This window comes from Manihot esculenta, chromosome 2 (assembly GCF_001659605.2).
Source record: "Manihot esculenta cultivar AM560-2 chromosome 2, M.esculenta_v8, whole genome shotgun sequence".
NCBI classification, from domain to species: Eukaryota; Viridiplantae; Streptophyta; class Magnoliopsida; order Malpighiales; family Euphorbiaceae; genus Manihot; species Manihot esculenta.
The window spans coordinates 201,931-316,468 of record NC_035162.2 but is presented as its reverse complement, the minus strand read 5'-3'; the positions used below and the strand labels follow the sequence as shown (position 1 = coordinate 316,468).

Here is a 114,538-nt window from a genome sequence, read left to right as displayed (position 1 = left end):
TTATATATTACCACTAAATTAAACTTTAATAATTCATTTAATTTTAAAGATAAGTGCAAAAATTAAAGAAATAATAGGATTTTGCAAAAAAAAAAAAAAGAAAATTTAGTATTATGATAATAAATAAATAATTTTATTTTACTTTAATTGACTAATAAAATTAATTTTTTAAAATATATTTTAGAAATTTAAATTATAAAATTCTTATATTAAAGTGATAAATTAATAATATGACGAGAAAGAAGTAATTTTATTTTTTAAGTGGAAAATAAAATAAAATAAATCAATATTTTGAAATAATTTAGCAAATAAAATTTTAAAATCAATTTTTTTAGTAAAATTGATCTTATATGATTTATATATGAATAATTTTAATTGATTGAAATAAAATATTTTAATTAGTTGAAATTAAATAATATAAAATATTAGTTTGATTAGTTTAAAATAATTTTAATGGATTGAAACACATATTTAATGTAAACCAATAGTAATTAATTAAGAATAAACTATAATCATAAGTTTATTATATTATAGTGATAAGAATAATAACATTGACTAAAAAAAAGATAAATTGTGAATACCTAAAATAAATTAAATAACGCATTCGTAAGAGAACAGAGATTCAATTAGATGTTAGATAATTTTTGTCAGAAAATACAAAAAAAGAAAATGAACATAAAATTATGATTTTTTTTAAATATTAAAATTACGTATATCTACTTCTAGATTTTTTTTTCACAAAATTTTATTTTACACTAAAAACATAATTAAATAGAAGTTTAGTGTAACAGCCTGGAAATCGGTATCTCTCTGTAACGCTCGGCGCTAGAATCCAAATCGGCTTAAGGCCGCCAGAACCCGTAGCAAGCCTAACCTGAACTTTCGGCGGCCGAACCTGGCACTTGTCCCATGGTCTTTTCTCTTCAAAACGCGATCCTATCTCATTCAAAATCTTGAAAATACTTAAAAACATTTTAGAAATCCTTTCTCTTACCTTTCTAGAACACTCCGACATCCTCGAATTCCACCGGATGATAAGCATTCCAATGCCTGATCTAGCCGGGTATTCCACCGGATGATAAGCATTCCGATGCCTGATCTAGCCGGGTATTATATTTAGTGTAAGTAGAATTAACAATTTTAAATTTATAAAAATTGTAACTTTAATTTAAATGACAAGAATATAATTTTAAGAAATAAAATATAAGGGTATGTTTGTCCTTTATATATATATATAATTATTTTCAAAGTATATAATATATGACTAATATAATATAATATAATATATACTATAATATAATATAATATAATATTTATAATATATATAAATGTGTGAAGAGAAAGGAAAATATCCAAAATTACTTAAATATTTTTATAGTGATTATTTTAATTTAATTATATAAATTAATTTTAGAGTTTACTTAACTTTAAAATTTTTAGTTTTAGTTGTATTTAAATTATATTTTTTACTATAACTTTAAATAAATTCTATAACATAATGAGTTTGAAATTTTTTTATAATTTATTATTTTTATAGGATAGAATTAATATTTTGAATTTACCCCTTGTTTATTCTATTCTATAAAAATAATTAAAAATAATTTTTGGATATTATAATTTTCAAAAAATAAGTATAAATTTTAAATAGATTTTATATATAAATAAATGAGTTTCAATTATTTTTTATATAAAATTGATTATATAATTATATATTGAATTATATATATATAATATAAAAAAATTATTGGATGAATAGTTATTTTAGTTAAAATAGATAACTTTATCTAAAATTATTATATGTGGATTAGAATTATTAAAAAAGATTACGATTCTTATTTAATAATTATAAATATGACAAAACTCAATAATAATTATAAATATGACAAACCTCAATAAAATTTATACTTGAATGGCAATTTAATTCAGCAAAATTATTTATTGATATGTTTAAATAAATATTTAATAATAAAATAATTTTATATTATGCAAAAGAGATTGTTTTAATTTTAAAAATTATCTTAATTTTAATATTATATAAATACTTTTAAAAAAGAATATTTAATTTATCTATACGAAATATAAAATAATGAGATTTTTCATAGTACTCTTAAGTTTTTAAATTATTTATAATAATATTTAATTATTTAAATAATTGATAATTTTATTTTTTAAAATTTAATTTTTATATATAAAAGATGATAATTTTATTTTCTAAATTAATTTTAATTAATTAAGAAAATTTGAAATTTGAATAAACGATGGGGATAATTATTTATTCATTATAAAGGATAAAGGATAATTATATTTTTAAATGATGATTATTTTTTAAAAAAAATGAGATTTTGTAGATTAAATTTAAAAAATTTTAAATAATAAATTGAATTGAATTAATAAAACAGTAATTTAAATTAAGTGTACTCATTTTCTACTCCTTATAAAAGTTATAAAATTATTTTTATCTGTTGAGCTTTATTCTTTTCTCAAATTATAGGTTGATATTGAAATAGATTGACAATAATAAATTTTGGGATTTTGCAAATTGTTTGAAAGATTTCTAAGACAAAAAGTATGTAGCTGGGATTTTTGCATCAATTTCGAGTTATAGAATTTGATCAAGTTAGTGCAGATGATAAAGTAATTTTTTTATAAGTATTTTTATTTGTTTATTATTATTTTAAAAAAATTATTATATTCATAAATAAATATTGTTAATGTTTGATATTCTAATTATTAGCATTAAAATTTTATTTATTTTTTAATTATACTAATGAATAAATTTTTCCCCTTTTTTTAGTCGCTTTATTTGTAAATTTATGATAAAAATCAATAAATAATTTTTTAAGTAAAATTAAATATTATCTAATAAATTAAATTAAATTGTAATACCCGGCTAGACCCCGGTATCGGAATTCCTACATTCCGGCGGATTTTCCGTTGGAAGTCGGGATTCGAGGATGTCGGAGCTTGCCCTATTGGCTATCTGCATATGGTGCTACCTTGGACTGCAGAGACAAGGTAGTTAAGTTCAGAGATGAGGATGGATCTGAGTTTGTCTTCAGAGGAGACAGGAGGGGCACGCCTAGAGGTCTGATATCAGCCCTACAGGCTCGTAGGTTGCTCAGGAGGGGATGTCAGGGATATCTAGCTCATGTGAGAGAGCTAGACAGTCAGGTTAGGGACCCTAGTTCAGTGCCCGTAGTCAGAGAGTTCCCAGATGTGTTTCCAGATGAGCTTCCAGGACTACCACCTGATAGGGAAATAGAGTTCGAGAGAGAGTTAGTGCCTGGTACCAGACCGATCTCTATTCCTCCCTACAGGATGGCACCAGCAGAGCTGAAAGAGTTGAAAGAGCAGCTACAGGAGTTGGTAGATAAGGGTTTCATCCGTCCAAGTACCTCACCCTGGGGTGCTCCAGTGTTGTTTGTCAAGAAAAAGGATGGCTCCCTTAGACTTTGTATCGACTACAGGCAGTTGAACAAAGTCACTACCAAGAATAAGTATCCTCTACCCAGGATCGATGATCTATTCGACCAGCTAGCAGGAGCAGGTTGTTTTTCTAAGATAGATGATGTACAGTACAGAGTTTATGTAATGTATAGAAATGATGTAATAGTAAGTTATAGTGAGTTATAGAATTGTGCTTGGCCCTAGTGCTTGTTATCCCTTTGCACATGATCCTTTTATGTTATATATGTTTGAGATAATGTTGTAATGATGATGAGCTAAGCTTGGTGCATGGTAGTCTTTCTATCTCTGTAGTCACTGTATGGTACCATAGCAGGTATCACTCTTCGAGTGCATACAGACAGAGCATGCATAGTCCAGGCTTAGTTGATGAGAAAAGTTTCAAGAAAAGAAAAGATAGTCAAGCAAAGAAAGAAAAAAAAAATATAATAGAGAAGAGTAAGTAACAGTTTTAAGTTTAAGTGTGATCATGTATGGGATTTATCAGGTACACAGAGTTGACAGTAGGCTTACTACGGGTCCCGGCGGCCTTAAGCCGATCTGGATCCTAGTGCCGGTGATGGTCCGGTAAGCGGGCTGTTACATAAATTTATTAATATTTTATTGTTTATGGATTTTTCAAAATAATTTATTACATATTAAAATATTAAATTTTGTTATTTATCAAATTAATATATTATATAAAAATAATAAAAAATAATATTTTCAATGAGTAATTGATAAAAAATAAATAATATTTAAAAAATATTGTAACAATAAAATTGAGATAAATTGTTTATATTATTAATTTTGAATTTTATTATAATAAATTTTAATTTTGATAATATTAAATTATTAGATAATTTTCAATTTGAAAAATAATAAAATTTATAAATAATTCATTTTACCTCTCAACTAATTTTAATAAATTTTAATATCTATAATCTATAATATATAAATGTGAGAAGGGGAGTAAGAACTCCTTGAGGATTACTGATTATTTTAATTTAAATTAAATTTTATTATATAAAATAGTTTTAGAGTTCATTTAACTTTGAAATTTTTAATTTTATTTATATTTAAATTCCATTTTCTACTATAATTTTATAATTTTAAATAAATTGTATAAGGGAATAAATTTAAAAATTGTTTATAATTTTTTAATTTTTATAGGATAGAATAAATATTTAAATTTTATCTTTTACATTTAAAATATGTATCCTATCCTATAAAAAGAATTAAAATAATTTTTAGAAGTAATTTATAATTTTCAGATATTATTATATTCAAAATTTGAAAAATAAATATAGATTTAAATAGATTTTATATATAAATAAATAAATTTTATTTAATTTTTACATAGAATTTATTATATAATGTATATCTAATATATATATAATTATTAGATAAATAGTTAATATTGATTAAAATAAATAATTTTATTTAAAATGAAATTACTCTTTTTATTTGATAATTATAAATAGAATGAAAATCAACAAAATTTATATTGTTTAACTTGTAGCTCAGCCAATCAAATTTTTATCGGTATGTTTAAATAATTATTTAACAATAAAATAATATAATTATATTATGCATAAAAGATTGTTTTAATTTTAAAAATTATCTTAGTTTTAAATATTATTAATTTTAATATTATTTAAATACTTTAAAAAATAAAATACTTAATTTAACTATATTATATATAAAAGTGGAAAGAAAAAAATAATAGAATTTTTTGTCCTTGGATCTTTAAATTATTTATAATAATATTTAATTATTTAAATAATTGATAATTTTATTTTTTTAAATTTAATTTTTAAAATAGATGATAATTTTATTCATTAAATTAATTTTAATTAGTTAAGAAAATTTGAATAAATAATGTGGGATAATTATTTGTTTTAAAGTAATTATCATTATATATAATGATAGATAATTATGTTCTTAAATGATAATTATTTCTCAAAAATCTAATAACAAATAATAATTTTTTATAAATATTTGTAATGCTTTTGAAATTTTAAATTAATTTGATTATTTTATATTAAAATTAATTATTTGATATGGTTGTTTTATGTTTGAAACATTTTTCATGTTTGTAATTAGTATAACTATTTTAGCCCATAAAAATAATTTTCTATTGAAATTACTTTTACAGTAAAAGAAAGAAAAAAAATTGAATTGTCATAATATTTGCATTTATTAAAAATAAAATTATAAATTAAATCCACTTTCATATAAATAAATCAAGCTATAAGTTGATATTATTATTTATTTATTTAACAAATATTAAAATTAAGTAATATTTATTTCAAATTTATTATAATTAACATTTTACTCAAAAATTATTATAATAAATTAAATTTTTTAAAAATTGATGTAGCTCAAAATAAAGTTTGATTGTGATTGTTTGCAATAAAAAAAATGCAATGCGATTGGCGTTTATGGAAGTTATTTCGATACTCAAGTTATTAAATTAAAGAATACGGCGAGTGTATTGCTTAGAACTCGAATAGTTATGTAAGAATTATATACTTTTATCTCTGTGATCGTGTACGAAAATAAAATTAATATAGTATTTTTTAAAAATTTGGCGATAATGTGACGGGTTATTTAATAAGAGACTTCACTAATTAGACAATAATCTCATAATTACATATCTAATGGGTGTACTGTATATATATATAATAAAATGGTAATTCCATATATATTACTCATTCTTTACATAATAATAAATTAATTGCCTTTTATGCGTGGTGGATTTTCAAATAGTTGTATCTTCTTTTGTTCAGAAACACGAGAGAGAGAAAAATCGAGATGGTTTTATTTTAGAAAGAAGAAAATGACGTTACAATTGGTTTGGAAGCTTGTCGCTTCCTTATATACTAGACAATAACATGTGCACGCCACGTGCATAAAAAGAGCCAATCATCAAGTTACAGATCAGTTCTAAACTAGCTGAATACGCACACAATTAAAACGACACAGTTTATCAATACAGAGTTGCAATAAACAACATAAACGATGTAGTTTTAACACCCCCTCCTCAAGTTGAAGTTGGTAAAGGCGAAATATTCAACTTGTGAGTAAGGCCGCCATCACGACATGCAGGCAAGACTTTTGAAGATGTCTGCCAATTGTTCTTCGGTAGGGAGATAATGAGGCAGTATGAATCCCTGTTGAAGCTGATTTCGGACTAGGTGACAGTCTATTTCGATGTGCTTTGTACGTTCATGAAACACCAAGTTGGCAGCTATGTGCATTGCGACCTTACTGTCACAGTGCAATGGGATGGTAATCTGTAAATCCTGCAAAATATAGTTAATCCAGAGGAGTTCACATACAGTGTTAACCATAGCACCATACTCAGTCTCGGCTGAGGATTTACAAACAGTAGGCTGTTTCTTAATTTTTCAAGAGATAATGGAGGGTCCCAAGTTATGTACAACAGCTAGAGAGTGACTTTCTAGAATAAGTACAAACAGCCCAATTAGAGTCACAGTAAACATTCAGTGACATATCAGCACTTACAGGGAAATAGAGACCTTGATGTAAGGACCCTTTAAGATAACGAAACACATGTAAAGCAGCCTCCCAATGGGGCTTTCAGGCATGCTCATAAACTGGCTCAAGTGTTGGACAGCATAACAAATATCAGGCCTTGTAAGATTAATATATAGCAATCTGCCAAGGAGTCTTCTGTACAAATCAGGTGTATCAAAAGGCTCCCCTGTATCATGAGATAAATGTAAACTTTGAGGTTATAACATCCAAAAAAATAAAATAAAATAAAATAATAAATAAATAAATAATAAATAAAAAAGAAAAAAATAAAAAGAAGAAGAAGATAAATTAAATTTTAATTTAAAGACAAGTGGCTCAATTGTAACCACTTAAACAAATGAATTTTATAAATAAATAAAAAAAGAAAAGAAAAGACTAGAAGAGGGAAATCCATTTCTCCATTTTTTTCATCTTCTTGCCGTAAACCTAAGAGGAAGACCCATCTTTTCATTTTTTTTTTATATCAAAATTTCTTTAAATTTCCACCTCCAATTAATTACTCATTTTCTCTCAACACCATTCTAAGGTAGAATTTGAAGAAAAGAAGAGAAATCAAAGAGAAAATTCAAGATTGATGGAGAGTGAATAGTAACCAAGTGTTGGAAAATTTAAAGGTATGTTAGGGATTTTGATATAAAAATGTTTCTTATCATTTTTATGTGAATATTTATGAGGAATATTGTATTAATATAATTTATTTGTTTATTTTTCATGAAGAAGAAGTGGAAGGGAAGAGTGGAAACTTCAAAGGGAAAGGAAATGAAGATTAGAAAATTTTAAATTTGTGGAAGATTTTGAAAGATTTAAACTTCGTGCTCAACTTTATTTGAATAAATTTAATAATTTGTTAATTATGTTTTATTTGACAATTTTACTACCTTAGTAGAACTAGATCAAGTGAATAATATTTTAGTTATATTACATGATTAAAATTTGAAGAAATGATAAACCTAATAAATAGAAAATTTTGGAATTAATATGCAATTTGACCAAAACTCAAGTTATGGACCAAGTGAAATGTCTTTACTTTCTTTGATAGGGGTGTAATTTGGCTAAGATATAGTAATAAATGAAAAATTTTAGTCTAAATAAGGAATACTATTTTTTATATTTTAAATGTTATAAATTAGTTAAATTAGGGTTGAAAGAAAATTGTTGGATAAAAATAAAAATTAAAAGAAAAAGAGAAATGAGATATGGTGTATCGTAGTAAATAGAAAAAGATATTAGATTAAGAAAAAAAAAATAAAAATCATAATAGTTAATTAATTAGGAATTAAATTATGAATTTGTAATTTATGTAGTTGAATTAAATTAATAGATTTACATGATATGACAATATTTAAAAGCAGAATTGTAATATGATAAAATATTACGGTTTGAATAATTGAAAGTTATATTATATTGAAATTTTTGTCTCCGTATTTAAATGTATAAATTATTTAAAGTCTGATCCTAGTAAGTTTGGTAGGAATTGTGAATTAGTTTAAGAGTGTGGCATGCCATATACAGATCTTGCACTACAGTTACACCGATTGGTACTTTACAGGTACAGCTCATATACTCTACCGCTACGGTTATAGACTCTTTTGAGTCATACAGTTATTTGGCACCTTGTTCTCTACAGATATAGTTTTCTTATTTGACTTAACAGTTCCATTTAAATTTATAAGGGCCAAAAAGAAAATAAAAATAATAAATAAATGTATTAAGAGAAAACAAAATTTTCTACATGAAAAAAAAAGACTATGAAATTCAACTCTGTATATATATGAAATAATAATATTATTTAGAATTATTTGTAATATAGTTTATTGTCGTTTGTTTGACTATGAAATTCAACTCTGTATATATATGAAATAATAATATGATTTAGAATTAGTTTAAATTATTTGTAATATAGTTTATTGTCATTTGTTTGATTTATTGTAAATAAATGAATTTTTTAAATATTTTATTTTTTAAAAAAAATGTTGAGCACCACTGAATAATTTGCTTAGCGCGTAGAAATTTATTTTTCCTCGCACAGGTTGTAGATCCAATGAACAGTAGATCAAGATTTGCATCAACCCAACCAAAGTTACATCATTAATTATGTTGGGGTATATTTTGTAAATTTTATATAAAGTTTATTTCGGAAATATGGCATGTACATAAAGATTTAGAGATGAAGTTGTATATGGTTGTGAATTAGATATATTTGAAGATTTTAATTTTTGGTGTAAATATTGGTTATTAGTATAAGTTTTTGTGTTGATATTAATGAGATGGTTTATGAAGTGTTTGATCTGAGTTGAAATTGTGTTGATATTAAAAGAAGTTTGGGGGTTAAGGTTGAAGTTTATAGAAGTGTGATATTACTATTCACATGTGGAATTAAGCCTATATTTCAGGGAAAACTCTGCCGGATTTTTGATTAAAAAAAAAAGTCATGAATTACATGATATAAATTAAAGGAAAAATAAGAAAACTGTTACAAAATGTAATGTCTCCGGCTCGATTAATTAAATAACCGAGTAGGGGGTGTTACAGAGATAAAGGGCAGGAGGCAGGCTTACAATTAAACATACCTGCATCCTTCAATACATCTGAAATATATTTAGTTTGACTAATAAAAGTTGCTTGAGAAAATTTAGCAATCTCTAGACCCAAAAAACATTTCATGGGTCCCAAATCTTTAATAGTGAACTTTGAATGTAAAGCAAGTTTGCATTCAGTTATGGCATCAACAGAGTTTCCAATTAGAATAACATCATCAACATACACAAGTAATACCAAAATCAAAGTACCAGTATATTGTGTAAATAAACAGTGGTCATGAGGAGATTGCACAAAGTCTAAACCTTTGAGAAAGTTGGTGAACTCAATGTTCCATTATCTAGAGACTTGTTTAAGCCCATACAAGGATTTTTTAAGCAAGCAAATTTCCCCGGCTGGGTTTTGTGATAGCCCTGTGGAGGTGTCATGTACACCTCCTCATCTAGATGTCCATGCAAAAATACATTATTGATGTCCAATTGAAAAATTGGCCACTGTCTAGAAGTGGCAAGAGCACTAAAAATTCTTATAGTTGTAAGCTTAGCCATAGGAGAAAATCTTTCATTGTAATCCAGGCCATCTATTGGTTGTAGCCTTATATCTTTCTACATCCCCATTTGGTTTAAATTTCACTTTATAAACCCACTGGCAACCTATTGCTTTCTTACCCTTAGGCAAACTAGTAAGAACCCATGTGTTGTTTCTTTCTAAGACCTGAAGCTCTTGCTTCATGGCCTCTACCCAATATACATCCTTAGATGCTTGAGCATAAGTATAAGGTTAAGTGATTTTTTTAACATTGCAAATATAATATTTATGCAGGGATGGAAAGACATAGAGGATATTTGTAAAGAATTAACATAGTCTTGCATCCAGGCAGGGGTTTTTCTTTGCCTTTGAGTCCTTCTAACTGAAGGACAATTCTGAAGATGCTCACTGGTGTGACTAGAAGGAGAGAAATATGAATCTATATAATCATCCTCAACCACAGGACTTTCAATCATATTAGTCCCTTGAAAGGGAAAAATATTTTCATAGAAAATGACATTTCTACTCACAAAGAAGGACTTATCATTCATGTTATACAACTTATATGTTATACAACTTATAGGCTTTGTGTGTGCTAGCATAACCTATCATTACAACTTTAATAGCTCTTTCTTGAAATTTATCCTTTTGTGCTCCCACAAAAGTAGCAAAGCACAAATAACCAAATTTTCTTAGATGAGAATAGTTAGGTGAGGTCCCATAAAGCCTTTCATAAGGAGTGGTCCAATCAAAATGTTCCATGGGCATTCTACTTATCAGGTAAGTAGCAGTAAGAATATATTCTGACCAGAATTGAATGGAAACATGTGATTGCATTTTCAGAGCTCTGGCAGTGTCAAGGATGTGTCTATGTTTCCTTTCCACAACTCCATTTTGTTGTTGAGTGTATGGACAGGATCTTTGGTGTATGATTCCTTTGTTCATAAGTAGAGAACTGTAATTGTGACTTAGAAATTCTTTCTCATTGTCAGTTCTAATAACTTTAATGACAATGTCAAATTGGTTCTCTACCATATGAATGAAGTGTTTAGTTAAACTAAAAGTTTGACCTTTTAAATACATCATGAAAGTCCAGACAGCCCTACTGTAGTCATCAACAATTGTAAGGAAGAATTTAGCTCCAGTAATAGAACTGGTCTTATAAGGTCCCCATATATCAATGTGAATTCATTCAAAAGGTTTTGAAGTTAAGGTGTGGCTTCTGGAAAAGGGTAACCTGACCTGTTTTGCTAGAAGGCATACAGAGCAACATTTCATAGGCTCATTTCTTACATTCATGCCTTTAATATGCTTGAGTTTACTAATAGATGCATGTCATTCATGGTCACCACACAATTATATGCTTGTTCATATTGCATGGAGTAGTCCCTATTTAATTCCATTAGAGAGAGAGTACTATTTACAAAGCTGTAAAGACCAGCATTAGATTTCATGATCTCAAGTAAGCAATGTCTTATATCAGAATGAGAAAAGCTCATCTGGTTTATTCTAAAAAGACCTCTCTGTTTCTTGCATGTGGCCACCGCCTTCTTATTCTGTGGGTCCTGTATAAGGCAGTAATAATGGCATATCACTATACAGTAACTATAGCTACTTACTAATTGACTAACAGAGATCAAATTATACTGAAAATGAGGCACATATAAGACATCATCTAAAATTAACTTCCCAAAAAGATTTAGCTTTCCAGATTGAGAAATCTGAGTTGTTTTTCCATTTGAAAAGCATACAGATATGTGCTTGTGTAATGGCTGCAGAGTAGTAAAGAGAGTGTTATCTAAACAGATGTGGTTTGTGGCTCCAGTGTCTAGGATCCAACTAGTGTCAGTGTGCATTTGTGCATTAGAGATCTCATAGATAGTATGCTTACCTGCAATGTCCATGAAGTGTGGTTTTGGTCCATGAGATGTACTTGGGGCAAGAGTTCCTTTGCCTTTTGCAAGTTGAGAGACTTCTTGTTTCAAGGAACTCAACATGGATGTCAATTCATGTATTCTATTTGATGTGTCCAGATACTCCAGAGGATTGTCCTCTTCTAACTTATTTCCTTCAATAGCAGCCATAATTTTGGTGCTTTTATACCCTTTGATTGGTTGTGTCCCAGCCTTTTTCTTACCCTTGAACCAATTAGGATACCCAATCAACTTAAAACACCCTTCCTGAGTGTGACCATCCATGTTACAGAAGGTACAATGTCCCTTCTTATTCTCATACCTTCTTGTTTGGTCAGATTTTGAGATTAAGTTTTCTTTAATAGGGCAAGAGATTCAGAGTTGTCATTCATTGCTCCTAAAATTTCTCTTTGAGATTCAAATTTCACAACCATAGAGTAGGCTTTGTTTACTATTGGCAGAGAGTCCATTCCCAATACCTGGTCCCTTACAGACCCAAAAGCCTTGTTCAGATCCATCAAAAATTGCATGAGCCTATTTCTGTTTGTTATGTCAGCTATAGCCCTAGAGGCTCCACAAGTACAGATTGAAAGCATTTCTACAGACCCAAGCTCATCCCATAATCTCTTCAGCTTAGTAAAGTAAATAGTACTCTCTCTCTAATGGAGCCTGTCTCTTCCTTATATACTAGACAACCCTACGTGAGATAATTTTATTTCAAAAAGAAGAAAATGATGTTACAATTGGTTTGGAAGTCTGTCTCTTCCTTATATACTAGACAACAACATATGCATGTCACGTGCATAAAAAGAGCCGATCACCAAGTCCTAAACTAGCTGAATACGCACACAATTAAAACGACGCAGTTTATTAATATAGAGTTGTAATAAACAACATAAACGACGTAGTTTTAACATCTTCCTTTTAGTTTTAACAAAGATTTACTCTTCTTTGTTATTTGGTGTAGTTGAGCGCAAGAACATAATTTTGTTGTTAATTAATACAATACATAGTTCAGCAATCTCTCAAGTGCATATGTAATAAAATATAAACCTTAACTGATTGCCACACACACTTTGAGAGTGGGTATTAAAATAAGTAGATATGCACCTTTGTGGAGGTGCAATAATGAAGAAAAAAGCAAATATGTTGTTAATCAACACAAACACACACTTCCATAAGTTAAGAAAAAATAAATTATTTCTTCTTTACTAAGTAAAAAAAGCTCTCACTTCTTAGAAAGTTTAAAAAAATTATTAAATCAAATAGATACAGATTTAATATTTATTAAGAATTTTAAATTATTTAATTAAATTATTTTTAATTAAACAAAGTCTTAAAATATAATTTTAGCCTGGACGGAAGATGGAAGGATCTAGCAAGCAAATCACCTTCCATCCTCTTAATTATCTTCATCTATTAAATATGAATCCTAAGGGTATGAAGTGTTGAGAATAAACTATTTATAAAGTAAAATTATAATGAAATTTATATAAAATTTGTTAATTTAGATTATTTTTGGGGTAAAAGTAGCTTTGAATAATGAAAAACAAAAAGCAACGTCTTGATCAAATAGAGACACTAATGCTGATGGTGGGCTTGTGATCTAACCATGCAGCAACCCAATGAGCTGATCTATTAGCCATTCTTGGTTGATAGTGGCATATTGCAAGGTGATTGGAAATAAGTTTTGTCACTGCCGAATATCATGCAATACAGCATGGAGTTCCACTGATGTGAAAAAAAAACCCATAGCCCTACATTACAAGTATATGAACAGACTATCAAAGTCTCTACACCTCAACTCGACAAAATAAATCCTAGAAGCCCACCAAGTGGAAGGAGAAGGAGGCTCGGAGACCGAGGCCCCCAACTCTTTCTGTCACACTTCTCAACCATACTCCTCGGGAAGCAGAGTCAGGGGCTCCACCTTTCATCTTCAAATTTACTAAATCATTTTTTTGCATATTTTTCATGGCTTGTTTATATTTTTGCTTTCTCAATAATTTAATTATTTCACATTTTCGCATATAAATTTATATTAATGTAAGCATAATTTTTTTTAAATAAAAATTAAAGATTAAAAGAATAAAATTTTAAGACATTTTAAATATATTTAGATGTATTTATTATTAAATTAAATTATTATTTTTTCATTTTTAAATTTCCATCTACTTGCATTTAGATTTATCATTACTGATTTTAACTAATATCAATATATTTTTTTTAAAAAAAAATCATTTTAATTTCATCCCGTTAGCTTATATCTTTTGTCAAGTCTGGAAATTTTGAAATTATATTAAATTAATAACACTTACAATTTTAAAAAAATAATTTGTAACTCTCCAGTGATTAATGTTAAATAACATACGTATTTTAGTAATTAAATATTTTAAATTAAATATATATCACCATTATAATAAAAATGATAACGAATTAAATATTTTTAAATATTCAATTCCATCAAATTTTAATCTACGAATTTAAATAATTATTAATTAAAATATATGAGACTAATTAGATTTAAATAATAATAATTATATTTAGAATAAATTTGAATATCTTTAATATGAATTCCACTCTGGATTCAAATTTAAATTATTTTATTCATAATTTATTTATTTTTGTATAGAAACATTAAAATGAAATTAGTGTATGCATGGCACCCTTACATCCATAAACATTAAACTAGTGGACGTCTCTTACAGGACATAGAAATGTAAAGGAATTGTTTGTAGTTTCCTAGCTAGAGTCATTCATTTATATGGATCCCCTTATCCATATGATACTAACTCATCGAGATAACTGTAAGTGTTAAAAAGACAAAACAAGATCACACGCAATCTGTAATAGTGCAATATGGACAAAGTTTCTTCCATGTAAGGCAGCTTTCACCAAGTATCATCGCTGTCCTTCTCTCACGTGCAGTTCATGTGTTCTTGGCTTCTTCTTGCTGAGATGTAATAATCTCAATATGTCGACTGTTATTTCTTTTTCTTGATCCAGATGCAAATGGGATTAATTACTTTCAAGACGCCTATTGATGATGCATTAAGCGTGAGTGGATGGATGCAAACAATTGTAGCCCACATACTTAACTTTCTTAATCTAAAAATCTCCCCACACTACTCTTGTATCGGTGTCTTATGCTGTGAACCTTCAAAAACCATTTAAAAAAAAAAAAAGATTTTTTCTATAAATTATTTTTTTTTTTATAAACATTCTCTGTATCCAAATATATATACTCGGCTAATTCAAAAATACTATATATGCTAAATCATGAACTTATGAAAGCAATTGGACACAATTAATATGTAGATCAAATTCTGAATATTGGCGAATTTCATAAAATTATCTTAATAAATCATAATATTCATAATACTAGAAGAAGCGGTACAAAATTGAATAAACAACTGAATACATAAAAATAAATTTGTGAAATATTATTTTTTCAATATCTCTCTCTAACGGTCAATTTGTGAAATTCAATTATTAATTTGTGAAACACTCTCCCTACGGTATTTTTCTTTATGCCAATAATTTTTTTGTTCGTGACCGGACTTCTTGCAATAATTACACAAAAAACTTTTCCTTCTCCCTTTGCATCTTTGATAAGATGAACTCTTTCAACTATCTTTATAATTTTCTATTTTCTCATAACTCTTCTTTATTTTAAAGAACGAAGGTGAGAGGATTAGTTCCACTAGTCATATCGAGAATATGAATCATAATATTAAAAAAAATAATAAGAAAAGAAGTAATAAAGAACTGAATATATAAAAATAAAATTTAAATACTTTAATGAATTAAATATTCAAAACTTACAAAATCTCAATAAAATATTTTAAATTTTAAATTAAATCTCAACAATTGAACTTAACAGTATATCTAAATAGAGTTGAAGTAAAGTAAAAATTTTAAAGGTATTTTCATAATTTTTAAATTTTAATAATTTTTTATTATTTAAAAAAAAATTAAAAAGTATAGAATTTTCTCTTTTTGGACACTTTTAAAAATCTCCAAAAACTTTATTTTAAAATCTCTCACCCTCTCAAATACAAACATTTTTAAAATCATGGAAAGAAAAAACCTGTAAAGTTTTGTTTTGCAGTGTTAAGGCCACTAGAGGTTTTCTTGTTTAATTTATAAAATTGTAAATTAAGCCCACTACCTAGTTATTAATGCAAATGATTCTATGTTAAATTTATTAATAAACTGAATTTAAATTAAAAAATCACGTGATAAAAGATGGCATTTGGTCATTCCACCACTCTCAAAGTTTCAATATTTAATTTATTATAATTTTACAAACCAGTAAACTTACTCACGTATTTAGATTGATTAGCATTACAAAATCAATTTATAACTAGCAGCAGTTGTGTCTGGTCAATTCTATGGTTATTTATAATGAATTATCAACAATATAAGCCAAATTCAACACAAACATATAACATTTAATAATTTTAAAACTAAAAAATAAATTGCAAAAAATACAGGCATGAGCATAACGGTCCTATTAACTTAATTATTACTTACCATATAATATTATATTTTATATTTATATAAGCCATGAAAGCTGAAGATAAGTACAAAGATATATTTACAACGTGTGCATATAGATAGGACAATTAACTTAATTAGCATTTAGCATCCTCTCCTAGGACGCACTTTAACGCTAAGTGGGTTCGCCATCTCGCAAGACAGCCTTAGCACTTCCGACAGATCCACCGCCCTGTTGCTTGATTTCACCCACTCAAACTCATGCAATAAGCTCCCCACCCAGAAGCTAACTGTCGCCAAACCCAGTGCCTTTCCTGGGCATGTCCTCCTACCCGATCCGAATGGAGCCAACCTTAGGTCTGACCCCAACACCGAAAACTCCATGTCCACGCCACCACCATCCTTGCACACAAATCTCTCTGGCCAGAACTTCAGTGGGTCCATCCAAACTTCCGGGTCCCTTGTTATGGCCCACATGTTTACCATAGCCACGGTCCCTTCTGGCACCTCATAGCCATCCACTGTAGTGTCCGTGATTGCCAAGCGGGCCCAGGATAAAAGTGGGCCAGGTGGATGTAGCCTAAGCACTTCTTTCACCACTGCTTGCAGGTAAACCATTGATTGAATGTCTGATTCCATCAATGGGCGTGATCTTCCCACGATGTGATCGAGCTCATGGTGGACTTTCGCTTGAATATCAGAGTGGAGTACCATTCTTGCTAGTATCCACTCTATCAAAACCGATACAGTATCTGTTCCTCTAAAAATCATCTCCTATATAATAAACAAGAAATTAAAGAAATAATTATTCATTAACAATGGTAAGTTAACTTTAGGATTGTCAAGAGATGCCAAAAAGAAAGGCAACACCCTCACAAGATTCCACTTTTGATTCCATTTCTTATAAAACAAAACATGCATGCATATTATACACATAAAGATATAAGTATAAAATAATCGGTTTTTCAAATGTAATTAATTAGGTTCTGTGGCTTACCCAAAGAACAGCAACCATATCCTGGTCTGATAATTTTTCAGGTCCTTGAAGGGAGAGTAAAACATCCACAAAATCTTGTCTTCTTTGGCCGTTCGACCTAGCTTTGTGTTCTTGAATAATCTGGTTGACAAAACGGTTCACCTTAGGAACCATTTGAGAGCACCTGAAGCGGATCTTTTGAAGGTCTAAACTTGCAAGCCAAGGAAGATGATCGGACCAGTTGAGCTTCCCTAGCAACTCATAACCCTCTTCAACTAGCTCTCTCAGACGTTCCGTTTCGGTATTTGATGAACCCAGTTCGTATCTGCGCCCAAACACCGAGCACATCATGTTGTTAAGTGAAGCTTTCTTTAGTATATCACGGACTCGGATATCTCCTCTGTGACATGCAATAAGTGATACCATTTGGGAGCCAATGTCTTTCCTCTGTGCCTCTGTTGAACTGATTTGTTTGGGACAAAATAGATGTGTTGCCGCGATTCTCCTTAGGGTTCGCCAATATACCCCATAAGGAGCGAACCCAATGGCTCTGTTAAACATAAGTCCATAAGCAGACTCTTTCACAGGACGATCTGCAAAGACCGAGCTGTTTAGGATTTCTTTAGCTACAACAGGATTGCATGTGATTAGAAACCTAGTCTCTCCCATGCTAAAAGCCATGAGTCTTTTAGCGTTAAACAGATTAGCTGCAGTTGCAAGTTTGTGATGAGCTAAGTTGGCCATCAGGTTCATGCTGCCTAGCACTGGGAACCCTCGAGGACCTGGAACTAACTTGGATTTACATCCTTTCTTGAGCCAGTAGTTACCCCAGGCAGGGCCTCCAGGATAAGCCCAGAAGCATAAAGCCAAGGCTAGCCAAGTCATGCACAAAAAAAGAAAAAGAAAAAGAAAAAGAGAGACGGTGTTGTGGTGAGAAGGGAGAGAGTTGCATTTGAAAAGAAGAGCAAAAATCCAGAAGCTGTCAAGATGTGTTTCCATGGAGATGGAAAATGAAGAAATAGAGTGGTTTAATTAATCTTGTGTGTGTGTAATTCTTTTGGCTTGGCTTTCCTTTTTTGGGTTGAACTATGAAGTGGGAGTTGGTTTATATAGAGAGATCGAAGGGTGCTAGCTGAATCATAATCAAATTAAGTGCTGATCACAGTACAATGACTTAATAAAAAAAAAAACTGTTAACAGTGGGTTATGACCGCATAAAGGAAAGGGAAGTTGATGAAAGATATGAGGGCCCCGTCATGGATATTTGACGGAGAAGCTATAAAACCGTGAACAGCTAATGCGAATCATCAATCAGAGTTTCAAAAGGTGAATAACTGTAGGAGTGAATCCGAAGATAGTAATTAGAAATAAGAAATATCCAGGTGTAGGTAGACAAATGCTGAAGTTTGTACAGGTGTCGACCAAAGGTGAGGTGAAAGCCGTTTAAGGTGTCCTGAGAAGTACTTTTTAGTCTCTAAAAATATCAACAGCAACCACTAGCCAAAATCCACGTAGACAAGTGCCCTTATGATTCTGGATGCCATCATCCATCATGCAATGTTTATATAATCAGCGGCCTTTCCCGACCTCCAACGGCAATGCTTCCACTACCACGCTTGTACTGTGTATATATATATAAGCATTATTTACATAATAATAAATTAATTGCCATTTATGCGTGGTGGATTTTCAAAAAGTTGTATCTTCTTCTTTTAGTTTTAACAAAGATTTACTCTTGTTTGTTATTTGGCGTAATTGAGCGCAAGTACATAATTTTGTTGTTAATTAATACAATACATGGTTCAGCAATCTTTCAATTGCATATGTAATAAAATATAAACCTTAATTGATTGCACACTATGAGAATGGGTATTAAAATAATTAGATATGCATCTTTGTGGAGGAGCAATAATGAAGAAAAAAGCAAATATGTTGTTAATCAACACAAACACACTTGCATAAATTAGTGGCATAAGAGAATCAACTTTTTGTCTTGTTTAATTTAATGGTCTTGTGGACCGACCAACTTACGTAACTATAGGATTCCACATCCATATATTAATACTAACACAAATGTGCAAGTGTGTGCCAAAGAGAAATGACATCATAAGAATTTGGATTAATTTGTTTCAGCAATAGGAATCGAGTTCCTCGCATATTGTCATCATCAATTCATCACAGCTATGATCATGTTGAGCACAAATTTTGATTGTGAAGAAAATAGATGCTTTGATTAATCATGCATACAATGTTTGGTGGATTAGATTGGTCTTTCCCACTTGAGCAATTAAAATCACACAAGATGATGATTCTATTTTTATATAAAATCATCACTATAATCTAGAATGACTAAAGGTGGTATTGGGAGGTCTATATTTGTTCAACTTGTGCAATTTATGATTATATATATGTCTCTTTGAATATCGCACTTGGAATTAATCAATTGATTTTATCTGTAGCTTTGAAAAGATTTCCTTCCAGATTGAACATTTTTCCATGCATTTTCTGCTTTACCCATTAAAATGATGAGAATTAATGTTGTCTGCCTGCCACGCATTGCATTGAGGTGTATGAGTATGTAAAGTTGATCAACTAAGACACTGATTTGGCACTCAATTGGTCCCAAACTATATTCATTTCCTGCGTGGAAACCTCACTAGCTTCAGGGATTTAATTATGTTCAACTTGTAAGCTTAAAGTTTTCCTACCCCTAGCTTTACCAAGCAAAGCTGTGTGCGCTCTACGGTCACTGGCTGGACTTCAATTAAATTCATTATCATAATTCATGAGTTACAATGAAACTGTTTATTGCGGGGTTAGGATATGGGCTCTCTCATTTAATTCAGATCAGAATCCACCACTCATTGGCCCAAATTAAAAAATATCTCTTCGAAGAAATTATTGGCTAGTGATCTTTAAATGAATAATATATTATTAAAAACATTTTGTAAAATTTATTGTATTCTTTTACTATTTTTACCGAGTAATTTTCAAAATGGTTTCAACTGTTCCATATATCCCCCTTTATGAAGTTGATCGGTGACAAGCAACTATCTAGGTATATATTATCCACTAGCATATTAATTACTTGATTTTTGGAGTTAGAAATCACGGTTGCCAACCTTACAATTGCTGGCCCATTAAAATGGGTCGAATCAATAAATTCATGACAAGCAAGTGGCTGTTTTGTTCATGGACATAGGGCGGGCCTTAATTAATTATGTGGGCAGCCTTCATATAAACTCGGAAGCCCAAAATTTAGGCTTGTAATGAAGGCCCAATTCTTTCCTCCTTTCCTGCAAAACCCAATGTAGTAATATGAAAGAGGATAGGTTTGGTTTCCAGCTTTGATGGCTTAATTAAAAAAATAGATTCATGTGTTAGTTAAATGAAAGAAGACGAGAAGAAAATCAAAATGTCGGGGCATGAACGTCTGGGCTTCAAGTTTCGCAACCCTTCCCTTTGTTTCCATTTTCTACGTTGTGTAGCTCACAAAGAATCTTCTTTTTTCAATCAAAACCTACTTACTTTTTCACTTTTCAACCACTCCTCCACATTTTCTCCTTTTCCACTTTTTTTTCTTTTTTCTTTCTTTAACAAAACTGTTCAAATTAAAATCCATAATATAAAAAGTTGGAATTAGTAAAGTTTTTTGTGCATAGATAAATTCATAGCAGTACTAATCAGATCCATTAATTTATTTTTTATGATGATAAAACTGACTAAGGTGGAATATATATATATGATCATAAAAATATTAATCCAACAATTCAAGGGTGTCTGTGACAATACAATGGTGACAGCAGGGAAGGTAGTGTGAATTGTAATTAAATTTTGTTTTAGGAGAAAAAGAGGAGACAATGCTGGTAATGGGAATCGGGAAAGAACAAAAATCAGAATCTAGGTAAAGTCCAAAGGCATTAGGTCAATCCCCCATCATAGTAGGTCTTGCAAAACTGTCCCATTTCCTTATAAAAATTTCAGGTCAATATGGTCAGGTCCATCACTCTCCTCCTCTTTTTTTTTTTTTTTTTTTTTTAATGACTCTAAATATATATGTATATATATATTAAGATTTAATTTAATACGTTATTTACATACACTAAAAAATACAATATTCAATCATATTTAATCCTATGTGAATTGTATTCGAAATTAAAGGCTCATTACTTAAGGTTACAAATGTTCTCTTAAATTTTGAATAGTATGGCTGGGAGCTCACTCATGCGCCAGTTTTCTAATATTATTAAATATATTACTATTTAATGTTATTAATTAGAAACACTTTTTTTTAAAAAAAAAGTATATATATAAGATTGATTAGCCAATACTCAAATCATTATATAATTAATTGAATTAATAAAATAATAAATATCAAATAATTTGAATATTTGTATGGTATATTAATAATGGAGGAGATATTGCACTAGAAAACAGTAGAATAACAAGTGGAGAGATAATTTGGAAGAAATTTCCAATATAATCTAAAATTGGAAAATTGTGATTCCAAATACAATTCTAAAAAAAGGGTTTGAAATATGAAATTGATGAGGCAGCTAACACACTGGAAATATTCAAATTCATAATCACCTAAGTAAAGCCTAGCGATAGCCATCACTGACTGCTCACTTTCTAATTTAACAATTTCGTCACTTTAAAAAAAAAAAAAATTAATTTCCAATTTAAATTTTTATATTTTAAAACTGAAATAATTGTTAATTTTTATAAATCATGCTTTAAATTAAATTTTAGTATGGTTCGATTTAGTTTTAATTTTGATTTTAATTATTTTCAACTTTAATTTTAATTTTAATTTCAATTTAAATCTTAACTTTTACAAATAAAATTATAATATTCTTACATATACTTTAAAATAGTAAGTAACGAATATTGAAATAATAATAAAAATAATAATGCTAACCTTTAAATAATAATAATAATATTAATATATATTATATAGAATTTTTGATAAAAAAAGTATTATAGTATTTTATATTTAGTTATTAATTTTATAATTTTAATTAAAATGCGTTGTGTAATTGATATATAAAGTTATATTATATTTAATATGATTCACTTATATAATTAAAAATTATAAAATAATTAATATATATATATATATAATCTATTTAGATATAATAAATCATAATTAATAAAATAAATTATTTAAATCATATCGTTTAAAATTATTAATAATTAATTAGAATATATGATTATTTTATAATATTATTAACAATAATTTAATAGTTAAAAGATGAGTTATATTTAAATTATATGGATAATTTAATTTATAAAAATAATTAAATGATATTAAATATAAAAATAATTACAGAACATATGCAATGAATTAAAATTTTATTAAATTAAGTTTTGAATAATTAAAAAATAACTATTTTATTTATATTTTTACATATTTATAATTTTTATTATATATTATTTAATAATTTATAAAATTAATATATAAATTCTTTAAATAGAGCCATATATTTTTAGTGATATAATTTATAAATTTATATTTAAACTATATCATCATTATTATATTTTAAATTTAATTATTTTTTATTAAATAATTTACAAATAATTGTATAATGCAATTAATTATATTTCAAAGGGAAGGAATTACAATTATTCATTTTTTAATCGTCACCACCATTGAATTCCTGATGAGTATTGTAATAAGAATTTATTGGAAATGATTTTATTGATATTGGAGAAGAGGAGTGGGCCCAGAGAGTCTGAAAAAGAGGACCATAAGTGATGGGTGAAGCTGATAGCAGCTGAATGAATTTGAAGCAGTAAACTGAGCAGTGACCTTTTGTGTCTGTGTCTGTGTCTGTGTCTTGCTTTGCTCTCAACGAGGCTAGCTTTCCCTTTCTATGTTATTTTTGATATACTTCACCACTATTCACACAATAACAATATTTGGTATTTCTCCCAAAATAATTACTTCTCATCATTTCCCATATACCTCAACTTATCCTAGTTATTGCTCATTTTTGGCTTCATTTTCCCTATACTCATACATTAATATAATCAGACAATAAAATATTTAATAATTAAATAATAATATTTTAATATATTATTTTAAAATTGATGGATAAGCTAATAAATTTTTTTAATATTCATTAAATAGTAAAATTCCCTTTATAAAAAAAAAAAAAAATTGCTTGTATGATATATTGCATGGTTTCATGGTCATGGTCATTTTGTGTTGAACCCAAGGACCAGATGTAGGGTCAGGGTGCCCTGCTACTTTTATTGCTTTCTTTGTCCTTTTTCACCCTCCATCTTTCCTCCTGCCCTTCTTTTTATCTCTTTCTTTTCCTTCCTCACTTCTCATTCCATACCATCACAATAGCCTCTGTCTCTGTATCCCTCTTTTTCTCTCCCTCCCTCTCCCCATCGTGAGAAGCTGTATATCTTTTGAGGGGAATGTTGTCTGGCTCGAGGCCACTAACTAGATCTATGATTTTATCTCTGAAATCATTAATTTAATTCATTTTCGTTGTTGAGATATGATTTATCATGAGTTAGTGACGTCGGACCAGGCTTCATTCCCCCCAATTGTTGCTTCATCTCTATCGGTTGCTGTTGATCTGTAAAGGTGAGTTCTTGTTTGCTCTGTTGTGCATACAACTGATTGATTTTGGAATGTTATTTTACACATGGGTTTTTTGGTCATTAGAAATGTAAGTTCGTTGGGCAAGAGCAGATTGGTGTAATGATGAAAGATTTTGACTGCTTTTTTCCTCTCTTTTCTCTGACTGAAAGAGGCAAAGGATCATCATTGCACTTTTATTTTTATCCCTAAATTTCATGGATCAGGTTTTTTATTTTTGTTTCCCTGTCAGTTCATCTAACTCTCCTTCTGCTTCATCATTGGACTGGTTTTATTCATCATGGCTTCAAGAACTTTCCTGTCCGTTTCTGCTCCTTTTTGATCTACGCTCTAATTGGCTTCTTTTGTTCCCAACTCCTACCACTACTCTATCTAGGGTTTATACTGTTTCCTAATCAGACTAGAACCCACTCTAAATATCTCTTCTGCTCTTTTGTATGATTCTCACATTTTTTTTCCTTAAGTTTATATGATTATTAGTTTTATTAATTTCAAGCTGAAATATTTGTGTAGTGGCTTGATATGGATGGGCTATTTACTCACACTATTATGTTCTTGTGGGTAGTAGCTGTTTTTATGCTATTTACTCACACTATTATGTTCTTGTGGGCTATTTACTCACACTATTTGTTCTGAGTGGTAGTGGGTCGATTGTTAGAGCTGCTTAATCTCCTTCCTTGTGATAAAAAGAAAAAACTCCTTCCTTTCCTTTCCCCCTTTTTTTTTTATTTAATTTGTTTTCTTGTCGCTTTTTATATGTTAAAGCTTGGATCTGCGCTATATGGTCAACTCATATATATGTTTCTTGCATGGCTGAAGACATCGTTTGCTAGCTCAACTCATCAGGATTTTGAAGTTACTGGAATAATATCTGAACATAATAGGGTTCTATTATACATATCCTGATCAGGTTTTGTATGCGCAAAACAGTGGCTTTATTGCGTTTCCTTATATCCTTTCTCTCATCAACTTGCTTATATTTGTCGATGTGATCCCAAGATTATCTTTTGTGATGCTTGTGCTTTAATCTTTATTCTATTTCCGCTGCTTAAAGAAAGGTAAATTCAAAGAAAATCCCGCAACTGTAATTTTGCAGCAATGGCAATCCATTATTTGATATGAAAATCTATATATGTGGTTTGGTTTGTACATATTCTGTAATAATCTCTGTAGGATAGCAGCTTGCAGCTTGCAGCTTCCATCTCAAGTTTCGGCTGCCTTCCTCCTGCATTCTGTGAGAAAATCTCAATTTCATTCCTTAGCATGTGAGAGGAAAGTTTGATAATTTGAAATTGTTATAGAAAATTTTGTTGGTTAGCAAAATGTAGATAATGAGCGCAAATACACTCAAGCCCAAAAAGAAGGATATTAAAGTGCCGGTGAGCTTTGGTTTATGAATCTAGTTGTCATGCTTTTTGGAAATTAAGTGCTTTCTTTAGCAAGGGAGCTGTGGTTTCTCGATTTCCATGAAGGAAAAGAACAGAAACTGTAGAGAAAGAAATAGAGTAAAAGAAAACATGTTATGATTGAAAAGGTGAAAGAGATTAAGCGTCACCAACAGGACAAAAGTGATGGGTCTTTTAATTGACAGGAAGGGTTGCCCTTAATTTGTGATGAAGAGTGGTGTGTCTGTGCCTCCCTTTTCACTTATTCTGCCATCAATTTCTGAGTCTGAACCATATGCAACACTGAATGCCTTTAATGGTCTGACTCTCTCTCTCTCTCTTTCTCTCTCACTATTTACTATTATACAGTTTAGTCAACATCACCATTGACGCCATGTATTCCATCTTACCCTGACTGTGATAAACATGAACTATGATGTATCTATTATTTGGCAGAACTGTATGTTAGATATTAGACCCAGTTGTTTTGTCATTGTATTTCAAGCACTTATTAAGATTCTAGTACATAAATGTCAGCTTAAGTGGTGGAACCCCATTCTTCCACTCCATCAAAACAGTCCACTTGACTTCAAGAAACCCAGATCCTTAGTTTATTCTTAGTTCAATGTGTAGAATATACATCCATTTGTAGGAAAATGTCTTTTCTCTATTTGTTTGGTTTTCGTTTTTCTTTTTTGATGTTTTGTTATGCATGCAGTGAAAGTTTTGATGTGGTTTGAATTTATTTCTTGCTATAGTTGAGTGAGGGAGAATTTCTTGTTCCTCATCCTCCTGCTTCGACCAGAGACAGCTTGTCTGCCCATACCGCCTCATATTGATATACTAGTCTATTTACTATATAGTATATTATAAATATAAATACAAAAAACATTATCTATATATATATATTTTTTTGAATTCTAAGAAGTCTCGCGAGAACCTTTTTTTTTTTTTTTATAAGACGAAAATTCACAGTTAGCTATGACAATTTTGTTCTTCCTCCACTGTCGTTTAGTACTCTTTCTTCCACTATAGTTGTAGTTTTCCTTTCTTCTTTTTTTTTTCTTGAGATATTTGCAAACAGCTGTGATGAACCAGCTTTCATGCACTACCTAATAACTCCATTTCCTTTTTGGCTGTATAATATGGGCTAGAATCTAGAGAATTCACTTATGGTAATTTGATTCTAGAATTAACACCTTATTCATTAGGACTGAATTCAGTTATGTGAAAATGAAAGGAATGCTTGCCTATTAATTCTTGATCAATTATTTTCAAGAATAATCAAAAGAGTTCATTAACCTAGGCTTGATGCTCACATATTGGAGGTGAGTAGATGTTTGTCATTTTAGAGCTCCAATACATAATCAATACTGGAAAAGAATTTTTTTTTTCCATAATCAATACATAATCAAAACTGCTGGGAATTAACTTCTATTTATGCATGGAGAGAGGGACAGGATTAACTCTGGCATTCAGGCTCTTAGAGATTAAAATATATAGCTATGTAAATGGAGCTGGTCCAGCCGGTTCAAGTTTTTTTTTGGTTGGAATTTGGGATTATTTTATAGAGAAACAGGCACATAGAATTATAGGGAAAGCTGGCCTATATGATTCTCTTAAAAGAATAAATTTCTGGTTGGAGAGTATCTGTATCTTACCAACCCCAGAAATAATATACAGCTCAGGTAAAGTCAATAAATAAAAGACAAAGAAAGTTAAATTAAACATGTGGGTTTTGTCCTCCTCACTATCGATTGGGGGTTGTAAATAGTGATTTTAGGTTTTGTTTTGAGCAGATGGTGCTGACTCTTTTTAAGGATCAGCAAGGCTTCAGCCTTGGTGGGTTTGCAGAAGTATGTGAATGTGAATCTTCCTCTTGTAGTTGCATGTTGATCTCCCTGGTTGCAGGTTGGTAGAGAAGCAAGATACTAGCTCCCTCATGTCCATACCATGCGAGATTTAGTTGGTGGTAGCTCGCAGAACACTATTCCAAAGGCATGATTGGGAAGCCTATGATCTTGCCGTTTTGGGGTTTTCTGTTCTTTGGGTTTTGGTTATTTTAGAAAATCTCCAGCGGCTCCCGTCTTCTCTGAATCATTCATTGCCAGCCTCAGGTAAGGGTTTGATTCTCGGGCTTGGGCCTATATTTGAGTTGTAGATTGATTTTCCCTTGTTTTTTTTTTTTTTTTTTTTTCTTTTTTGGACATTAGCCAGCCAATTTCTGGGCTTTGAATCTTATCAGCTGCAAATGAGCCTCAGGCTTCCTTTTGTGGCTAATTAGGAGATGGAGGCTGGTATTGGTCTGTTTCCTTGTCTAAGACATGCTCAAAGTCTTATATTATTTGTAGATGTTGAACTTAATAAAATCATTCAATTTCAACATTTTCAACTATGAGAGTTGAGATGAGTAATATCCAATATGTCAAAGCTTGGAAGTGTTAATAATAACTTATGGTTGATTAAACATTATCATGTTCTAATTTTCTCTACTGTTAATTGTTGAATAATTGGAAAAACAACAACAGAAAAAAACTAATCAGCTTTTGTTAGAATTAGTTAGAAAAGTACAAATTTTAGGTTGGTTATAGTTACCAAGTAGTGAAATTTATGCAAATTTTCAAAAACATACACCACTAGCGGCCTGCAACTACCTTAATCATTTTCCAATTTACCTAATTTTGATTGTTTCCAAATTATCAAGCTACCAATTAAACATAATTGCAACGATCAATAAACTAGCATATCTGCACCCAAAGATTATTATTTTTTCATATGATTTATTAGATAATTAAACCTAAATTAGACTCACTACTGTAATTCTAATCTTTAACAATATATCATATACACTTACACTTGGTGTTGTGCACAAATTCACAATACTTTAATATATTGTATGTTGTATTATTTTAATATCTAAATAATAATATATTGAAATTGTTTATTATATTTAAATAAAATAATATTTAGATGTTAAATGTTGCGGTGTAAGCAGATGAATTATCCATTCGTGGTTATAATAATCTGTGTAAATTAATTCTTGCCACTAATTAATTGCTAGAGAATATGATAGTGCTACATGACGAAATATTTAATTTTGCAAATAGATTAACCCAAAATTCTAATTTATCATTTGAGATGTTATTAATTTAAATTAAATAATATTTTTAACTTATCGATCAAAGTGATTCTTGTGTTATATTAATACATTTGTTGCAAAAAAAAATTTTATTTTTAAAATAATTAATTATTATAACACGTCATTATTACTATACATATTTTTTATGTGGGAGTCGTTGTACATCAAAAAATGATAAAAAATTAAAATGATATATAATAAATAATATAAAATTATTAAATAATTTAAATTAATTATTTTAAATTAAATAAAAAATAAATTTAAAAATTATTTGAATTAATTTAAATTGGATTTATTTTTAAATAAGCCCTACCTAGGCATGATTTGCTTTCATCTTAGACATGATTACATATGGTCCCACATAGCGTATCAATGAGCTGGGGTGGAGAATTCTGAAATCATATTATTGTACAAAGACTTAGATTTGATGTTTAATTCTCAAATTCAATAAAGTTACTGTTTTAATCAGATTATCTTCAATTAAACAATGATTTGTCAAACCATTACCGAATCATCACATTCACTCATTCAATGAATGTTTTTTTATTTTCTTTTTCCTTTTTTCATGTTGAAATAAATAATAATTATTTCCAATCATAATTAATTTTTATCTCCCATTAATATCTCAATTTTCTCCGTACCAACAATACCAGACCAAAATTACCATACATTAATTGTACTTTTGTAGGAGGCAGCCAGCCAGCCTTCAGTTTTGAGTACTCTCAGAATTTCCCTTTTTTTTCTTTTTCAAATAAGGTAGGCCACCGACCCACAGCTTCTGGCCCATTACGGTAATGCACCAAATCTGTAATTGTTTTTTTTTTATTATTTACAATTGAGAAAAATTTTAAGATAATGTACATTCAGTTAATAAAATTTTATTATGTGGTTTATTATAATTTTAATTAATATGTTATTTTTTATTAATAGAATACATACATAAAAAATTATTATGATTGAAAAAAATACTGAACCCTTTTTATTGAAAATAAAATGGTTAAAAAGAGAGTTTACAAAATATTATTTTAAAGTCATTGGAAAAGTGAATTTATACTTTTTTTTTATATATATATATAAAATTAAAAATTCTCACTTCACTGAATTAAACTAAATTTTAATCCCATCTATTTATCCATTAAGGAGTACAATACTCTATGAGAATAAAATATTAGACTTACTTATTGGTTAAAATTTTTTTGTAAGCTGTGTTAAATTTAATTTAATTAATATGTTTAATTATTTATTTTAATATTAGACAAATCCTAGAATTTCGGACAAATCACTTTTAGATACCTAACTGCCAAAAAAAGATTATAGTTAAAAAAATTATAGATGATCATGATTCTTAAATAGTAAGAAAATTTTAATTTTATCCCTTGAATTATGTTAAAATTAATTTTTTTTTATTTTGACTCTATTAAACTTAAATTCTATATGTAAAAATAATAATATTTTTCTAGTTTGATAAAAATTGAAATTTAGTGATTAAACTATTCATATTTAAAAAATTAATTTGACATAAATGAAAATTTAATAAATACTATTTATTTAAGGATATTTTAATTATTTTAAAAATAATTAATAAAAATTAAGCGAAAGTACTTGTAATTTAATTCGCGGCTCTTCAATTTCTTGTGTCGATTAGTCTTCTCTGTTTGAAGGTTTTTGTCTTGTCTTCTTTGATAAGATTTACTAGAATTTGTTATTTTCTTTAGAGTTTCTTCATGGAAACTGATGAGGACGCAGTCTCAGTAGAGATGGTGGGCTTATCTGTTGACGGCGAGGCAGATGATGATGACGGCCTAGTTTTCGGGGTTGATGATGGTGTAATCGGCCAAGACAATCCCTCCTGGTTTTCGGGGTTGATGATTGTGTAATCGATCAGGACGATCCCTCGTTGTGTCTGGTGGGGCGTTTCCTAACTAATCGACCTATAAATTTCAATACCATGGAACACACTTTGGCTGCTCTATGGCATCCATTTGAGTAGATTTCTGTTCGGAGAGAGGAGGGTGATTTTTATGTGTTTCAGTTCTATCATACTATCGATGTGCAACGGGTTTTGGATATGCGTCCGCGTACCTTCAACAATCATCTCCTTGTTCTTGAAAAGCTGGAGGGCTTCTCCCATCCAGCTGAGGTCCCCCTCACACATGTTCCGTTCTGGATTCAGGTGCATGGTCTGCAGCCAAGTTTCTTCTCTGAATGTGTGGTGGCCCGCATAGGTAATGAACTGGGAGTGTTCTTGGCATCCGATCCTTATAATTTTCTTGGACCACGAAAATCTTATGTTCGGCTCCGCTATTATCACGACCTCTCCAAACCTATTCATAAGTCTTTGAGAATGCACAAAAGTGATGGTGCATGGTTTAATGTAACCTTTGTTTTTGAAAGGGCTCCAAGCTTCTGTTTCATTTGTGGACTTTTTTACCATACAGAGAGATTTTATCGCGAGCTTTTGAATCTTAGGAATGCTCCTGTGGTTCATAAGTTCGGTCATGAATTACGTGCAAACTATCGACATCCTCAAAGCCATAGAAGCAAGTGGTTGAAGGGAGGAGGGGGAGAAAACAGTAGCCAAAGTCCATCGGGCATCACTTTTGGTAATTCCGTCGCTAGCGGGCAGACTATGCCACCAAATCCGGTGGACAGTGATGATCGTGATTTGGATGGGATTCGTAAGGACTCTTTGAATTCATATCCTACTGCTGGGGAGGAGATTCCTAGGGGTTTGGAAGCTGGTGTTACTATTGTCGACCCTAAAAGACAACGTATGGGCCTTGAAAACAAGAAAGCCAACAGGGAGAAGCCCACAATGGATCATAGATTAAGTGGTGGTTGCAACAATTAGTCAAAAAATGGAGTAGCGGCGGACCCTGGAGTTCAAGCCCGCCGATCGCAATGAGTTGTATTAGTTGAAACTATCATGGGCTTGGCAACCCACGAGCAGTTCAGGTCCTAAAAGAGATGGTTAGGGTTAAGAGGCCAAATTTTCTTTTCTTAATCGAAACTTTATGTTGTTCTGCTCGAGTGAATGAAATAAAATACTTGTTGGTTTATGATGGTTTCTTCAGTGTGGATTGCTTGGGTCGTAGTGGGGGACTGGCTTTACTTTGGAGATCGGTTTCTTCTATTACTCTTCTTAGCTCATCGCAACACCATATTGACACCAAGGTTTTTATTGAAGGGGTTGGTAATTGGCACTTGACAGGCTATTATGGCGAGGCTGATCGGAACTTTCGTCACTTATCTTGGCAACGGTTGCGTATGCTGGCATCTCATCATGAAGCGCCCTGGGTGTGTTTAGGCGATTTCAATGATATTTTATCGCCTTCTGAGAAGCGAGGTGGTCGTCTTCAACCTTCACGTTTGATCAATGGCTTCCAGAACGCTCTTTGTGATTCTAGTCTTATTGAATTCCCCATGATGGGATATCCTTTTACATGGGAGCATGGAAGAAATAGTGATGGCTGGATGGAATCTAGGTTGGACCGTGTTTTTACTAATGCTCAGTGGCGTACCAGGTTTTCTAATTCTACTGTTGAAGTGTTGGGTTTCTCTACTTCGGACCATTTGCGTATTCTTCTTGCTGTCAAATGCTTTGTGGATCAGTGCCATGCTCATCGTTTCAGATTTGAGAATACGTGGCTCCGTGAGGCAAGTTATCGGACCCTAATTTCGGATATTTGGCAACTTTCTCTAAATATGGATATTGAGGGTAAGCTTGTGGCCTGTCGTACTACTTTGAAATCGTGGGGCACAAATCTTAGACTTCTCCATAAAGCTGAGATGGACGAGAGTCTTGCTGTTATGGCCCGTCTACGTGGCTCTTGCCTACAGGTGCATATGGATGAGTTTTTACAAGCCAAATGTAGCGGTCAGCTGCTTCAGCTGTCTGCTTGTGGCTTTACGGCCCAAATCCGTCCCACATCGGCAGAAAATGAGAAATTAAAATTATATATAATAGCTAGCACGAAACTACTAAATAACTTGGATTAACCATTTTGGGCCAAGTGGAAAGTAGGTCCAAAAAGTTATTTGGGTCAGTTCGGGCCCGACTATTTCAATTGGTATCAGAGCCACCCTGGGTCAAACAAATTATGCGGAGCTAGTGGGCCTGCGAGGAAAGGGCTACCCGTGAGAGACGAGGTGGAGCCACCCGAGGTACTAGCGAACCACAATAGGGGTGAGCATTCGGTCGGTTCGGTTCAAAACTGAATCGAACCGAATAAACCGAAAATCGAAATTTGAGTGTTTATGAAAACCGAACCGAACTGATTTTGGTCAGAAACCGAATCGAACCGAACCGGTCTGATTCGGTTCGATTCGGTTCGGTTTGATCGGTTTCGATTTTTAATAATTTTTTATTTTTTACACTTTATTTTTAATATTTTAAAATTTAATTAAAATATTTTAATTTTAATATGATTTAATTTCTATATATTATTGAAAAAATATATTATTATTACTAATCGGTTCGGTTCGGTTTTTTTGGTTTTTTTCTGATTAAAACCGAACCGAACCGAACCGAAATAACCGAAATTTTTGAAATTAAAAACCGAACCGAACCGAAATATATAAAAAACCGAACCAAATTTTCAAATCGGTTCGGTTCGGTCAGTTTTTTCGGTTTTAACCGAATACTGCTCACCCTTAAACCACAATACCTAAGGATCCGGTCCTGGTTAGCAATTGTAATCAATTCAGTTGCGACGAGGACGTCGCAAATTTAGCGGGACCGAGTGTAGCGGTCAGCTGCTTCAGCTGTCTGCTTGCGGCTTTACGGCGCAAATCTGTCCCACATCGGCAGAAAATGAGAAATTAAAATTATATATAATAGCTAGCACGAAACTACTAAATAACTTGGATTAACCATTTTGGGCCAAGTGGAAAGTAGGTCCAAAAAGTTATTTGGGTCAGTTCGGGCCCGACTATTTCACCAAATCCCATTTCTTTCATTTTTTAAATCTCCATGAGGACTTCTGGAAGCAACGTGCCAAGCATTTTTGGCTTAAAGAGGGTGATGCTAATACTCGATTTTTCCATAATGCTGCTTCTGCTCGGAAACGGAAAAATACAATTGTTAAACTGCTGGATGACTCGAACGTGTGGCATGATAAGAATTCGGGTCTAGAGGAGGTGATGTATGGATATTTTACGTCTCTCTTTACTTTCCATTATTGTAATTTTGAACCAGTTTTGCAGTGTGTTCCGTTGTTGGTGTCACATGATCAGAATGCATCTCTTTTGGCTCCCTACAATTGTGACGAGGTAAAATCTGCAGCTTTTTCTATGAAAATTGATAAATGTCCTGGGTTAGATGGTTTCAATTCTAGTTTTTTCCAGCATTATTGGGATATTATTGGTGAGAATGTGTCTCGTTTTTATAATTGATTGCTTGTACTCAGGGTCTCTCCCCCCGAAGTTGAATGAGACTGCTTTAGTTTTGATACCTAAGAAGTGTGTCCCTAAGCGAATGAGTGATTTGCATCCTATTGCCCTCTGTAACGTAGTTTATAAGATCATAACTAAGATGATAGTTAACCGGCTTAAGTCCATCTTGCCATCTATTGTCTCGGAAAGTCAGAGCGCTTTTATTTCTGGGCGCAGCATTCAAAACAATATAATCTTAACTTTTGAGGCTATGCATGGATTTAATATGTTTCATCGAAAGAAAGAGTTATCTGGTATAAGGTCCAGGCCCAGGCCTATTAATTTTAATAAAATAAAAAAAAAACAATTAAAAGCTTTGGTTTCGGGATTTTGGTTTCGGGAAGGATCCCGAAACCAAAGCCATCATCTTCCTCAGGATAAAAAAAAAAAAAAAACAAAACAGAGCATTTGCTCTGTTAGTTTAAAAAAAAAATTCCTCTTTTAAACCCAAATCTCCTCCCCTCAACCTATAAACTTCTGAGATCCTCAGCTAGATCTTATTTTTAAACCTATATCCTGCTCAGAAATTCAATAATTTCTTCCAGAGGCTCGAAAATTGGATAGGTAAGTTTTATCCCTTTTATTCAATTTTTTACGATATAATTTATTTTCTCTACCTTTTAAATAGTGATTTTGGTGAGTTGAGAATAAAAAGGGGATATGTTTTAGTTAGATCCAAATAATGAGATTCTATATTTATTTTTGGGATTAATGATTTTCTTGGGTTGATCTAAATAATATTTATAGGTTATTGAGTATTTTTGTTGATTTGGGTATTTTTGGAAAGTCTAACTAGGCCGAAATACTGCCCAAATTTTCTTAAAAATATATATAAAAATATATTTAAAATTTCGTATTTTACGTTTTATATTATTGTTCTAGAGCATTTTTATTATTTGATATATTATTTTATTTTCTTTTTAATTCTAGGAGAGGATCCAGCTTCCAGGATAGATAATAGGGGTCCTCCTGCGACCTAGGTCTTTTGTCCCAAGTATTCTGGTGAGTGGATAAATATATAACATTGATATTTTTCCTAAATATATTTATATGTGTATATGTTACTTTGTTTATTTAAAATGGGAAAAGATAAAGTTAATTTATATTTCTTGAATAAATGAAAATTGAATTTAAAGCACAGCTGAATAAATAGCTGATTATACTCTGTATATGCACCGAACAGATAACACCTTGATGACAGGTGATTTATTTTCAGCATGATATATATTTATACTGTCTTTGGGACAGCGCTTGATATACAGATAGCCTTTGGGGCGTATGTCAGGTGGTCACCCTTTGGGGGTAGCTCTGCACATGTATATGACCAGTATTTCATTAGCTCTTGGGCCAAATTTGTCATTATAGAGCCTAAGATGCCAGCATTGCTTTCAGGCTGTTATTATTTTATTATACCTGAGATGCCAGCATTATCTGCAGGGAACATATTATGAGTATATGCGGATTCTATTTTTCACAGTTTATTTTATATTGATGGAATTAGATTGTATTTATTCAGCTGACTTATTTTAACTAAATAGTGGGTACTATTAAGTACCTAAACTTATCTTTTTCCCTTTGTTATTTATTTATCCGCTCACTGAGTATTTTGTACTCACCCTTATACTTTTAATATTCAGTTCCTTTTTGGTGATCCGCTCAGCAGTCCTCATCTCCTAGTTTGTTATTCCTTCCACATCGTCCACTCAGAGTCTAGAGGAGGTCGGACCAATCCTAAGTCTTTTGTCTTTTCTTTTTGTAATTTTGATAGATCATATATAGATTGTACAGCCCAGTGGAAAAGGTATTTTGTTGATTGTAAATATTTTATGAATTGATAGGTCCAACTATCAGTTTTTCTCTTATATGCTTAATGTTTTGAAATTATAGCAGGTTATATGTTTTATATGTATAAATATTAGGGGAAGTTCTGTCAGTTTTTCGGGTCATATCCGTCTCTACAGTTTGGAGATTGGGTGTGACAATTTTTGGTATCAAAGCTTAGGTTTATAGATTCTGTAGACTTTCCTCGAGTCAGTATGGTAATAGAAGTCGGGGCCGTGGTGTTCATACAGCTAGATTAGCTAATATTGGTCGATCTCATAGGGATCCTACAGTTACACCTCCGCCTCTTGAAGGGGTGGCAGATCATGAGTTATCTGAGAGCCGAGAAGGACATGGAGAATCTGTTTCTCATGGTGTTGAATCAAGGGCATATCCGACTACACCATCGCCTTCCTCGGCACCTGCAGTTGCACCTCCTGTTGCACCTGCAGTTCCACCTTTTGTTCCACCTGTAGCACTAGCTCATCCTTTCCAGATAAATGCAGACTTGGGTGCTTTTGTGGCACAAGTAGTTACAGCTGCTATTACAGCCAAACCTAGAGATCCGTGGGAGATAGTGGATCGTGCTAGACGTTTGGGAGCTTATGATTTTGAGGGTTCCTCTGATGCTGACATTGCAGATAAATGGTTAAAGAAAGTGCTAAAAGTGTTTGAATTAATGAAGTTGACTGATCCAGATAAGATAGATAATGTACATGGTTTGTTTCAGGGTAAGGCTGACAGAGAATTAAAACCTTTAGACTGTGGATTAGCTGTGAGTACTCCAGTTGGGGATTCTGTAGTATGTGAACATGTGTATAGGGATTGTGTTGTTAAGTTGGGCGACCATGAGTTGTTAGTGGATCTGATTTTTTTTGTGTCTACAAGATCTGGATGTCATCCTAGGTATGGACTGGTTATCCCGTCATCATGCCACAATAGATTACTTTGAGAAATCACTGGTATTTAATAGTCCAGAAGGATCCAAGTTCACTTTCTTTGGGGAGAGGCGTTTACTTCCTTCTTATGTGATTTCCGCCATGACTACTAGGAAGATGCTTCGGAAGGGTTGTCAAGCATACTTAGTCTATGTGATGGACAGTAGACGGGAAGGATCTAAATTGGAAGATATACCAGTAGTAAGCGAGTTTCCTGATGTATTTCCTGAAGAGCTTCCTGGGTTGCCTCCAGATAGAGAGATTGAATTCTCTATTGATTTAAATCCAGATACAGCTCCTATTTCTATGGCACCATACCGAATGGCCCCAGCAGAATTGAAGGAGTTAAAAGCACAATTGCAGGAGCTACTTGATAAAGGTTTCATAAGACCCAGTGTTTCACCTTGGGGAGCCCCTGTGCTATTTGTGAAAAAGAAGGATGGTTCCTTAAGGTTGTGTATTGACTACAGACAATTGAATCGAGTCACGGTGCGAAATAAGTATCCTTTACCCCGCATTGATGATCTTTTTGATCAGCTCCAAGGTGCTAAAGTATTCTCTAAGATTGATTTGCGGTCTGGCTATCATCAATTGAAGATCAAGGAGTCTGAAATACCCAAGACAACCTTTAGAACTCGTTACGGGCATTATGAGTTTCTCGTTATGCCTTTCGGGTTAACTAATGCACCCGCTGCTTTTATGGATCTCATGAATAGGGTGTTCAAACCCCACTTGGATAGCTTTGTTATTGTGTTTATTGATGACATCTTAGTGTATTCCAGTACCAAAGAAGAGCATGAGATGCATTTACGGATAGTACTGCAAATTTTGAGAGATAAACAAATATATGCTAAATTGAGCAAAAGTGAGTTCTGGCTTGATCGGGTGGTTTTCTTGGGACATGTTATCTCAGCAGATGGAGTTTTGGTTGATCCTAAGAAGATTGAAGCAGTAGTCAATTGGGATCCTCCAACTAATGTTACAGAGGTTAGAAGTTTTCTAGGTTTAGCAGGGTATTATCGTTGCTTTGTTCAGGATTTCTCCATCATTGCAGCACCATTAACTAAACTCCTTCGAAAGAATGCAAAGTTTGAATGGACAAATGAATGTCAAGAGAGTTTTGAGAAGCTTAAAACGTGTCTCACATCAGCTCCAGTTCTTACCTTACCCTCAGGTACAGATGGATTTGTGGTGTATAGTGATGCTTCTCACAAGGGTTTAGGCTGTGTACTCATGCAACATGGGAAGGTGATAGCTTATGCTTCTAGACAGCTTAGACCATATGAATTAAATTATCCCACCCATGATCTGGAATTAGCTGTAGTTGTGTTTGCATTAAAGACATGGAGGCATTATCTTTATGGCGTGACTTGCCAGATTTTTACAGATCATAAGAGTTTGAAGTATCTTCTCTCACACAGAAGGAGTTGAATTTAAGGCAGAGACGGTGGATTGAGTTACTTAAGGACTACGACTGTACTATTGAATATCATCCAGGTAAAGCTAATGTGGTAGCTGATGCCCTTAGTCGCAAGTCCTTTAGTAATTTGGCTTATCTTAAAACAGTTCGGCTTCCTTTGTTACTAGAGATAAGATCCTTAAGGGTAGAACTAGCAGTGGATGATGCAGGAGCATTGTTAGCAACTCTCAAAGTTCGACCAGTTTTGATAGAAAAAGTCAGAGAAGCCCAAAATCAAGATGAGCAGTTGAGTAAGATCAGGAATGAAGTAAAAGATGGCACCCGTACCGACTTTTCCCTAAGGGAGGATGAGACTTTAATGTTTGGTGATAGACTATGTGTACCCAGAGTGGAAAGCTTGAAGAGAGAGATTATGGAGGAAGCCCATTGTTCTGCTTACTCTATGCATCCAGGTAGTACAAAAATATATAGAGATCTTAAGGAAAATTATTGGTGGCCAGGTATGAAGAAAGAAATAGCTGACTTTGTGTCCACATGCTTAGTTTGTCAACAGATTAAAGCAGAACATCAACATCCAACAGGAAAGTTGCAACCGCTCTCTATTCCAGAATGGAAGTGGGAACACATTACTATGGATTTTGTTTCTGGGCTACCTCGTACTTCGCATGGACATAATGCAGTATGGGTGATAGTTGATAGGTTAACCAAGTCAGCACACTTTTTGCCTGTCAGGATGGATTATTCTTTAGACAAGTTAGCAGAGATATATGTTAGTGAGATTGTAAGACTTCATGGTGCTCCAGTTTCTATTGTTTCAGATAGAGATCCAAGATTCACTTCTCGTTTTTGGCCTAGCTTGCAAAATGCTTTAGGCACTAAGTTGAAGTTTAGCACTTCTTTTCACCCTCAAACTGATGGTCAATCAGAAAGAACTATTCAGACATTGGAGGATATGCTGAGAGCTTGTGTGATGGAGTTTAAAGGAAGTTGGGATAGGCATGTGCATTTAATGGAGTTCTCTTATAACAATAGTTATCATTCGAGTATCGGCATGGCTCCATATGAAGGTTTGTATGGGAGGAGATGCAGAACACCATTGTGTTGGAATGAGGTAGGGGAAAGACAGCTAGAAGGTCCAGAATTAGTACAACACACTACAGATAAAATTCAGATGATCAGAAGTAGATTAAAAGCAGCACAAGACAGACAGAAGAGTTATGCAGATCTGAAGAGAAGGGATATTGAATATAATGTTGGCGACAAGGTATTCCTAAAGATCTCTCCTTGGAAAGGGGTTGTACGTTTTGGCAAACGTGGAAAATTGAGTCCGCGATTCATAGGACCATATGAGATTTTAGAGAGAATTGGACCAGTTGCTTATCGTTTAACACTACCTCCAGAGCTATCTCAGATTCATGATGTCTTTCATGTGTCTATGTTAAGGAGATACAGAAGTGATCCTTCCCACATCCTCCAGAAACAGCCTATCGAGATGAGAGAAGATTTAACATATGAAAAAGAGCCAGTAGAGATCATTGCCAGAGAAGAGAAGGTTCTAAGGAGCAAGATAATACCCCTGGTTAAAGTTCAATGGAGTAACCATCCTGCTAAAGAAGCTACCTGGGAAAAAGAAGAAAATATGCAAATTCAATTTCCACATTTATTCCCTTCACTAGGTATGTAAATTTCGAGGACGAAATTTCTTTTAGGATGAGAGAATTATAAGGCCCAGGTCCAGGCCTATTAATTTTAATAAAATAAAAAAAAACAATTAAAAGCTTTGGTTTCGGGAAGGATCCCGAAACCAAAGCCATCGTCTTCCTCAGGATAAAAAAAAAAAAAAAAAAAAAAACAAAACAGAGCATTTGCTTTGTTAGTTTAAAAAAAAAAATTCCTCTTTTAAACCCAAATCTCCTCCCCTCAACCCATAAACTTCTGAGATCCTCAGCTAGATCTTATTTTTAAACCTATATCCTGCTCAGAAATTCAATAATTTCTTCCAGAGGCTCGAAAATTGGATAAGTGAGTTTTATCCCTTTTATTCAATTTTTTACGATATAATTTATTTTCTCTACCTTTTAAATAGTGATTTTGGTGAGTTGAGAATAAAAAGGGGATATGTTTTAGTTAGATCCAAATAATGAGATTCTATATTTATTTTTGGGATTAATGATTTTCTTGGGTTGATCTAAATAATATTTATAGGTTATTGAGTATTTTTGTTGTTTTGGGTATTTTTGGAAAGTCTAACTATGCCGAAATACTGCCAAAATTTTCTTATTATTTGATATATTATTTTATTTTCTTTTTAATTCTAGGTGAGGATCCAGCTTCCAGGATAGATAATAGGGGTCCTCCTGCGACCTAGGTCTTTTGTCCCAAGTATTCTGGTGAGTGGATAAATATATAACATTGATATTTTTCCTAAATATATTTATCTGTGTATATGTTACTTTGTTTATTTAAAATGGGAAAAGATAAAGTTAATTTATATTTCTTGAATAAATGAAAATTGAATTTAAAGCACAGCTGAATAAATAGCCGATTATACTCTGTATATGCACCGAACAGATAACACCTTGATGACAGGTGATTTATTTTCAGCATGATATATATTTATACTGTCTTTGGGACAGCGCTTGATATACAGATAGCCTTTGGGGCATATGTCAGGTGGTCACCCTTTGGGGGTAGCTCTGCACATGTGTATGACCAGTATTTCATTAGCTCTTGAGCCAAATTTGTCATTATAGAGCCTAAGATGCCAGCATTGCTCTCAGGCTGTTATTATTTTATTATACCTGAGATGCCAGCATTATTTGCAGGGAACATATTATGAGTGTATGCGGATTCTATTTTTCACAGTTTATTTTATATTGATGGAATTAGATTGTATTTATTCAGCTGACTTATTTTAACTAAATAGTGGGTACTATTGAGTACCTAAACTTATCTTTTCCCCTTTGTTATTTATTTATCCGCTCACTGGTATTTTGTACTCACCCTTATACTTTTAATATTCAGTTCCTTTTTGGTGATCCGCTCAGCAGTCCTCATCTCCTAGTTTGTTATTCCTTCCACATCGTCCACTCAGAGTCTAGAGGAGGTCGGACCAATCCTAAGTCTTTTGTCTTTTCTTTTTGTAATTTTGATAGATCATGTATAGATTGTACAGCCCAGTGGAAAAGGTATTTTGTTGATTGTAAATATTTTATGAATTGATAGGTCCAACTATCAGTTTTTCTCTTATATGCTTAATGTTTTGAAATTATAGCAGGTTATATGTTTTATATGTATAAATATTAGGGGAAGTTCTGTCAGTTTTTCGGGTCATATCCGTCTCTACAGTTTGGAGATTGGGTGTGACATCTGGGGCCCTTAAAATGGACATCAGCAAAGCCTATGATAGACTAGACATTCGTGACATGCTCATCCGCATGGGTTTTGCGCAACGATGGGTTGCTTTGGTATTTTCTTGTATCTCCACTGTTCGTTATTGGATTCTGCATGATGGCAGGGAAATCGGCCCTATCTTACCGACGAGGGGGCTGAGGCAAGGAGATCCCTTGTCGTCTTATTTATTCATTCTTTGTGCTGAGGGGCTATCCCGTCTTTTGCAAGACAATATAAACTGTGGCAGTCTTCATGGGTTCAGGATATCACAGGGTGGCCCGCAGATCCCCCACCTTTTTTTCTCGGATGACAGCTTGATTTTTTTCAAAGCAAATGTTCAAGAGGAGTTAGAGCTCAAGCGTATTCTTCACATCTATGAGAACGCATTTGGACAATTGGTTAACTTTCAAAAATCATCTATTTCTTTCAGCAAGTATACTCCTGTGACTCTTTGGGATTCTATCCGTTCAGTGCTCCAGGTTGAGGAGAAGCCGGATTTGGGTCATTATTTGGGACTCCCTTCTCATATTGGTAGTAACAAGAGGGAAGTATTCAGTTTTGTTAAAGATCGTTTGTGGAAGCGGCTGAATTCATGGAAGCATCATGCGCTGTCCCAAGTAGGTAAGGAGGTCCTCTTGAAAATAGTCCTCCAAGCTTTGCCAAACTATGTTATGAGTTTGTTTTTACTGCCCCGGACTTTATGTGCTGAATTGCAGCGAATGATGACCCGGTATTGGTGGAGTAAGGGTGCTGATCAAAATCATGGTATTCACTGGCTGGGTTGGCATAGAATAGCGAAACACAGACTGGATGGCAGGTTAGGTTTTAAATCGCTCTATGAGTTCAACATAGCCATGCTTGGTAAGCAGGGTTGGAACATTATTACCATGCCTCATTCTTTAGTGGCCCGTATTCTTAAGGCTCGTTATTTTCCGACAACGTCTTTTTTTGAAGCATCTTTGGGCCATAATCCTAGCTTTTTGTGGCGTAGTATATGGGCGACTCGGAGTCTGGTTAAAGTTGGTGCTTATTGGAGAATTGGGAATGGCAGGTCAGTTTCTATTTGGACTCACCCTTGGTTGAAAGAGGCGCCTGACTCATTGGTTTCTACACCCCCTCCTCCGAACTGTACTCTCTCTGTTGTTGCAAATCTTATTATTGACCATAGATGGAATGAGAGTTTAATAGCTCAGTTGTTCAATGACAGAGACAGGAGTTGTATTTTGAACATCCCTCTAAGTCTTTCTTCGCGCCCAGATGCGTGGTGCTGGAAGTTTGCGTCCAAGGGTTACTATTCTGTCAAGAGTGCTTACAGATTTCTAGTTGCAGCAAGGAAGGTAGTGAGATATGGAGTCGTTTTTGGAAGAAGAAGGTGCCTCCTAAAGTGCTTAATTTCTGCTGGTGTGCTTTAGTTAATGTTGTTCCTTGCCTCTCTTTGCTTCAGTCCAGGAAAGTTCCGGTTGATTTGATGTGCCCGTTGTGTCATGAAGCTCCTGAGACTGTCTTGTATATTCTAGTTCAGTGTCCTTTTGGCCGCAGTTGCTGGTTGAGTTCACCTTTGGGTTGTCCTGCATTCTCCGCTGCCTCTCTTAGGGAGTGGTTCTCTTTAGCCTTCCTTACTGCTTCTGCGGATGATGCTTCCCTTATTCTAATGATATGTTCAGCTTTGTGGCATAATAGAAATAATGTTGTTTGGAAAGTTCAGGGTCAAACTGCGAGTGGTGTGTTCTTCATGGCACTAAATTTTTTGCAGCAATGGAGGGGCCTGTTCTGATTCTACCAGCTGTACCAATTTCGTTTCGGCTTTGGCTTTGACCGTCTGGTCTCCTCCACTGCAGGGTTGGATTAAAGTTAATATTGACGCCTCTTTAAACTTGCAATGGAGTTTGCTAGGTTTCGGCTGTGTAGTCCGATATGCTAATGGTAGATTTATGGCGGCTAAAGCAGGCTGTTTTTGCAGCCGGATAGAGATTAAGTATGCTGAGGCAATGGCTTTTCGAGAGATGTTGAGCTGAATTAAATAGTGCGGATGGGATCGAGTTCTTTTCGAATCGGATGCTCAGATTCTTGTTGTGTCCATTAACAATACTTTGTTAGATGATTTATCACCTTTTTGTTCAATATTATAAATTGTTTCTATCGAGTTGTGAGAAAGCAATATGTGGTTTTATTCTCAGATCTGCGAATGATGTTGTTCATATTCTAGCAATACTGGCTCATACTGAGTCAGGTCAAGGAGTTTGAGTTTATGTCTCTCATCCTTATACAGTTTTTTTGATCGCTTTGAATTAATGATATTTTTCTTCCTTAAAAAAAAAAAGTCAAAATTAAATTTTAAAAATGCATAAATGCATGTATTAATATTAACATAGTTGAATGAGGTAAAAGTAATTTATTCTTTTTATTATCAGATAAACCAACAAGTTTTTAATACTATATTATATATTGAATAAATTTCATATACTGCATTTATTATAAGAAACAGAATTATAGTTATGTTTTGAAGGGATGGCCCTGCTTCAATTCCTAGTAGAAAATTAATGTTGTAACAAACAGTGTCCTGTCTCATCAGTTCAATTCTCCGTTCCGAAAAACTGCCTTTGCAAAGCTCTCCTGCGTCACTGTTTACATCATTTCGGTCCTCATTGCTGATAATCGCATAATTTTTTCTCCTGCTCATTATTTACATTCATTCACCTCTCAAAAATAATGTGATGGATAAATTGGCTGAAATTTGCATGCAAGTTTTTTTGTTTTTTTTTTTTTTTTTTTTTTTTTTGAATTGATACTGTCATGTTTAGAATTTTATTATGAATTTTTTATTTTTAAAAAATATTGCATGTCGAAAAGCTTATTTTTTTTTATAAAACATAGGAATTTTTTTAGAGTTATTAGTAAGGGAAATTGTTCTATAATTATTAATTGTTGTAAGGGTGTTCCTGCACCTTTATGCACTCATGTCTGATATTGCTATATCTTATGATTTTGGCAATTAAGCAGTGCATAGGTTAGGAAGAAAGTTCCATCTTATATTTCTTTACTGCATTGAAATTATTATCTTTAGATAAAAAAATTATTCAAATAAAATGGCTGTATCATTTTTAACCAAAGAATTAAAGGCTGTACCATTGAATTTCATATAAGAAAATGATAATGCTATAGTGTTTTTTTTTAATAAATAAGAGTGTATTTAATAAAAATTGAAGTTTATAAAAAAATAAATTTATTAATTATTATATAAATTAAAATTTATAAATATTAATTCAAATGAAAATAATGAGTGCATGAATATAAATATAAATATATAATTTGATAATTATTAAAATAACTTTCACTAATATAAAATTATTATTATATACAAAAATTATTACTACAGTGTTTTGGTTTAGGAAGTGCGTGAGGTTCATCCGCTCCATAGCCTTAATTATTCAACTCCAAATTCTTTTCTAGACAAAAAAAAAAAAAGGGTAAAATGCCCCTTTTACCCCTAGTTTCGTTTACATTTCTCCCAACATATTCAACTATTAATGATTTTATTTGGAATTACATTAATTTTCAACTTTCAGTGGGGGAGATAAATTAAAAATAAAAATATTAAATAATCAATATTTTATTTATTAATATAGTAAAATTATTTTTTATGATATACTTTATTTGTAAATTCGACCACTAAATTTATTCATTTTAATGATAACAAAACAGTAATTTAACAACAATTCAATAGTAGTCCGAAAAATAAATATATTACTTTTAAATTATGTAATTGTTATTTGCAATTTCTTATTCCAATGTTTTCTTCAAGTCTTTATTTATTGCTCAAAAATAAAGTTTTTTCATGATATATCATTAAATTTTTTAAAGGTTACGCTATTTATCATATATCCTTTTTTTAATTATTATTATTAAAAAAAAAAAGGAGCCTTTCACTTTCCATTAATATTTTTTTATTCAAAGTTGCAGTAAGTTTTAATGCTTAATATTATTAGCGTTTTTAAGTACGAAATGAATAATGTTTTTAATAAATTGAATTTTATTTTAAATTAAAAGAATACTTCAATCTCTTTTAAACTTTTAATTAAAGTACCAATAAATTTTAATTCATTGATAAATGAATTATCATTTAAGCGTAAAACATTCAATTTTAATCTCAATTATAATAATTTTACGTTGGAGTTATATATTTGTTTTTTTTTTTTAAAAAAAAACGAAGTCCAACGTTCTGTTTATTTTTGTGAATATTTAATATACATAAGTTGTTTGAAGTCAATTATTCTCTTGTTATTTTTATGTTCTGTTTTTTTATATTTTATTTGTTTTTTTTTTATTATTTAAGGCATAAGTTTTTATTATTTTTGACAAATCAAATTTAAGAAGAATTTGTTTTATATAAAATGAATTTTACACATTGTAAAATATAATAACAAATAGTTGATCACTTATAGATATTTGTTTTATTATTTAAGGCATAATTTTCTTAATTTATTAAAGATTAAAAATGTAATCGTTTTACTTTTTTTTTTTTTTCTTTCTTTCTTTCTTCAGTTGCATTATTTAGTCTTCACTCCTCATTGCTTCTCTTGTCACGTGCTCTTTACCGTTCAAAATTTCACATTGAAAATGTATAAAAAAGTAAAAGTTAATATATAAAATAAATTGATGATATTTTTTCTAAAAATAAAATAAAATAAAATAAAATAATACTTATAACCTTTGGATCCAAACCCAATAGTTAGGGTATCACTTAAATTTAGTTTGTCATCTAAAAGGCAGAGGGAGGAGAGAGAGTTGAATTAGTTTGTCAACTGATTTGGAAATTATGCACGTGTTAAGAATAAATGCATAATATTTTTGAATAAATAGTTGGGTAATAATATATATGAAAAGCCGCCCATGGGTATCATGTGTATTTGGGATGGTGACATGTTTCTGAATGTCATGCACAAAAATCCTCTCTCTTAAGACCTCAATTGGTCAACCCGATTTTTGTTTGGGGGATGTATCTCTCTAATTTGAAAGCATGATCTGCAGAGTGGTCCTACTCCTTCATTACGCTTTAATTATTTCAAACACAATGCATCTTCATTTGCTTGCTTTCAACCATTTCACTATTTATTTTTCTTTTTCTTTAAATGTTGCCTAGCTTTCAAGGGATCATCGCTAGCTAATATATGGTCAATCCATTTGACATCCCTAGCTAGCTCCCACCTGTGATAACTTTCTTTTCTAATTAAACCATGCATCCAAATTACCTGTCTATTTTGTATTGTAGTAAAACCCTAAAGATGTAAGTCACCCTCAATCAATGCTTGCTTTCATCTTTGACTAGTTTTAAACTGGTTGCCATTTTTTGCTTTTGGGACTCATTTGTACTCCTTCTTTCTTATTTCATGTACACCTGAAATTTTTATATAAATATGAGTATTATTTTAATGACTATTTAATATTATAAAAAGTAAGTTTTTAAGTGAATCTGGTCTATTGTGGATAAAAAAAAACAATAAAATATGTATTATATTCAAATAAGTATTTTTCATGAGACTATATTATTCTACAATAAAAAAGAAAATTGATACTGTATTATTATAATTTTCTATCCAAACATTGATAATATATTAATGACTAATTAATTTGGAGAGTTCATTTTTTTATGGCTAATTTTATTTTCATAAAAAATTAATTTGTTTTGATTTATTTTGCTTTGTAATAAAATAAATTATGAAATTGGAGGTGAGAGCGTGTAAAATGTGCCTGGGTGTGAAACTAGCAACATGCTATATTGGAAAAAAACAAAAAAAAGAAGGAAATTTTGCCTTTAGAAAAGCTGCAACAATTAAGATTTCCAAAGTAGCTTGACATGACAAAATTTTCTTCCTTCACAGGACATGCGGATAGTGATAGAGAGAGAGAGAGGAAAGTCTATATTAAATAAACAGTTATAAATAAATTGCAATACAAACATTTTAAGCATATAATTTATTGGTAAAATGTATTTAAATAAATTTAAAAGATTTTAAATTTTAATTTTTTGATTCTCAATTTTTATTTAAAAAAAAATATAAAAAAAATAAATAATTTTTAAAGAAGTCTATAAATTATAGTAATTTATATTCTTTAATCTGTCAACACTTGTTAATAATATTGTAAGTAAAATTATATCATCCTACAAGAAACCAATGTATACTTTCTATATAATATCGAATGCGCATCCATATATTTGTCGTTATTGTACACAAAATTAGACTGCAAATTTTATAATTATTTATAAATATAAAAAATATATTTAAAGTGACTCAATAATTTTTAGATCTATTTTTTGTATTATTTAAAATGATTAATTAAATAAAAAAATAAATTTAAAAATTATTTAAATTAATTTAAGCCCAACTGATAATTAAAGTTTTTAATAGATATTATTTTCTGAGTGATCATCTAATCATCAAAATTCTCTTGGCCTCCTTCCTTTTATTTGATTCATGAAAAAATTCATTTGCTTACTGTAATACTCAGCTAGACCCCGGCATCGGAACTCCTATTTTCCGGCGGGATTTCCGTTGAAATCTGGACTTCTCGGATGTCAGAGCCTTTCTGAAGGGTAAAACAGAGGTTTTTCAAAATGTTTTTACAGGTTTTTATGGTTTTAATTAAGAAAATTGAGTTTTGAAACGAAACAGACCAAGGAGGCAATTGCCAGGCTCGGCCGCCGAAAGTTGCATGGTTTTGCTGCCACCGAATCCCCACTTCGGCTGCCGAAGGTGGTGGAGGTGTGCATGCAGCTTTGGCCGCCGAAGGGGAGTCGGCTGGCCACCTAGAAAAGCCCCTTTGACCGGAAATAGAGTGTGCTTTCACTCTCTATTCGTGCAAAGGTAGGTTTTTGTCCTCCTTTGGTTGTTTTCATCTTGTTCTTCCAAATCATGCAAGCTTTAATGACTTGGAGATTTTGGATCGTTTTCCTCTACATCTCTGAGTTGGGACCATCAATCCTATCGATCTTCAAGAGGTAAGCATGGATCCTCACCTCCCTTTATGTTTTAAGCATGTTTTAAAGGGTTTAAGAGAGTTTTATGGCATGGTTAGAATGGATCTAGAAGTTGGAGGATATGTTGATCATATGCTATATGTGATGCTTTGATATTGTTTGTGGGGTTTAAATTAGTTTTTAGGCCCCTATATGCATGAAAAAAAGGTATATGCATAGTTATGAGAGTGTGTGGTAAGGTTTTGGAGGCTGAATATGCATGTTTGACCCGAGTTCTGCCTTCTTGGAGAACTCAGGTTCGGCCGCCGAACCCCTTGGGGAGGCTGTTTTGGCCGCCTAAACTCGCCCCCGAAAGTTTGCACTTTCGGCTCTGGAGGGGAGTTTCGGCCGCCGAACATATCGCCGAAGGTGGGTGACTTTCGGCTCTAGAAGGTCTTTCAGCCCCCAAACCTTGCCTCCGAAAGTTTGGACTTTCGGCCGCCGAAAGTGCCGCCGAAAGTGCATGAGTTTCGGATCTGGAGAGGGGTTCGGCCGCCGAAAGTGCCGCTGGAGAGGGGTTCGGCCGCCGAAGGTGCCGCCGAAAGACTCCTGTCCAGCCTTCCTTTGCCCGTTTTTCCATGCATGTTTATGATGTTTTAGGAGATTTTTGGGGAGATGTTCATAGCTATGTTCGAGTATGTTCGGTACCTCATTTGAGTCCACTTTTGTAGGTGCGGACCCGAGGAACCAAGGAGGCCCACAGAGTTAGAGATACAGAGACTGTTTAGCAGTTGCTAGAGGTGAGTGGAACTGAACTGTGTTTTTACATAAATGAAAGTTTTAGCATGATTCATGCATCATAAAATGCCATGATAATATTAGGATGTATTGCATTAGTGCTTACGAAGATGACGCATTGCATTGTTTATTGTGGATGTGGATGGACAACAGGACGATCCATTAGCTCTCTGGATATTATTGTCATGTACAGAAGTCCTAAGGAGCCCCACCGAGGGCCGGGCACAGAGTTTATTTGTATGTAACAGAAGTCCTGAGGAGCTCCTTTGCCGGCCGGACACAGAGCAGAGGAATTTTTGGATCAGTCCATCCTTGATGTGCTTTACTTGTGATGTGGCGCATTCATAATGGCATATGTATTTAAATGTTTTTATTGTTCTGCTCACTGGGCTCTAGTAGTTCATCCCTCTCCCTAACCCCCATGTTTTCAGGGTCATAAAGAAGACAGAGTATCAGCAAGGGTAAAGTTTATGTAATAGTACAGAGTAGTGGACATGTATTGTACAAAGAGATTATGTAAAGTTATGTAATAAATATTGAGATAGTATTGTGCTTGGCCCTAGAGTATATTTAATCCTTTGTATATGATCATTATGTCATGTTTTATGATGTTTTATGATGAGAACCAAGCTTGATATATGATGATAACCCATCTAGAGCATTTGATGAGAGCTCTAGTATGGGGTTTTATGGTTATAGAGATAGTGCATGCACAGGTCAAGTTTGGTAAATGAAAAAGTTCAAAATTTTTATGGAAATGTATGATCATGTATGGGATTTATCAGGTACACAGAGTTTATAGTAGACTTGCTACGGGTTCCGGCGACCTTAAGTCGACCTGAATCCTAGCGCCGATAGCGGTCCGATTTCCGGGTCGTTACACTTACCATTAATTTAAATGTAATAAAATTTCATTCAACTCTTTTATACTATACAAATTAATAATAAAAATTTAAATTAATTTAATTTATTCATCATTCTCATTATTTTTAAACTAAACATAAATATTTATTCTTATAAATAAGAATTATATTATTAATATTTTTATAATATTTAAAATTTAAATTTTACATAATTTTTACTATTAAAAATATAAAAATTATTTTTTAATTAACAAAATAATATAATAAATTTTTTAATATTAATTATAAATGTATTAAATATTAATAGTTACTATTAAATTAAAATAATTTTTATAAAAGAGTAATTATTAATTAAAAATAAAAAATAAATTTACAATAAAAAAAAGATTAAAAAAAAAATTCAAGAGCTAATTAAGTAATTTTAATATAAATAACTTCAAGTGAAATAATTTTTTATAAAATTCTAACAAATTTTGATAAAATTTACTTTTTAATTTAAAATTAATTCTCACAAAAATTCAAGAAAATTGAATTTTTATACTAGTATAAAACACAAAAATTTAATATTTCAAATAAGAATTATATGAAATAAGAATGAAACATTGAAAGAAACATATATAGTGAGGGAATATTGATGATAGTAGAAGTTTGTGACAAGTTCAATGAAACTCATGCCAAGATTAGATCAGATGTGGGACCATTAACGTCTACAATGTCTGAGTTCTAAGTTGAAGGTGATTAAAAAAAAACTCCCATGTGAACATAATGGTGCTAAATCATGACATGGAAACAGTTCTTGTGTCAAGTCAAATAATACGTGCACTTCCATTTACAAAAAAATTTAACTTTTATTATAAAGTGTACAATTATCTCTTAACTGCCTACGGATTCTCGTTTTCTAATTAATCCTTGTGAGAATTGTCCCCCTCTACCTGTCGAAATTTTTGTATCAAAATATAAGGAAAAAAAAAAAACTGAAAAACTAGGCTGCAAGAAACAAATATTCATGGAAGAGATTATGTCCCCCTCTTCTGCATCTTCACTTCTGTCATTTTGTCAAGAATCCTCTCCCCCTCTCCACCAACGCCTCCATGTCATCCTCCAAAGCCTCCCTGCATGGTGGCTATACGCTATCTTCTGGCAGGCCTCCAACGATTCCACTGGCCGCATTGTTTTATCATGGGGTGATGGCAATTTCCGTGGCTCCAAAGAATTTTCGACCGAACCAAGCAACAAGCTGAACCAACACAAATTTAGTTTCAATCTTGAAAGAAAGATGTCTAAAGAGTTCCAAGTTCTTTTCACTGATGACATGGACATGGACAGATTGGCAGATGCTGATGGCACTAATTATGGGTGGTTCTATACCGCATCAGCATCGCGGTCATTCGACGTAGGAGAGGGAATTGTTGGCCGGACATTTGGTTCTGGAGGTTTCATTTGGTTGATCGGTGATCACAGGCTACAGGCATACCAGTGCGAGAGAGTTAAGGAGGCTCGTATGTACGGGATACGGACTTTGGCCTGTGTCTCGACCTCTTGTGGGGTTGTTGAATTGGGCTCCTCGCATATGATCCACGAAGATTGGAGCACGGTGCAGCTGTGCAAATCCCTTTTCGGTGCAGACGTCGCCTGCTTGATCTCCAAGAATCCCAGCCATGAACCTCAGCTTCAAATTCCTGACCGGGGTGCTTGTTCCCTTGATTTTGGAATGTCTTCAGGTGGTCAAATTGAGACCTCTCTAGACAAGCAAAACGAGGGCTACTTAAAGAAAGATGCTTCTGGTTCTGGTCAAGGCCGGTCGTCTTCTGACTCTGGGCCTTCTGATTCTGAGGGCAATTTTGCTGCTGGAAATAATGATGGGTTCAGGAAAAGAGGAAGAAAACCAAGTGGCAAAGAAATGCCGCTAAATCATGTGGAAGCGGAGAGGCAGCGGAGAGAGAGACTTAATCACCGATTTTATGCACTACGATCTGTGGTTCCTAACGTGTCCAAGATGGATAAAGCATCTCTACTTGCAGATGCAGTGACTTATATCCAAGGACTCAAGGGCAAAGTTGATGAATTGGAGGCCAAATTGCAAGCAGTGTCCCAGAAATCAAAGATTACTAGTACAGTCGTGTATGAGAATCCATCAACCAATTGCATGGTGAGGCCTTGCTCGAGTTATAGAGATAAGGCAATGGAGGTGGATGTAAATATTGTAGGGTCGGAGGCCATGATCCGCGTGCATTCCCCAGATGTTAATTATCCAGCTGCAAGATTGATGAATACACTTAGAGAACTTGAGATTCAAGTTCATCATGCAAGTGTGTCAAGCATCAACGAGATGGTGCTTCAAGATGTGGTGATCAAAGTTCCTCAAGGATTCACAAGTGAAGAGGCTATAATAAGTGCTATTTATCAAAGAATGCAGAACTAAGAGCAGGTTTCGGAAGATTGGATTAAGTATTGAAGGGAATGCATAACCTCAATGAAGGTGAATTGCTACTTATAGAGATGTTATCAACATGCATCATTGTTTTTCCGAAAACTTTTATGCTCATAAGGAAGATGTATAAGAAAGAAGTTGTGAAAATTTGTTCTTTGTTTTTGTTTTTGTTTTTGTTGGTTTTGGTAGCTGTTTTTGTATGGTAATTAAAAAAAAAAAAAAAAAGGGAAATTCTGAGCATCCTCATTAAATTCTCTGCCTCATCTTCTTCTCATTTTTAATTGATTGTCCTTTTGATAAGAACAACCTAACAGATTTCTTTTCTCAAACTGTAGAGAAACACTTTAATGAAAATAATCTTCTTCTAAAGTGTGTAGCTAATTATGCTCAACTTTTTTTCTAAACTCTTAATATCATCCTTTGAACTTAATTTTTGATACTTCAAGTTTGGCTTTGATACTGTTATATTGGAAAAATATATATTCGTACTTATTTTATGCAATCATATTTATATGATGACATTAATAAGTAAATTTATATTTCCAAGCAGTTATCACAATGCAAGTTGGTTATTTAGTATTTGACATGGAAGCTTGTATAAAAAGACACAAATAAAAAATGTGTGCCACTAACGTTGTCTCATTGTGAATAGCAATTTTCTAATATAAATTAAGTGGTCATAGCTATTCTAAAATAAAGATACATTCTTTTTTTAAATGGGTGGGTTCGTTCAAAGAAAAATGGTGGGTTGGGCTTGGGCCTCAGTATATGTCCGTGGTCACACGTAAAGCAACATATCTACACAATGGATAGTGAAAAGCAAATATGGAAGGGCAATTGAAAAATATAGAGGTTGAAGACGTGCGGGTATAAAAAGTGGTTAAATTATTTGAAGGCCTGGGCTTAGGGTTGAGGTTTGTTGAACTCAGCATCAGACCTAAGATATATCCAATTTGTGTCTAAACCCATTTATGTATATAAAATTAAACTTTACCCTATCAAAATAAGAATTAATCTTCATTCAACTAGCTAATATACATACAAATCAATTTATACACTCGAATACACGCAATAATTTCCTTGTAGGTATATAAGGCACACTTGGTAGTAAAATCAACAGATGGATGAGGTTTTGGTGAAAAAATGTGGAAAAGACTAAAGAGGCCCATACTTAAAATGCAATGTGAGCAACTATACATTGTTTCATTTACGATAAAGACCCAAAAACTACTTTATGACTTCAAAATTAGAACGGTTTTTTTTTTTTTTAATTTATTCGCAATTCTTATTTTTATTTTTATTTTTAGAAGTAATGACATAATTTAATTACTTAATCCATGAACAATGATATATATATATTAAAAAATCCAAATAGTGCATATGGAAAATAGGGGAAGAAATTAAATAAAAAAAAAACACAATTAATATGTGATTTAATTTCTAATAAATCTATTATTATATTAAGAATATGGGTTTGATTTAATTAGGAGGAGAATATGGGTCTAATTTCTTTGTTCAAAGGGTTGGGAGGAAAAAGAGAAATTGTGCTTACGCAAATAGTTAGGCAGAAAGTTGAGTTTTTAGCAGGATCAAACAGATTGGCTAAACCAATGAAATCAAAGTTGGTCCTCTCCGACCATCATCCTCGTCCATCTAAACCTCTTTCATGCCTAATCAAATTCTTCATTTTTCTAATTTATGTGTATAAATTAAGTCCACTATGCAGTAATCTTTTATCAATTAATATATAAAAAAAATAATAATAATTAAAAAGTATTTATATGTAGAAAATTTAAAGTGAAAATTAGATATTTAATTGGTGGAAAAGATTTAGCAAATAGTTTTTAAGTTTGAGGCAAAGTAAATGTTTGTCACGTTGCAATGGTGCTAAATGATTGAATGCTTTAACAGAAAAATTGTCTAATGAACCTCAGACTCAGTCGCTGACCTGTTTCGTTCCCGTGAACTCCGCCAAACAAAATACTTTACTTTGAGATGCTAAATTAACTTTGTGATTTTCATTCCTTAAAAATTATACAAATTATTCAAATCATGACACTTGTAGAATCTCCTGCTAACAGATCTTTTTAATTTATGATTTCAATATTACCATGAATTTGGATGTAAACTTTTAATTTTAAAATTTTGGAGTTCATTACCCTTGTAATCATTTTCTGGTTTTTTTTTTTAAAAAAAATATAGTCACTTTTCTTTTTTTATATACCAAAAAAAAAATTTATTAAGAGATCGATATTTAGATATATATAGTAATGGTAGAGTATAACTTTTTACACCTTTCTCTCTACTTAATAATTTTTGAACTTCGTTCTGAAAAGATATTCATCACAAAAATTAATAAAATTAGATTTTATTGTCAAATCAAATCTACATATTATCAAAAAATAGTCCCCACTCAATTTGTAATATTTTTATTTTTAATAAAAAAAGGAAATTCACACATTGCCCTCCTAAAGTTTTTTTTTTTCATCAACTTTATATGTAATTAATTTAAAACACAATAATTAACTATATTTAATATTTACATATTCTGATTTATTACATATTTGACAATAAATAAATAATTTTAATATTTCATAATTTTCATATTATTATGAAATATATAAATTTCCTTAACGGGCCAGTAATATATATATAGAGAGAGAGAGGGGTATTTTTGTAAAGATTGAGGACAAGTATCTCATTTCTCATGTATAAAAAAGGTAAAGTCTTACGTATTTATTTACCTCTCTTGATAATAAAGATTCACATTGACAGATCCAATTAAAAATTATAAAAAAAGATTGTTAGAAAAATAAGTGGGAAAGTCTATTTATTTTATTAAAATTCAAAAGTTTATCACAAGGGAAAAAAAATATTAAGTAAGTAGATTATCTCATACATATTCTACGTCATTGCCTACCAATTTTCTAAGTAGATTATCTTATACATTTCTATGCCATTGCCCTACCATTTTTTTTCAAAAAGGGAAAAAAAAAAAAAAAAAAAAGAGTTCAATAAAGTTTTCATAAAATGTAGACAATTTCTTCTAAATAAATGGATTTGGAAAAAATTATTCTCATCTTATTCATACAATCTTAATTAGCAATCCATAACAGAATATTGTGAAGCCACAGTCCATATATATGTAAACCCAAAAGTTTGATTGAAATAAATTTAAGCATAATTTATCCAAATTAAAATATAAAATCACTCAATTTGTCTAGTGAAGAAGCATAGAGCTAGCTAAGATTGAACATAATAAACTTACAAATTTATATATATATATATAGTTATTATTATAATGAATTAATTTATGAAACCTAAATATTTAATATATTATTTTTACTGCAGAAAATGTTTTATTCTTATGAAGATATAAAATATTTTGCTACTTTGTTTATAATAATTATATTATATTATATATCATTGTTTAGAATAATTTGCTGATCCCTACGTAGTGTATTCATTTTTTAGTATATTACAATCACATTAATGAAAGTAAAATTATATCTTAACAGGATGGATGTGATAATTCATTTGGTAAAGTAATAACTTGTACAATACATCTTATCTTTTCGTATAATATATATATTTATATGATTGCAGGAGGGAATATGAGAAATTATTCTGATAAATATAAAAAAAAATTAGCATTGAAAATAATCCATTTTAAACTATTCATTTTATGATCAAAGTATTAAATAAATTTTTATAATAAAATTATGTATAATTAAAAAGAAATATATATATATTTCTTTTATTCTACAAAATTAATTGATTTCAAATACAGTAAAGTATTTGGGCGTGAAGATGAAGAGAGGGTGATACAAGTGGACCCTAGAGGTCTGGATATCTGAATTTATGAAAATAAGAGTGGAAAGAACGAATGTTTTTTTTTTTTTAAATAGCCCCAAAGTCTCCCTTGTAAACCCACTTACCTCATTCATTCACTTCCCCTAACCTTCTCCATCTCGCAAAAACTTTCTCACTGCACCCTACCCAAAGCCAACCAAACAACACTACCCAAATACTCAGTTGCAACAATAATAACATCCATGGAGGAGATAGCGTCCCCATCTTCGTCTTCCACCTTTATGTCTTTTTGTCAAGACTCTTCTCCCCCACTCCAACAACGCCTCCAATTCATCCTCCAAACCAGACCTGAATGGTGGGTCTATGCCATCTTCTGGCAGGTTTCCAAGGATGCCACTGGGAGCCTTGTATTCACGTGGGGTGATGGCCATTTCCGTGGCACCAAAGAATTTGCCGCCAAAGCTTGCAACAAACAGAACCAACCCAAATTCGGTTTCAATCTTGAACGAAAGATGATAAACAAAGATTCCCAAACTCTTTTCAGTGATGATATGGACATGGATAGATTGGCAGACGTGGATGTTATCGACTATGAATGGTTTTATACGGTGTCCGTAACACGATCATTCGCTATTGACGATGGAATTCTTGGCAGGACATTTGGCTCCGGGGCTTTTATTTGGTTGACGGGTAACCAAGAGTTGCAGATGTACGAGTGTGAGAGGGTTAAAGAGGCTCGTATGCATGGAATACAAACTTTGGTCTGTATTTCAACCTCTTGTGCAGTTGTTGAATTGGGCTCTTCCAACACGATTGATAAAGATTGGAGCTTAGTGCATCTCTGCAAATCGCTCTTCGGTGGAGACACAGCCTGCCTGATCTCCAAGGAGCCAAGCCACGAGTCTCAGCTTCAGATTCCTAATACTCCTTTCCTGGATATTGGTATGTATTCAGCTTCTCAAAAGGACACATTTGCAGAGAAGAAAAATGAAGGCGACAAAAAGAAAGATGGCACTGGTCAAGGCCGGTCTTCACCTGACTCGGCACGTTCAGATTCTGATGGCAATTTCGCTGCAGGAAATACAGATCGGCTCAAGAAAAGAGGTAGAGCGCAACTGAACGGCAAAGAATTGACTCTGAACCATGTTGAGGCGGAGAGGCAGCGTAGAGAGAGGCTGAACCATCGATTCTATGCCCTCCGATCTGTGGTTCCAAACGTGTCAAAGATGGATAAAGCATCTCTACTAGCAGATGCTGTTACGTATATCAAGGAGCTGAAGGCAAAAGTTGACGAATTGGAGACCAAACTACAAGCAGTATCCAAGAAAAGCAAGAGTCCAAACATCAGTGACAGTCAAATTAGCGCGGAGTCCATGATTGATCACATCAGGTCTTCTACAGGTTACAAAACCAAAGCAATGGAATTGGAAGTGAAAATAGTAGGATCAGAAGCCATGATAAGATTCCTGTCGCCAGATGTTAATTATCCAGCTGCAAGGTTGATGGATGCGCTGAGAGAAGTGGAGTTCAAAGTTCATCACGCAAGTATGTCAAGCATCAAGGAGATGGTGCTTCAGGATGTTGTGGCTAGGGTTCCTGATGGACTGACAAATGAAGAAGTTGTGAGAAGTGCAATTCTTCAAAGAATGCAGAACTAGTTAATTAAGCAGCTAGATAGATAGCTAGCTAGCTAATTCTAATCTCATGTTAAGGAATATAAAATGTTGTCAACGTGTGTTTGTTTTTCATTTTCCTTGAGTAATTTGCTTCTTTTATGCCTATCTTTGTAGTGTGTTTAATTAATAACATCTTATTGTTGAAATTGTTGTTTGAGTGGTCTTCGTTTTTCATATATAGTTTCTTTTAATTTGTGCTCGATCGCTAGATCTTTGTTTTGTAGTTGATAACATTTCAGTTGAGTGGTCTTTCGTTTTTTGCAGTTTCATTGAGTGTCCTTCGTTTAAGTAGTCTCCGTTGTTCTTAAGATCATTCTTGTTGTTTGAGTGTTCTTCATTTTTATAGTGCTATTCCTCGTTTTTTGCCTGCAGGTTGAGTTTCGATTCTTCAATTGGCTGAGGTTGGCCACCCCGCATGTATGTATGTGTGTACGTATGGCAGGATCTTCAACAAATTGATTCCCAAACAAACAACAAATGAGCCTTGCCTAAATAACCCACATATTTATATATATCCAGTAAATGAAAAACGGATCATCAATCAGGAATGGTTTATGTTGGAGTTAGTAAAATATGTAAACAATTAACATCGGTTTTTGTTCCAACGAGGAAAGCATGCCAAGGTTTTTCTTTTTGGGATTAATCATTTTTGTGCTATGCCTTCAATTCACAAAATGGGTTATACACCTTGTTTTCATCGAAACAAGGATTAAGAATCAAATTAAAAGGCTGAGTCCAAGCTAGGGTTTCAGCATAGGCGGAAATTAATTTGTGTGTTTCTGTATTTCGTATATCTACAGACTTCATGTGTGGAGTTCAATGCCTTTTAGGCTTTCAGATTCACTACTAAATTAATATTTCTAGAAATTTAAAGATTAAAACATGCTTTAATTAAATTAATAATTTTTTAATAATATCATTTGTTTCTATTTTTCCTATCTTGATATTCAATTAAAAAATTAAATAAAGAATTTCTGAATAAAATTGTTAGAGTTTAGAACAGTGTTATATACACATGCTACAACTAGATGATAAGAATTTCAAAATGAATAAATATTCTAAGATCACTAATTAATAACTCAAATGCTAATCTTCTAACAAAAAAGACAATATTATAATTTTGAAAAATGATTAAAAAATAAATTTTGTACTTCCTGTAGCAATGTTGATTTTGGCTCCCCTTCTCAATTCTATATTTGTATTGTAACTATTTTTTTTCATATATAATAAACTGTGGAACCAGTTAAATAAAATAAGAGAGATCAATGCAATTTCTTGGATATTCTAATTAATAAAGAGTCATTGCAATTTCTTTAACATCTTAATTAATAAAGAGTCATGCACAACAATATGAGAGAAGTAAAAAAAAATTCTATCATATAGAATCATCAATGGCTAGATTTGTAAGCTCATCGGCCACTTTATTAGTTTCACGATAACAATACTATAAAACCATCTATCAAGACTGCGAAAGCAATTCTTGGAGAACAAACTGAAAAAATACAGCCTAATCTCTTTTACAGAAGACTACAGAAAACTCAAAACCTTTTTAGAATCAACCTCAACTTACATTCTCCGCATTCCATAATCTCAAACTATACGTAGACCATATAAAAGAGCAATTAATCCAGCCTGTATTGAGTTGCAAACACCCAATCTAACAATAAATTCAATCAACTAAAACTCTCTACTATCCCTCAACACACCACCTCACCGCTATAATATGTTTAATTTAATCCAACCCTCTTAAAGGGAATTCAAGAAACATCAATAAGTTTTCTACTTCTAAATACATATTGTCCATCCAAAGCAACATCATTAACATGTGATGTCTGAGATATAATAAAGAGTCAGGCTCATAGTATGTTTTTTGTAAGTTTGAGTTCTATTTTCCTCGCTTATCCTTTTATTCCCTCCTTTTTTTGTGTTTTAGTGACGTGTTACCGCCGTCCGACGCTAGTACTTTCCTGTCATATTCACGTTGGCCGTACATTCGGAGGTATGTATTCTTTTATTTCGTCAGGTGGCCATTTAATTTTATGCGGCATCCCTGAGATATGATCCCGGGCGTTATAGACTCTATTGTTCCACGTAGGCAGACGGATATGTGGAGCTAAAGCCCTCTCGAATATATTTCAGCGCAGTCCGGCCTATCTAGACCGAACTCGGGCTTTCATAAGACATAGAGTCGCACTTTGGACCCTAATTAAACTCAGGCCCAGATATTCTAACATGGGCTCCACCAAGGCCCGGGCTTTTGGAGGCTGGCTATCATCAACATGTAAAACAGTTCTAAACATATAAAACTTACTCTCCAGAGGGTGGTTAACCCATGTGAAGATCAATTTATTATGTCTTTTCGACATATGCTATAAAGTTAAAGATAAAGTTTGATCTGAAGGAACTTTCAAATCTAATACTAGGGTAAAACTCGAAGCAGCCATCAACCAATCTATAGGTTGTATCGAGTAGAAGTAATACAGAGAAGTACAATCTCAGATAATATATCTATAAGGCCCAGGCCCAGGCCTATTAATTTTAATAAAAAAAAAAAAAGAAAATGAGCATTAAAGCTCTGGTTTCGGGAATGTCCCGAAACAATCCCGAAACCAGAGAACCCTTCTTCCTCGCGAGAAAAAAAAAAAGAGTATAGAGCCTAAGATGCCAGCATTGCTCTCAGGCTGTTATTATTTTATTATACCTGAGATGCCAGCATTATCTGCAGGGAACATATTATGAGTGTATGCGGATTCTATTTTTCACAGTTTATTTTATATTGATAGAATTAAATTGTATTTATTCAGCTGATTTATTTTAACTACATAATAGGTACTATTATGTACCTAAACTTATCTTTTTCCCTGTGTTATTTATTTATCCGCTCACTGAGTAGTTTGTACTCACCCTTATATTTCTTTTACTATTTCAGTTCCTTTTTGGTGATCTGCTCAGCAGTCCTCATCTTCTAGTTTATCCTTCTTTCTACATCGTCTACTCAGAGTCTAGAGGAGGTCGGACCAATCCTAAATCTTTTGTCTTTTCTTTTTGTAATCTTGATAGATCATGTATAGATTGGACAGTCCAGTAGAAACGGTATTTTATTGTTGTAAATATTTTATGAATTGACAGGTCCAACTATCAGTTTTTCTCTTATATGTTTTATCATTTGGAATTATAGCAGGTTACATGTTTTTATAAGTATAATTATCAGGGGAAGTTCTGTCAGTTTTCCGGGTCATATCAGTCTCTACAATTTGGGGATTGGGTGTGACAATATCATACCACTCTGACTCTACAATACTCCATAAAAGTATGAGTTCTACCTTCCATGACACCCGAATACAATAAGCATGATAAGTTAGTAGTAAAATCTCTCCATTGTCTCTTCATATTTGTTATCAACTTATCAAACTGGAAGAGTATGAGAAAAGACTAAATTTTTTGAGAAACTTTAGACTTCTAAATATAGTTCCAAACTTTATTTGATTGGTTCAGGATCATATTTTTCTGTATAAAAAAAATAGATTTCACAGAAAAATTAACAGAGAAAGTACCGTTCAATTGATACTTGAAAGATGAGATAACATTATGGTTATTGATAAATTAATTTGTGGCTCTTATTTATAAAATAAAGCTGGTAATAATCGTAGAAAAATAAATGCCAATCCCAAATTGGCTTTTGAACAGATAGAGTAGAGGAGTTGAGCTCTTTAACTTTTAGTTTTAAAGATTAATTGATTATTAGTTTTTTTTTGAATTTGAGTATCATTTGTATAATTGATTAAGAAAATGATAAGATAATATTTTGTTACTCATATGCAAATGGCATTCATTATTATATTTGAAAAAGAATTTCTCAACAGCAACTTTAATGATATTGTTAGACCCGTTCTTAATGGATTAATGGTATCTATCTACCATCAAGATCAACGGCTATGAGATCAATTTTATTCTAATTAAGATTCCGTTTATTTGAGAAATATTTTTTAACAATAAAATTTATTTATTTTTAATTTTAATTTAAAGATAAAATATTTTTTGTATAAAAGAAATAGTTACAAATATTGTTATGTATGGAAAATGCCGTATTTATTTAGATATGAATGGTATAAAATAATTAAGGATAATATAATTTGTGGTCCAGCTACGTATCCCAGTACTTATACACTTACTCCATCAATCATTTTGCGGACAATATTCTTCTAAATAAACTCTACTGCTGAATGTAAGTTTATATCCAAAATTATAGTTTAATTTTATTTTAAAAAATGAAATCTATTATGAATTATCTTTATTTATTTATTTATTTTGGTTATCCCTTAGCAATTAAGTAAACGATTTATAAAAATAAAAAATATATTAAAAAAGAAAAGGTAAAGAAAGAGATGTGTAGAAAGGTCTGTGAGGGATAAGCATTGGTAGGATTGTCTCCTTTTCCACTTCTCCAATTTTACCAATGTCTCCATTTCATTATTGTAACGTGACAGCTATCATATTTTTTAATAAATTATTTCAGGATTTTCATTTTTTAATTAAATAAATTAAAAAATATTATATTTTATTATTAAAAATTACAGAATATTTCCAAATTATGTGATGAATTCTTGTGTATTGATAATAAGATTCAGTAGAGATTGTAGTGTTGTACATTTCTTCTACTCTTTGACCACCCACTCAAATGATTTTTATTTTTATTTTTATTTTTTGTATTTACATAAAAAATAATAAAAGGACAAACTTTATATTAAAGTTTAAATAAAATTTAATCTGATAAAATATAATATTATTTTTTAATTTTAAATATCAAAATTAATAAGATTACTATTTTTATCGTTGTATTTTAATTTTTTTTATATTTCTAAATAAATAATATTAGGTATTTTTTTGTCCATCATCCCTCAACTTTAAATTCAATTACTCATATCTATTTTGTTACTTCAAAGTTCTTCACCTTTAAAAATGTTACATAAAAATATATATCTCAACCTATTTTTATTCATTTTGTTTAACAAAACTTATAACAGTGTCACAGTGTAAAGGCAAACCACATAATCATTATTTTTAATTCTTAATTTTTTATATTTAAAATTATGAAATAGTATTTTATTAGATCAAAATTTATTTGGACTTATAAGTAAATTTTAGATTTTTATTCTTAATTTTTAATATTTAATTTTTATAAAAATATAATTATTTAACTTTTATATATAATTTTCTTAATTTTTAAAGATTAAATAATTATATTTTATATAATTTAAGAGTTTAATAATTATGGTGAGGTAGTTTTATTTTTATAAAAGTAGAAGTTAAAAGTTATAAATATAATGATAAGGATGTCAATTTATTTTTTATTTTTTTATATAAAATTTATGAAAAAAATGATATATTATTGTTTGGAGTTTAATTCCTTACTTTTGTTTTGCGCTTTGGGCGAGTTTTATATTTATCCCTACCCCTACGGCTACTCATACCCACCCCTCACTGCAAATACCATATTTGTCTGAGCTCTCATTTTACATGCTAAATTAATTAAAATCTATTTAATCACTAAATTTTAATTCAGCAATAGTAAAATCATTTAAATTTAAACATTAAGTTTATCAAATAAAAATCATATATAACATCCATTCAAGATAATCCACATGTTTATTTTACTTATTGTTAAAAAAATAACATTTTTAATATTCTCTAAATATTATGCATTTTATTTTTTTTAAATATGTATTTTATATCAAACACATATAAACCAATCCTTCATTTCCTTTCCGTGCAGCATCCAAATGTTGAGTATTTAGTAATCACTCTCGAATCTTTTTTTCTCAATAACAATAGTCATTAAGAAGGCACCAGCCGAGAGGTACAGACAAGGCCTAAGGCCCACCAATAAATAGAACAACATAGAAGCACTAACTCTAGATCCGACAACAAACTTTTGACCCGAAACTCCACCCGACAATATTCCAGAGGATGCGTCGCCCAACACCTCCTAGCCTTTCAACCATCGTTATTGACCCATTCTTGATAAAAAAATTGTTAACTCCATCAACAGTAGTTAAGGTATGAAAAAATTGAATGAAAACTAGAGGATAAATCATCAACACAAAACACTTTGATAGCGTTTAGATTCAAAGGATCATTGCTTAGAAAATCCATATACTATTATAATGTGAACATTAAATATTTAAGAAAGAGAATGAAAAACTTTTACGATTGTGTTAAGTTTTTAATATTAGAGCCGAGAGAATGAGTGTCTGCAAAACTATTAACCCTAATAAGAAAGGCAATTAAATTTAAAATTGTTATTTCTTTAATCGTCGATTGTCCTATCATATAAAATAATTTTGAAATCTAATAAAAAACTCTTATATATTTAAATATATAAATAATAAAATACACAAAGGAAAGCAAATCAATAATTAAATAAAGTTTTAGATATGTAATGCTATCATTAAATGAATAAAATTAGTGACAAAAAGCATCAATTCTTTCTTAAAAAAAAAGAGATTTACTATTTAATTTTTAAATATTACTATTATTAACAAATCAGTTATTGCATTTTTAGAAATTTATTAAAATATTTTTATATTTTCTCTCCGTCAATAAAATAGTTATTCCTTCTATTTCTACCGTTAAAAATATTGTAAAGACCAAAGTATCCTTCTTCTTTTTATTCTTCTTCTAGACGCCTCCTTCTCCTCCTCCTCTTCTTCTTTGATTTTGATTCTTCTTCTTCTTCTTTTTTGATGTTTTAATAGGTTTTTAAAAATGTAAAAACTGATTTATTAATAATAAAAATATCTAAAAATTAAATAATAAACTTAAAAAAAAAATGAGTTGAGATAAAATTCTGTGGAGCACCGAAGAGAACAAAGACCCAAACTCGCTTTTTTAAGAAGAGAGAATCCATGGAACTTTGATTTTTCTTCTTTGTCTTTTTTTTTTGTTCGAGAATAATGAGGATAGATTATTTCGTTGACGAACAGAAAAGATAAATATATTTTAATAGATTTTTGAAAACACAATGATTGACTTGTTAATAATAACAATATTTAGTAACTAAATAAAGAATTTTATTTAAAGGTAAAATTGAATTTTAAAAACTTTCTCTTTTTATTTTTTATTTATTTTAATGAAAAAATGATAGAATAATTATTTTATTGATAAAAGAGAAAAAATAAATATATTTTAATAAATTTTTAAAAATATAAGAATCGCTTTATTAATAATAAAAATATTTAAAAATTAAATAATAATTTATTTAAAAAATAATTAAGTTAAGATAAAATCCGGCTGAGTGCCGAGGAGAACAAAAGTCTAAACTCTCCTTTTTAAGAAGAGAGAATTCATGGAACTGTCAAATACAATGTTATTTTAGAGCTATGTGTCGATTACATCTTCAGCGGAAATATATCCAAGATTTCAAATGAAATCAATCTCCAAGGATCACAAGAGTCTGAACTCTCCTGAATTATTATTGCTAAATTATCACTTTTAAAATCAAACTAATATTTTATATTCATTAACTAAAATTTATTTAGGGGATCATTGGGATTTGGGAATCTTAAGACCGAAGCCCCATTGGCCCTACTTATACGCAAGGGTCACAGCAAAACATTGTGATTGTGATAATCATAGTCTCAATTATTAATAAATTAATTAAATGAAAAAAATTATCACATTTGCATTGCCCTTAGTCAATGTGAAAATTCGTTTTTAAATGTATTAGTCAGAAAATATTTCCAATTAAAAAGTTTAAATATTTTAGTGATAATATAAGTACATTAAATAATAAACTAATTTTTTTTAATTGTTCTTTTAAATAAAGCTTTCTAGAAAAAAAAAATTGCCGTCAAATTTACAATGTCAAAGGACACCGAGTATACATTGAGTCGTGATTGAGAGGTTAAGAAAGTATTTATATCAATAAAATTTAAATTAATTATTTTGAAATTTTACAATTACAATAAATTCAATTATGATTTTAAATTAATATATTTAATAAAGTTTTTTAATGACAATATTAATAATAATATTAAGAGGATCATATTCACATGTTAATATTTAAAAAAATTAAATTTTAATATGAATGTCGTTTTAAAATTTATAAAAAAATGGATATAATTATTAAAAATTGAGAGACGTTTTTAATTTTAACATTGAAAACATAATAAAAGATGACGAACATGTGGAGTAGTGCAACATGGAAGCTAAAAACAAATATTTTTATTAAACTTTAAAAAAAAAAAAAAAGATTTTAATTAGTCGCTTGAAAGATAAATGTTATCTTTTGTCACATCGCACATAAAGATTGATTTTGATTTTTTGAAAGAAAGGGACAAGACAGTTTTGCATGCAGAATATATGAAAGAACTGTGTGTGTTAACTTTTCACTCATAGACATTACAGCAAATAGGTATATATATATAAAGAGGAAAATATAAATAAAAATTATTAAGCAGAGATAATGGAATAAAAGAAAAATAAATTAATTTGAATAATTAAAGAAATATTCTATAATATTAATATATTAATTTGAAAAAAATAATATATTTGTTTGGTCATAAAATATATATATATATAATATTGAGATTGAGTATCATCTCATCTCATCTCATCTCATCTCATGGGGATAAAGAGATGAGAAAGAAAAGTGAAAAGCAAACACAGACAGCATATGTCATTAGTACACGGTTTCAACTCTTTAATTCTGTATTTCAACATATTCGCGTGTTTCGTGATTATGGAACTCCATCACATTTTTCCGCATCTTTTTTTTTTTCCTTTTACTGTCACAAAAATATTAAAATTTACTAAAATGTACTACACATAAGCAATAAATATAGAAATTAAACATCTTTTCGGGAAAATAAAATAAATAAAATTAGTAAGTAAATTAAGGTTTACAGTTTAATTAGAGTTAAGATTACGTCATCATTTTTTAATTAATTATACAATGAAATATTGATTTTAACACTCAATTTCAGAATTTCAAAAAAGAATAATTTAATTTCATAAATAATTAATACTTCTAAATCGCAATAAATTTTTTAATAAAAGTTTTTAAAATACCTTAGACTTTCAAATACATTTAATTCATAGTAAATTGAGAAAAGTATGTAAAGAAATTAAATTACTAACATAATAAGATTTAGAAAAGAAACGGCAAAATTGACGACCAAATAAACAGACTTACTCATAACCCTAAATCTGAATCAAGTACACCCTCAACCCATGTAGAAAGGTTCAGAATCAACCAAGTTATCAATAATATTTGTATTTAATGGCATTTTAGATAGAGAAAGGAAAATAATTTTTTATAGAAAAATGATAAAAAAAATATATTTTGTTTAAGTAATAAAATTACAACTTCAACCCTTTCGTCCAGAAAAAATAAATAAAATAAAATAAAAAAAACAATAAATTATAAAATGGAGAGGTGGAGGTCCAGCGATCAGCAGAGCAGCGTAAAGTGCAGACGAGAAGAGAAGCATGTAGATGAAGGCTGAAGGTACACATGCTGTCCCTCATTCCCTTTGCATTTCACATCCCGTGCATTCCTTCCGGAGCAGGCCCTCGGGACAGAGGAGAGCCACTTGCCACTTGCCACTTGCCACTTGGCGTTCCAAGGAACAACAACGTGATTTTTCACAAAAACACCAACTAAATTAAAATTATTAATATCAAGATTCGATTGCCTGGACCAGGATCCTCTTCACACACTCCTCTTCTTTATTTTTTATTTTTATTTGCTTTTACAAAATACATATATTACAAATATTAAATTAAGTTAATATTTTTTATTCAATTTAGCATCCTTCAGTTTTAGAATAAAATATATTTTAAAAAAATATCACTCTTAAATTTATTGGGAAATATATTAAATTTAGTTTTTTTTTTTAATAATTATTTCAACAGGCTAAAACTTCATGATTGCAACTATTGGTTTCAATTACTGTTCAATAATTGGTGGCACACTTGAAAGTTTATACGGCCAATGAACACGGAGGTGGGACGACCCACATACTATAAATAGAATATGTGGGTTCAAACTTCAAATTACTCAAATTATATTATATCATCTTTTGCAAAAAATTAATAATAAAAAAAAAGAAAAAGAAAAAGAAAAAGTAGGGAACATTGCATCAATAGTTGATTAAATTTTGGCATATAGCATCTAATGATAAATTGTTGGTGATCATGGGTCCCACCAGAAATATCCTATTAAAAGGGACAATGAGATGATAATATATATATTTTTAATTTAACTAAAAAAATTTTAAGTTGTCTTAAAATTTCATTCATTTAATTTATTATTTTTTCTTAATTTTTATTTTTTCATTATATAAAAAAATAAATTATTTCTCGAAAATAAGTAGAGTATAAATAAACTAAACTGTTCGTGAGCTATTTGAGACTCGACTCAATAAAAACTCGATCGAATTCAGTTTGTTTAGAACTCGATCGGATTCAGTTCGTTTTCTAAACGAGCCGAGTTTAAACTCACTTTTTAGACTCATTTAATAAACAAATCGAGCTCAAAATTCGACTCGTTTAGTCTCGCGAGCTGACTCGTAAACAGACTCGTGAACAAGTTCGTGAGCAGACTCGCGAATAAACTTATTTGGTAACACTAATCATACATTGAAAATTGAAGGTATATGGAGAATCGTAACTTTTCTATAAAAGGACAACTCTTATATATATTTTTTTTATTAGTTTTGAGTTCGAGAGGTTTTAATTAAATAAAAAAATTTAATTTAGAAGTACTTTAATAATTTTATAATTTAAATTTATTTATAATTTAAATAATTTTGAATTATATTGAACTTGTTTATAATATAATTGAGTTCAAAGTCGAGTATAAAAGAGTTCAAATTCGAACTTTTTGAATTGAATTTGAGTTGGCTAGTTAATTTGATAAACGAGTTTATTATGAATCGAACTCGAATTTAATATTTATTTTATGAATTGAATTCGAGTTTATAAATAAAGTTTGAGTTGAATTCGAAATTGAGTTTTCAAAATAATCTTCTAATCGAGTATAAACCTATCAAAATTCGATTCGATCCGATTACGGCACTAAAAATAAGCTTTTTGAACCGACTGAAGCTTTATTATCGATTGGAGGCTCCCCAGCAAATTAAGTCTTGACACTTAAATCTCACCCGTCATGCGGGATACTGTTTCTACATTTTATTTATTATTGTAATGTTATCCAATATTATTATAGTTTAAAATAATAATTAAATTAATAGAAGTTATTTAATAATTAATATATATTTCTTAAAAAATAAATAATTTATATTATTAAATTTAGTTCATTATTGCAAGTAATAAATTAATTTTAGTTTTTAAGCAATATTAAATAAAAGTATATTAGTAAATCAATAAATAATTTATTGCTTTAAATAATTTGAAATATGTAAAAGAAGTCTATTTTATGTGAAAAAAAAAAGATAAATAACATAGCTGGTGGTGGAGCAGGAATCTTTTTAAAGCGATAACAATAATTCAACATGCTAAAAATAGACATACATCTAAAATTATTCAGTTTTTCAAATAAATATATATAATTTAGTTTTTATGCAAGATAAAATAATCTATAAGATATATTAAAATTTAGTATTAGTGAATTAGAATGAGAGAAATTAAAATAAGATTAATCACAAAGAAAAAGGTAGTTTAGATTTTGCATTGTAAAAAGAGGCAGTGGTGTGGTGTGGAGGCTTTAAACGTTTCCCAGGTGTAAGTGGATTCATAAGTGCAGATCCAAATTATATATAAAAAGAATTTGTGGAAATTGTTATAAGAAATGTCTGTTTTTAATGTATATAATTTAATCCCTCAAAATTAAAAAAAAAATTTATATAATATATTGGTGATATTATGTACATGATAAATCAATAAAATTATATACATATGTATATATACAATTTAAAGCAGCTTTTTAATAATAATAAAAATAAATGTCATCATCGTATTACTCTGAGGTAGACGTGGTTGTGTTGTGGGCTTGTTTCAGTTCAGAATTTGCATTTTAATTATTTTACTTAAAAATGATTTCAGATGCTTTTAATTTTTTAATACTTTTAGTTTCATTTTAATACGGTTTGCAATTTTAATTTTTTATAGTTTTAATTTCGATTTTAATTAAATTTAAATTATAAATAATCTCATTTCAATTTAAAAAGTTTTAAAGTAAAAAATTTTAATAAAATATAAAATATAATATAAATCTTAAATATATATTTTATTAAAAAAATAAATTATATAAAATATATCCATTTATAGGATAAAAATATATTATATATAATATAAAAATAAAATAATATAATGTTTAACAGTAATTTTTTTTACAAATTTAAATTTAAACTTAATAATTTAATAATTTAATTTATTTATACATTAATTTTAAGTAACATAATTTTATAAAATTATTTATCTTAAAAATAAATAATCTAATCAAAACTGATTTATACCATCGATTTTAATTTTGATCAGAAAATTTATATTTTAGTTTATGAGTATTGTCATTATTAACAAGTTAATTTTTATATTTTTAATAATCTATTAAAATGTCCTTTAACTTTTTCTTTTATCGATGTAATACTCTTTCTATCATTTTTTTAATTAAAAATAAATAAAAAATGAGAAAAAAATTTTTTAAATTTTAATTTTATTTTTAAATAAAATTTTTTATTTAGTTCTCCTTCTTAAAAAGGAATAAAAAAAAAAGAAAATAATAAAAGAGAAGAAGAAGAAAAAAAAGAAAAAAGAAGAAGAAAAAAGAGAAAAAGAAGATGATGAAGAAGAAAAAGAAAAGGAAGAAGAAAAAAATTTCCCCTCCTCTTTGAAAAAGAAAAATAAAAAAAATTGAAGAAAAATCAAAGAAGAAGAAAAAGAAGAATCAAAGAAGAAAAGGAGAAAAAATCAACGAAGAAAAAAAAAGGAGGTAAAAAAGAATATGAGTAATTTAGTTTTTTTACTATATTTTTAACCGTAGAAATAGATAAAAAAATTATTTTATTGATAAAAAAAGATAAAGATATTTTAATAAATTTTTAAAATTATAGAAACTGACGTATTAATAATAATAATACTCAAAAAATAAATTATAAATTTTTGATTTTGATTCATAAAAAGCTGATTTAATTTAAAGACTAAAATCTATTCAAACTGTTGATTTCTATTCTAATTCAAACCGAAGTTTGACAAGGGATCTGCCTTGGCAGGGAGTGTATTTAAGGAACAGCGGTATATGCAACTGTAACACTTTTTTTTTTTTTCTTAATTAGTTAATTTCATTGAAGTACCTTAATTATTTTATCTTAAAGTTTTATTCTTAAAATCACTTTTATTGAGAAAATTAACTATTATTTTATATTATAGCTTGATTATCCATAAAAATCGTTCTAGTAACTTTATTTTCTATTACTTAGTCAATAGAAAAAATAGCAAAATATTAGTTCTGGAAATATCTCTCCCCTTTCAAAATGACAACTTTATATAATTTTTAAAAATAAAATAAAGATATTTTTATTTGTAAAAGTGAAACCTGTGAATTGTATTTTTTCTTTTTATTTAAAATATTAGAAATTTATATGAGTTGGTTAAAATTAGTGAAAAAAGAATTGGTAGGACCCTCTGCTAAAAGTGAGAAGTTAGAGCTTTTAGAAGAAGCAAGTAAAAGCTAAAAGGCAACGGTGGAAAGATGAGCTACTTTGTTCACACTCATATAACTTTCTGTATTTACATCTAATTTTATTTTTATATAAATTTTACATGCAATAAATCTGACTGCGTCAATCAATGCAAATTCTATCTCAGTTTTTTTTTTTTCAATATATTATATAATATTCATAATTTTAAATACTAAAAAATTATTTGATGAAAGAAACTAATATTCATGATTAAACCTTAGTAGCTACAGCTGTTGCCTTAATATCCCCAAGAAGGAAACATCGTATACGTAAGCTTATGTGACATCCTTATCAATATTGGGCAACCAAATTTCTGTTGTCATGGCTAAGATATTGGGCCACTTCCACTAACTCCCTGTGAAAGGAGTTTTGATCCCACCATTCTCGTAATCCAAAATGATTTTCATCGATCTATTATATATAATTTGAATTTTTTATAAATCATCAACGTAGAATGAGAAGCAGCTCAATCTCATACTCGCCGTGTTAAATTTGCGATTAACTGAATTGAATATAATTATTAAGTCAGAATTAAACAGTCGGATATTATGATTCGCTAGTATTTCGGACGGTTCCATCTCGCCTCACACGAATAGCTCTTTCCTCGCAGATTCACTAGATCTGCACAAATTTTTCTGATTCAGAATGGCTTTGATATCAATTAAAACAGTCAAAGTCAAACTGACCCAAATAATTTTAAACTCACTTTTCATTAAATAAAAAATAATTAATCCAAATTATTTAGTAATTTCATATTAGGTATTATATACAATTTGAATTTTTTTGTAAACTGCGGATATGAGACGAAAAGCAGTTAAACCTCACTTGTCAATTTTTTTTTTGCGATTTAAAATATCAAATTGATTCGAGATGTGAATCAATTAAATTTAATCAAAATAAAACATTTATTTTATATTTTTATATTTTCAGAGATAAATATATTATTTTATAAAAGAATTTAGAAAAATAATATAGTAAAAATATATAAATATTTAAATAATTTATTGATATCGATCAACATGATGCACCTAAACTTTTTCCTTTTCTTCCAAACATAAGTGGGCTTGGAGCAGCTACTGAAACTAAGACTTATAATTGTTTAACAGCTCCACCGTCCAAATTATAATTCCAAGTCCAATTCAAATTAAAAGATTTAGAATTAAAATGAAGTTATAATATCTTATAATTGTTTATTGGAAATTTAAATTCAAGTCCAAGATTTCATATGCTCGGGCCTATAGCAGGATGCCCGAAACACACATGATCATGGGCACAAGTAAGCCGAGAAGGTTGTGGTCTTTATGACTATTTATTAATGAACATTGGCAATAAAGTTAGGCCTGTGGTGACAAGGTCTCCGTTTTCTTAAGGGGAAAAATAATTCGTATATAGTAGCTCATTTGATTTGTAAATAATTTTCATAAAAATTATTGTATAAAAGGGGATAGAAAAAAGAAGAGTGCGAATATTCAATCTAGCATTTTCATTTCATGATTTCCTTATAATCAAAGCATTTTATACCTAATAATATAGGCAGGTAATGTTTTTCACTTCGCCTATTTGAGATTTGAAACTTATACAAGTAGAAGAAAATCTTAAATTTCGGTGTTATATCCACTTCATTGGAATTTAATATATGTATATATGGTGACTTAATTATAGCTATGACATGCAAAAGGGCAGAGTTTTAACCACTTGATCTGCTCCAAATCTTCTCTAGTTCCCTAGTGAATGCCTTTTCCCTACCAACAACAATAGTAATATGATCTTTCTTCTCGATTACCTTCACTCGAGCACGAGGAACTCTTTCTTGTACATTGTAACTACATTCAATTGGAATAAGCTCATCATTTCTCCCATGAAAGATATTCACGTCACATTTTAGATGGTTATGGACGACGTTCAAGTAGCCATCAAGCTTGCTGGCGGTGCCACAAATAATGTTGTGCAGGGTATGCCATGCTGCGTTATGTGTATGAATAAAGAATCCTTCAAGCAAGAATGTCCTAATCCTGTGAACATTGTTTTAGCAAATTTGCATTAATGTCAAGAGGAAAAAGGCTGATAGATGTATCTTTCATTTGAAATTCAGACCAATCCGACAGCCCACAAGCCAAGTAGATGGAGTACACCACCTATATTAATTAAATCAAACACCCATTACCAGTTGTCTTCATCACTCAGTGACTTTACTCTGAACTAATTTGACTCTATATTTCTAAGTGAAAGATACCAGGTTAATGGAAAATGATGTGTTTTCTTTTTTTTTTTTTTTTTTTTTTTTTTTTTTTTTTTTTTTTTCCTTTGCTTCTAGTGTTCATTAATTGAATACTCCTTGACTACATCAAAACGTATACATTTATTCAATTAATAACTGATATAATAATAATAATTTTTACTACAAAATTTTCAAATAATATTTTTTTATTATAAAATATAACAGATCCCATTATAAAACCTATAATTACTTAAATTTTAATTAATTGAATGTATGGATTAATTTATATAGCTTGAAGTATGTAAGAAATTCTCGGAATTAGGGAACGAAGTCCTAATACTTAAATGTATAAAAAAGAAGAAGAAGAAGAAGAGATGCCTTCCTTTATTTGATATGCTATTGCTAAAATATAAAATTATTCATATATTTTCAGATAAAGGTGTCGTAAACATTTTCAAACCAAAACGGACAATTTTCAGAGTCCGTAGGGGAATTGGTGGCCTACCCAATCATCTATATACATCCCACTATAGAATTTAGCCATTTGGATGGACCAAACCATCTAGAATTAAACACCAAGTCATTTATGTATTGGAAAGGGTCCAGATCATATTCAAATCTATTAAATAACTATCAGTAGTCTATTCTGATGAACCATTAAATTTTTGTCTCACACTTATTAATGCATCAACTACTGCCATCAGTTCATATTTAGAAAGCACTCGGATGATGTCTGGAGGATTTATGCATCCATGTCTTGTCAATCTATCCTATGGTAACCAAAAGGGGCCTCCCAAATGGATTAGCAAAAATATGATTTGTTCGGCTAGGCTAGGGGACGAAATTAGATAAATACCACAAATCTATGCAAATAAATAAAACCATGTTCATCACTTGTCAATAAAAAAAAATTATGGTTGGTAAGTAGTTTAGAAATCGAGCAGAAAACTATATACGAAATCTATATAGAGGCATATGGATATTAGGGTTTGAATATTGAAGAGACACGCACTTGAAGGTTTGAGAAGTTTACCTGTTTCTTGTGATAAGTTTGGCAAGAAATTCCCACAGCCTATGGTTCTTGCATATAACCAGACAAATGGTCCTGGTGATGTGCTCATACCAGCAAGCCATTGAAGCACCAAATGCAATCGGTGGCCACACGCGCCTTGGAGCTACCCTTCTCATCACGTATTGTGTTGGTTGGACTCCCCTTGGCACTGGATAATATGGCTGCCACACAGATGCTTAATTACAACTCCTTAATTAATGTGTAATTAATTCAAAATAAAACAGTTCATTTGAACCTACTGGTGCAAGGAGCGTAAGGGATTTGACGGATCCTGGGTGTTTTACTGCAAGTGCTAGGGCCAAAATGCAGCCTAAAGAATGAGCCACTATATGGAAGGATTTGACTTTGTAAGGTTCCATCACTGATCTTTCAATCATCTCCAAATGCTCTCTAAGTGTGTAAAGCGAGTCTGTTGGCTTTGGACTTCTCCCAAAACCTAGCAAATCCACAGCAAAAAATCTGTAGCTGGATTTAGCAGCCTCCGACAAGTTTGGAAATACAGTTTCTGTCCAAAATGCTGAAGATGAAATGAATCCATGGATGAAGAGGACATCTTCTTTTGCCTTGTCTGGCCCAGCATACAAATCCAATGTAAATGTTACTTGAAGCTTAATTAACTATGGATAATTAAACGAACTTATAAAAAAAAAGAAAAGAAAGAAAGAAAGAAAGATTTTATGTCATTACCTTTTGCGCCTTCAGCCTTAACAAATAGAGTTTCGGTGCTAGAGGTGGTCCAACTAGTGCAAAGTTTACAATCACAGTCAGACCATCTTGGGATAGGATGTGCTTTCTGGCCTTCAATCTTTTCTTGAAGCATTTCAACAATGGTGGAGTTAATCGTGAATGTGGATCTCATCGTTCCTTTCTTCGTCTTCTCGCAGGATTGTACAAGGGTCTTCTCCACCTTGATTCGTTTTAGCTCATTAACAGTCAATTTTGAAACCTCAGAAAGTAGCGAAGGTCGGGTATAGAGGGTGTCCGAGATCTCCTCTAGCTCTAATTTGCTAGAACTAAGGCAAACAATCTTGGACTCGCCTTGCTCCGAGACCAAGATCTTGCCACTGCTAGTGATGGCTTCTTTAGCTGAGGTGCAGTAACAAGGTTTCCATTCTGCTTCAATGAAGAAATCTGCGACTTTGTAAGCGAAACATAGAAATAAATCAAGAAGATCAAGAAAAGTGAAGACAATGAAGCTCACAGCCTCATGTAAGGCTCTGCCTGTTAACGTCAAAACCATTCTGGTTTTGCCCATTACGCCCATCTCACTACTGAATATGCCAAAGAAGCTAATAGAGAATTGAAATGAGGAGAATGAGAAGGAGAGAGGAAGAGAGAGCTATAAAGGCAATATTAACTACGCATTTAGCTAAACAAGTTCAAAACATAAGACTAAGAGCCATTACTGATGGCTCAGTGCACGTAATTAGCTCTTTTATTATCTTGATATGCAAATCCTATATTGCCAATAGAGGAAACTGCACACTAAAAGGATCATGGTCATGATTCTTGATGTAAGGCCTTGCTAAAGAAGGACGTGAAAAATATTACACTAGTTAAAATTCTGGAGTCTTGACCCCTATATATACCAAATGTGTCTCACTAGCTAATTTATGAAAGCGTGTGGAATTGCTTCTGTTGAGAATTTATTAGCGAGAGAGAGGGGCATAGGCTGTAGCAGAATTCATTGTTTCATTTAACATCGTTTGTTGGCCAAGATAAATGGTAGGTAGTGGTTGAACCCCCCGAGGCGAAGAAACTATTCTTCCTCAGCCAACATTTAAGTTTCCCCTGCAAATAACTTTTCAAATAAATTCTACCATCTTATGAAATACTCCTCAAGTTTTCTTATTTCCAAAACTTAACGAAGAAAAAGAAACACTTTCTTGCACTTAAGAAATACTACCTGGTCACCAATTTAATTTCTCATTCATTAGATTAATTAATATGTACAACTCATCCTTAACTCGTTACTGGCTTGATTCATTTTTGTAAGCATTAGTATTTTCAAAATTGAACAGGTCTTTAAACCTCATCTATTTATTGCGTACTGTCTTGGTCACATGACTTGTATCTCAGTAGTGACTTTCCACCACCGTCCTCCTGTCTTATACCTGCCAAGTATAATTCTGCTTGGTTTTTGAATAAGTTGATTGCAAAAGTTTTCTTTGAAATGAAACTTTATAATGAAAGATGGTAGCTGCGTTGATCAGATCATCTGGTCATGCCATTTTATTTGATTCTTTGAAATGAAACTTTTTAACATTCTTCCTTAACTATGTACGTTTATTTATAGTTGCAAATTAATTATGTCTTGTCTTTCGCTTCTTTTTGTATTTAGCGACTCCTTGGTGGATGCGGGAGATTCATGCCCTCCTACGGTTTCCATCACTTGAATTAAGGATTGATTGTATCAATTTCAACAAATATCTGCTCATGTAATTCACCGCCTACATATCCACAAATTAAAAGATATCTGAAGATTTGAAGTAAGTTAGGTTCATCAATTTAGCAATAGCCCTTGCACATATATAACGCGCGCCTTGCACTGTGATATGTCTACTCTGAATTAAGAATAAGATCAAAAATGTTATGGGCATTTTCTTTTTACATTGCTGATTATAAATGAGGTCAGGAAGTTGGAGCTATGTAATTAAGTTTAAATTATTATTTTTTACCAGATTGGAAGGGTTCCTCTGGAGCAAAAGTATGCTATTTTGAGGAAACTAGATATTATATGGCGGCCAAGCTTCTCATGTTAAGCACATTCTATACACTAGTCTTCAAGCCGTTACCTATCATCAGGAATTAGTTTTTAGATGCGAATCTCGGCTCATTTTCTTAAAATATTGTTAATGCCTTGTATACATTGTAATTTTTATTTATTTATTACATGAATGTTTATAAGATTATATATGATTTAGTTCTAGTTTGTATATAGAAATTTATCAGAGAAACTAGCGCTTTTTATAATTGAACAAAAGAAATCATCATCTTAGATAAATTTCCAAGCATTTATGAGCTCAGCTCCTACAACCGTTTCTAATACAGCTATCAACAACCCTCTTGACGCTCTTGCCTTGAATGATTTGCTTCTCTTGCTAAATTCCATTCATCATAAATGTATTCGCTCTCCTAGACTAGCCTACCCATTACTTCTCTATGAGAAACAAGGTTGACTACTGCCCTCTTAACTCAACATGTCGGAGCAGCATATCAAATTTTTTAAGCACTTCAATAATAAATAAAATAGGGCGAGTTTTGGATCACTAAACATAAATTTGGATGCTGCCTTGGATTGTCAATTATCTCGAGTCTCAATGTGCTCTCAGTATGGCATTAGAGCAAGCAGTTGACTTGCAGTGAAACTGAAAGCAGAAACATGGACAAGTAAATGAAGAGTGCATGCCTTCTATGAACATCATGGGGTACTTGGCTAGCTTGCATTAATTTATAATCAACTTCAATGCCCAAGGAAGTCAACGGTTTTGGTGAGCCATGGATCATTGGCCCAATCATTAGTGTGGATAATAGTAGGCCGCAGGGTCCGGGAAGGAACGCAGACCAGCAGCACTTACATATATTCACACAGAAATAGGCCCAACCTCAGATGACCATTAATATATATATATTTCTTCACCCTTAGGCCTGAAACTAGAACCGACCCACAAAGAGGTTTGACGACTCCACAACAGAATCCAAGCGTGGCATCTATCTTAGCCTCAAAAAAAAAAAAAAAAAAAAAAAAAATCCCCATTCTTCGATGTTATGTGTGTTTATATTCTCAAATCTTGCCGTGCACACTCAATTTATTTACAAATCACATTTTATTTAAAATCATAATAGCACTTAATATAAATTGATTGTGAAAATCCTTCCACAAATGCAACGTATGGCCATAATTTTCCCAAGGTAGCAATACAGCCTTCTCCCACCATATGTTTCGTTTATCCGTCACAGAATATTTTTTCTGCTTCTGGAATTCCCTCAAAACAACATGAACATAAGCCAGGTGAAAAACCCAATAACAGAACCCCAACATAGGTGAACCTCTTCGTATTGAAGCTCGATACAGAATACTTCATGGTGGCTCTAAGCCTCCAATCTGTCCATTTTAGACCAGCTCAACAAAATCCTTCTTTACAGACATGGAGACCCAGAAATTTTATAAGATGTAGGATTGCAGAGCCCACCGGAAAGCCAGCTCCTTTGGGACAGAAAACGAAATACAACGATGGATTTTTTGAGAAGGCATTCATGGCTCTCTTTGCTAGGAAGATGGAGAAGTTCGCGGCTCCAGTCAAGGATGGGACTGAGAGTAAGAACAAAAGGTGGTTCGATTCAGACTATGAGAGTTTTGTAGATGTTTCCAGGAGGGTAATGCAGGGAAGAAATCGCTTGCAGCAACAGCAAGTAGTTCGTGAGGTGCTCTTGTCCATGCTCCCTCCGGGTGCACCGGAGCAGGTGGAATTTTCTCAGTTCTTGATTACTTGATTCTGTTTTTTCTTTTATTGTTATTTATTATTTGAATGGTTAAGCAATGGAAGTGCGGATCAATAATTAGCTCCTAGCAAGCTGATAGTCCTACAAAATTATCAGTTTGTTGATGTTAGGGGAATGAGATTTTCCTTGTAGACATGTTAAGCTGGGATTACTGTTTTCTTTGTCTTTCTTGGCCATGCTTCTATATTTCTACTTTAGCTAATGTAAATTTGGTCAAAGTAAATATGAAGTATTTTTTAAGGAAATTTTTGTGTAACTAAAGTATAATCGTACTAAGAATTGATATTGAACTTATACTAGGCCTGCTTTTTCTCTTGTCTATAAGAAAAAACAGATCAATTAAATGGTAAAGAGAAGAAGTTCCAATCTGATAAGAAATTATATGTGCAATTTTCATTTCCTTGCTTCTGAATTTAGGGTTGATTATTACTGAACAGCTTACTAATGAAAAGATTGGGCCTGTGAGCAATTTGTTCAAGTTTTATGCTTTTGATTAGTCTCACAATTTGAACAAATGATACGCATGTCTTGGTGCTGCAGTTCAGGAAATTGTTTCCACCAACAAGGTGGGCTGCAGAGTTCAATGCTGCATTAACAGTGCCTTTCTTTCAATGGTTGGTTGGTCCTTCTGAGGTAAAACTGACAATACTATAGCTTCTCCAATCAATAGGAGCCTTATGTGCGTTTGCTTCAAGTTATTTTAGTAACAAAGCTAGATATGTTAGAGTGCTTACAAGTTTGCTGCATTTTATATGTTATAATTGAATTAGGTTGTGGAAGTGGAGGTGAACGGGGTGAAGCAAAGAAGTGGAGTTCATATAAAGAAGTGCAGGTAAGAACTCTCTCTCTCTCTCTCTCCCCCTCTCTTGCAGCCTTTCTTCTCGTGGGTAACATCAATCTGCCACATTTCATGCTAAGCAAGAAATTAAAAATAGTACTTGTGTTTTATACAGTAATAGAAATTTTAACAAATGGTTCATCTACAAGGTACCTTGAGAATAGCGGGTGTGTAGGGATGTGCGTTAATATGTGCAAAATTCCTACTCAAGATTTCTTCAACAATGAATTTGGACTTCCCTTGACCATGACTCCTAGTAAGTGTTGGTGGATTAACATAGTTGCAGTCAAATTCAAAGTTAGTACCATATTTGGATGTATCGTAATCTGTAGTCACTCTCAGATTTTGAAGATATGAGCTGCGAAATGGTGTATGGACAAGTCCCACCTCCATTTGAAGAGGATCCAGCATCCAAACAGCCCTGTTTTGCAGATATTTGTAAGTTTAGTCCTGTATTACTTGGTTAATGCATGGCCACTGCCCTGCACTCTTACTATAATTATCATGTGCAGGCTCCATTTCGAATCCCAACTCCAATATTTGTCCTAAGCTACAGGCTTGAAAAGATGTTTGCTTCTAGTTGCTGTACCAGAAACAAGAATTTGATGTATCGCTATCAGGCACGGACCTTTGCTTTCGTACAAAGGATGATATATTCACTTTCTCACAGAAGATCAATTCTAGGCAGGAGTTGTAATCTCAATGAAATGGTAGTTCATTATTTTATAATCCCTACAAAGGATTTGAACTCTAATTTAATAAAGATAAAAATTGAATATAGTAAACTACTTAGCTAATGGATGATGTCAAAATTGCAATACCACTTAATACTTTTTCAAGATTAATTGATCCATTCTCATAATTAGATAATCAAAGCAGCAGATGAAGAAAGTTATAGCTTCTTTCTGAAATGGTTTTCGCATTTTTTCTTCATCTGCTTGCACATTTGGTTTCAAAAGCAAAAGAAATGCTCAATATTGTAGAAAAATAATTCAGATTTCTTGTTCAAATTAATCCAGTGAATTGTCATTTTGTTCTTCCTAACTGAGATATTCATTGCAGAGAATTTTGAATTAATTAATCTTAATTTATATGTCATTTGGTACCTTTCAAGACATTTGATGCCCAAAATTTAATATTTTCATCAAGGATAATTTTTCTAATATAATTAATATCACCTAAGTCTAGAATACAATAATTTGATAATTTCTTTGAGGAATACAACAATGTATTTGGGAGTGTATAATTATAATATCTGATTAGTTTATGTAGATATACCAAAAAAGTAATTATATTGTGTGTGTATATATCTAATGGAAATTTACATGTATAAGATATAAATATTATTCAACTGAATTGCTTAATAATATATAAACAAATTAGAATAGAAAATTTCTTGAAAATTAAAAAAAACAAAAAAACAAAAAACATTTTTGCAAACAATTCTTACTTAGAATAAGACCAATCTTATGCGTAGCTAATTGTCAAAGACATCACAAATCCTCGCGAAATCCCAAAATCAAGCCGCATTAATGCAAAGAAATTGATTGTTCCTCACCGCAAAATTCTAAATCCTTGACCAACCATGTCATACTCAAAGCCTGACCTTTTATGTTTCTGTCACATGACTCAAGGAATCATGCTTGGATTTGGAATAATGGCAGTAACTAATAAAACTGTTGATGCAAATTGTTAACGGTAGTCTCCTTGTACGTGATAGGCTGATAGCCTCAAAGTTAGTTTTGACGTTCATGTGATTTACCTTTTTGTTCTATACGTATCCGTGACTTGGTTGCAAGAAGACAAATTTCTGAGTCTACATAATCCAATACCGCACTCCATACTCTGCCATTAATTACGGCATCCAAAGTTCCAGAATCTGCCTAACCATTGCCTTTTTAATCTTTGTCCTGACTTAATTTCCGCAGCTTTTAAGCCTTTGACATGTCTAACACCTACCAGTTACCCTCTTTTCTTTCCTCCTGTCCTGCTGATGTTAACTGATACATTAACGAACGCGAATTAATTATCTGTTGATGGTGTATCAATTTTGGTCTTTCTTCTCGTGTCCTTTTCTTTGTCCATCAACGATTTTCAGAGTGCTATATCTTCTAATTTTGGATAAAGTAGCTTGAATGTCGTTTGTCCCCACAGAAAAAGGTCCAAAATTACGCAGTTGATCTTGTCCCGTGAGCAGCATGAATCCCTCACAGTTAACGACCAGCAACTAAATACCCAACTTCTCACAACATACATCTCTTTGTCTATAAATGGCAACCATTTCTCTGCCCTACTCATATTCACAAGCCCTTGTCTCTCGCCCAACTGCTAGTCTATTAGGGCACTACAAGACAGAGAATGGCTGATGCTGCTAAAATTTCATCATTTGTGCAGATAATTCTTATAACTTGCTGTTCATTTAGCCTGTTTTGCAATGCTCAAGATTATACTGATGCTCTTGAAAAATCCATCCTCTTTTTTGAGGGTCAGCGGTCAGGAGTATTGCCGCCTAATCAGAGGCTAAACTGGAGGGGCAACTCTGGGTTGTCTGATGGCTCTAGTTATCACGTATTTCATATTCTACTACAAATTCTTTTTTGGTAAATCATATAATGAAGATAACAATGGTTTTAATTTTTAATTTGATTGCGGGTCGAATTCCAGGTGAACCTAGTTGGTGGATACTATGACGCAGGAGATAATGTCAAATTTGGTCTTCCTATGGCCTTTTCTACTACATTGTTGGCATGGAGTGTCATTGAATTTGGCGCCTCAATGCAGAATCAGATTGAGAATGCCAAAGCTGCCATCCGTTGGAGCGCCGATTACCTTTTAAAAGCGGCAACTGCCACCCCCGGCACCCTCTATGTTCAAGTGAGCACTTTATTATTATTTTTATTGATTTGTCTCCAGCTGGGTTTCAAACGTTCCTATACAGAATAAGAAGAAATTAAAATAAAGAGAGAATAAGAGACAGAAAGAGAGAAGAGAGAGATAATCTTGAATGATCGAGTTACAGGACAGTAAAAAGGCAATAGGCTGGCATCACTGAATAATTTCAAAATGAAGTCAATTTACTGGATTGTGCAGGTTGGAGATCCGAACCTGGATCATAAATGCTGGGAGAGGCCTGAAGACATGGACACACCACGCAATGTGTACAAAGTGACCACTAAGAATCCAGGATCCGACTTAGCTGCAGAGACCGCTGCTGCGCTGGCTTCTGCTTCAATCGTTTTCAAAAATTCTGACCCGTCTTATTCTTCCAAATTGCTTCAGACTGCAATGGAAGTAAGCCTCCCCAGAGACTAATCTCTTGCCAGATATTCGTCTGGTTCTACCATTTCCGTTTACGAGAAAGCTTGTTGTGATTGTACAAGTATTCGATTTTGCAGATAGGTTCAGAGGTTCTTACAGTGATTCTCTCAGTTCAGCAGTCTGCCCATTTTATTGCTCTTACTCGGGATATCAGGTAAGATAATCAATCATTTGCTTCTTATTGGTTTTCTGATATCAACTCGTCTTGACGTAGCTTTTCTACTTAGGATGAGCTTCTTTAGGGTGCATCCTGGATTCATAGAGCCTCACAGAACGGCTCATACTTGGCCTACATCAAGTCAAATGGTCACTTAATGGGTGCTGATAACGATGACTACTCCTTTAGTTGGGATGACAAGAGAGCTGGGACAAAGATTCTTCTTTCCAAGGTTCTACTCTGAACAAAACTCCCGCTTTACCTGCCAAAAAAAATTATTAATAATAATCGTACGATGCCAGATGAAAGCTTTTAACTCTTGGGACTTTCAACAGGGATTCTTGGACAAACGCGTAGAAGAGTTTCAGTTATTTAAAGCGCATTCAGACAACTACATTTGCTCTCTAATTCCAGGAACTTCTCGTTTCCAGGCCCAATATACCCCAGGTAAGCAATTTTCTCCTCCCATTCTGTGTTCCTGTCGATTGTCTGGTGAGATTGAAATTAATATCTATGCTCTCTGCAGGGGGCCTTCTCTACAAAGCAAGTGAAAGCAATCTACAGTATGTGACTTCGACATCTTTCCTCCTCTTGACATATGCTAAATATCTCAGTTCAAATGGAGGAATTATCACGTGTGGAGGTTCAACGGTGACGGTTGAATCACTGATATCACAGGCCAAGAAACAGGTGGACTACATATTAGGTGATAATCCAGCAAAAACGTCGTACATGGTGGGTTTCGGAAAAAGGTATCCCCAACATGTGCACCACAGGGGCTCCTCTGTACCATCCATACATGCACACCCAGATCACATCTCCTGCAACGACGGGTTCCAATACCTCTACTCTAGTTCACCCAATCCAAATGTCCTGATTGGAGCCATTGTAGGTGGTCCTGATAATAGAGACAACTTTGCAGATGACCGAAATAACTACCAGCAATCGGAACCTGCTACGTATATCAATGCACCATTTGTTGGTGCACTTGCATTTTTCTCCGGCAAAAACTAATGGATTGTTATACATACTCTCGCTCTACTGATACAAACTATCTTATTTATTTCTCAGATAAGTGCTGAAAAATTCTCAAACTTCGTTCCTTCTTTTTCCCAATCATGTAATCTGTAATCTATAGTCACATATACAAACATATTCTGCACAAGATTGGGCAAGAGTCCGGAATTAAAACAAAATTAACCTTTAGTTATAATAAATTAAAATCATAATGTAACGGTTCAATTTTTGTGCGATCCAAATAATTTTTGGATTTATTTTTCATTCGATTCAAAATAGTTAATTTAAATTATTTATTTAGTAATTACATACTAATTATTATATACAATTGTATTTTTCTGTAATTTCTCGATGTGTTATATTTCACTCTCTCCACTCAATTTTACGACCTCCCATCGTAATTTTATTGTGCTGATTTGAATACAATTGTTAAGTTAGTATTGAATTCTCGGATACCGTGGTTCGCTAGTATTTGAGCGGCTCCACTTCGTCTTATATGAGTAATCCTTTTCTCACAGATTCACTAATTTTATATAATTTCTCATTAGGTGGCTCTAATACAGATTGAAACAGTCCAATCCAAACTTATATAAATAACTTTTAAATCTATTTTTCAAATGACCTAAAATAATTAACTCAAGTTATATAGTAGTTTCGTATTATTTATTATATATAATTTTATTTTTTTTAATTTTTTCATAATTTTTCAATTCGTACTGTTTCGTAAATAATTAAAAATTAATATGAATAATTAGAATAGAAAGTTTCTATAGCCGGTAAATAAAATTAAGAGCGGAAAGTTGGTTAGTGCAATTCACGTTCGTAAAAGAATAGAGTTCCTATTACTGTAGAATACATCAAAGCAATTGGACATAAATTGGCACGGAAAGATAGTTTCAGTGTACGCAGAGGTGAGAGATGAGATGAGTGTAGTTACTGCCAAGTCTATGCACAAATTCTAAGCTTATCTGCATACGCCTAACGGCAGGAATAAATTATAGTGGGCCATTCACCCATAATACTCTAAACGACGTTGAATTTCCTAAACTTTTCTTTCATTTGAGGTAGCATATGCAAGTAAACAAGTCATGTCAACTTCTGGACAAAAGCTCTCCTACAAAATCTTTCTGTGCATTGCATCGCTTCTAATAGATAAATAAATAATATTAATAGGCACAAACATAAAAATTGATAATAAAATAAAAATAAAAATGCTCAATTAACAATAAATAAATAAAAATTCGATCATTAAATTTAGCTGAGCTTGTCTTTATCCTAAATCATTTTATTTGCCTTTGGGGGAAAGACCTTTTCTAAAGACATTGCTATGTGAAGAGCGGTTCTTATGGTAAATTGGCAGATAAACCAAAAAATACCCTCCAATCCCGTAAGCTCAGGCAGAACTAATACGCTACGTTTATTGAGAGTTTATTTAGTGGTCCCAAAATATATGCCTCCATCCTTAAGATATAAATTTATTTTTGTTTTTTATTCTTAAATACTATCCGAGCCTGGTGCATACGCAGAGGCAGATTGCGTGGAAGCATGTGATGGATTTTATCATATTTTTCAATTTATCATCATGAATATAAAAAATAGAAAAATTTCTAAAATCTATGAGTACACAATCCATTTAGAAATCAGAATACAATCCAATGCTTGGTTTGACTAAGAGAATTAAAATTGCAAATGTTAAAGTTGAATACTGATGAGTTAGTGAAATAAAGAGCAAATTGCAGAAGTGCATAAAAAGCTCAAAACGCCTGTATTTTTAGACTCATCGATCTTCACTCAGTTTTATCAAACTACGCTCGATCCTATTGCCTTCCTCATGAATTGCAATTTCACCCCAAAGAATTAGAGTATTATTATTTTAATACAAAATGTTATATAAAGAAGACATTTCATAACAAATGTTATATCGCAATATTTAGAGAGAGAGGTTTTCCTTCTTGTAGCGTGATTATGTTCATTTGGGCATTATTTATTTAGTTTTATAAGTTAAAAATTAATAAATTAATCACTATTATAAAAATATAATTAAAATTATGTTATTTTTAAAGAAATTTATTGTGTGCATTTAACATTAAAATTAATTTATTAAAATGTATAAAATTATATAAATTAAATTGTAAATGAATGAAAAAAATTTATTATTTTTAAATTATAAATTAAAGATAACTTATATTTTAATCTATAAATTTTAATGTGATTAATAGTCACTTAAATTCTTAAATTTTTATACAATAAATATGTATTATTCAATTTTTCTTTAAAATATTTTATAAAAAAAATGCATACTCTCACTCCACTTCTCTTTTTGGCACCCATTGATTTTACATCAGTTGAGATTATAGTGTTACTACAAAACCCATAGCGAAGCTCCTTGTCACATGCAGTTAGATACTTGGATGAGAAATCAGTAATTATTTCAGGCTTGAAAATAATGACCGTGGATGTGAAGAATAAGGTTTTTGTAACTATTAGAAAAGAATTTGGGGTTGGAGGTAGATAGAATAAAGACATCTACAATAGTGCAGTTTCCAACAAGATTGATTTTTGGAGATGGAAGTACAGGCTATCCAACCATCAGTCTTGCATCCTCTTATGCCCGAAAAAGGTAATCAAAGTAAGGGAAAAATATCTTGGACAAAAGGAATTGAGAAATGCACGGGAAATGAATAGGTATAAATTGGGTGTGAAAATTTTAAGTCATGTTTTTAAAAAGCTAAAGTAGAGTAATGGGTTCAAGTTTGAATTCCAAATCTAGCAACTTGGGCAGATGAATTGATTCAAGAGTTTATGGGGTTCTTGGAAAAGCATTGGAATTGACATATAATGCTCACTACAGGTGATTTCCTCTCTTTAAGACGTATTAGTGATCAATAACCAGAAGAGCTTGTTGATGCTTATGCTAGGTTCCAAGAGCAAGTGGAGAAGCATTTATCAGCCATGAAGGCTAGAAAGGCATTGTGAGGTTCTTGGAAAACAAGAACGGTTGGGTTTCATCATATTGAAACGGCAAGTGAGATTGGAGAAATTTCAGTGGACTATTCTTAAGCAAATTTCAAGATCCAAAGTAGGAGAAGTAGACATTTTCAATCTCTTTGGAAAGGGATAAAAGTTAAATTTTTTTTTTTTTTAAGATATGGTTTGATTTTTAAATTTTAATAATTTATTATTTTTGAAGAAAATAAATTTTTTTAAGATATTTCAAAATTTTCTCTTGAAAAATTTCTCCGTAAGTTGAAATTAAAGAATTTTTTTTTATAATTTTAATTTTTAAAAACTTTATTTCAAAAATTATCAATTCCTCTTTAATACATGTTTGAAAAATTTTTAAATTTAAAAAAAATCTTACATTACCTTAAAAAATCTCCTAAAAAGAGAGTTTAGATATAAAAAAACTCTTACTGTTAAATTTTATTAATAGAAAAACTTTTAAATTAAACATGAATAAATTGAAATAAAAAAATTATCAATTTTAAAAATGTAAAAAATTAATACGTATTATAATTTTTATTCACACTATTTTTTTATACATATTAAAAAATTTTTTATTATATTCATTTTAAAAGTATTAAAATTTATTAAATATTAAAAAATATTTTAAAAATAAAATAAAGTTAAACATTTTTATAATAGTAAATTTATATGTTCATATAAAAAAAATAAACAATACTTTTAAGACAAAAAAAGAAATCAGACAACTTATAGATAGAGAGAATACATTAATAACATTAAAATCTATTTATTTATCCTAAAATAAAACAATCAACTTCTAATAATTTATAGTTTCATTACAATAAGGGTTAAATTATAGTTTATTTCTAATAAAATAAAAAATAAAAAAACTTCTCCCCTCGACCGACACCGTCTTCCCATTGAAACTTAACCTCCGGTTGTTGTGCTGTTATATTCTTTCTTTCCATTTCTCAATCGCAAATATAAACAAATAAGGAGAAAGGAAAACCTCACAGATCTGAGAACCCCCTCTCTCTGTCTCTAAGATCCATGGCTCGCTTTTTTCTCTTCTCAGTAATTGCTTCTCTTCTATTTTCTCTTTGTTTCGCTGAGATCCGATCTTCTGATGTCCGATCCGATGACCGTCCTATTATCCCCTTCGACGAGTTTGGGTTTACCCACAAGGGTCAACTCGAGCTCAGCGTCTCTAACATCCACCTTTCTAACCAAAACCCTGATCTCGACCTCTCCAAGGTCGGATTCTTCCTCTGCACCAGAGATTCCTGGCTCCACGTCCTCCAGCAGATCGAGGACGGCGAGATCACTTGTGCTCTCCAATCCGACCTCATCAAGCACGTCTTCACCTTCAACAAGCTCCAAAACGGCCAGACCAACTTCTCCGTTATCTTTCCCGAAAACGACGCCGATCAGTACACTCTTGTTTTTGCCAATTGCTTGAATTCGCTCAAGGTCTCCATGGACGTCAACTCGGCCATGTATAATCTCGAGAGGAACGGTAACCGCGATTATCTCTCTGCAGGCAAGACCATTCTCCCTCGAGTTTATTTCTTGTTCTCACTTATTTATTTTGGTCTCGCCGGATTATGGATTCACGTCCTGTATAAGAAACGACTCACCATTTTCACAATCCATTTCTTCATGCTGGCCGTGGTTGTTTTGAAGGCCTTGAATTTATTATGTGAAGCAGAGGATAAGTCTTATATCAAGAGGACTGGTAGTGCTCATGGATGGGATGTGCTATTTTATATGTTCAGCTTTTTGAAGGGGATTACTCTGTTTACTTTGATTGTGTTGATTGGAACGGGATGGTCGTTTTTGAAGCCCTACTTGCAGGACAAGGAGAAGAAGGTTTTGATTATTGTGATTCCTCTCCAGGTGGTGGCAAATATGGCTCAGGTGGTCATCGATGAAACAGGACCATACGGTCAGGACTGGATCACCTGGAAGCAGGTGTTTTTGCTGGTTGACGTTGTGTGCTGCTGCGCCGTTTTGTTCCCCATTGTTTGGTCCATTAAGAACCTGCGCGAGGCCGCCAGGACAGACGGGAAGGCCGCGGTGAATTTGATGAAGCTGACACTTTTTAGGCAGTATTACATCGTGGTTATTTGCTATATTTACTTTACCCGAGTGGTAGTATACGCATTGGAGACTATTACTTCATACAAGTACCTATGGACCAGCGTGGTGGCTGGAGAGCTGGCCACATTGGCCTTTTATGTGTTTACTGGATATAAGTTTAAGCCTGAGGCGCATAATCCATATTTTGTGATCGATGATGAGGAGGAGGAAGCTGCAGCAGAGCAATTGAAGCTGGAAGATGAGTTTGAGTTGTAATTCCTTTAGATATCGATTGAACAAGATGCCTTTCCAGCAAATTGGGATGATTAAGGTAGAAACCTGATCGTTGCTACAATGCTTGGGTCTCTATGAACATTTTGACTGTTATGGGGTAAATGTGACTGTCCATTATATATTCTCTTTGTTTTTTTTTGGTTGATGGACTATGTTCTTGTGCTTCTATAAGATAGTATAGGTTCATAAATGTTCTCTCTCTGTTATACTGGATATTGGATAGCGTGTAAAAGTTCTCAAACTTAAATATTTTCAAGAAGTTTTTTGGGCAAAATTGTTTTCTGATTGTTACCACAATATTGTATTCAACCAATTTATTCACTTGCATTGCATTTAAGGCGGGATTACATGCAGCGGCTGTAGACAAATTCTACAATTAATTAAGAATGATTTCCATATAGTGATTTTGATATCAATTTGTGGGCATCTCCATTCGTAAGGATATGGCTGTCACTCTTGAAATGATCATGTGTTCTTTACTTTAAAAGTTCTTCATAGGAGTGCATACTCCAGTAAGATTCACAGTTTGCGAACATGAATTTACTTGCCACATGATCCTTTTTCTTTTTCTTTCTTAAAGCACATAACTAACCATCGAAATCATCTTTCTTATTTTTCTTTCTGAATTTAGGCGCAATGTCGTTTTATGAAACTGAAGTGTTGCACAACTTTATCAGAGTAACGATGTAGAATCAGAAGCATCTTTATTTAATCTGGTGTGCAGATTTTCCTTTTCTCTACAATGTCATAGCTGAGCCTTTTGCTTATCATTAAATAAGAATGATAAATCTTGAGAAACATAAACATGAGCTCCAAATTTCTTCAGCATTGTATCATTCATGACAACGTTCGTGGGGTTATTTTGTGCTAATTTCTCTCATTTCATTATGATTCTAGTTTGCCTCATCGATGTTATCAAGTTTCATTTCTGATCATCTATATTATAATTGATATTTATGGATTTCAATTAATTATGATTTTATTGTTTGGCTGAACTCTGAATATCCATTGTATTTTAACAGATGTTTCAAACTGCTTTATTTTTTTTTAATTTCTAATTTCTTTTAAACAAGTATTTTCGACCACAATCTCAAACATGCTGTAGAAGAATTAATTGTGGAAGTGCAATAACAGAAGTTTATATTAGCAAATCCAGAACAGAAGTATTAGTAGCATTTTTCAAAGTGTATATTCAAGCCAATCCGTTAGGGCATATTCCTTAATATCTCTACTGGGTTGATTTGCTTATAAAATATAAATGCAAGTCTGGTTTGCTCCAGCTCTAGTGATTGGTGTTTAATGTATTGTTTTGTTTGACCTTGTCGCTTGCATTTTATGGAATTAGAGATTGGTCCAACACATGGTTGGAAAATCTGGGTGTCAAATTGCATTTGAATGCTACTGGAGCAGTTTATCATGAGCTGAAGCTAATGGGGGGAGTAGTGGTTTGAAATTCAAACTTTGAATTTCTCTCTCAGGTTAACATATCTGCACAATGGATTGTGTAAGATATTGCTTTTCATTTTTTTTTTATTCATTCTATACGCGAAATGTATGATATGAGCAAGTATTGTGAAATTAAAAACATACAATTGCGAGGCATATAGAAAAATTTGGTTCTTCAAATTCAATTGGCAATGTTTATCAGACAATACGTTTTCTAGGATCTAATTCGCAGCATCCTAGCCTGTAAAGCTTGGGTCCGACTCTGCAAATTGTTACAAAATTCTGTAGTTTGTAGTGACTAAACCTCGCCATCAAGAAGAATAGTTCTATTTTCCCACCTCTTTACGTGTATCATTAGGTAATTTTTCCCCCTCAAAGGTAAGATATCATAATAGGCCCTAAGAGATTTCTTGCTTTAGGGGATTACGAAGGAAAGAAAGATCCCGAATAGCCATTGAAGTCAAACTTGGTAAAAGATTTATGTGCCTCGAAAAGCAACTCCCAATTTAGCAGCAAGCAAAAGTTTCAGAGCAAGTTATGCACGCAAGTGGGTCGTGCATATCAGGTTACGGTCTGGAATTGGGATGGTAGCAACGCTTTGTGATTTTTAAGAAATAACTAAAAGTTTTCTTTCCATTTCAGTTTCAACTTGTAATTTTAGTTAGTTAAGATTTTAATCAAATTCAACCGCTAGTTTTTCTTTTACAAATTTCCTGTTTTTAAGAAAAATAGATTTTAGTTTGAAATCGGATCAATCCGCCTGGTCTGGTCTCAATTCCATTTAAAATATGGCTGATACTTACCCAACTATATCATGGTATAGCAAACCCGAACTTGATCTGTTTAATTCATCATATGTGTTCCACCACCTCTCTGTCTTTTTCTTTTCTCTCATGGACTAAACTCCTTGTCACTACTGTGCGTCGGCTTCCCCTGCCCATTTCGAGCGGAGAAGCTTTACTTTCCCTTTCGATAATGGATTTTTCTCTCTCCACTACTGGGTGGGAGGTTCTTTTGTTTCTTTTGTTCTTCTTTAATTTTTCTCAGCAAATTTGCATTTTTATAGGAGAGGAATCTTTGATCTGCTTCTTATTGCTGTGGTGAGCGTTGCTCTTAGTTTGCATGTTTTCTGCAGGTTTATCCATGACGCTCGAATGACCGTTTTATCAAGGAATCTACTTTCTTTTTCGGCGTCGGGTGGTATAGCTATCTCCAGGATGCTCATGGCAACCGCTGATGGATTGCTCCGGTCCCTTATGAGCACTTTCCTATCACCACATGCAAGCTGGCTTTTCTCTAGGCCTCTGTTGTTTAGATTCCATTTTCGGCTGAACCACAATACTGGTCCTTGCATTTTCTTTGTTGGCTTCCACTTGTTTTTTTTTTTTTGAGATTTTTCTAAATTTTCAAACCAGAGGTTGTTGTTTGTTGGAAGGGAGGCTCTCCCTCTCGGTTTGGCTTCGGGAAGTTTTCAGTTTGTGAACATACCCTCACCGTCACCGACAGCGCCCTCTGCATTCCTCTGTTTTGTGAAGCTGGGTTGTCTTACTTTTCGGGTTTGACCCGGTTCTTTTAGGATTTGAGTGGTTTTTCTGCTTGTTGGACTTTTAATTTGATAGTAATTTATTTCTATTTTAGGCCTAATATCCTTGTTAGTCATTTTTAAGTCCTTTGGATGAAGATGTATTCTTTTTTTTTTTTTCTAATCAATAAAAATCTACTTTTGACAAAAAAAATATTCATCATATTCAACCACAAAACTGAGAAATGTTGAATAAAATATTAGTTTTAAATTTATAAAATATTTTTGTAATTTGATATAGTTGATAGGCGGTTGTCGAAGCCGTCAAAAATAAACCTATTAAACAATCAATAATAAACTTGTAAATAGTGGCAATAGGGTCGAACCACAGGGAATTGACACTAAAGATCTTCCTAATAATAACCAAGATGAGTAAATAACAAATAATTAAAAGAGGGGGTTTTGATTTGATGATTAAAATTAAATATCAAAAAAAAGTAATAATTTAAATAGATGAGAATTTCAATGAGAAAGAGATTCTAGCTGAAGTGTGAGTCTAATTCAGTTTGTTCAGAATTGATCATTGATTATTAAAGACTCCTATTTGATTTCAATAAATCAGTTTTGGTTGTGGAAGACGCTTCTCACAATTCAAATTCTTTCTTAGTTCTAGTTTGATTAGGAAACGTTCGCTAATCAAACACTAATCAACAAGTTGCCAAGGAACGTCCTTGGGGCATTGTAGCATCGAACAACTGTTGACTGCATTAAGACTTAGAAAAACCCAATTCTATCCTTGCCAACCGCGTGGTCAAGTTTAGATTATGCAACTTGATTAAATGTGTATTTGAACAACCTAAGCAATTACGGACCTAAATCATTCAAACAATATTACTTAAGCAATTTAAAAGCAATGGGCCCTTATTGATTCTAAAAGCAAAGTAATAATTATGGAAAAGATCAGTTTGCATAAATATTGAAACAAACAAGAGTTCAACAATGGAGTATTAAACCTCCCAATTCATCACAAATCTGAATATTCTCAACTTCAACTAGAAAAGAAAAGAGTTTAGCCACTCATGGTGGACTAAATACACAAAAAGATGAAAGGAAAAGAAAAAGGAAGATGCTGGAGAGTTTCTGGCGAGTTCAATTCCTCCGCCGAAGATGTCTTTGCTGGTTTGGAGGTTGCCTTTTTATAGTTGAAGAGTTCCATCCTTCTAGGGTTTTGAATTCCCTTTTTAATTTGGCTTGTAACTCCTCTTTTGATGTTGAATTTAATTGCAACTGGAATTCCTTAGGTGAGAAACTCTTTCGTGGCTCTTGGAATTGTTTTGGTAGTGATTGAGTTGGATTTGGACTTCTGAAAATTTGAAATTCGGTTTCCTGAACAATTTCCCGCTCTGCTGTATTTTCTGCTGTCGAAGTGATTTGCCCGGCGATTTGACCAGTTTCTTCAAGGGATTGGGCAAATCACAGACCTGATCACGTTTCTGCCAGTCAGTTCTCTCTGTCTTCTGCGAGTGATTTGGCCAGTGTCCTCAAGTGTCCTGGGCAAATCACTGCCCATATTACTTCTGCCTGTTGCCTCCAGGTTTCTGCTTCAGCTTGATCTGGGCAGATCACTGGGCAAATCACTGACCCAATCACTTTTCTGTCAATTTTCTGCACTTTTTCTCCAATTTTCCAATTCTTTCCTTTTTTGTAAAAACAAGATAGAAACCATAAATTAGACTAAAAAATGTGTAAATAAACAATCAAAAAAGATAATAAAAATGTGGCTAATTTATGCTTGATCAAATACCCCCACACCTAGCTTTTTGCTTGTCCTCAAGCAACAAATAACTTAGCCAATCAAGTCCCCTTTTTCCTTAGAGCCTAAGTACCACTTAATCAGCCTCCCCTAGATTCCTAAACTGAATCGTCACAGTATAGAGTACATGTACTAAGGTCATCTTCTCCTTTCCTTGTTTCCTTTCACCTACCATGGTCAAGAGAAAGGTTTTTGGCTCAATCATGCTTATTCCTTTATGTTAGTTTTAATGCAACCCCTAGGAGTGATTTGCCCATTTTCTTCTCTTTTTCTTTTATTTTTATTTTTATTTTTAGCAGCACTTATTCTTATCCTTGCCTGAAAAAGTCACTAACCTTTTTACGCGATTGTGTACATGGGTGATACACCCCCGGTTACTCAGTTAGTCACTTGTTCAAGTGGCTACTAGCTCTGTTCATAGTCTAGACCATCGAAACTTATTTGCTTGAAAAAGTTACTGACCTTTTTACGCGATTGTGTACATGGGTGATACACCCCCGGTTACTCAGTCAGTTACTTCTCCAAGTGGCTATTAGGCTTAGTTCATAGTCTTAGACCATTGGAACAAGTTTGTGATTTGTGCTTTGTGCTGGTTTTTCATGATATTTTGGGCAAATCAGCTCTTAGGGAGTTACACTGACTTTGTGTTTGCATGTATTTGTATTTTTATTTCCCTTGATCTTAGCAAATTTGAGGATTCAATTCAAGAGAAAAACTCCCTAAGTGAAGGTAACATACTGTGAATGATTCAATTTAAGCTTAAAGGGATGGCAAATCAATGGGGTCATGAGATAAGGAAACTCTTTCAGCCTTGTTATCTATGTTGAGTAAAGCAATTAGCTACAAAATTCTGTGTGTGTGCGCTAGGAGTGTGAAAAAAAATTCTGGTGTGTGCAAAAAGGGGTAAGAACAATGCAAAAAGAAACAAAAAGAAACAACAAGAAGCAAAAAGATGGTATAATCAATGAATAAATACTCTCCAGTACCCCCACACCTAACCCAAATATTGTCCTCAATGTTTGAATAAATGTATAGAAAAATGAAGGAGAGAAGGGAAAGTGACTTCCTGGCATGTGAGTGATTTGACCAGTGACTTGGGCAAGCACTGGGCAAATCACTGGGCAGATCGCTATCTGTCACGGTGCTGGGGCAGAAAATGGTCCATCAGCAGGTCCAACAAGTGCTCCATCCTTTGCATTCGATCCTCAATCCTACTGAGACGAGCCTCTACTGTCTGGTTGGGTGCTTCGTCTTCAGGTGGCTGAGGAGCATCCTGCTGGGCGGCTGCTGGAGGTGGCTCATTTGCTGGTGCCTGCCCTATTGCTTGTGTTGTCTCATCTGCAGGGGCTGCTATAGTGGCTGGCTGCTGGGTGGTGGTGCTTATGGTGGCTTTCTTCCTTCTGAAAACACGCTCATGGCATGGCGTTACTGGACCTGCAGGTGCAATGGAAAAAACATCCCCCACCTTGCAAAGCAACCCCATGTCATCTAATGTGCGTAGGTCCAAGGGGGTTGTCTTGGAAGTGGGGGAAAGGTCAGTATATGCTGGGTGCAATAATTTGAGATTTACTGCAATGGCAGTGATCAAGGGCCCAAAAATCAGTGGCCTGTTATACTGAATGATGCTAGATAGTTGGGTGGCAACCCAGTATCCCAGATGTATTTTCCTATGTGTGTGCATGCACCAAAGAATATATAACTCAGTTCTGGTCAGGATGTTGGAGGCATCCTTCCTCCCAGAAAATGTATAAGCCAGGAATCTGTGGAGGTATTTCAGGCTGGGGTTTTTGAGGTAAAGGTCCTTGGACCTTGTTGGTGAGTAGGTGTCTGGTGGATTATCACTTAATTCCAAGTACACAGAGCTTGGATCAAACTCAGCAGGGAAGTCCCAGGTGGACTGAGGGCATTCACAGCCCATGGCTATGCCGAATTCCTGCAGGGATAAGCGAAATCGCTTCCCCAATAACCTGAATCCAATAGTGCCTGGTGTGTGTATGTTGTGCATGGCAGGTTTGTCAAAATAGAATGTGGTGAAGAACTCATGTGTGAGTTCAAGGAAGGAGGGCATGCGCAGGAAGAAAAAGGTGTCCCAGCCAATAGTAGAGATGAGAGAATGTACCTGGGAATGGAGTCTCAGTGCTCCAAGGGTGGCATGGTGGATATACTTACCTGGGTGATATGGTAGGGATGAAACTTTAAGCAGCCTGGTGCGCTCAGAAATTTTGTTGAATGTCAGTGCTTTGACGATGTGATCTGGGTATGCTGGCCTGGGCAAATCGCTGGGCAAATTGCTGGGCATATTGCTGAGTGTGTCGCTGGGCACATCGCTAGGCAGGTCCGTGGGCGCATCAGTGGGCACATCGCTAGGCATAGCGCTTGGCATATTGCTAGGCGCATCAGTGGGCACAGCGCTGGTGGGATCAGGGGGCGTAGTGTTCTCTTTGTGTCCTGCGGGATGCATGGCTGGCTCTGGCTCTGATCTCGGTGGCGACTGTGGTCTTGGCCGTTTTTGGCCGTGGCCGGAGGAAGTGGTGGCTTCAGGTAGCATTTCGCCCGCAGGGTTTGCCTTCGGGGCTATTGTGGACGGTGGTGGCGGCGTTCTTGGCCGTTTCTATTGCCGGTGATATGTCTGGACGGCCGGTAAGTCGGTGCGTCCTGTTGCTGTGTTTGTAGCCGGTGGTATTTCGATGTTGGTGGTGGTTGATGGAGGGGTATCCCACGCTTCATCGTCACTGTCATAGGGGATGGGTTTCGGTAGCCCTAGTTTCTTCCACATGAATGGTCCGCCAGTGGCCTTCATCTTAATTCGGACCATGGTGGTCTTGAGTTTGCCGGTGGGTGAGTGGTGGTCGGAGAGGAGAAAGCTTGAAGAAGAAGAAGAGATAAAAAAACAGTAGTTTAGCGTAAAAAGTAAAAGAATAAGAAAAGAACTACTTAAAGTGATTTGGGTATGTGAATCTGCCCTGATCATTTAATGCTGGCCCTCTGGATTCTTGACAGGGTGATTTGACCAGTGATTTGGGTAAGCAGTGGGCAAATCACTTGGCCAGATCGCTGCTCCTTTGCAGTTGCTGGGCTGGTACTGTTCACGCCCTTTTCTGATGATGTGCTTGATTTTGCGATTGGACCGGTGATCTTCATCAAATTATCTGGGCAATTGGGTAAATCACTGCCCCGATCACTTGTGACTATGGTACATTCAGTCGATTTGCCCTGCGATTTGGGCAAGCAGTGGGCAAATCACTGCCTCTGGGCTGCCTCCCAGTAGCGCCCTGTTTTCTGTCTTGGGCTGGACTTCAGTGTCTTGCTCAGCAGTCTTGGGAAGGGGGATCCAAGGGAACCTCCTCCACAACATGGACAGTAAAACCTTCATAGAATCTCTTCAAACGATGCCCATTAACTTTGAAAACCTTGCTTGTTTGTGGGCTCCTAATGTCAACAGCTCCATGTGGATAGATATGTTCAACCAAGAATGGTCCAATCCACCTAGACCGAAGCTTCCCAGGGAATAATTTGAACCTGGAATCAAAAAGCAAGACTTTATCACCAACCTGGAAGTGTTTTCTGGAGATAGTCTTATCATGGAAGGCTTTAGTCTTTGCTTTGTAATCCCATGAAGCTTCATAGGCATCACGCCTAATCTCCTCAAGCTCTTGAATCTGTAATTTTCTGTTAACTCCAGCTTCTTTTTCATCGAGATTACAGCTCTTCACAGCCCAATAGGCTTTGTGTTCAAGTTCCACAGGAAGATGGCATGCTTTTCCATAAATCAGCCTATATGGAGACATCCCAATTGGAGTTTTATATGCTGTTCTATATGCCCATAAGGCATCATTGAGGCGTGTACTCCAGTCCTTGCGATTTGGGCAGACCGTTTTCTCCAAGATGGACTTGATCTCCCTATTTGACAATTCAGCCAGCCCATTTGTTTGAGGGTGATAGGCAGTAGAGGTTCTATGGATGACATGGTGCTTCTTGAGGAGAGTTTCTACTACCTTGTTGCAAAAATGGGTGCCTCGGTCACTGATTATGGCCTTGGGCAGTCCAAATCTTGAGAAAATGTGGGACTTTACAAAATCACATACTGTTTTTGCATCATCAGCCCTTGTTGCCTTGGCCTCAATCCACTTGGACACATAATCCACAGCAAGAAGTATGTAGGTGTTGCCAAAGGAAGGTGGGAATGGTCCCATGAAGTCAATGCCCCATATGTCAAAGATTTCACACACCATAATGGGTGCTTGTGGCATTTCACTTCTTTTGCCAAGGTTTCCTGTTTGTTGGCATCTTGCACATGACCTACAAAATAAATAAGCATCTCTAAATATGTTAGGCCAAAATAATCCACTGTCAAGGACTTTCAAGGCTGTCTTGCATGGCCCAAAGTGACCTCCACAGCTGTAAGAGTGGCAGAAGGTTAGGACAGATGTGATCTCATGGTTTGGGATGCATCTCCTTATGACTTGGTCTGCACAATGCTTCCATAGGTAAGGCTCATCCCACACATAATACCTTGCCTCTTTCTTGAACTTGTCTCTTATGTGTTTGGGCAAATCAGTGGGCAAATCACCTATGGCAAGGAAATTAACAATATCAGCATACCATGGTTCCTCTTCTTGGACAGAAAAGAGGTGCTCATCAGGGAAGTTCTCATTGATGGGGCATGTCTCTATCTCGGTCAGAATTCTGCTGAGGTGATCAGCCACAAGGTTCTCCTTGCCTTTCTTGTCACGGATCTCCAAGTCAAACTCTTGTAACAGCAATATCCATCTCACCAGCCTAGGTTTGGACTCCTTTTTCTTGATTAAATACCTTAGTGCAGCATGATCTGAGTATATAATCACCTTTGTACCAAGTAGGTAGGGTCTAAACTTCTCCAATGCAAACACAACAGCCAGCAACTCTTTTTCCGTGGTGGAATAATTGCATTGTGCAGCATCTAGGGTGCGTGAGGCATAGTGAATGACATGAGGAGAGTTACCTATGCGCTGTCCCAATACTGCACCTATAGCAAAGTTGCTGGCATCACACATGATCTCAAATGGAAGGGTCCAATCAGGTGGCTGGATGACTGGGGCAGAAATTAGGAGTGATTTGATCAAATCAAAGGCTGATTTGCAGCTGTCATCAAAGTTGAAGGGTACATCCTGCTGTAACAATCTGCAAAGAGGCTGAGTTATTTTAGAAAAATCCTTGATAAACCTCCTGTAAAAACCAGCATGTCCAAGGAATGATCGAATCTCCCTAATGCTGGTTGGGTAGGGCAGATTTTTTATGGTGTCAATTTTGGCTTTGTCCACCTCAATCCCTTTTGCTGAAACAATATGGCCTAAGATTAAGCCATGGCTGACCATGAAGTGACACTTCTCATAGTTGAGAACCAAGTTTGTCTCCAAGCACCTTTGAAGTATCTTCTCCAAGTTGGCTAGGCATTCATGGAATGAGTTGCCATACACCGTAAAGTCATCCATGAAGACTTCAATGATCCTCTCCACATAGTCAGAAAAAATGCTCATCATGCACCTTTGGAAAGTGGCTGGTGCATTACAAAGACCGAAGGGCATCCTCCTAAATGCGAATGTGCCAAATGGGCATGTGAAAGTGGTCTTCTCTTGGTCTTCTGGTGCAACGGGAATTTGATAAAATCGAGAATATCCATCAAGGAGGCAGTAATGGCTTTTTCCAGCAAGTCTCTCAAGCATTTGGTCCATGAAGGGCAAGGGAAAATGGTCCTTCCTTGTGGCTGTGTTGAGCTTCCTGTAGTCCATGCAAACTCTCCACCCATTTTGCACACGAGTGGGTACTAGCTCTCCTTCAGAATTAGGGACAATGGTAATCCCAGTCTTCTTTGGTACCACATGGATGGGACTCACCCACTTACTGTCAGAAATGGGGTAGATTACCCCAATGTCTAGGAGCTTCACAATCTCCTTCTTTACAACCTCCATCATAGGTGGATTCAGCCTTCTTTGTGCCTCACGAACAGGTTTGCACTCATCCTCCATAAGTATCCGATGCATGCACGTTGAGGGTGAGATACCCTTTATGTCCTCCAATGTCCACCCAATTGCCTTCTTGTGCTTCCTCAACACATCCAGGAGCTTTTCCTCTTCTTCTTGGCTGAGCTGGTTGGAGATGATTACTGGAAGTGTATTTTCAGCTCCCAAGTAGGCATATTTGAGGTGGTTAGGCAAGGGTTTCAGATCTGGTGCATTTTCTGTCTGCTGGTTTTCTGTCTGCATACTATCTGATTTGGTCTGTGATTTGAGCAAATTTTCTGGTATTCTGGGCAAATCACTGGGCAAACTACCCACATCCAGCAGTTTACAGCAGTCTGCTGTTTTCTTTGTTTCAGTGATGTTGCTGTCCACTTCTTCTCTCCTGCAAAGACCTTCATAAAGTAAGTTTTCTTGATCAAAATCAAAAACTTCTTGGCTTAAATTATCAATAACATCAAGGCCATAAACAGGAGAAACATCATTGGGGAATTTCATGACATCATAAACATTAAATTTGATAACTTCCCCTTCAAACTCCATAGTCAATGTGCCATCATGCACATCAATTTTTGTTCTTGTTGTGCTCAAGAATGGTCTCCCAAGTAAGATATCAGAGGTGGTGTTGCTCTTGTCTTCCTCCATGTCAATAACATAAAAATCCGCTGGAAAGACTAATTGGTCCACTTGCACCAACACATCTTCTAGCACTCCTTTGGGGTAGACAATGGACCGGTCAGCTAATTGGATCACAATGCTGGTGCCCTTGAGTGTACCTGCATTCAACAAGTTAAAAATAGAAAGTGGCATGACATTTATTGAAGCTCCAAGGTCACACATGGCCTTCTTTATTCCCACATTGCCTATCTTGCATGAAACCGCGAACATTCCTCTATCCTTGCATTTGACTGGTAGTTTTCTTTGGATGACAGCTGAAACACACTCCCCCACACTTACCTTTTCACGTTCAGCAAGTTTCCTTCGGTTGGTGCATAGCTCTTTGAGAAATTTGGCATACCTTGGAATTTGCTTTACGGCATCAAGTAGGGGAATGTTAATTTCCACTTTGCGAAGTGTCTCCAATATCTCTTTTTCCTCTTTCTCCTTTTGGGATCTTGCAAATCTCTTTGGGAAGGGAGGTGGTACCTTGAATTTCTCCATTGGTTGCTGTTTCTGCCTTTGACTTGATTCTGCCTGGTCTGTTGATTTGGGCAAATCACTTCCTGCCTTCTCTGGAGAATTGGTCAAATCACTGCTGGACAGCTTAGTTTGCCCAACGATCGGGTCAGTTCCTATCAGTGAACTGGGCAAATCACTGCCCTGATCACTTTCTGGCAGAATTTCTTCCATGGTCTGTTTTTGCAATTTTTCAGCCCTATTGTCTTACAACTCCTTTCCACTCCTCAATGTGATGGCACTAGCATTTTGCCTTGGATTTATCTCAGTTTGGGAAGGTAGTTTTCCTTGAGATTCAATTTTGTTCAAGGATGAAGCCATTTGCCCCATTTGTTTCTCAAGATTCTGCACAGTATTTGCCAAATTTTTCACAATCTCTTCAAGAGATGCATTGGGATTCTGAGGTGGAGCTTGAGCTTGATTCCTTTGCTGGTAGCTTGGATATTGATTTCCCCTTGCATAACTGAAATTTGGATGGTCCCTCCAACCTGGATTATAAGTATTAGAATAGGGATCATACCTTCTTTGCCCATTGAAGCCTCCAACAGCATTGACTTGCTGGTCCTCCTCTTGAAGGGAAGGACATAGATCAGTTGGGTGGTTGTTGGCACATATTCCACATGTCTTGGGCTGCTGAATCTGCTGGACTTGTTGGGTTTGACTCACAACAAGGCTTCGGACAGCATTGGTGAGTTCAGAAAGTTGGGATGATAAAATGGAATTACTCACCTCATTTACATTCCTTGTTGGCAGCTCTTGGTCTCCAAATTGTTGAGAAGCTGCAGCCATGGAGGAAATTAAGTGCCTCATCTCTCGAGGTGATTTTTTTTCAATTGTTCCTCCACAGGCTGCGTCAATAAATTTTCTCTCTGAGGGTAGCAAACCTCCATAGAAGTACTCAATGAGAGATTGGTCAGAAATATCATGCCGAGGGCAGCTTGTGCACAACTTTTTGAACCTCTCACAGTACTCATACAAGCCTTCAGAGTGCTTTTGCTTTATGCCACTTATTTCTCGACGGATGCCTATGGCTTTTGAGGTTGGAAAGAATTTTCTCAAGAATGCTCTTACCATATCAGCCCATGATGTGATGGATCCTGGTGCCAAGTAGAATAACCATTCTTTGGCATAGTCTTCAAGGGAAAAAGGGAAGGCTCTAAGCTTGATATCGTCTTCTGGAATGCCTTGGGGTCTCATGGTTGAGCACACAACGTGGAATGCCTTCAAATGCTTGTGAGGATCTTCATTCTCTAGGCCTCTGAATTTAGGAAGGAGATGAATCAGACCTGTCCTTAGCTCGAATGGTGCTGTCAATAGGGGATATTCAATGCATAAGGGTGCTTGATCTCCTGTTGGTTCAGCTAACTCTCCGAGAGTTCTTTCCCTTTGTTGTGGTGCTTGGATGGGCACGTTTCTTGCTTGATTTTCAGCTTCTACATATGCAGCAGGTGGTGCTGCCATTGCTGGATTTTCTGCCATGACCAGAAATTCAGTTTCTGGTAAAAATTCTGCTGTAGCAGGTGCGGTGGTGGAAGTTTCTGCTGGTGCAGAAATTTCTTCAGCAGGGGCAGTAGGTGGTCTGTGAGATGGTGTTGTTGATGAAGATGGTCTTGAGGCTTGGTTCCTCAAATTTGCTTGCTTCCTTAAGCTCTTGGCGGTTTTTTCAATCTCTGGGTCGTAAAGAAGATTGTCTTTACGGCCAGACCTGGTCATAAAGGGAAAATACGTTAGTTAGATCAATTCCCCGGCAACGGCGCCAATTTTTGATAAGCGGTTGTCGAAGCCGTCAAAAATAAACCTATTAAACAATCAACAATAAACTTGTAGATAGTGGCAATAGGGTCGAACCACAGGGAATTGACACTAAAGATCTTCCTAATAATAACCAAGATGAGTAAATAACAAATAATTAAAAGAGGGGGGTTTTGATTTGATGATTAAAATTAAATATAAAAAAAAGCAATAATTTAAATAGATGAGAATTTCAATGAGAAAGAGATTCTAGCTGAAGTGTGAGTCTAATTCAGTTTGTTCAGAATTGATCATTGATTATTAAAGACTCCTATTTGATTTCAATAAATCAGTTTTGGTTGTGGAAGACGCTTCTCACAATTCAAATTCTTCCTTAGTTCTAGTTTGATTAGGAAACGTTCGCTAATCAAACACTAATCAACAAGTTGCCAAGGAACGTCCTTGGGGCATTGTAGCATCGAACAACTGTTGACTGCATTAAAACTTAGAAAAACCCAATTCTATCCTTGCCAACCGCGTGGTCAAGTTTAGATTATGCAACTTGATTAAATGTGTATTTGAACAACCTAAGCAATTACGGACCTAAATCATTCAAATAATATTACTTAAGCAATTTAAAAGCAATGGGCCCTTATTGATTCTAAAAGCAAAGTAATAATTATGGAAAAGATCAGTTTGCATAAATATTGAAATAAACAAGAGTTCAACAATGGAGTATTAAACCTCCCAATTCATCACAAATCTGAATATTCTCAACTTCAACTAGAAAAGAAAAGAGTTTAGCCACTCATGGTGGACTAAATACACAAAAAGATGAAAGGAAAAGAAAAAGGAAGATGCTGGAGAGTTTCTGGCGAGTTCAATTCCTCCGCCGAAGATGCCTTTGCTGGTTTGGAGGTTGCCTTTTTATAGTTGAAGAGTTCCATCCTTCTAGGGTTTTGAATTCCCTTTTTAATTTGGCTTGTGACTCCTCTTTTGATGTTGAATTTAATTGCAACTGGAATTCCTTAGGTGAGAAACTCTTTCGTGGCTCTTGGAATTGTTTTGGTAGTGATTGAGTTGGATTTGGACTTCTGAAAACTTGAAATTCGGTTTCCTGAACAATTTTCCGCTCTACTGTATTTTCTGCTGTCGAAGTGATTTGCCCGGCGATTTGACCAGTTTCTTCAAGGGATTGGGCAAATCACAGACCTGATCATGTTTCTGCCAGTCAGTTCTCTCTGTCTTCTGCGAGTGATTTGGCCAGTGTCCTCGAGTGTCCTGGGTAAATCACTGCCCATATTACTTCTGCCTGTTGCCTCCAGGTTTCTGCTTCAACTTGATCTGGGCAGATCACTGGGCAAATCACTGACCCAATCACTTTTCTGTCAATTTTCTTCACTTTTTCTCCAATTTTCCAATTCTTTCCTTTTCTGTAAAAACAAGATAGAAACCATAAATTAGACTAAAAAATGTGTAAATAAACAATAAAAAAAGATAATAAAAATGTGGGTAATTTATGCTTGATCAATAGTTAAATTTATAAAAAGTTGAATCATATTAAAATATGAATAATTATCTATAAATGAATTTAAGTGCATTAAAATTGAACAGCTTAACCTACTACACCAATTAAACAGGCTTAATAGAACATATTAGCTTTGTTACAATCCATTTAAATAAAGGGAGTATTGCATGTGTAATTACATTCGTTTTTCTCTATTATAAACGGCTCATCTGTGTAATCTGAAGCTGTTCCGTTTAGTATGGGTTAAAAAGGAGAATTATATATTATGAGATAATAGTTTAACTTATTTAATCATAATTGATTTTAAATTTTAACTTTTTTTTAAATTCTCTCATTTTATTATACTAAATTAGATATTATTAGAGGTTCTCCATAAAAAAAATATACCACTAATCATTAACTTAAGTTTGTTAAACTCAAGGTAAATTCAAATCGGCTTTAACTATACATCATGTTGTGTAGAGAGGTATATGTTAAAAATTGATCTATTAATTAACGCACTCAAGAGAAGTTTGAATCTCCAAAGAGTAGCAGTTTACACATCAGCGCTGTATCTCATTGGATCAATATCTGAATAAAAATGCAGAATATACATAATTACAAGACTCAGACAAACATCAAGTTATGATGAGAATAAATATATGTACAAGACAAAGCTTATTAATTATAAAAAAATGCGACTAAAAGTCCATAATTGCGTTCTCGAATGACAAATCTAGGATGCTTCAGTTTTGCATGTGTAAGCACATGTCTCTTTTCCATAATAAAGCCTAATAAAACTCAGAGTGGAAGCCTCTTTTGGTCAAACAACACAAAATAATCTATGAATAACAAGGAACATCTTGCCAAAGTTTGAAGAGACAGTTGATAAAAAACAATTTTTACCCCTAAAAGTAAATTGGAGAACTAGTTAATGACATTGGACAAACGGTTTCAATAAAAGTCTTTTCCTTTGAGCTGAGAGTTTAATGTGATTGGGAGATTGATTTTGCAACTTCAACCAGAGGCTGAGTGGAGAGAACATAATGGAAGACATCCATGTGGAACCAATTGATAATTACAGGGACCCTTGTTAATCTATTGTGTCCTTTTTGATTAATTTTCTAAGGTCTAGGATAACAAAAATGATTAAAATGGATGGGGTCTCATCTCATCAATTATGCCTAACAAAGCAATTTCTATGAGACACATATATTTCCTCCTTTGAATTTGAAAGAAACAGCATTTCATTTGGTTTTCTATGAAGAGAATGACTAGTTTGTTGCTTCTGGGATGCATTAATTAAAAGATGCTTGCTTGCTTGCTTGCTAGCCCCCCAATTATACATGTGGGTCTCTGGTATTAGTAGATGGGTCACTGTTCTTGGCATTCTTGTCTTACCAAATTTACTACTCCATAACGTAGTTTAGGGAGGGATTAGTTCTTGAACTTGACACGAATATGTGTGGGTTCCAAAACCTGATCAGATAACCCAACTTTTCCAGCTCCACAAAGTGTAAATTTTCCAGCTCTGTGTCCCCATTCTCAGAAAATACATGGAGCTTTGTGGGAATGGTGGACCCAACTCATTCATTAGACTAAACATTTAGAGAAAGTGAGTTCTTCTGTGATACAGCTTGAGATATATAGTAACTTTAGGACGAAATGATTTCCCTTCAACTATAATTGGGGGGAGAAATTACAACTGTTGTTTCCATGAGTAACATTGTGGAGCGAGATGGAGACTCATCAAGACATGATTGAGAGGCAAGAGCAGCTCTTGTGTAGGTAGTTATAATTAAGAAGAGGAGCATGTGACTCATCTTTCCCTTTTGCAATTCACATCAAAAGAAAGCAAAGTTTTATTAAGGGCCTACCCCCATATTGCTTTCTTGACAGTGCAAATCCCCATTACAAAAAGCAAAGGAAGATAGAAAGCAAGAGAAGCAACGCAGAAAAGAGAAAAGAAAAGCTCATTTGCAAATAAATCAATACGAGAAGATATGGAGGACGTGAAGGTGATGATGATCGGTAGCGTAGAAAATTCCACCAATGAATCCATTCCTGAATACCCCATCACCACCACCACTTGCCCAACCTGGAAATTGTACGAGAATCCTTTTTATAATTCTCACCATCATCATCAGCATCGACACCACAAGCATTATCAAAGTAAAAAGCATTTTCATCCTCCCTCTGCTCGTAAGATCGCTGCCTCCTTCTGGGATCTGACCTTTTTCAGGCCTATCATGGAGACTGAACTGGACATCGCTCGCGCCCAGATCATTGAATTGAAGGCTGAGCTCGAACATGAAAGAAAGGCACGAAAGAAAGGGGAGACTATGAACAAAATATTGGCTAAAGAACTGGCTGAGGAGAGAAGGGGAAGAGAGGCTCTTGGGAGAGTATGTGAACAACTTGCTAGAGAAATTTCATCGGATAAAGCAGAGATTGATCGCATAAAAAAGGAAATTGAGGAGGAAAGAAAGATGCTAAGAGTGGCTGAGGTGTTAAGAGAAGAAAGGGTTCAAATGAAGCTGGCGGAGGCAAAGGTTCTCTTTGAAGAAAAGCTCTTAGAATTGGAGGGAAGTAAAACATCAGAACCTGATGAGAATCCAACATTGAAGAAGGAACAAGAAGATGAGGCAACTGCTATTAATTTACCTAGAAAGTTTAGCAGACTGATGGTGGGGGAGAAGTCCTGTTACTATAACTGTGGAGCAGATTTAACAAGGGCAGTTCTCAGTGAAAAATCATCATGTAATGATAATGTTAGCAGTGTTTCATCCGTGACAGTTGAGAATCCACATATAAAGAGAGGGATAAAAGGGTTCGTGGAATTCCCTCGAGTGGTTCGAGCAATCGGATCCAAAAGTAGGCATTGGGGAACAAAGCTGGAGTGTCAAAAAGCTCAGCTAAGGATTCTGTTGAGAACAAAGAACGCCATCCGATCCAATAATCTTATTATCAGTTAAAAGAGAGAATATTTCTTCTTGGCTTGTGTTTCTGTGTTTGATTCTTTTAATTTTGCTTCTATTGAAGATGTATTAATCAAGATGTTGATTTGCGTAGTTACAAGGGGTTAGTAGCCAAGTACATACCTCTTCTTTTTTGTTGTAAGGACAGAGTAAGCACGTTTTGGGTTTGCAAATGGCAATAAAAATTAATGTACATTGATGTGTTTGGTTGAATCCTCAAGTCAGAAAGTGTTGCTTTAGGTCTGGGCAACTCTTATTGTAATTCTCTAAATAAATAGCAGGGCTTTGAAATTTATGTATTCGTGTAAGGATGGACCTGGAGGCATCGGCTTTTCTTCCAGTCGGATGGGACATTACTGTTTACTAGTGAACCGAGACCAGACTCTTGGATTGGGCTTTTCTTCCTTAGGATGGCCCTTTTCTTTTTTGAAACAATAGTTAGGGAAACTGATTTGGGCCTTGAGCCTATGGAACTAACCAACTGGACACTGCAGTGTTATAATACTATTAGAAATTAGACGGATTTTGACTGAAGTCGCCAGTCAACGGAGTTTGATGCAAATGACTTGACTTGGTCACCGATGGGTAGCTTTATCTGCAACAGTTGGATATATGGAGAGCAAAGAAATTGAAATTCTTAAAATGGGTTGTTTTGATTGGAAGGATTTAAATTGGGTGGGGAGTTGTTTTGATGGTATTACCTATTATGGCAACCGGAAATCTTATTCTGGGACTTAATAACCGTAGCATTTTTATTCTACAAATTATGTAATAATGTGAAATTAAATTAATTCCACTAAAATTTAGTTCACTAGAAAAAATATATATATAATAAATTGATATTTAAAAAAGTACACATTTAAAATTATATGGAAAAAAGTTATGATTGATCACAAAGAGCCATTAATTTAATTAGCAATTAGGGGAATATTGGGCTGGGCCCAACCCCAACCCCTCATGAAACTGAAGTTTTCTTTTCTCTTTCTTTCTTCCATGTTGCCCCTTTACTCTTCAAATTTTAATATCTCTTCTCATAGGATGCGTATCTACCACTTTGCTAAACAACATTGAGGACATCACTCAACACGCCTGCTCCACGCTTATTATTCACCACATTGTCTCCCTTACCTCCATCATCTATGGTCTCCTCAATCTTGACCCACCTCCTCTGTCATTCGTCTCACTCTCGGTTCCATCTTTCCTACCCCACTTTGCGAGCCCAATTCTCTTAGTTCCAGCCCTAAGTCTCTCCATTCTAATTGCTCTGAAACCATCAATTTTTATAACTCCTGTCTATAGTATTGATAATAATATCTATCCCCCTTCTATTATCAAGAAACATCAGCCTAATTTACTAAACAAAAAAAATTTTAAAATTTATTCCTACTTTTGACCTAATGTCTTAAAGTTCTTGAAGAATAACTTTTTTTGTTAATTTTATTTTTCGATCCATCTTATATGAAACTCATTCTCTTAATAGAGAAATTGTGTTCGTCAAATGGTATAAACAAAATTTTAATATATACGATAATATTGAGAGAAAGATATTCAAGCATGCAATGTTATTTGCGCAGCAATTGAATGGTGTGAGAGAGATGTATAGATGGATTCAGTGAAAGGGAAGGAGAAAGAGACAATGATACCCTCAAATATGTTTGTGAAGGGAATATATAGTCACTCTTGCCCAATTGGGCTTTCTGCAAGTGGATGACAAAAGAAACGTCCTGTAGATGAATAGATTAATTGAATTGATTTCTTTGTGCATGCATTTCAAAAGAAGTTTGATCACATTGATTCTTAATTCAATTAAATAACTGACATAAACCAGTAATTCAATCAGAGCATTGGGTTTATAATATTAATTTAGTAAAACAGTAATTATTCGTAGATAATGATAGCTTCTTTCTTTCTTTTGTATAAGAAAAAAATAATAATAATAATAATTTACATATCTACAATGACTTGAAGGGAATGAGTAGCTGTAAAATGTAAACATGGAAGGAATTTATCTTACAAATTTTTCATGATTACAGTGTGGTGTGTCCATTTCAATTCCCTAGATGTTAACCTTCTCCCTGTAACCTGGCCCCACACCACCTAACTATATTAATTTCTTTGTTGAACTGTCCTTGTAGTAGCCAAAAAATAAAAAATAAAAAAACTGAAGTTTGAGTTTTAATACATAGTATTAAATAATGATATGAAAAGAAAATATACGTATACAGAAGAGAAGATGGTATACATATATAAAAGAAATTAAGGTCCGGATGGTTTTTCTTGACAGAAATGATTAAAATGCTCAATCAAATACTTTTGTAGCGAGTAAGTGTCCATATAATCATTATTAAAGCTAATAAATTATTTTCTACCGACATTAAAATTTTAATTACACAATTTTCTCTATCAATTATTTCACCAAAGCTTTTTCTTTTTGTGTGTATTTACCATTTACTTAGTTATAATTAATAAAAATTAAAGCAGTACACTCTACATAATGGAAATTTGGGCCCACTAGTTGCAGTTGTCTGCTTATGCGGTATGCCCTCCCCCCGTCTTGTCCTCAAAATTTTGTCATGATACGATTATGGAAATCTCCATCATAAATTTATTTTTCATAAGGTAAAATAAAATTTATCAATATTTACTTCTAAATTAGTAAATTTCATTTAATTATAAAAAGGTTAAATTAAATTATAAGCAATAATAATAATAAACACCCACTATCAGATATATAAGTTAATAAAAATTAAAGCATTATTATTATTTAAAAAACTAATTAATAGTTACACTTTTTAAAAATATATGCATAAACATATTTATCATTTTATTACTTTGTAAATTTTTAGATTATTTCACATGAAATACGTATATATAATTGGGTGAATTATTTTATTATTATCTCCTATATATTTTTATGAAATTAAATATTGATATTTTTTTTCTAAATCTAATTAAAATATTCACATAATTTGTTAAAATTATGTCAAATAATTGTTAATTTATTTAATTTAATTTTGATTATAATGGTTAAATAATGTGAATAATCAATAAATAGTATATATAATGCACTTATCCTTAATATGGGGGCCGGGTGAGGTGAATTTTGAAAATTTTGTATTCTATTATTCGTTTATAATTTTATATATATTTATATAAAAGAAAGAAAAAGTATGTGCAATATGTTTTTGCCATTGAATGATGTAAGCTTTTTTTCTCTACTTATTTTTTGTGGTCGAATATTGGTTTGGCTCTTGTTTCAGCCTGACGGTGGTGCAGCATTAGAGGCTCCCTGGATCTTGCTCCATTTTTCTTTGGGGGCTTGTGATGTTGGATATGTGGTGTATTTCAGGTCTTGTTCTCAATTTAGTACATTTTACTTTTGATAAAAAAAAATAAAATAAAATAAAATTAATTTTCATATTTAGTAAATAATGATTTTTGTATTTTTGCATAAGAAGAGTTAATATATGTATGGCCTAAATACAAATAGTTTCAATGACAAAATTATGAAATTGAGCATAGACGTTAATATTAGCAAATAAAATATTGAAACAGAAGAAATCTAATCATACAGTGGTGGTACATTCAATTTGAAAGTAATATGAAGCTAACTAATTCAAAAATGGGTTTATGTTGTGTTTCATTCATTGATAGTTCAGTTCTAACAGATATGAGATCATCCATTAGAGAATAAAATACTTTGAAGAATCACCCTACATCCCTGCAATATAGACCACAAAGGCAAGTTGAATAAAGTCACACCAATCATGGGTGCTTTTTCAACTTTCTTTGTGTATGCATCAACTTGTTTCACATATCATAATTCTCTTCATGTAAAATTTTTTATATATTTATTTTACAAAAATAGATAAGATTTATTTCATCTCAAATATATATATATATATTTTTTTACAAGGATGTGTTAAATTTTTATATTAAGGTTTTTATAAAATTTTGGACACTTTTTCTTCTTAAACTAGATTTTGAGAATAAATTAAATGTAAAATTAATTTCTTTTGCACCTTATTGATTTTAAGAAATTAATTATGTGTTTTCAATATATATATATATAATCATGGTTAATTAGTTATATTATGTTACTAATTAAAAAATTGAGAAAAAAAAGAAAAAGAAAATATAAATTGTTGTTTCACTCACCGACCATTGATGTAAACAGATCACTTAGAAAGAATAATTTAAAAAAAAAAAAAAGGAATAGGTGTTGATTTAATTTTGCAGTGGGATTACTAAAATAGAAAATTGATTGAAATGAATGAAGTGAGGGGAGACATAATTCTCAACGCTGCATACATAGATTAGAAGCACTAGGCACATAGGCTCTTTGGTGACACTCCTTTTTCCAACTAAAAATTCATCACATCACCCCCCTTCTTATTAATTAATTCTTTAATTACCCCTTAATCCTACCTCCTCAATTAACTATGAGGACTCCAAACTCCTAATTAAATTAAGAATTTTTTTTAAAAAAAAAAAAAAAAAAAAGGCATGTAAGTAAGACTATAAGGTGAGCTGTAAGATAAGTGTTTTGATTACATTTGTGCATAATTGTACTATGGAGTGGTAACTGTCATTTTGGCAATGAGTATGGTGCAGAATTCCAAACCCACTTCAAATTCAATGCATAATACCCATTAAGCCAAGCCCTACATGACAGTTTAATCCTACCAAAGCTTCTTGCATTATGCTTATCCCAAATCCCTTGTGTTCACCTATGTCATTATTATAACTCCAACCTTTTAACTAGTATATAATTTTTGAATGAAGCGGTTAACTATATCATATGAATTACAAATCTGAATTTAAATTAATCAACCAAAATAAAATCGACTTTCTGAAAGTCATGCGTGGCTCATCAGTTAAGTGAATAGTTGTTGGAACCTACCATGAATTACTAGTGAACATTGGACAATACAACTAATTAAAACCATTAATTCATTAGATGGGTTAATGATTTGTCCCAATCAGATGCTAATGCATTTAACCGCAGAAATTATTCATTTTTGTCATTTCTCTTTCTGATACTGTACAAATAAATAAAAGTTAAGCAGTAGGAACTTTCCTTGCTCGCCATCGTCATGTATGTACCATATATATATGAAAGCTGACAAGTTTAAGTTTCAGTTGAATAAAACTAAATTCATTGAAGCTAAGCTTTAAACTTCTTAAGGGCGAACACATGTGATGAGAATTAATGTCATATTTTTAACGTTTCTTTTTCTCTTCTTTGTTTTTTTTTTTTTTTAATACATTAATTATTAGAGAGAATTGTGGGTTGTTTTTATAGTTACAATATTTTAAATCTAAAATTTGTAGATAATAATAGTCAACGGAATAGATTAGAGATGATTTAGTCATTTTGGTCACTGCTCAATCATTAATATTTTATGTGTGTATTCATAGATTTATCTTTAGTTTAAGACATGCATCTCTTAGCTTCATCCTTATAAGGTCAACTTTTAAACCATATTTGACTAATAGAACTTAAATGTTTGAGTTCTTAATTATTAGGATTACCCCAATTTGTAGATAACTAAATGTTTAACGTATCATTAGATTAATGCCAGCATCTATTTAATTGAATTAATTTTGAAAATTTTAATCAAATCTTCAAGGGATAGAATTGTGTTTGAGTGATTCAAAGTTGACATACTTACCAGTCCATTGAACTTGATCTGCACACGAATATAATTTTCATTAGGCAGATATCTTGTCTCCTTAATTAATTAATTACACACCAAGAATTCATCACTCATTAGCTGCCAAGATTCATGAGAAAGATAATCTCATATGATGCCAAAAATCCATGATTATCCAGATATATATTTCAAAGTGATTTAGTACCCAATAAAAAGAAAATTAAGGAAAAGAAAGCACCAATAGGGAAAAAGACAAATGCAACTAGCATACTCATCCATGCATGTGTGTATGTATATAATATAGTATTATGCAATACATGTTGTGTGAGATGGAAGATATTCACCTTTCTCCTATTGCCATATCTTAATTGGGGCATTAATTTCGATCCAAGATTGAGTCCCGTT

General features: G+C 32.8%; 7 protein-coding genes, 2 long non-coding RNA genes and 1 pseudogene across 10 annotated transcripts; 8 read left to right on the top strand and 2 right to left on the bottom strand.

The window, feature by feature from the left end:
- Nucleotides 1-16,420: 16,420 nt before the first annotated feature.
- LOC110608661 (cytochrome P450 78A9) lies at nt 16,421-18,608 on the bottom strand. Its single transcript, XM_021747940.2, has 2 exons — nt 17,485-18,608; nt 16,421-17,261 (listed from the first exon to the last, which is right to left on the bottom strand). The coding sequence occupies exons 1-2, from the start codon at nt 18,460-18,462 to the stop codon at nt 16,632-16,634; spliced, it is 1,608 nt and encodes a 535-aa protein (XP_021603632.1). The 5' UTR covers nt 18,463-18,608; the 3' UTR covers nt 16,421-16,631.
- A 5,090-nt stretch (nt 18,609-23,698) lies between these two features.
- LOC122722504 lies at nt 23,699-27,851 on the top strand. The gene is made up of 2 exons (XR_006349454.1): nt 23,699-24,067; nt 24,902-27,851. It is a non-coding gene; the product is annotated as an uncharacterized LOC122722504 (long non-coding RNA).
- A 12,689-nt stretch (nt 27,852-40,540) lies between these two features.
- Nucleotides 40,541-61,418, top strand: LOC122722055. Its single transcript, XR_006348937.1, has 3 exons — nt 40,541-40,608; nt 61,077-61,158; nt 61,277-61,418. It is a non-coding gene; the product is annotated as an uncharacterized LOC122722055 (long non-coding RNA).
- LOC110609808 (transcription factor MYC2) lies at nt 51,100-52,918 on the top strand. The gene has a single exon (XM_021749628.2). The coding sequence runs from the start codon at nt 51,234-51,236 to the stop codon at nt 52,647-52,649; it is 1,416 nt and encodes a 471-aa protein (XP_021605320.1). The 5' UTR covers nt 51,100-51,233; the 3' UTR covers nt 52,650-52,918.
- LOC110608249 (transcription factor MYC3) lies at nt 56,564-58,304 on the top strand. The gene has a single exon (XM_021747467.2). It carries the CDS (start codon nt 56,714-56,716, stop codon nt 58,127-58,129), a length of 1,416 nt encoding a protein of 471 aa, XP_021603159.1. The 5' UTR covers nt 56,564-56,713; the 3' UTR covers nt 58,130-58,304.
- Nucleotides 61,419-73,310: 11,892 nt separating the features above from the next.
- Nucleotides 73,311-76,735, bottom strand: LOC110608691 (probable lysophospholipase BODYGUARD 3). Its single transcript, XM_021747967.2, has 4 exons — nt 75,825-76,735; nt 75,377-75,705; nt 75,099-75,298; nt 73,311-73,859 (listed from the first exon to the last, which is right to left on the bottom strand). Exons 1-4 carry the CDS (start codon nt 76,399-76,401, stop codon nt 73,535-73,537), a joined length of 1,431 nt encoding a protein of 476 aa, XP_021603659.1. The 5' UTR covers nt 76,402-76,735; the 3' UTR covers nt 73,311-73,534.
- Nucleotides 76,736-79,029: 2,294 nt separating this feature from the next.
- On the top strand, nt 79,030-81,263 carry LOC110607012 (beta-carotene isomerase D27, chloroplastic). The gene is made up of 6 exons (XM_021746058.1): nt 79,030-79,601; nt 80,181-80,273; nt 80,411-80,472; nt 80,628-80,734; nt 80,821-80,916; nt 80,991-81,263. Exons 1-6 carry the CDS (start codon nt 79,221-79,223, stop codon nt 81,038-81,040), a joined length of 789 nt encoding a protein of 262 aa, XP_021601750.1. The 5' UTR covers nt 79,030-79,220; the 3' UTR covers nt 81,041-81,263.
- A 143-nt stretch (nt 81,264-81,406) lies between these two features.
- LOC110609824 lies at nt 81,407-85,185 on the top strand (annotated as a pseudogene).
- A 3,663-nt stretch (nt 85,186-88,848) lies between these two features.
- LOC110609316 (protein CANDIDATE G-PROTEIN COUPLED RECEPTOR 7) lies at nt 88,849-93,476 on the top strand. 2 transcript variants are annotated; one of them, XM_021748810.2, is made up of 2 exons: nt 88,849-90,344; nt 92,889-93,476. In XM_021748810.2, exon 1 carries the CDS (start codon nt 88,985-88,987, stop codon nt 90,287-90,289), a length of 1,305 nt encoding a protein of 434 aa, XP_021604502.1. In that variant the 5' UTR covers nt 88,849-88,984; the 3' UTR covers nt 90,290-90,344; nt 92,889-93,476. The 2 variants fall into 2 exon arrangements, with proteins under 2 accessions (XP_021604502.1, XP_021604501.1); XM_021748809.2 differs by lacking the exon at nt 92,889-93,476 and adding an exon at nt 90,939-91,195.
- Nucleotides 93,477-107,181: 13,705 nt separating this feature from the next.
- Nucleotides 107,182-108,689, top strand: LOC110608618 (protein BRANCHLESS TRICHOME). The gene has a single exon (XM_021747887.2). It carries the CDS (start codon nt 107,502-107,504, stop codon nt 108,471-108,473), a length of 972 nt encoding a protein of 323 aa, XP_021603579.1. The 5' UTR covers nt 107,182-107,501; the 3' UTR covers nt 108,474-108,689.
- Nucleotides 108,690-114,538: the final 5,849 nt, after the last annotated feature.

Coding starts and splice junctions, on each gene's coding strand:
- LOC110608661 (XM_021747940.2), bottom strand. CDS start 18,462: ATGGAAACACATCTTGACAGCTTCTGGATTTTTGCTCTTCTTTTCAAA. Junction 17,262..17,484: donor ATATGGTTGCTGTTCTTTGG/GTAAGCCACAGA, acceptor TTTATTATATAG/GAGATGATTTTTAGAGGAAC.
- LOC110609316 (XM_021748810.2), top strand. CDS start 88,985: ATGGCTCGCTTTTTTCTCTTCTCAGTAATTGCTTCTCTTCTATTTTCT.
- LOC110608691 (XM_021747967.2), bottom strand. CDS start 76,401: ATGGGCGTAATGGGCAAAACCAGAATGGTTTTGACGTTAACAGGCAGA. Junction 75,706..75,824: donor TAAGGCTGAAGGCGCAAAAG/GTAATGACATAA, acceptor ATGCTGGGCCAG/ACAAGGCAAAAGAAGATGTC. Junction 73,860..75,098: donor AAACTTATCACAAGAAACAG/GTAAACTTCTCA, acceptor CAATGTTCACAG/GATTAGGACATTCTTGCTTG.
- LOC110608249 (XM_021747467.2), top strand. CDS start 56,714: ATGGAGGAGATAGCGTCCCCATCTTCGTCTTCCACCTTTATGTCTTTT.
- LOC110608618 (XM_021747887.2), top strand. CDS start 107,502: ATGGAGGACGTGAAGGTGATGATGATCGGTAGCGTAGAAAATTCCACC.
- LOC110609808 (XM_021749628.2), top strand. CDS start 51,234: ATGGAAGAGATTATGTCCCCCTCTTCTGCATCTTCACTTCTGTCATTT.
- LOC110607012 (XM_021746058.1), top strand. CDS start 79,221: ATGGTGGCTCTAAGCCTCCAATCTGTCCATTTTAGACCAGCTCAACAA. Junction 80,735..80,820: donor TCCCTTGACCATGACTCCTA/GTAAGTGTTGGT, acceptor AGTCACTCTCAG/ATTTTGAAGATATGAGCTGC. Junction 80,917..80,990: donor GCCCTGTTTTGCAGATATTT/GTAAGTTTAGTC, acceptor TATCATGTGCAG/GCTCCATTTCGAATCCCAAC.